The sequence below is a fragment of the Rhinolophus hipposideros genome (assembly GCF_964194185.1).
Source record: "Rhinolophus hipposideros genome assembly, chromosome: 5".
Taxonomy (NCBI): Eukaryota; Metazoa; Chordata; class Mammalia; order Chiroptera; family Rhinolophidae; genus Rhinolophus; species Rhinolophus hipposideros.
In genome coordinates, this window is record NC_138051.1 from 3,050,255 (window position 1) to 3,191,250 (window position 140,996).

Below are 140,996 nucleotides of genomic sequence, written 5' to 3' on the forward strand. Positions count from 1 at the left end.
TTGTACACCTGAAACTAATAAAAAAATAAAATAAAATAAAATAAAAGACAAAAAAAAAAAGAATGAATGGAAAAATAAAATATAACACTGGATGTCAACTGTAATTGAAAATAATAAATTAAAAAAAATACAAGGGACTCGTATCCAGAACATATAAGGAACTCCTACGAATCAATAACAAAAAGAATGACAGCCCAATAGAAGAACAGGCAAAAGACACTTTACATAAAAGGATATCCAAATGGACAATAAACAATGATGTTTAATTTCATTAATCATCAGGAAAATGCTAATTATAACCACAATGCTACCCACCCACAGAATGTCTAAAACTCAAAGCAGGCAATGCTGAATGTTGATAAGAACTCTCACTGCTGGTGCGAATGTCAGTTGGTACATATTGAAAAACTGTTTGCCATTATCAACTAAAGCTAAGTATACGCATACTCTACGGTCTTGCAATTCCACTCTTACATACATGTATAAATTCCCCAAAAGATACAGCATTATTTATTATAACAGCATTATTTCTAATAGCCCCAACTGGAAACAGCATAAATGTCTATTAAATGTGAATAAATGAATTGTGTTATATTCACACAAGGCAACACTATACAACAGTGAAAATGATATGCAACTAACAAACTATGTGCACTAACATGGATGATTCTCACAAACATAAGGTAAGAACAGGTGAAACTAATCTCTGATGTTAGAAGTCAGGATAGTGGGGGCCGGGCAGAGACTGGAGAAGAGCGTGAGGGGCTGCTGGGTAGGATATTTTCTTTTTATTGATCTGAGCACTGGTTTCTCTTTGTGAAAATACTTTTCTATATGTATGTTATAACTCAATAAAAATTTAACCAGAAACAATACCTCTTATGACATTGTTTCAAAAATACACAATGCAAAATAAGCAAAATTACAAGGAAAAATTGATAAATCCACAATGATAGAAGATTTTAACACAACTTTCTCAGAAATTAATAGAGCCAGCAGACCGAAAAAATTGGTGAGGAAATAGAAAATGTAAATAATACAATTAACAAACTCAATCTAATGAACATATAATCATGTACCCAACAATCAATAATAAACATTCTTTTCAAACATATATCAACATTTACAAAAGTTAACTACATACTATTCCTCAGAGCAAATTTTAATAATCATCAAATAACCAGCTTCATACAGTCCATGTTCTCTGACAACAATACAATGAAATTAATAACAAAAACAAAACAAAAGTGACAGGAAAAACAAAAACCACATCCATTTGGAAATTTCAAAGCACATGTCTAAATAATTCACGAGTCAGAGAACAAATCTCATGGAAATAAAATATTTAAAACTAAATGACAATGCCAACACTGCGTACCAAAACTTGGGGGTGGTATAGATCGGTACGTAGGGGGGCATTAACAGCTATAAAGGCATATATTAAAATGAAGGAAGTTTAAATTTAATGATTTAAGAACTGAACTCAAGTGTATTGGTCTGAGAGGCGTATTGGTCTGAGTCAGAGGGAGCCTGGGCCATACATCCCACAGGAAGCAGCAAAAGGCCTTTGTGAGAGGCCCCATGGGAGCTGAGTCCTGCCTGCAGAGCTCCCAGAAGGTCAGGCGGGCCCTGGGCCCCCCTCGCTCTCCGTACAGTCAGTATGGAACAGAGACTCCACTTGGTTTCCAGTCAACATCTTGCTCTGGGAACACCCAATAGGAGTAGCACCTCAGCTCTGCACTGAGACTGCGCTTGGTTTCCCCCATGTGACATTTGTTCTTATAATATCCCAGGACCACAGTAGCTCAAGAGGAGGGCGAGCAGAGCCCTAGACCCTGGGTGGGGTGTGGATGGTGGGATGACACCTCCACATGCTCTTGGGGAGACGGAACTGAACAGATGGAAGCTCCCGCGCTGGGCTGTGTTCACGGCTTCGTCCTATATTTCCATACGGATACATGCATGTTTATATGTTCATGCCAAAAATGATCTGAAAAGGGAAACGCTCCCCTGTGAGGGTGGTCGCCAGTGGGGAGAGCTCTGGGAGAGCAGTAGTGGCTCAAGGGGAGTTTCCGTTTATCAGTACGTATGTAGTCATCCCACACAAGAATGCTTTCACATGTTACTCATGTAATTTAATAAAGAATCTTTTAGAAAGAGACTGGAGGGATATAAAATGTTAACTATGGTTTTTGGTGAAGGGGGGTATTTATTATAAATAATAGATTATGTTTCTATACCCTTCTGTGTTTTTCAGTGCTCTCTGACAGCACTACCAGTAGAACTTTCTGTGATGATGGAAATGTTTTACACCTTTGCTGTCCAATGTACAGTAGCCACCAGCAAAGTGTGGCTGTGGGCACCTGTAATGTGGCTGGTGTGACTGAGGGACTGAAATTTTCATTTTACTTCATTTTAATTAATTAAAATTTAAATGTAAAGAACCACATTTGGCTAGTGACTGCTGTATAGGACTATGCAGTTCTGTTATAAGTACATATTAGGTTTCGCCTCATTTCCAAGCGTTACTTTTGCATTTTAAAAAATTGAGGTATAACCAATACAACAAAGTGCACAAGCCTTAAGGATACAGCTTGATGAATTTTTGTGTATGCGTACACCCGTGTCACCACTACCCAAACTGAGATCTGGTACACGTCAGCATCTTGGAAGGCTCCTTTGGCCCCTACCCCCAATCCTAGTCAGTACCTTCTAACAGTAGTCTGACTTCTTTCGCCAACAATTAGTTTTGCCTGTATTTGAACTTCATGTAAATGAAATCACGCATTGCATATTCTTCTGTCTCTGCTTTTTTCCCTCACCATTGTGCCACCCAAGCTGTCGTGTGCAGTGGTGGCTTGTGTGGTGTTCCACGGTATGATTATAACACAGGTTTTCTTCCCCATTCTACTCTTGGTGGATAGTTTGATTATTTTCCCATTTGGGTCTTGTGTTCATCTTTTGACTGACATACACGCTGATTTCTATTGGATATTAGCCCAAGAGTGAAATGGCTGAATCATAAGCTAATGTATCTTTAAGTTTAGTATAGTGTCAAAGATTTTTCCAAAGGGGCTATACTTATTTACGTTTAATCATGCATAACTTTTATAATCAGAGGGAAAATGTTATTTTGAGAAATAAGAGAGCCAGCAGGAGAAACCCTCTGTCTAGACAAATTCCATCATTAGCAGCAAATGTAACAATGTATAAAATATGTTATCCTTTGCTTAAACTTTGCTCATTAGAGGTATCAGGGAGGTTTGGCTTGGTGGCTAAGAGCTGGTGTTGGAGTCAGACAGCCAAGTACAAACCTCGACTTGCAAATCCCCAGCTACATGACCTTCAGCAAATGACGAACCCTCTCTGCTCTTCGGTTTCTTTGCCTGTAAATTGGAATAATACTATTATCACCACACAAGATTATTGTAAGGATTAATACAATAATGCTTATAAATTCCATAGTATATGCTGGAATATGGTAAGAGTTCCATAAATGTTCGCTACTAGTATTGGTATTGTTAATATTTATACTAATATATTTGGTGACCATTAGCATTTTGTCAGTCTAAATTTTTATTTTATTAAATCTTTAAATCTTTAAACCAAAAATGTAGTTTACACAATTATATTAATCAAAGCCACTCTTATTAAAAAGCATTGATAATTAATTCTCCATTCTTATTCTTTTCCCATTTCAACACTGATCAATTGTTACGAAGTTCCTCTCTGATCTCTGTGATGGTGGCAGTTTTTCTCTCAAATGGTTGGACGCCTTGAATGGCTTTTAGACTCAATTCAAGGACCAGTTTGCTAGTGTTGCTAAAAGAAAATGCAGCTAATTTGCCAAAACCAAATTAACTCCTAATACACAAGGGATGTGTTTAAGTGGTAAACAGCTGATAAAAGTATAAACACTTTTATTCTCCTCATTCCATGTGGACTTAAACTTAATTACTAAACTTGCATTCACATGTCCAGACAAAGCATACACAATTAGCACAATTTAAAAAAAAATCATACCATCTTCAAATTACCTAAATTACTTATCCAACCAACGGATGATACAAAGTCTTTCCAACTAATTTAATCCAACAAGTTGGTTTTATTTTCTACCCATCATGGGGTATTTGTATTTTTTTAAAAAAAATTCATATCAAGTCTCAGTAGAATCACTGGACATATATTGAACTAAACTCTAATATTGCAAGACATTTCATAATTCAATCTCTTTTATATGCCAGTCACAGCAGATCTTTCATTTTTCAATGTAATGTTATTCTCTGTTGAGTCCTAAGGCAAAATCTTGTCACTGAGCACATATGTGTGGGTGGGTGTGTTGCAAATGCAATCAATTAATTGACACACTTCAACTGAAATGGCTTTATCCACCGCTAATTTTCCAACAGAATTGCTGTTGTCAATATCTTTACGTTGATTTATAAGGTAAAAGTATTTGTTGGATCAGACTTGACAATTTATGGCCTTTACACAGGGCCTTTCTTAGATCCTATCCCTGGGTTTGGCTTTTTCAGCTGAGAACACTCCTCAGCTCTGAGAGGACAAGGTACCCAGAATGCATCACCCTAAGATCCAGGAGGGAAAACCGAGATTAGCATCACCACCAGGGAGTAACAGTTAGAGAGGTTAGCCTCCGTTGTGGTTGTTACTTAGATGTCATGGGTGGAGAGCTGCATTCTAGGCACAAGATCAGCAGGCAAGGGACCCCACATGGGTTGCTGCTTCCTCAAAGAAGCAGTGCCTCCCTTTGTCCTTTTATATTAATGGACTTTCTCAAATGATCTTCAAGATGGTCCTCATCCCTGCTGCTCTTTAGGAGACACTGTGGGGTAGGGGGTGGGGGGCCCTCCTTTCAAATTGCCATTCTGCAGACAGGGTTCTGGTCTGACTCAAGGCCATCTCTAGGCGTCCGGCTTCTGTAGCTCAGAGAATTACTGCTCCTGATAAATTGCTCTAAGTTCCAAGGCTACTGCTGTCATGTTGCATTCTCTGACCATTTTCCAGGTCCTCTCAACACCACACACACACACACACACACACACACACACACACACACACACACATCCCTCAACCCAGTAGACTCCATTCCCATGTAGCATCCAAATCAGTTTTCCGACAAAACACACAAGAGAGAGAGATGAGCCAGCACCTGAAGCACATAATAGACGCTCAGAACAAATGTGCACTGAATGAAAAGCTTTGGAGCCCTGAAGTGAGGGACGGAGGTGGGGATTACACCTCCAACCTCTGCAGGTTCTCACAGGGCACATGCCAGCGGCAGAGTCAGGCTTAGGGCTTAAGTGAGGGAGAGACACACTTTAAACTGGTTTCTTGAGGGGGGGAAGTAAATCAGCTCTCCCACCTCTGGATAAGTACACCTGGTGAGGGTGCTGTAGAAAAGAATTAAACCTCAAAAGTAGGCCTCAAGATAATGAACGAGATACACACTGCGTGTGCCTCATCTGTGACCACATTAAAATTACAATTAAATTATAGAACAATCAATCTGGAGAACCATCTGAAGTCTAGCTGCACAGAAGTTTTATAACGAAGGATGTAAAGAAGAAGCCACATCAAGACCAGTAGGATGGTCAGGGATGTGAAATGGGCTGGGCCCCCAACCTCTCCATAGAGGATAAAAACTGGGAGGGACATCTCGGCCACAGAGGTTCCCCACAGAGGAGCAAGGGAACCCACTCCACCCCCACACACCAGGCTCCCCAGCCTGGAGTACTGAAAAGAGCCCCCACCACGCCTGGCTGTGAAAAACAGAGGGGATTCCAGTCACACAGTGGGACAGAAGGCACCCCACATGTCCCCTCACAGTGTCTATACAGACTTGCTCACAGGCAAGTCTGTCCCTGTGGAGGGACAGTGACTTGGGGGCGCCTCACAGACATACACGGGCAGACTAAGGTGTGTGGCTTTGGGGTGTGGGCTGGAAGACAGTCACTGTTTTCCCTGTGTGGGGTCCTTCTCCCATGCAGCTGACAGACAGATGCCATCTTTCCTGTGTTGAGCCCTCCCCCATGCCCATGGCCAAATCTGAACCTGAGTTGGTCTGTGAGCTCTACTTGCTTCACTCTGGCGACTTACTAGACCCCAGCACACCCAGTTCCCTACTGCTCAAGGCTTTATCAGCAGCTGACTCTTACGGCGGGAGCTGGCAGGTGGCAGCAGACCTTGTGGTGTCCTGGCTGTTTGCAGAGCTACCCCAGACCTGGTACTGGTAGCAGCTGTCCTTGGCCCACAGCCTCGCTTTTCCCACATGCTTCCAGGTGCAGCACAGGCAGCCACCAAGTGTGAATCACTTTGTAGCTCCTACCAGGTCTTCTTTGGCAAATCACAGTCAGTGGCTGACCTGGCCTTGAACCAGAGCCCTTCCCAAGAGGCCCCAGAACCAACATACTTGGAGGTTGGCTTCAGACCACAGCAGAGCAGCACCCAATTAGCCCCACAAGTGGCACACCCAAAGGGCGGTTCTCACCAGGCCTGCTGGGGGGGAATCCTGCTCCATATGGCAAGCCCCGCCCCACCCCACAGCAGTCCATAAACTGCGGACGTGGCCAAACCCCACAGCCAGTCAGCCTGAGGGTCAATCCCACCCACTGACATGCCGATAACAATCAAGGCTCAAATATAACAGGAGGGCACACACAACCCACACAAGGGACACTCCTGGAGCACCCAGCACAGGTGACCAGGGAGACTGCACCAGTGGGTCCCACAGGGCACCTCCTACATAAGGCCACCAGGCAAGACTGGGAGATGAGGCAGATCTACCTAATACATAGAAACAAACACAGAGAGGCAGCTAAAATGAGGAAACAAAAAATACATCCCGAATAAAAGAACAGGACAAAACTCCAGAAAAAGAACTAATAGAGACAGAGTTCAAAATGCTGGTTATAAGGATGCTCAAGGAACTTAGTGAGAACTTCAACAAAGAGATAGCAAGCATTAAAAAAAAAAAAAAAAGACGTGGAAACCATAAAAAAGAACCAGTCAGAAGTGAAGAATACAATACCTGAAACGAAAAATGCACTAGAAGGAATCACAGCAGACCAGATGAAGCAGAGCATTGAATCACTGATTTGGAAGACAACGTAGCAGAAAACACCCAATTAGAACAGCAAAAGGAAAAAAGAATCCAAAAAATGAGGAGACTTTAAGAGACCTCTGGGACAACATCAGGCATAAAAACTTTCACATCATAAGGGTACCAGAGGAGAAGGGGAAAAGCAAGGAATTGAGAACCTATTTGAAGAAATAATGACTGAAATCTTCCTTAACCTGGTGAAGGAAATAGACATACAAGCCTAGGAAGCGCAGAGAGTCCCAAACAGGATGAACCCAAACAGGTCCACACCAAGACACATTATAATTAAAACAGCAAAGGTTAAAGACAAAGATAGAATCCTAAAAGTAGCAAGAGAAAGACAACTAGTAACTTATAAGGGAACTCCCATAAGACTGTCAGCTCAGTACTGAACAGAAACTTTGCAGGCCAGAAGGGATTGGCAGGAAATATTCAAAGTGATGAAAAGCAAGGATGTACAACCAATATTACTCTACACAGCAAAGCTATCATTTAAAATCAAAGGACAGGTAAAGAGCTTCCCAAACAAGAAAAAGCTAAAGGAATTCAGCACCACCAAACTAGTATTACAAGGAATCTTAGAGGGACTTCAAGATGGAAAAAAAAATTCAAAATAGAAATAATAAAATGGCAATAACTACATATCTATCAACAATTACTTTCAATGTAAATGGATGAAATGCTCCAATCAAAAACATAGGGTGGCTGAATGAATAAGAAACAAAACTCTTACTTATGCTGTCTACAAGAGACTAAGAGACTCAATTCAGATTGAAAGGCACACACAGACTGAAATGAAAGTAAAGGGATAGAAAAAGTAATTTCATGAAAATGGAAATGGAAAATAAAAAAAGCTGAAGTAGCAATATTTATACCATACAAAATACACTTTACAACAAAGGCTATAACAAGAGACAAACAAGGACCCAGTAATCCCACTTCTGGGTATTTACCTGAAGAAACCCAAAATGCTACTTTGAGGGGACCTGTACATCCATATGTTCATTGCAGCATTATTTACAATAGCTAAGATGTGGAGGCAGCCTGCGTGTCTATTGATGGATGAATAAAGAGGAGGTGGTACATATATATAATAGAATATTGCTCGGACAGGGAAGGGATGGGTTCTTGCCATCTGCGGCAGCATGGATGGTCCTGAAGGGCATTGTGCTGAGTGGAGTACATCAGACAGAGAAAGACAGATGCAATGTGATTTCACTTATATGTGGAATCTAAAGAACAAAATAAACAAACAAGCAGAATAGAAGCACACTCACAGATACAGAGAACATTTTGATGGTTGCCAGATGGGAGGGGGGGTTGAGTGGAAAAGGGGAAGGGAATGAGAAGTACAAATTGGTTGTTACAAAATAGTCATGAGGATATAGGGTACAACACAGGAACAGAGTCAATAATATTGTGACAGCGTGGTACGGTGTCAGATGGTGGCTGGACTCATGGCGCTCACTTCTTTAGGTATGTAGATGTTGAACAACATCAGGTGCACACCTGAGACAGATATAATGTTGTCTGTTAGCTATATTTTTAAATAAAAATCTAAATAAAAAAATAATTAAACATCAAATGGGCAGTTGGATTAGCAAGTCTTCAGGGTCCCTTCAAACCCTGAGATTTTATGAGATTCTTGAGTAAGAAGAAAGGGAGAGGCAGAAAGAAAAAGAGACCAGAAAGGAGAGAAGGAAGGAAATGAACGAATAAAATACGAGACAGGAAGGCAGGCCAGGGACTACGGACCATGTTGTGCATGTGACAAAGGTTCAGACAGAAATGGGAGGGTTCCAAGAGGGCTTGTGTGTCAATGGGCCATCGATGGAGTGTCACGACATCCTGGTCCTCCACCTCCAGCACCCACCCATTCCTGTCCTGTGGGCACAGCCTTTGGGCCTGACCTTGATCAGGGAGCATGAGGCCTAGCTGAGCAGTATGTGTTCGCCTGTTAGGAAGTCTGGCCAGGGACAAAGAAGGCACAGAACTCTCAACAACGGCACATCCCTCTGAGGGCACTCAGGATCCTGTGGGGTCTCCAGGAGAGCCCCCAATCCCTAGGACAGTAGGGGTAGGAAGGATCCCTTCTGCCCCTCTCTGGCCAGCAAAGCTGTGCCCAAATACGACTGTTGGGTAGATTCCTAAATCAATCATAGGAATTGGGCCAGTCCCTGCCCTCTGCTCAAAGGCAGTGTTTGCAGGTAGAACAAAGCAGCCCTTTTCCTTAAAAGATTATATTTCTGAGCTGTGTCTGTGCCCGTGGGGTGGGCTGCAGTGGCAGAGCTCAGGCTGTGACTCTCAGAAGGGAAATTTTCTCTAAGACAGCTTTGCTGGTCTGGGCAGGAAGGGAACCTGGGGCCCAGCCCTGGGAAATGTCACAGCTACCAGCTCTGCCAGTAGGCAGGCTGGGACAGGATGCAGGGAGTCTAAACTGGGGCCTTGTCCCCAACTTGGACTGGTCCAGTTCAGAAGACCTGACAGCCACAGAGAGAGTAGGACGGGATCTTCATCTGCTCCCCTTATTTCTATTCCTTTCCTTTCCCAGCCCACTTTCTGGCCACTCCCTGTCCCACCTGGGATTCAGTGGAAACACACAGCCCGCCCAGGGACAGCTCTTCAGGCTGAGCCTGATTTCCACACAGCATCCTCTCCGGATCCCTGTCTCCCCTGTTCCCCGCCGGGGAAGCCTCATTTCTGAGACTGCTAAAGCAGTGTGCTTCCAACCTGATTGTACGTGTGCACCCACCTTAGGCCACCTGGCAGCCTGGCACACCCTGACAGCTGTCCATACGTCGTTCACTGAGCACCGCACCCCCCAACACACATGCACAAGCACTAGGCTCCTGCCAGCTTCTTCTGTGGAATCAACCTTGCCAGGTTGTCCCTTCTCTGCTCTCCATCGTTTGCCTACTCTGTAGTTTGTGACTTCTTTTGTGCAAGCCACAGCAGTCTTGCCGCTGTGAATCTCTCTGGCTTCTCCACAGGCTGGTGTTGAGACACAGAAACTAGGCTGTCCTCACACACACACTCACACCCCATCACAGCAACAAGAATTGTACTCGCACACCACACCCAGCCCAGAGTTCCTCAGGTTCAGTCTGCAGAGACCCACCCTTTCCTTGCACGCCCTCCCCACTCACTACCAGCCTTTCCCGTCCCACGTGGTTTTGCCCCTCCACCCCGGAGCTGGAAGCACCTGGAGTGGGCCCGGGTGTAAACACCTGGCAAAATCACAGGACAGTCACACACGAGATCTCACAAAGGATCCCGACGGGAGGGGCTCCGGAGCTGCTCCTTCCATGATTTCCTCCTGCACCCCCCAGGCTTGCTCCCTCTGTCCCCTGACAAAGAGTCACCGAGCCCAGTTCAAATCAATTGTTTTATTGACTGTACATACTGAAGCCTTTAGAAAAGGGCGCGGCCCGGCGCCCCCCACCCCCCACCCCCGGGCCGCACTTGTGCTGCGCCCCGCGTACAGGGCTGGTCCACACGCCCGAAACCCCCACCCCAACCCCGACGCTGTCCTTCAAGAACCAAAAAAGGACCCCCGCGCGAGTCGCCGCAGCGCGTCCGCCCTCCCCGCCCGCCCCTCCCTCCCCGCCCGCCACACTACACGGTCACACATTACACGACACAGACTTTTTTCCTACAGAGCACGCTCGTCTAGGACTACACGCCAGGCAAATATATTGTCGCGGAAGGAGGGGCGGGGCGGGGAGACGCTAGGGTCGAGGGGCTCTTCCCCATCCGGATCCCGCCACGCGCAGGCTTTGTGGGAACCAGGTCTCGCGCCCTCTCGAGGGACCCTGCCCGGGGGGCCACAGTCGGCTCCGATGGCCCCTGCGCGTCGCGAGCTGAGGTCCGGGCCCGGGCAGCAGCCGAAGCGGAGCTGTCGAGTGCACCGATCTCGGAAACCCCGATCCACCCCTAGGGAACCGGGCCGGGGAGCAAGCCCGCACCCCCGGGCGGGAGAAGCGCCGGGTTCCGCTGCGCGAAGGACAACGGTCCCCACCACCCTCGACACACACACACACACACACTGGGAAAAGTGTTAGCACCAGACCAGGAGTGTCGCTGTCTTTGAAAACAACGAAAATGTGAAAATCGGAGCGCGGAGCTGAGGCGCCCCAGGCAGTGGGCTGTGCTCCAGCCAGCCGGTCAGAAGCCGAGTGGGGCGGGGAGGGGGGGCAGCAGAAGAGTTTGGGTCCCAGTCGCAAGGGGGTTTTGAAACTAAAAACTAGGGGGTTGTCACCGAACCCTGGCTTCTGGGACATGCCCCCGGGAAAGGGCAGAGCAGGGGTCGAAGAGGGACCCTACAAAGCTCCAAGCTAAGGACGTCTGCTGGGGGTCCCCGGCCGACCCCCGAGCCACAGCGTTACCGCCAGTTGTTTCCAAAGTCTTCTCCCATTTCCTCTGGCTCCAGGGCCCACGGTGGGGCGGGTTTCGGAGGGGATTTCGACGATAACAATTGCGTGGGGATGGAGAGGCGTGGATTTCGCCTCACGGTCAGCGGTGGTGCCTTACACGGGAGCGTGGAGCAGGAACTGTGCTTGCTGGATGGGGATTCAGTCCTCAAGGGCAATGACGATAATGGATTGCAGGGGACTGCTGAAATCGTCCCACTCCCCACGATAAGTCCCCAGGAGTCAAGGTTGGGGGTCGTGAGGGGGCGGAGTAAGTGAGCGGGCCATCAGTCCTGCCAGCCCCAGGCTTCCGTTCCCAGGCACCCAAGGTGGGGGACGAGAATGGGCGGGCTGGGGGCTCAGCCGGCCGTCTGCCTGTAGTTGCCGTTAATCTCCTCGGCAATGTTGACCGCCTCGGCACCCAGGGGCAGCCGATCACTGTACTCGGAGCCCGCCTCGAACTCCTCTTGGTTGGCCTTGGACTGGGACTCCACCAGGGAGCAGGTCGCCAGGCTCCCCTCTCTTTGCAAGTCCCCACCTGGGTCCTCCTGCTCCGCGTCTGCGTCAAGGCCCTCGCCAGAAGCCTGCTCGGGCTCCTCGCCGCCGGCTTCGCCGCCTGCCGCGTAGCTTTTCTCGGACTCGAGGTAGGAAGCACGAGGGTCGAAGTCGGCGGCGATGCGCTTCTCCATGGGGTCGGGCGCCTGGGGCCGCAGGATCAGCCGGTAAGGCTTTCCCGGGTGTTTGGCCAGCAGGTGGCAGCAGGCGGCGCCCAGCAGAGGGACGGTGGCCAGCACCAGCAGGAACACGCTCACCCCTACGATAACCAGCAGCGAAGGCAACTCCTTCTTGGTGGCGAACACTACTTGCACGTGGCAGGCCTCCCCTGCCAGCGCCAGACACACGGAGTAGTTGGTGCCAGGCCGCAGGCCGCGGAACCAGTAGGCGTTAACACCCTCCTCCACGCGGGACCACTGCACTGCCGAGCCGCCCCCCGCCGGGCACAGATAGAGCAGGCGCAGGGGCCGCCGCCCCGGCCGCCCCGCGCCCGCAGCCCCGCCAGGTCCAGGAGCCCAGCGCGCCGCCAGCGGCGTCAGCTGCACCCGCGCCTCGCGCTCTGCCACGTCCAGCGCGATGACGCCCAGCTCAAAGACGTGCGGCTTCAGGTCGGAGCTCTGGTTGAACGCGTGGTTGGACACGAAGCGCGAGGGGTCCCCGTGGCCACAGCGCCGCTCCTCCACCGCGTCTGCAGAGACCCGGTGTTCCACCTCCTCTCCCTCCCCTGCCTCCTCCTCCGGCCCGGCCTCCGTCTCCCCGAGGGCGCTGCCCTGCACCGGACCTTTGATTTTGCCCTCGGGCTTGGCGGGCAGCACGCTGTTGCCCCGGCCTTTGGCTGCGGCCTTGCGCTCGGAGGTCGGCGCCTGCCCATCCGCGTCTCCCCCTGCGCCAGAAGCGTGCTTTGGGGGCCCCGAGGCCGCCACGGCCACGCGTACTGAGGTGGAGTTGGCGCCCAGCTCGTTGTGGGCACGGCACGTGTAGACGCCTGCTTCTTTGGCACTCAGGAGCGGCACCAACAGGGAGCCATTTGCGAGTGCCAGGAAGCGTGGGGTGGCTGGGGGCGCGGGCCAAGCGGGTGCCGGATTCGGGGTTGGGGCCTCTGTCTGCGCCGGCCCGTCTCCATCTCCTTCCCCCTCCCCGTCCTCCTGCCCGTCCTCGTCCTCCCCGCTCGGGGCCGGCGGCTCTAAGACTACGGTACCACCCGGGAGCTGAAGATGCCATTGCAGGCGGGGCGTAGGGTGTCCTTCCGCGACGCAATGTAAGAAGAGCGCCAGGCCGGCGCGCAGCGGGCTGCCCGGCACCCCCAGCGGCGGCTCGGCGCTCAGACTCACGCTGGGCGGGGCACAGGACAAGGCCGGCAGGCGGTGCACCGGGACGCCCTGCAGCGCGGGAGGCGTGGCGCACGCAATGGAGTCGGGCTCCGGCAGCGAGACCCGGGTGCTGGCGGCCCACGCCTGCAGCCACACGAGGCTGCAGCTGCAATGGAAGGGGTTATGATAGAGTTGCAGATGTGACAGCGCGCTTAGAGCGTCGAAGGTGCCGGGAGCCAGGGTACGCAGCCGGTTGTTGTTGATGCGCAGGGAGCGCAAGTCGGGCAACGCCCCGAGCGCGTCCCGGGGCAGCGAGCCCAAGCGGTTGTGGTTCATTTTGAGCAGCTGCAGCGCGCTCAGGTTACGCAGATCGCTCCACGGGAAGCTGGAGATGAGGTTGTGGCTCAGGTCGAGGTTCTTGAGCTGGCTCAGCACGGCCAGCGAGCCCAGCTCCACCGTGCGCACCTCGTTGTGCGCCAGCCACAGCGACGTGACCTGCGTGACGTCGGCGAACGCCCCGCGCCGCAGCACCGTGATCTTGTTGGCCGACAGACTAAGCGTGGTCACGTTGGCCGGCAGGCCTTCGGGCACCTCGCTCAGCTCCTTGTAGGCGCAGTCCGCGAACTGGTGCGCATATTTGTCCACGCAGGCGCACGGCTCTGGGCACGCTCCCGCCACTCGGAGCAGCGCCCAGGCCAGCCACACGGCGGGCAGGGGCACCATAGCGGATCCTGCAGGTGGAAGAGGGAGAAGAGGGGAGAACGTGACTTACTGAGCCCCAATTTCCTTCCCCCAGCAAGCTCTGCCTCCGCAGACCAGTCTAGCATGGGCCCCGGGACTCCGATCACCTGTGTCCAGGAGCCTCTCCTGCGCACCCGTAGAGCTCAGTGAGCCTCGGGATCCAATGCAGGCCCCCTCTCAGGGCCCTAGCTTCCTTTTCCAGCGACCTCCTGCCTGGCTCGTTTTTCCCTGCCTATGTCCCACCCTGCCTTCGGTCCTTCTGCACAGGCGCGGCCACTCGCCGGTCTGCCCTGGGCTCTGCACTGACCCTTGCCTGGATTTCTAAGCCTTTGTTTAATTTCGTGAAAGGGATACACGCAAAGGGCATATTTGTCCGTGACTGCTGTGCTCCTTCGAACGCTTTGGCCAATGCACAGCACCGGCACACGCCCTGACGGGCGCACAACAATACAGACACGTACGAGCACCGCCACCAAACCGCCAACGTCTGCAGGGCTTTAGCGGTTCACCACACATTTCGTAGACACACAAACGCACCCAGACACAGACACAATATACTCTGAGAGTTCATTGTTCTCACGTGAACCCAGCATTTCTACAGCGGTCTCCACCACGGTGCAAACCTTTTCCCTGTTCATCGTGGGAATTGACAGACACAAGGACACCAGTCTTCCTTCACGCAAATCGACCCGCACACAGGGACACAAGCGCTGGCGCGTGCACACAGCTCTCTACTGAGGCTGAAATCCCAGCGGATCAGCAATGCGGAGAACTTAGCAAGAGCCACGGCACCCACGGAAGCAGAGTCGCAGGCCCCTTTCCCGCCGCGACCGAAGCTGCCTGCTCTGAGTGGCAGCTCCCGTCAGAGGAGAAGCAGGGCTGCTCAGTCAGTCTTGGTCTGAGGAAGCAGGTCCTACTCTAGGCGTGGACCAAAAGCTTTGGGGGAATGTCACTGAAGATCCCTCCCGGTTCCGCAGAGCCCAGGCAGCCGTCAGGGGAAGGGGGGGCTGACGGGTCCCCTGCTGATGGGTCATGGGGGCTGACACTTGCTAAGGAAGTAGGAGAGAAGGTTCGAGATTCTGCCCCTTTTTTGCAGCTCTACGATGCCCCAGGGCCCTCCCTCCAATAAAACCTTCTTACGCCCAACCACACAAACGCACTTACACACAGAATGCCTGCTCTCACCTGGGGCTTCCGGCAGGTTCAGCAGAGCCCCTCCCACACCGCCGTCTCTGGGAACCCTTGTCCCCCCACTCCGCCTTTGCTCCCAGGGGAGGGCCCCTCCCTTTCTCTTCCGGGTCTAGGCCGACCGCACTGGCCGGGCCCAGCACCCTAGGCGGGGTCCACCCCCACCTGGATGGAGGTTGGGTGGCGGTCCCGCGGCTTACCCGCTGCTCGCAGACTCCCCCAGTGCTGCCTCGGGCTTCAACTCCTTCTCCAGACTCGATGTCTCGGAGCCAGGACGACAGCCCCAGGGGGCTTCCCACATCTGTTGCTGAGACTGTGGGGAAGATGGAGGAGGAGCAGAAAAAGGGTAAGTTTGGGGACTCCCCTGGCCCTGAGGTCCTACTTCAGTCTTTCTTTTCGCGTCTGTTTCCCCACCTCTCGCTGGCTGCAGACTGAAGAGAGTCCTCGCGCGCTCCCGGCTCGGCTCGTCAGGGACGCGCGCAGCCTCTCCCACCTCCCGCATCCGTCTACATTTGTTAAAGCTATAGAGGCTCTTCCCCTGAAGGAGACACGTTGGGGTCCCCACGCCCACCGCCCTCCTCTCGGCTCACCCCAGTTCACCGCAACCCCATAACCCACATCTCCTCCACTAACCCGTCTGCAGACATTGGCACTGTCCCATATTACACCGATCCCCCCACGTTCAAACACATTAGCACAGACCCTCACCACCCTTCCCCAGTCGACTTTCACATGTTAGAATTATCCATCATCATGTAATAATCGCGTCGATATGTTGAGCTCTCGCTACGTTCACACACATTTTCAAAGGCACACGGTCACCTGGGACATTCACCATTCTCTCCCTCTCGCACGCACACACATTCATGCCCCTCACCCTCAAGCGCAGGTCGCGCCAGGGCTCCTGAGCTTCGCTGCTAATTAAATGCGAGCCGCTTTTATGCCCCTCAACACAGGAGACAAACCATCTTTGAGGAATTTGGGGGAAGGCAAGGCGCACGACTGAAGGAGGTCTTTGCCTTTAAACTCCTTTTGCAAATGCAGGTTGTGGAGCAGAGAGACCTTGAGCGGGACCCGCTGCGCGCTCGCGCGGACCCTTCCTTCCCGCACCCCTCCCACTCTCCTACACCCCTGCTAGCCGCCTCCTCCCCGAAGCCATGTTCAACACGATGCATAATTGATAGTGTTAGCAGAGCGCCTCACCCTCCCTGCCATTTTTGCCTGAATCTGGGCAGATACAAGCCCAGGTCTCCCCTGCCCCAGGCCTGTGCAACCCGAAAACGAGAACGCCTCGCCCTGCAGGGCGCATGGGGAAGCGATGCCCCCTCCCCAGCCCACCTCCGCCCCTGTCCAGCCTCTTAAGCCCGAATCTTCACGTCTCATCTTTTGTGGCTAAACTGGTACTGAAGCCCACCGCCCAACGCTTCAGCTTGTGCGCACTGCCTGGTGGGGCGGGAGGGGCGCGTGGGTGTCAGCCTCCGCTCCCAGGAAGCCTACCTGAGAGCACCCAACGCCTCCCCCTCAGGTCTAGCCAGCTGGAGGCGAATGGGGCCTCGGGGCTTTAGCAGACATTGGCATGGTACGGGATGGGTGCAGAACGTCTGCTCCTCTTGAGCGTTGTGAGCTGGGAACTTAAGGTCCGAGCACCTCCCTTCCTCCCATTCCCCCGCCAATATCTTCACAGCTTCACAAGCGAACACGCCGCCAAACCCACACACGGCTTCCCACAGTCCTGCGCCGCTGGTCACCGCCCCACTGTCTCACACGCTCACACAACAGCCGGCCTCAGCAGACTCCAATACTCGCTGTTACCGACTCTCGCTCCCTGCCTCTGGCGAGACCCCGACATGTCTTTTAGCGACAAGGAGGTGGAAGCGCGGGACTGTCCAGGCATTTGGCTAAAACTCGATTCCTGTCACCCTGCTCTGCGCACTGCGGCCCTGGAGACAGATTGCTGGTGGGAATGGGCAAAGAGTACGGGCTCCTGGACACACGCAAAGCCCCCGCCTACCCCGTTCCTTTTCGTAGACACTGAGCTCTCCGGGGCGCCCTAGGCACCCAGCCCTCACCACAGGCCTTGGAGGGGGGTTGTTTCTGGCGGTGGCGCGGGTTTGGGGCCTCTGAGAAGCTCAATTTCGCGATCTGAGTGTTGAGCATTTCAGTGAGCTGGGGAGGTGGAGGAAAGAGACGCGCGAGGAGCGCAGCATCTGAAGAGACGACCCAACCGGGGTTCCGAAGATCCTTTGTGAATTAAATACGGACAGACTGGCGCACGCACGTTCGGCGTCCCTTTCTCTCCGCTCCTCCCGCCGCCGCTACGGGCGGCGGAGCGGGCTGGGACCCGCGCACCTTGCTCAGCATCTTGCCAGAACTCAGAACTCAGAACTTCATTCCATCTACTTGGGCCTGTGGTCCCCACGGCCGACTCAGGGGGAGGGCGGCGGGGCAATGAGGGCATCTCCACCCTGCGGCAGGACAGATGGAGCGGGTCCCTAGTTCGCGAGCGAGTCCGGGCGGTGCGGTTTGGGCCTGGCGGGGCGGGGGGGTGGAGCGGGGAGTGGCAAGGCCCCTTTGTCTACGGAGGAAGAGGGGCGTCCTGAGAGTGTTGTCCGCGCGTTGGGTAACCTGAGGGGGCGGTTCCGAAAGGCTTGGCCCGGGAAGAAGGGTCTGGGAGAGAGAGGGGCCCAGCAGCGAGGAAGGAGAGTCGGTCCTGCAGACTTTACCGGGCGGGGGCGGGGCGCCTGGCGGCGCGACAGGGACCCAGGCTCCGGCGGGGAGCGCGCGGCTCGTCGACTCTCCACCCAACAGTCACCGCTCTTCTAGCTCTTTTTACAAGGCAGACGGAGAGGCGGCGGGCGGAGGACAACTTGGTTGAGGGAGTGGAAGGCGGAGGGTGGAGAATGGGCTCGCTCACTGTCCGCGGAGCGCTTCCTGGGCGCAGGGACCCGCCCTGCCAGCCTCCCGAGAAGCCCCGGGATCGGCGGACCAAGAAAGACCCCCTTTCCTTGCTTTCTTGCCGGGGCTGCAAAAGCCAGGTGAATTTGGCAGGGGAGACAGGGCTCCAGGTGCCAGGACGGCGGTTCAGGGCGCGATGGCCCCCCAGGGAGGACGCTGGCTCCCGGGGGGCCCCTGCGGGTCCCGCCCACGCTCCAGCGAGCGCTTTTGTTCCCCGAGGGTGCCCTGCGGGAAAGACAGCCCTTACCCCGGCCTTCGGCCCTGGAGAGCCCAGAGCCTGCCCCCGAGGCCTGGAGCCCGAGTCGCCCCGGGTAAGGTCCGCTGAGGCCTGGGCTGGGAGCACAACTGTGCGTGCAGCCTCCCAGCTCAGCTGGAAGACGGAGCGCACGCTGAGCGGCGCGGCCGGCCGCGCAGGGGCGGTGTGATGACTGTAATGTTCACCACGGTACAGTTACTGAGAGGCTGGGGAATCGGGAGGGATGACAGCACCCCTGCCGCCGCCCACGCCTTGGAGCGTTAAAGAAACAGGCCCCTAATCAGGGGGGTGGACATAGGTGTGGGGACAGGAAAGACACAAGGTGCCACGCCTCCAGCGCGGGCGGGAGGGGCGGATTCGGAATCTGTGGAATCCCGGCGCAGGCTTTTTGACTAGGCTGGAGCCGAACCCTAGGCAGACCCAGAGGCCGAGAGCTGGGGCTTCGGACAGCGTTTTGCGGAACGCCCTCTAACTTCGACGTGCGGACCCCGACGGTCCCAGTGCGGGGCGGGGGCAACCCCGCGGATCCCAGCGGGGTCCGCGCCCGCGCTCCGCAGTCTCTCGGGCCCAGGCCTGGTTCGCGCGCGCCGCCTGCTGGACACCGCCTGCGGGCGCGGGACCCGGGCGGTGGCCTGAGGCTGGAGCCCGCGCTGCCCCGGCTCTGCAGACCCCCCGCGCGGTGTTCGGAAGTGGGGGACGCTTACGCGACGCACCGAAGCTTCCCTTCCCGTGCGCACCAAGCCTGGTCCCAGGAGTCTGCAGCCTCCTCACCTGCCCGCCACAGGCACAGCCCCCACCTCGCACCCCTTGTGTTTCTAGCGCCCGGGGCACAATATAGTCACCCTCTGAGTACTCGATGAACGCATAGTCCTTGGCACCAACCAATGAGCTTAGTCCTCCTGAAACGCAACGTACTTCTACACCTTCCCCTTTTTCTTCGAGCCCTGTTGGGAGTCTTGATAGGAGACCTAGAAAATGCCCGAGATCTGAGAAGTAAAATCTGTTGGCTCGAAGAGAGGGAAAGAAAACTGCACAGTGGGAAGTAATGGATGTTGATTAAGGTTCAGTTGCACTCGCTGCACTCAGAGTTGTACGTGCCTCGTATTTAACGTGGCACTGGGTGATTTAATGGATGTGCGAGGGTCTCTGAAAGGAGAAGAACCAGGGCCCAGGAGGGCATCAAATATGCCCATGCAGCTTCCCCACGGCTGTCCTCTAGCCAGCATCTCCGAAACACTCAGTGCTTCCCACCTTTCAGCTTCTGCAGTCCAGCGGAAGGGGAGTCCCTTCCGCTCCCCCCCCCCCACACGTTCGCACAGGGTTCCCATCATTCTCAAATGCTGCTTTTGGAATTTCCAGCAGAAAGCTCACTCCTCTGGGAAGCCAGTCCCTATTTATAAACCCCTTCCACCTCCCATCTTTCCTCCCCTTCATACACAAGCTACATAGTGCTTAGGTGGAAAGATTCTAGGGTCAGACTCAGCATGTACCAGCTGTGTGACCTTGGCCAAGTTACCTAACCTCTCTGTGCCTCAGGGAAAAGCATATATAAGAATACCAATTTTATTGGGTTGCTGTGAGGAATAAATGAGTCAATGCACGCCAAGCTCCTAGTACCTGGCACTTAGGTAGTGCTCAGAAACGAGCGATTGCTTTTTTCAACAATACCTAGAATTAGCCATCATTATTGCTTTGCCCTGTTGGGTCCAGATGAGATGTTCTGCTGCACATGCCCCTACACGCTTGTGTCCTGCCTTCCCCACAGGGGGAACAACCTTGGCCCTGCCCTCAACTGTCTCTTCACTTCCTACCCTCCCCCTACATACTATGGTATAGGTGACCAGCAGAATCCATTAGTATTTGTAAAGATTTCTAGTCTCAGATACTTCAGCCCAAATTCTGTCACCAGCATGCCTGTTTGGGAAGAGAAGCTTGCAGCTGCAGCTTTGGCAGAAGTTTTTAATTAAAACCACAATCTGTTTAAGTATTTATTGGGCTCTGTGATTTTAATTATTTTCTAGGGTGTTATGAGCGACTGCTAGGCTCAAGACCATGTTGTAGTCTCTTTCTGCAAGTCAGGGGGACTGACCCCCAAGAGACTCTCAGCCCCCCAGGTCTACCCAGCACTGACTGAGGCCTCCGCAGTAGCTGCAGCAGGAGCGAAGAACAGAGCACGCAAGAACTTAAATGCCTTTCAATATGCTCTTTACTCAGACATCAACCATCAACACACCACACAGTAAAGCACACACAGTCATACAATAATGGGGGGGGGGGAAATAGAGCAATGTACCGTCCCAAAGCCAATCAGAGTCCTGGGGAGTGAGGAAGGGTGGCTGGTCCGGGAGGTCGGTCCAGCAGAGGTTCTGTCTGAACGGAGCGGAGCAGAGTGGAGGGTTCTCAGAGCAGAGTGGCAGCCATGGTCACCTCTCAGTTGAGACCAGCTCTCTGAGATGCAAAAGTCCTCAGTTCTTATGCAGTTCTGAGTGCCTTCCTGATGTCACCTTATCGGGCAGCTATCCGGTGACCCTGACATCCTCACATCTTCAGTAGCAGACCTTTGGCATGTAGCTAGTTATACCCAATTACCAGGGCAACGGCAGTGGCTCTCTGGGTGTTGTCTGCTAAGTTCTTTGTGCGTGTCCAAAATGGAGTTACTCTTGCTCATTCAATATGCAGTCACTCTTGCTCACACAAAATTCATTGTAACAGCTCCCAGGGGTGGTCTACACGTAGGGAAAAACAAAAAATGCACATTTGCGTTTGGGAAGACTGTTGATTCAGAGGAAAGCAGCAACCTATGGCAATGTACTGGAGGCACATTTCCTGAATGGTTCAAATGGAATTTGAACATTATTAATAATCTGGGATCCAAGCGCTTTCAAGAAATTAGCTTAACGTGCTGGCAAGGCACTTTATTTCCATCACAATTAACGACAGCTTTTCCAGGGGCATTGCATGTAATTATCTGGGTCTGTGCTTATCTCACTAAAGATGGGAAACTCCTGCCTGGAAGAGGCAACACTCCCGCCTGTGAGGGGCAACGTGCTTACTGTCCTACCCAGTGCAGACGCCCCTGGAAGGGGCGTCTGGGACAGCCAGCGTCTCCATGGCAGGGTGAAGCAGAGAATCACAGTGCTCCATCTGCAGATAATAAAATTCCCATATCAAACTGTTTTACACGATTAAGTATATTATCTCACAAGCAGGAAGCAGGGCTGGCTTCAGGGCAGGTTGACTGAATGACGTCAGCAGGCCAGGTTCTCTCTGTGTCTTCCCTCCGCCACCCTTAGTGAGGTTGCAGCCTGAGACTCCTGTGTCTTGGTTCCACCAGAAAGCTCATGCTTATTGGTAACAGACGAGTGGAATACGAGACCGCATTCTTCCCGGAAGCCACAGCCTCTCCTTAGGTCTTATCAACACATGTTGGCTTAGGACTCTCATCTCTGAGCCAATCACAGCAAAAGGGATGGAACAGATTGAATTAGAGCAATGATCATCTAGTCCTGATTTGCTACAAACAAGAAATCCCCTTTAAATATAAGTTGCATGATCAGAGGAATTTAATATTGTGTCAAAATGAGTGGAAATGAGACTGACCATAATTACAGTAAACCTTATTAAACACCCCCTTATCTGGAGATTAGACCAGTTTATGTCCACAGTGTGTGACGGGTCAGGGCTCAGCGTGTGAGCAGGGTCGGGGCTCAGTGTGTGAGCAGGGTCGGGGCTCAGTGTGAGCAGGGTCGGGGCTCAGTATGAGCAGGGTTGGGGTTCAATGTGTGAGCAGGGTCGGGGCTCAGTGTGAGCAGGGTCGGGGCTCAGTGTGAGCAGGGTCCGGGCTCAGTGTGAGCAGGGCCGGGGTTCAGTGTGAGCAGGGTTGGGGCTCAGTATGAGCAGGGTTGGGGTTCAATGTGTGAGCCGGGTCAGGGCTCAGTGTGAGCAGGGCCGGGGTTCAGTGTGAGCAGGGTCGGGGCTCAGTGTGTGAGCGGGGTTGGGGCTCAGTGTGTGGACAGCGTCGGGGCTCAGTGTGAGCAGGGTCCGGTCAGTGTGTGATTGGGGCCGGGGCTCAGTGTGTGAGCAAGGTCGGGGCTCAGTGTGTGAGCAAGGTCGGGGCTTAGTGTGAGCAGAGTCTGGGTTCAGTGTGAGCAGGGTCAGGGCTCAATGTGTGAGCAGGGTCGGGGCTCAGTGTGAGCAGGGTCGGGGCTCACTGTGAGCAGGGTCGGGTCAGTGTGAGCAGGGTCCAGGCTCAGTGTGAGCAGGGTCTGGTCAGTGTGTGATTGGGGTCAGGGCTCAATGTGTGAGCAGGGTCGGGGCTCACTGTGAGCAGGGTCGGGGTTCAGTGTGAGCAGGGTCAGGGCTCAGTGTGTGAGCAAGGTCGGGGCTCAGTGTGAGCAGGGTCAGGCCACTCTCTTGGGTAGGCATACATACAAACTAGAGGATTCTCTGCTTTCACAAAATTCTTGAAAGGATAAAAATCTGTTCTTGGAAATGACTGTGCTGGGATCCAAAGCTATTTTGGGAGCAGTGGGGCTTCAGTCTACAGTTGGGTGTTTATGAACTGGGATGTTTAGGAACTCAAAGATATTCCTACATGACTTCACATCCTGAGCATGTTGCCGGGTCCCATGGCGGAGAAAAGAGGCACTTCACTGTTGAGGTGGAAAACAGGAGGAAGAATTCTACCCTGATCTTATGAAAAGTGTGGAGGCAGCACAAAGCTGCCAGCTTCACAGACTCGCTGCGTGCCTGTGACCATCAGCAACTCCTTACCCTCTCCTTCCAGGGAAGGGGAATGGGCGGATGTCCTCTGAGGCCCTGCTGCTGCTCTGTTCCTCGAGAGCCCGGTCCTTGGCGCTTTAGCTTTAGAAGCGAGTTGGCGGATGAGTGAGGGCCTTTAGGGGGCCTCCACAGGGGTGGGAGGTGGGGTGGGGGGCTTCTTGCAGGAGGAGGTCTTCAGAAAGTCTGGAGGCCACTGTTGGCCCTCCTCCTGGTGCCCTTGGGCAGTTTGTTTTCCATTCCATCAGACTGCATCTGCCTCATCTCAAGGCCATCAGCACAGCTGAGCCCAGGAGCTGACCCTCGGCCTAAAACTGCTGCTCATTGCTCTGTGGGCAGGGGTGGCCCGCTACAAAACTCTTCCTGAAGGCCCTTCACATAGCAGGATTCAGGAGGTGGAGGGGACGTCGTTAGAGATGAAATCTGACCACTGAACAGTGTGTAGGCCCAGGAGGAAAGGTCAAGCCTGCCAGGAGCACCCAGGCTGGCAGGGGCATGCAGAAGGGAGACACGGCTCTGCAGTCCTGGCCATTGCTCTCTGCTCTGTGACCCTTACTTCTCCGTCGCCTGGTGCCATCAGACACGTAGAAAGGCCTCCATAAACACATATTCTGAGACTCACCCAAAGCAGGGGATGAGTTCAAGGGTCTGTCCCAGGGAGCTTTGGGCAGACACCACATCTCGGAGTCTGTGCCTTTCGGCAGGTATAATGCCCTGGGTAACGCCGGAGCTCAGATCCCTCCCCGGCAGGTGAACACTGGATACGATGCGACCGAAAACAGACAACACCGGAGCCACAGACAGGGGCTTCATACTGTGCTAATCTTGATGGCAGCAGGCAGAGATCCAAGAAGCAAACATCCACCAACCCCAACAAGGGGTCTTCCCACATCACAGCCCCGATGGCAGCCGCTTAGGGCGCAGGAGGCAACATCTATGTATCTGCCATTATCACAGCCGCGGAAGCAGCCACGGGAGTGACACAGAATGTAGAACAACAGTGGCTATGTGCCAACTAGTTATAGAAGTGCTTGCCCAGGGGTGTGTCCTGCCCATGCATGGGCAGCCAGAGACCTTGTGAGCAGGGCTGAGAGCCTGGGCGCTGCTCTCTTAGAAGCCCAGCACAACAGCGGAGTGGCTTCCATTGAGGCACACCAGCCAGACATTGGCCAGGGGCTGCCCCTGGGGATGGAAATTTCCAGGCATTCCCCTCTCTGTGCTTGTGGGCAATCAGCTTCAGTAGCCCAAGGGCAGGCCTCAGAAGAGAATCACAGGTGTGAACTGTCAGAAGCAAAGCACACAGAAGCTGAGGGATGGGCATACAGAAACGGGTCTGCTATGTAATTCGTTCCACAAATAGTAATTGAATATCCCACGTTGCCAGGGCTGCATTTGGCATGGGTGCACTGTGAACTAGGCAGATGCTGTCTCTGCCCTAAGAGAGCATACAGGCTCCTGCACCTCCCAGCATGCTCAGGCGCCCTGTGTGTGAAGCTTGGGGCTTCTGGAAGACTACCATCTCCAAGAAGGCTCCATCTGCTCCACCAGGTCACCTGAGGTCAAGGCTGAAAAAAACGACCTACACCCACGGTAATGCACCGGGAGCTGTCCAGAGTCCCAGAGTGGCAGCTTGGGGCCTGGAGCTTCCCTTCACAGTATTGGGGGAAGACAGAGGCCCAGAGGGAGGTCACAGAGCAGATGGGCTGGGAAATGCACCCAGCCTGCAGCTTCTCTGGTCCAGAACAGGCCACGCTTGGAGGCCATCATCGACCTTGCTGGGTAGGAGGCCCTTGAGACTTTCCAGTGGATGTGGCCTCCCTGAGGGCCGGTACTGGATGGGACAGGTGGCCCACTTCAGGTCTCCTTTATTAGCCCCCTGTACCCTGAAAGACTGCGGTTGTGCCCTGGATTGGAGCAGCTTTAATAAGGGCATGCTGATCCCCAGCTAGGCCCCTCAGAGAGAGGACCTCCAGCCAGGCAGCTGGCTAGGGCAGCAATTTGGAGGAAGGGAGCCCTTCCTGAGGTGGCATGTTGCAGAAGTGTCTGTAATTCTGCACCCAGGCAAGGCCAGTTCTAATGGCCACATCTTTAGGACAACTAGGTACAATTCAGTGTAAGGGGGCCTGGAGCAGGAGATCAGGGCTCAGGGGGCTGTACTTGCTTTTCCACTGACTTCCTGGGAGATTTTGGAAAAGTCTCTCTCCCTTCTCGGCCTCCTCCTGTGCCATGGGGGATATGTCTCTCCTCACTTGCCTGCCTCAGCTGATTCAGCAGCTTGGATCTGTCCCATTCTCACTCCTCAGGCCCGTCCCTACCACATCCAAAATGAGGAAGGGCCCCTCCATGCAGGGCCCTCACAGGAAGTACAACCCCCCAGGCACAGTTCGCTGCACACACCCTCTTTGAAGCTCCCCAGATAAGCTTTCCTGGAGAAGCTAGTGCTGACGGGCCAGGAAGGGGACTGCTGCAGTGCCTGGTGAATGCCTCAGCCTCCTCTCCCGAGCTCTTATCTTCAGACCCAGCTGGAAACTTGATGTATTTATTGGCTTCTCCCAGGACCTCCTCTGTACAACCCACATCTCTGCCTGTGCTGCAAGAAAGTGACCTCTGCGGATGGCTGTGTCTGGCAGCCAGCCGGGGGCTGATGGAGGGGACTGCTGTAAATCCCTCCAGCCTGCAGCCTGCAGGGTGACCCGGTCAGGAGAGAGGAGACAGTCCAGGAGTCTCAGAGACATAGGGAGGCAGACTCACCCGGATCCTAAATGAACTCGAACCAGGAAAGGGACAGAAGGAAGGAAGGAATGAAGACAGGAGAGGAGCGTTGGGGAGGGGATAGGAAGGCAAGGGGAAGGGAGGGAGAACCCACAGTGCTTTCCGGAAGTCGGCACAATATACCTTCTTCTCCGTGGTGTTGGACGTATACTTATTTTTTATTGAGCATTGACAAGTCACAAAGTTTAGTGCTTTATTTATGTTCTCATTTAATCCTCAGAAGTTTTGAAGTGCATATTGTCACCTTCCATTTGCATATGACCACAAAGGGTAAGCAGTTTGTGCAAGGTCACACAGCAGAGCTGGCATTTGAAGTAGGTCCAAAGCCCACGTTCTACCACACGTCACCCTTCCCTGCTCCTGGGCAGACTCTACGAGGGTACCACCATGGGCCCAGCCTCGCCCACCCTCTGCCTCCTCCTTGGGTGGTTGGGTTTACTGTAGGGTCAGCTCACTGTGGTGTCAGCCAGGGCTTTATGGCTGTACAACTCCAGGAGAGAGTCAGCCCTTGGGTAAGTTCTGCTCCCCAGGCCCTCTGCACTCAGTCTGGCCAACAACCACAGTTTTAGATAATCAGATAAGTGACACAGGATGTCGCAAATCTCCTATCATACTTGTTTGGTTGGCTAGCTTCGTGGAAAATTTCAGTGGTTAGCTAGTCAGTTTTTGCAATCTGCTTGGCAATCAAGTTTAGGATATTTATATTTATAAACTGACTTTAGCATAGTCCAGGCAGCTGGTCTTTAAAGAATTCCTCTGGGATGAGTTTAAGGAAGTTCCTTGAGCCAAGAAGGAAGGAATTTTCCCCTCACTTGTCAGCAAATGCATTTTGTAAGGGTGGTTGGAGATGTCCAAACTTTCTGTTTTGTTTTGTTTTTTTGAGGAGGGGAGTTAGTTAAAATTCTAGACTCTTCTCTCAACAGAGTTAACACAAGCATGTGCTTTATTCAAGTGCAAAGGGTCTGGAGCTGACATCTAGATTCAGACACACAAATGAATGATGCTGCTGCCCCCAGCCCTCTCCCAGCTCCAGCTTCCACCAGCAGGCTCCGTCCAGGGCCTAGGCCACCCCAGAGAAGCATGTCCTTGGCCCATGTTCCCTTCCACCGCCCTGCAGCCTGGTCCCACCGCCCTCCTCCCCCTATGAGCTGAGCCACATGGAGAGTTGACACCCCCTGTCACTTCTGACTGGCATCCTAACTGGGGATAGGGCCTTCCCTGAAATCACGCGTTCTCAACAGGGGCAAAATTACCCCACAGAGGGTTAAAACTGGTTCAAGAGGAGCTATTAACAATCTTAGATATTCCAGTGGTTTCTGATCCCTAAAGGACCAGAGTTCATGAACAGATATACAGTATATCTGTGTAAGGAAAAAGTAAAATGCTCTCTGTTTGCAGATGACATGATCTTGTGTGTAGAAAACCCTAAAGAGTCTATAATATAGCTGTGGTATTAAAATTTAATTGCAGGGAGCCGTGCCTAGGAAACAATGTCTACAAAGGTTCCTTATAGGGGCAATATTAGGGAAAAAAGATTGGAGAAGCACTGCTCTGAAAGAAAAAGGTAGAATTAAGGTAAGTTTAAGTGCTGGGAACAGAAAGATGGTGTGAGCTTTCTGGGACCTGAATTTCAGCTCTTGTGAGACCAGCAGACCAGGAGGGCATGGGAAGGAGACAGGTGAAAACTGGTTCCACCCACCTGAGCGATGCAGCCGGCAGTATAGGAGAGGGCTCCTGCAGACACAGGCTTCCTGTGGGGCACATCCCAACTCTGCCACATACAAGCTTAATGAGCTTGACCAAGCAACTCAACCTGCCACCCCAAGTTCGCCTGTAACTTGAAGAGGAGGATGTAACTACATAGGGCTGTTGGGAGACTGAATGAGGTTACCTGTGCTAATGAGAAATGCTTGGGAGGGGGCCACTGCCCTTGGGAGGCCATATTTGGGGGTCTTCCTCAGAAGCTGCTGCTCAGCTGCCCATAGTTTCATAGACTTTCAGTTGCTAAAATCTCAAATACTTGCAGCCCCAAAAGTGACTCCAACTCCATTCCTAATTAAATTCCTAACTCCATGACTTAATCACCAAATGTGACCCTAAATTTGATATAACCCCAAATCCTAACCTTAAGCCTCACCTCAACTCCTAATCCCACAGCAGCCTTATCCCAATTCTAACCTGGCCCTGACCTTTTCTCTCACCCTTATCCATAACCCGCTCTCTAATTCTACTGGTAACCCAGGGTTTCCCAAAATTGCCACTCACTTCCACGGTCACAAGTTTTGATATAATGTTCCTTCTGAGCTTGTAGCTACTTAATATTTGTCCTTAGACCTTTGAAAAATCCCACTGTAGCGTCATTCTGAGCATGTTCCAGAAATGATTACTATTTTAAAAATGTTTCTCCGTGTACCATCTACCTAAAAATATCTCCCATGCGTAGCGCTTTGGAAAAGACTGTGCTACCTGAGCCTAAAGTCCAGGCACCACCAGCCCCCTCCCCTCCCCCCTCCCCCTCCCCCTCCTCTCCCTCCCCTCCCCCTCCCCCCTCCCCCTCCCCTCCCCCTCCCCTCCCCCCTCCTCCCCTTCCCCCTCCCCCTCCCCCTCCCCCTCCCCTCCCCCTCCCCCTCCCCCGGGAGCAGCGGCCATCTTGCCCGGCCCGGTGGGGCTGCAGCGCCCTCTGCTGGCGGCGTCTGGGAGCAGCTCCAGCCCAGCTCTGCTTTCCTCTGGGCGGAGTCCGCAATATCCTACCCTCTCTGCCACGGCATTTGGTGTCACTGTCTGTGGGGTTCTCTTAGCTGTGAGTGAAGAAAGGTGAGAAAGGGCCCTCTTACTCTAGGCACAGGGGCGGGGACAGGCCTGAAGTCAGAGGAGGAGACAGGAGCAGGGCCTGCTCTGAGATGTGGAGTACAGTCGGGGTGGGGACCAGGGGTCAGAGTGAGTCTAAGGCAGGGATGAGAAGGGGAGTGGGGCAGGCCAGCGCCGGATCGGGGAGGGTGCAGAGGGGAGCACAGCGGGGCCAGGTACCAGGTGGCGGCCCGGTGGGATGCAGGGAGAAGAGCGAGAGGGAAGCGGTTTTTAGTGAGCTTTCTGGGTGTCAATGAGCCCTGGGGCCTCAGAAGGCGGTACTTAAGCAGCGCAGGGCCCGCCAAGGCTGGGCTGGGCTGTCACAGGAAGTCTGTTCTCTGCTCCGGGTCCTCGTGGCGAAACTCTCCCATCTGGGTGTCCTCAGGGCATAGAGCACCCACTGCTCTCCTTCCGGCCTCCCTCAGACCCCAGGACTCGTTTTCTGTTCTGCCCCACATCTTGTTCCTCATTCCCCTGAAGACAGGCCCATGTACTTTTTTTGGCTAAGATCTAATATCTGTTTTTCTATAACAGCAGGAACACTGTCATCTCGGTTGTCTGTAAAACAAGATCTTACATTTGTATGGCTCTTCATATATTAAAGAACTGTTTTCAAACATTTGATCACACAAGATACTATGAGGGCAAATCTATCCTTATGATCTCATTTTTCAGAGTCGGAGCCTGAGCTTGACCCAGACCAGTCGTAGGCTACGGAGGGCTGCAACTCAGTGTCCTGACCTCTCAGCCAGCAGGCTCATGCTTAGTTGGATAAACCTCCGATAGAATTCAAAGATAAAGTACAGGTGACATGTTTGGACTTGCTCTTAGAGACTAAAAGCTCCGGGACTGGAATTTGGGCATCCGGGCCAGGGAGATGCGGTCGAGGGTGGTGGCAGTGACCAAATCACATTACCTGACTGCCCACCCAGGCCAGGGGAGTGCTGACACCTACACTGCCTGTCACGGGAATCCCTGCCGATACTAACGTGAATTCCACCCGTAACATCCAAGACAGCAACACGTTAGTCACACACTGCTAGTATACCGGGCCTCCCCTACCTCCCTTGTTAGGGCTTTTACCACCTGTGGCTCTGGGGACACAGATAGGAGACCAGATTACCCAGCAGGGAGCAGAGGTAAGTTCCTACACACCCTGGTCCCTGGCTCCTGACTCCCTCTAGGAGTAATTCTTGGCAGTTGTCGCTTCTTTCCCTCCACGTGGCTCTCCCCTTTGGAGATGACCCTGGGGAAGGCCTACCCTGGTTTCCCCACTTAGAATGGGGGGCGGTTTGCATCCGTGAGGCCCTCAGGCACTCAGCAGTGAGGCGCTCTGCTCTGCTAAGTCCTGAAAGGTCTCCACAAAGAACAGTTCCCCCAGGCCTGGGAGCGTCCCCTTCACCAGGCAAGAGGCTGCTCAGTGGCTCCTAAGGTGGGCTGAACAGAGTTTGGGACTGGGGCACCAGGCTTTAAAGAGTCACGTCTTTATTAAAGGTTGCGAAAGCGGAGAGAAGGTAGAACAGCCCTTTGTTATAAAAACCTAGCATCGACTACCTCTGAAAAAGCATTGTGGGGCTGGAAATCAGTGGGTGTCCTCAGGCAGGGTGAGGCCTCCTGGCAGCTGCCGAGACAGCAGTCATCACAGCCAGGCTGGGTTGCCTGCTGTGCCCTGCCCCTCTCCCTGTCAGTCTGTGCTCACCAAGCTTCAGCCAGCATCTGTTTTAAACCAGAATCCTATTTTAAATACATCAGAGCTCACTGTTAGAGGCAGCACTCCCGCCATGGTGGCGAGGTCCTATGTAATCCCTCAGTGTGTCTTCGGGATACCCACTGGATGGGGGCTGACGTGTGGACACACACATTTCACCACTGTGGAAGCTGAGTTCACAGAGGCTGAGGGTCTGGGCTGTGTCCCTGTGTCCCAGGGAGCCAAGGAAGAAGGAAGGGAAGGGGACAGGCAGAGTGGATCTGCCTGTCAGAGGGGACGGCCCTGGCCTTTCTGTGTCCTGCTGCTGCCCTCAGGAGTGATCACAAGGCTGGGGACCTTAGCTCAGGGCTGGGAGCTAGGGTGCAAGAACGAAACCGTCTTGTCCATGGCCTCAGTGGCCTGCTGGCCATTCCTAAAACCCCAGAATGGCAGAGTTGGACTGGACTCTGAGCCAACCAGCCCATTTTATAGGTGGGGACATGGCGGCTCAGGAAGGGGCCTTTTCCTAAGTCACCTCCAATGCACACAGTTGGGGCTGGGCCAGGACTTTCTCTGCTGATTCACATTGCTTCTCCTTTGAGGGTCAGTCTACACAGCAATGGTTCTGGAACTTAGCAGGCATCAGAATCATCTGGAGAACTTGCTAAACTAAACAGCTTGCTGGGCCCCACCCCAGACAATCCAATCGCAGAGGTCCGGGGTAGAGGCCGTCAGAAGCCAACGTTTGGGTCCTTGGACTACACAGAGAACGGTGCTGGGTTAGAGGACATTCCTCAGGAGGGCTGGGGTGGGCAGTGGAGACAGAGTGAAGGGTCGTGCTGAGAGGGGTTGGTGGCCTGAGGACCAAAAAGGAAAGGCTCCACTGAGGGGCGGCATTTGTATGGCCAAGAGGAAGGAAGCAAGTGTGGAGGGTCAGACTTTGTAAGTGGGGACAGACGTGACACAGCAGCTTCTGCCTCTGCAGATGTGAGGCCCTCTGGGGATGAAAACGCTTCAGAGCGAGCCAGCCTCCAGGCAGGCAGTGGCGAGGAGAACCCAAGCGCACTGGGGACAGTTTGGTTTAGAAGGCACTTTGGGTACCCATGGGCAACTGGTGTTGTAGGCAGTGTCAGCAGGTCCCCCAGGCAGCGGCCGGGGGTCAGGGAAGCACTGCAAGGACACTCATGGAAGTGGCAAGTCAGGTGTCTGGGGCAAGCTGGGGGCTGCTTAGAGAGCCCAGAAGCCATCCCTTCATCACCCAAGACTTGGTTCTGGCTCCTGGAAAGGAAGGGCCAGGGATCTGATGAGTTAACCCACAGGTGCTCCCAGGCCCTGCATGGGTTATCTGAGGGCCTCAGGAGGGGCAGGTGGCTGCTTGGCTTTGGAACGTTATCTGTAGGGTTTTTAGAGAAGAGGAATTTGGTCCCAGAGAAGGAGAATTGATGCTGGACCTAATGCCAGCTGAGTACTAGGGACCAGGAACTGGGAATGCTGTGATGGGCGGAGCCTGGCGCACGGACCCCGTCCCTCTCTGACCCCAGAGATTCCAAGCTAGTCATCCTCTCCTTTCAGCTCTGCGGGGAGGCCACGCTATGGCCAGTGAGAGGGGGAGAGGTGCCCTCTGCCTGAGCCAAGGCCGTCCTCTCCAGCAGGTCTTTGAAGTAGCCGCTCAGAGCCTGCAGGCTGACAGCGCGCTGGGCAGGGGGTGACGCGGGGTCCTGCAGGTAGCCGCCGTACTTCTTCAAGCCCCTCTGTGGGTCCCTGCGGTGTGCGGTCAGCAGCTCCGTGTAGCTCACATTGTGGAGGGCCAGGAGGCGGGCCTCGGCCCGGGACAGGACGGTGGCCAGCACCAGGGGCTGCAGGGACGCGAAGCACTGCAGGTTGCTGAAGAAATAGGTGTGCTGGGCCAGCTCGGGGCCCGGGGAGACCTCGAGGAGGCGGCACAGGTCACGCATGGCCAGCACCGCGGCCAGGGCACTGCGCTCGCTCATGTTTCTTGCCAGGTAGGTCTTGGCCAGACTCTTGAGTTTGAAGCTGCTGGCCTGGGGCACACGCTCCTGGATGAGGGGCAGGGTGGCTAGGAAGCCTGAGGTGGCCTCCTTGAACTCCCACAGCCTGTTCATGTCCTCCAGGGCCTGGAAGAAGTGGGGGAGGCTGGGCCCCCACAGCTTATAGCAAGCCAAGATGGGGCGGCACATGGAGTTCAGGAAGCGGAGGAAGTGCTGCAGCCCCACTTCCAGGGACACGGCCTTGGAGTAGATGTTGAAGGCCTCGGGCTGGATGAGCACACGGAACTTGCTTTCCTGGTTCACGGCGGCCAGCTGGCTAATCTTCTGGGCTGGGCAGGAGAGAAGGGCAGGGTGAGGCCCCAGGGGCAGGGCAGGCACCAGGCGGCAGTGGGGGACCTCTAGGGCCGCCGTCCAGAGACCCCAGCTTGGGGCCTGCTGCCAGCAACCAAACATGAGCCTCCAAATGCAGCTCTGACCCTGGCTGTGTGGGGAGGGGGCAGAAGGAGGTCGGCTGGACGTCCAACGCCCCTTGCTTACCTGCAAAGGACTCCAGCTCCCCACTCCTCTGCCACCTACCCCAGGGCTCACCAAACTCTTTACATCCGGGTCCGTCCTGTCTGTCTTGTTTCTGCCTGGCCCTCCATTCCCTGCCCCCGGCCTCCAATCCCATCAGTCACTTAGCTGAGGCTCCCAGCCAGGTGGAGCCCTGGGACAGACAGCACACCTGCCCCATCTACTACACTCAGTGTGGCCCAGAGCCTGCTGCGAGGTCTGCGAGTGAGTCCCTGTCCTGTGGGAACACCTGCTGCTTCTGGCTGGCTGGGCTTGGCCTGGCCTGGGTCTGTGCCACAGGGAAGGACCCCCGGCAAGCACTGTGGGAGTTGAGGGGCTTCTGGGAGAAGAGGTCCTATCTCTCTGTGACCTCAGCTCTGTTGGGCTCCCTGTGAAGTGCCCTGTAGACTGGGCTCTGTACTCAGAAATGTGCAGTCACAGCCCAAGGCCTGGCTTGGGTTGCCGGTCTCCTAGCAGTGACTTCCCACGTTGTTTCTTTTAGAGGTGTCTTCCCAAGGCTCTCCGTCTAAGAGACGCCCTCACCAGAGGTGAACTCCTAGAGGCGCTTGCCTCACGCTTTCAGGCACTGGTCGAGGCAGCTGTCATTCAAACAACCAATGGGTATACCTGGGAGTCCCAGGGTGACGCAGTGCTTTGCCCCCTCTATGGCTGTGGTCACTGGCCAGAGCTCAGGGCTCCTCTGGGCCTTGCAGATGACTCCGCCTGCACTTAACTTGGGGACTTAGAGACTAAGCTAGAAAGGGTTGGGAATAGCCACTAAAGCACCCACTTTCATTGTCAATCTTGAGGTCAAAGAAAACCAGGGGCCTGTCTTCTGCTTGGGGGCTGGCAAGGCTGTCATCCAGGACCCTGTGGGAGCTGGAGCCCTCCAGCTGAAGGTCACTGGACTCGCCGCTGCTGTCATCCAGCTCTCGGAAGGACTGCAACACAGAAAAATCAACAGGTCAGGGGTCCAAAGGGCAAGAGGGAACATACTGGTAATAGGAGTGTGTGCCCATGAGCAGGTGTGTGCGTGAATGTGAGTGTGTGGGAACAGAGCAAACTGGTGTGGCCGAAGCCTCTGCATACACATGATGGGGGGCCTGTCATCGGGGAAGGGAAGTGTGTCTAGGTGAGCACACGTGCGTGAGAGAATGTGTGCATGAAGACATAGATGTACGTGTGCACGTGTGTGGGCTGTGCATGGCCACAGGCACACACATTAGTGAGTGAAGAGGGGTGAGGATGAAATCATGTGGCCAGTGTGTGTGCACCTGGGTGTGCACGAGGGGCTGTGAACCTGTGTTGACACATGCATGTGTGAAAGGGTGAACACGTGAGCGAGTGTGTGCAGGGGTGAGTAGTGCTGCGTGTGGAGGTTGGGGGAGAGCCCAGTGCTATGGTGAGTAGGGCCAGAGGTGTGTGTTCCTCACTTCATCTCTGAGCAGACTCAAGAAACACCATGAAGTGGGGAGAGGAAGAAAGAGCCTCATCTTGAACCCCAGCTGTTTCTCTGGAAGGGGCCAGGAGTCTGGCTTTTCTTGTCCCCAAAGCTAACTGAGGTGCCAGTGTCCTACACAAAGGGGAGGTGGAGGACTGCTCGGCCCCTAGGATGCCACATCTAGGTGGACACAGAGCCTGGGAGAACCGGGGAGGAATAAAACTCAGAGCCTGGAGACCCTGCCTGCTGCTTAGGGAAGCCTGAGGCCCTGTTTTCTCCAGCACCAAGGCGAGAACAGTGTGAAAGGCCTCAGGGTAGGGGAAGGGCTCTGGCTTCCGAGGGGCTGGGACTACAGAGGGAGACACAGCCTCTCACAATATGGAATTGCTCGTCGTCTGCACAGCTGCCAAATCCAGACGTTCAGACTTTGGTGGCCTGCTCAGAATCTCCTGTGAGTGCCACCTGCGGACACTAGCCAGCGACCCAGAGGAAGGGACGTGGCCAGCGTCCCAGGGCTGGCTGGGGGCACTGCTGAGACACAGTCCAGAGCAGGCCCAGCCTTTCCTTCTATGGACTGCTTCTGGCTGGCTGATGGAGCGGCCTCACCTGGAGCCATCTGAGGCCTCCATGAGCCCTGGCCTCTGAGTAATGTCCCTGGCCTGGGAGACAATTAGCATATTCTCCTAGGCCCTCCCACTGGCCAGGTGAAACATTTGTTTGAACAAAACTTCAGCTAAGAGTGAAATTACTAACAGCCACAGGTACTACATGCTGGATTTTCCTAGCAGTGGCGGAATTTTACTTTATTTGCACTTCTAGCCCTACCCTGGGCCTCCCAACTCCCTCCCAGTCATTGATAGAAGCAGATATTCTCGAGGAACCCATCCAGAACTGGTTTGACTTAGAGAAGCCTGTGAGTTCTGGGACTTTAGACAGAAGGCCCTAGTAAAAGACTTTGGCAAATGCTTTGCATATCAGTACCCTTGAATCCGTGGTATGTCAAAGGCTGAGTTTGCATGTCTTGCTCTGACACGGTCTTGCTTCCCGGCTTCCTGCCCTCCCTTGGAAGGAGTCTTCTACAGCATCTCCTTAAGTTGCTGGCTGGTGCGCCAGAGACCGGGCCTTCTTCCCCATGGGAGAATCCAGTGCCTTCTCTCTCCCAATTTCCAGAGTCTATTCTGTTCTCAAGACAGTGGTGCTCTCGCACCTGGGCTGGTGGGAAGCTGGACTTCTCTTGCTGTACCCTCCCCTGGGCCTCAGCTCCCTGTCACCAGCGGCTGAATCCTCTCTGCCACCCACCGACATGGCACCCTGGGCTTTCTAGTCTTCCTTCTTCTTTGTCCTCCAACATCACTGCAAAAGTCCTTGCAGTGGCCTTGGGGGCTCCACCTGTCTCCTTCCTTCTGCCGAGTCTCTTCAGGCCTTAGAGCCAGAATCTTCTCTTCAGGTATTCTCTTCCAAAGGTTAAACTCCCTGAAGAGCGGCAGATGGGCCAGCTCCCCCATCTTTATACCCGGGTCATTTATGATGGCCATCCGAGCTTCCTGGGGTCATTTTCTCTTTTATACTCTTGGAACTGTCCTTTGTCCTGAACTTACTGAAGCCCCTGCCGACTCCCTTAATAAAAGCGCACCCCTTGTCTGCTGAATTTGTCAATGGAGGGAAGCTGGATCTTTCACCCCGACTCCCCTTCCTCCCAGATTCCCCCTGCCCTTGGGGACCTGCATAAAGTATGGCTTCCCTGTGGGGCTGGTCTCACTGGAACACCTTCCACTAAACTCTAGCCCGCTGTAAACTCAATTCCCCCTCCCTGGGATGTACCGGTACATTTAAAAGAGACTTCTCTAAGGACCCAGGTTTAACAGAAGGGCCATCAACCCATAAAGGCTCTGGCACAAAACCTCTTTCTACCCCTGCTCACTAAGGAAAACGCTCCTGTTTCATCCCCACAGCCCCACGTCAGGATAACTGAGTGGGTGGGGAGCAGAGGCTGGGACAATGGTGGAGACCACAACCCCAGACGCCAGGAAAGGGCCTTTCCTTGCAAAAGGCTAAGGTTTGCTTGGCAGGGAAAAGACGGGCAGGGATGCAGTGAGGAGAGATGTGAGTCCACGTGCGAGGACAGGAAGTGAACAGTGCAGACACACTGAGGACCAAGCGAGAGGAAGATGATGAGAGCTGAAGGAAAGCAGGAGAGGAATGTAAGAAATGCTGCTATGACTTGCATATTGGATCTCTTTTAATAGTCTTTCAAAGATACAAGCAAATACTGGAATTTCCTTATTATACTTGGCTAATGGACTGTGTTTCTTAGACTGAGCCATGAGGAACCCAGGATTTTTTTTTCGGGATACACATGCAATCTGGTTCATGAGCTGTATTTCCCTCATTTTCATCGCACAACAACTTAGCAGGTCAACCACATTCCAACTCAACCCAGTGGGTCTAAAGGCCATCCCAAGGTTGCTGCTAGGAAGCAGCTGGGTTGACATCTTAATCACCTTCCAAAAGGCTAGGTTTTGGGAAGATCCAGCTCTCCTCTCCCCTGCTGGGTCCATATCCCAGGAGGTACGTCTCACCTCCATTCAAGGCTGATACATACACATCTGATACAGGTCTGCAACGGAATCCCACTTCTCTCAGGGTTGTCCTTTGACTCTGCATTAGTAGCTTGAAAAACTCTTGATGCCCAGCCTGCACCCCAGACTGATTCGGATCTCTGGGGTGGGGCCTAGGAATCCTGTCGCTGGTAAAACCTCAAGTGATCAGTGCCAGGCAGGGTTGAGAACTGTCCTAATTACTGATTTAGTTCGTGTTTGGTCATCAGCCAGACAGGAGCCAAACCCTGTGATATGCAGCACCCAGTCACCTGAAGATACCTTCCTAAGTATCTGAATATGACATTGCTTATCAAGAGTACTAGACTCTCTCAGCACCCAAGCTTTAAGCAACAGCTGGGATTAGTTTGCAAGACACATGCATTGCTAGTTTCTGCAGAAATAAAACCCCAGTTCTTGCAAAGTCTGGAAGGCCTCTGAGATACCTCACGTGTTCCTGTGAACGGGACCATCCCATTAGCTAGCCTGTGGCCAGCCCGTCAGGGGACGCAGCTCCCATCTCCTCCGCTGAGCACCTTTTGGTAACCTGATGTGCACACTCGCAGTATCACTATCCCTTCCCCTGCTGGTCCCCACTGCCACTTCTGCCAGGGGCTGTCCCCCTTGGGACCAGTCATGTCACAGGCGGTAACAACACCTATCTTCCTCTGGCTCGCCTGCTAACACAGGGCTGAGGGCAGAGGCACTGCTGACGACCCTTGTTTTTAATCAGCATCCTCTCCCCAGGTCTCCATCATCGGGCCCGGGGCTTGCCCCGCCACCCAACTGCAGCCCCTCTGCCATGCCCAGCAGGTCCAGGGCTCTTTCAGAGTGCCCCTCCTGCCCACAGCCTCTCTCCGAGCCCCTCGGGCCTGCCGCGCAGCTCTGACACAGCTGCAGCACAGGCACTGGTACGCTTGGGAAATTCAGTATCTTAGCAGGCCAGTATTCTACAACTGTCACACACTGGAAGGTCGGATAAAGGCCACGGCGAGGGGGACATGGGAACGCGGGAGCCGCAGGAGCCTGGAGCACCCAGCGCGTATCGCCCTGCCCCCTCCACGGTGCTGCCAACACTCTATGAGCACCAGGGGTCTGGAAGGGGCACAGAAGGTGGGTGAGAAATATAGCAGGGGGACCTAATTTGTTTTCTGCTAAAGTTCTTTTCAAAAGTATGGGACTCCTATAATGGTTAATTTAAAAACTGTGTGGCTGAAGAAAGCCTACACAAAAGCAGTGGTCCTCTGGCTCTCCACTCCTCCAGACCTGGTCTCAAAGGTGAGCAGCTGCTTCTAAATGTTTAATTCTTCATAACCTGCAAGGTGCGTGCCTCTCCCTCCTTCCCTGATTAACCTCAGGCATCACCTAGCTCCTGGCTGACAACAGAGGATTAGACTGACACCCCTACCACCCAAACGTGGCTGGTGTCAGCTCCTCCACTTGACTTCCAGAAGTCTGGGGAGAGCAATGGCACTCAGTCCTTTCCTCTCTTGCCTTCCCAGGCTTCACCTCCACCCACGCTGTTTTGTTATAATTTTATCAAGATTATGGATGGAAAGAAGTACCCAGATTCCAGAGGAATGTAGGACATGGAAAGACAAGAGTCAAACATAAACTGGCTACAAGGAATAATAGAAAGGGGGAGTGTCCTGGGTGGCCCCGGGTCTCAGCTCGTGTAACTGGGCAGATGGTGTAATTCGCTGAGAGGAAGAGATGAGTTTGAGGTCTCTATGGGGCATTTCAGTGCAGCTGTGGGAGGGCTGCGGGCAGAGGTCCTTGACCCCACTCCTACCAGACATTCAGATGTGGGAGAAAGAGGGACATAGCAACCCCACAGAACCAAGTTCCAGTGCAGGGAGAAGACAAAAGCCACCTGCAGGGAAGAGCTAAGTACAGCAGGGAATCTGTTGGTCATGGAAGAAGGGTTTGCAAGGTGATCTTTCAACAAATATTTATTGAGCAGCCACATCTGCCAGGTCCTGGGATTGACACTGTTCTCATGGGCTTAGACCCTGGCAGAGGCCCAGTGGAAAGGGCAGGGTAGGGGGCTGGGGTGTCAAGGGTGAGAGAAGCTTTCTTTTCTTGGGCAGAGGCCCAGGCATGCGAGGAGCGGTGGCCTGAATCTGTCTGCCCTCTCGACTGAAGAGGACTGGTCTCTCTGCCCAGAGTCCAAGCAGCCATTCCTTCCTTGGTTCCCTCCTTGAAGGAGATGTATGAATACCTACTGTGTGCAGGGCCTGTGGGTGTGTGTGGGCTGGGCTGGGCAGTGGGATGGAGGAGGCCGAAGCAGGGCATAGGTGTTGGCCGCAAGGTTACAAGAGGATGGAGGCCAACATGGGGTCCTCAGAGGCTTGTATGAGTGGAGTCTGGGCTGGTGAGGGGATTCTCTGGAGGGCGGAGTGGTAGGACTTCCAGTGGGGCCTGGATCTGGGGATTCTCCAAGGGGGTTCTGTCAGAATCCTGGGGGAAGACTCCTGCCCCAAGAGTCTGGAGAGCTCTGCCTCCTGCCCTGTACCCCCTAACAGAGGCATCAAGCTGGGGAGCCACAGAGGACAGAGGGAGAGTGAAGAAGTTGTTGAGCCACTGGGCTATGTGGGGGGATCCTCGGAGGGAGAGGCCGCGGGACCGCCTTGCCCTTCGTGCCCGGCGGGGTTGGTCACTGGCCCTTTGGAGGCGGGCAGGACACTCCTGGGTGTTGGCAGGATGATTGGGAGGCCCTGTGACGGCAGGGATGGTAGCAGGGGAAGGACAAGTCCACATGGGGACACAATGCATTTTGAGCGGCAAGCGGAAGACATGGCGAAGGCGGATGGCTCTTTGCGCTCGCCGAGACAGGAAGCTGGCCCCACGATGGATGGCATCGTGCTCCTGGTGTCCGGCAGGCGGGCTGGCAGACTCAGCATCGGGGATGACAGCCTCCTCGGCGGGGCGGTGGGGAGGCCGAGACGGGGGGTGGCATGTGCCACGGGGCAGATGGGAGGCCCGGCTGGGGTGGGACGCTCCTGGAGCTCTCAGCAGGGAGTGGGCTGGCGGGGAGTGTGGTACATCGGTCTCCGTGGGCTCCGCGTGCTTTCCAATACAGAACCTCAGACTGAGGGCTGGAAGGGACTCAGGAGCCACCCAATCCAACCTTGCACTCTGTTCAGAGCCCCCTTTTCCCTGGACAGGGCACTGCCCAACCCCCATTAGCAAACCTCGGGACAGAAGGGTCACAACCCACAAAGCCACTGTTCCATTATAGGATGGCTTTAAAGTTGTCTCTTACGTGGTGTGAAAACTCGCTTGTCTGGCCCTGTACGGTGCTGCCTCAGGCCCTCACACTCCTGCAGCGGTCCTCACTGCTGTCCACCCTCCTTGTTGAGGGCTTCAAGGCCAGAAAATGCATGAGGACGCTCCCAGCAAAGGCATTGGCTAGTCCCGAAAAGAGGGAGGGTTCCAGAGGAAGCACTTTACCAGCGTTTCAGAAGAGAACAGAGGTTACTGTAGGCCTCTGCCCTGGTCTGGAGGGAGAGCGGGGGGGTCCATGCCCACAGCTGGCCTTTGGAGACTGTCCTCAGGACAACTCAAGACTTACTGCCTCTCTGGACAATTCCCCAGGCCCGAGGCAAGTGTGAGAGTCCCCTGCTGCGGCTGTGACCCCTGGGACCTGGACTGGGGGCAGGAAGAAGTCCGGGGGCGAACTTCTGGGCCACTCACCTGGTTTTCAGCATCGGAGTCGTCTGAGCTGCTGATCACCACGACACGCTCCTCGGAAAGGGGTAGGGGGGCAGCATTTGGCCCTGCTGGGGATGCCTGCTGCCACCCCAACTCACAGTTCTTCCGTGGGACTCCTTGTAGGCCCGTGGGCTGGGTGGGTGACATGTGCCCTGCGGGGGGAATGTGAACAGTCACCGTGTGTGCCCATGTGGGTCTGTTTATTCACAGAGGCTTTCCACCATTGCCTGCTGCGCCCTGTCTGAGCGAACATCCACTCAGTGGTGGCCCCGAATACACAATTTGCTCCCCGCACAGGAGGCTTGACAGGCCCACCTGGTTTGGAACCTTTCGCACTCCTGAGGAAGCACGCTGGTTTATTCCAATTCCCAGCCCTGTGAGCTGATATGTTCAAGTTCAAAGACACGCAGTGCCTACTTAATCAAAACCATCTGATGTCCCAACAGCACCTGTGAGCAAGGAACATACAGCAGTTGGGGCTGCGTGTGAGCAGGCGCAGGGCTCAGACTGGGATGTACAATGGAAACAAAGCTGGACGGTCTGGGACATCCCAGAATTCTACGGGTTGACCTCATGCTCAAGAACTCTCTGCCTGCAGTGTCCATGAACGATATCTAGGACACATGGGGACCTCCGGCAGAAAATTAGGGAACTGCCAGGACTTCACCCAAGTCCTGTCTGGGAGCGTGCTAGGCACCCACCAGACAAGTGCTTCTTGGGGAGACCCACGCTGTGCAGACGCATGGCGCTGGGTTCTATAAGAGTGTGTTGGGGGAAGGAGCGAAGGATCTGTGGGCTCCAGCCCCTCCTGCCCCCCACACTGGAACCCAGCAAAGCACATAGTAAAATGTGCATTCACTCTCACCCCCTGGCAAACCATGGGCACTCCTTGCCCCATTTGGTGGCAGCTGAGAGAAAGACACGGAATGCTACTGGCTTTGGGCACCCTGGGTGTGTTCAGGATGCGGACGAGGGGCCCCACAGAGACCCTGGAGGGCCGCGTGGAGGCCTCAGCCCCTGCTGACGCCTCCCTCCCTACCTGCCTCCGCAGAGTCGCCAGTCGTATGGTTGCTGTTGAGCAGTAAGACCTCATTTCCTACGGTGGGGGTTTTGGGGCTGGTGGGCTCGTCCAGGTGGGGTGGCGAGACTGCCTTGGAGGTGCTGGGCCTGGGCTGCTCAGGGGAGCTCTGGGCCAGCCTGGCCTCCTTCTCCGCCTCAGATTCCATCTTGATAACCTTCCTGGAGCCGTCGGTTTGGCAGGACTTCCGCTTTTGTGACGTGGCTGTGTTGGAGAACTCCTGCGCAGTGGGGAATTACAGGGCCAGGTCAGGGTGCTCCAGAGGTCCTGGGGTGGTGGGCAGAGACCCAGACCCAGGTGGCAGGGGCCTGTGGATGCCACCTTGCTCCTGCAGTTCCCTCCGCTATCCTCCATGCAGACCATGCCTTGCTCCACACAGAAAACCCTCCCAAGATGCAATGCACACTGGCCCTGCCTGCTGACCACCAGCCTCTGCCGGCCTGATGGCCCTGGGAGTGGCTCCTGCTCAGAGCAGAGAACCTCCTGACGGGGCAGCCAAGGGCAAGGAAGAGCACAGAGCAGGTGCTGACTAAGGTCTGGATTTTCTCCCAGCTCTCTCTCTCACAGCCTGGTGGGATCTGGATGCTTGGGAGGGGAGGCGGGCGATGGGGAGAACTCACCTCTCTGTGGGAGGGGTCTTTGATGGAGTAGGCGTACATCGGCATAGGGTGTGCCCCAGGCACCGACTGGACCACGGCCACAGGCTGGGAGTCAGCCAGCCCCACTGGCTGTGCCTGAGCCATCTGTGCCCTCTCTGGCTGCAAAGTCAGGAAAGGAGAGTCAGAAATGACTGGGCAGCAGGACCAGGGCTGGGAACCCAGGCCTGGGGTCAGTCCAATGCCCAGGGGCTCAACCAGCCACGGTGCAGGCTGCCCGGTCCAAAGCCCAGAGCCCCCTGGGGACCATGAGTCCTCCCCACACCCTCCATCGCGTCACCTCCTTGTGACCCTGATGTGCTGGCATCCAGAGATCACTGCCCAACAACTCCTCAAGGCATGCTGGACATCTAGCCTACGCAACTCCGGGACAAAGTGCTCCCCGCTACTGGCACCAGCTGTTCTACAGCAGCAGAGGTGTAACAGGAAGGACACCCTTCCACTGACGTGAAACTAGCCTCACTCTGCCTCGACTCTGCCTGGGTTAGAACAGCCATTGCACACCTTGGACAAATCATTTCAGACTCCTCGGCCTCAGTACCCCTCTGTACACGGAGTGACCAGAGTATCTACCTCACAGGGTAGTGGAGATGAAGTGTTACTCCAGTAAAATGTTTACAAGAGCACCTGGCACTTAGCACACGATAATGATAATAAATGAATAGTGTTTTTATTACTGCTCTGTCAGGCACAGGGCTCAGTGCTTCGAATATCCAGCACAAAAGGAAGTAGGCATGGAATTTTTATATGATCCAGTAATTCTACTCCTAGGTATGTACCCAAAGGGACAGAAAAGAGATGTTCAGACAGAACCCTGCACATGAATGTTCACAGCAGCTCTACTCACCTCGCCGAAAAGTGGAGGGTGGGTAAACAAAATGCAGTATGGCCACACAGGCCATATGCAGCCATAAAAAGCAATGAAGTTCTGACACACCCCAGAGGAACCTCGAACACATTATGCTAAGTGGGAAGAAGCCAGCCACGAAAGGACACATATTCTGTTTCCATTTACGTGAAATATCCAGAATAGCTAGATGCAGCTTGGTGGCTCCTGGGCTGGGGGAGGAGAGGAGGGAATGGGAAGTGACTGCTTCATGGCTACGGGGTTTCCTTTTGGGGTAATGAAAATATTCTAGAACTAGATAGGTGGGATGGTTGTACAAGATTGTGAGTGTACCAAAAGTCACTTTAAAATGGTGAGTTTTCAGGCCTGCCTGGTGGCTCAGGTGCTTGGAGCTCCATGCTCCTATCACGGAAGGCTGCCGGTTCAATTTCCACATGGGCCAGTGCCAGACAGCTCAGTTGGTTGGAGCGCGGGCTCTCAACCACAAGGTTGCACCCTGTGCACTTTTGGTGGGAATGTAGAATGGTGCAGCCACTGTGGAACATTGAATGGCAGGGCCTCAAAAAAAAACTAGAACTACTTTATGTATGATCCAGTAATGCCACTTGTAGGTAAATTTTATGTTAGTGTATTTTATCGCCACTAAAATATGTTTTTATAAAGTTGAAAAGACCCTGCGCTCTGCCCTTTCCTGTCTGGCGCTATGGACAGCTGGCATGTAAAGACTTCCCTGTGGGCCGTGGGCTGTGAACTCCCCCCAGGCAGGGCCCCTCTCTGCCTCTGACCCACCCTCCCTCATACCCACCTCCAATGTGAATGAAGCAGGGGACACATGAGGGGAAAACAATTCATGATGACTGATTTATAGTTGTTTTATAGCTTTACATTGTTTTTTTATTGTTTTTCATTCAAGTACTGTCACATTGTTACAAAAAGAGCCTATGAGGAACAAAGGAGGGAAATGCCAGAGCGCCCACCCCGATCCCAGCAGTCCTAGCTAAGCCTGTGGGCATGTTTTGTCATCATCTCCACCTAGGCACATGGTCGCAATGAAAGTTAACCAACAGTTTCAAGAAGGATGAGTGGTGCCCGCTCCCCACGCCTATTATTTCAAGAACGCAAGAGGCTCCGCAAAAAGAGCATCCTTCTGATGCTCCAAGTTCAAGTTGCTTAGCAGTAGATCGTGCCAGGTCACCTCAGGACGGACCCGGCCAAATGCCTGGACCTTACACAGACAGTACGGGTTCTCTCCCTGCTCACAAACCAGCAACTGGCACCTGAGAGGCAGCTGAGATCGGTGGACCCAGGGCACTTTTCACGATATTCAATGATATCTTTGGGGACATTGTTCATTCTAGCACTGTTCGTAATGCGAAACAACCTAAACATGCCCGGACAGAGAACTGGCTAAGCAACGCATGCTCCATCCATGCGATGGCCCGCTCACAGGGGCAAAGAGGTATCAGCAAGGAATACCTCATTGGCTAAAACGCCGGGGGCACAACACTGCTATCTTTGTACAAAAAGAGATCGGAAAAACCAAGTATCTCTCATCGTACTTACTTGGAATTACATAGAGAAATTCTGTAAGGATATATAAGAATTATTATAATAAGGATAGGCGTGTGGGCATCAGAACGGACAGATGGGGGACAAGGTGGGAGTGAGACATTTCTACGTTTTTATTTCTAACTATGTGATTACCTATTCAAAAATTTAATTAATTATTTTATTTTATTTTTTTTTAACTTTTGAAGCAGTGTATATGGGGATGCAGTACCCAAAGCAGTTCGGTGTTGGTTCCTAGGCCCCTAGCTCACCAGGTGGCCTCAGGTTAAGTCACACCCTCTCTCAGGGCCTTAGCTTCATCCTCTGAAAGAAGGGGGGGTTAGACTCTATGCTCTTTCCTAGCTCTAAAACTCTCAGATCTTAAATCCTGCCTCCTCCAGGAAGCCTGTCCTACTGCCTCAGCCTTCAGCCATCTCTCTCTGTAGGCTATGTCATAGCAAGGCTAGGAAGGCTTGCCACCCTGATCACCCCAACAGTAGACCTGCTTTCCATGGAAGTCTGATCAGTCCTGGGCCCAGAAACCTGGCTGAGCAGGATGGGGAGGAGACCAGGTGCCTGGGAACCGAGGAAGCTGACCCTGATGGAGAGAAACCATGCATACAAGCAGCACAGTCATTAGGGCGCCATTGCATTTCCACCCAAGGAAGCACTCTAAGTCAGAGCAGTCCAGACATGGGAATGAGCCTCAAGAATGAGCGAGTTTCCTGTCGCTGGTGGTATGTGCATGAAAGCTGAACAGCCACAGGTCAGGGACACTGCAGAGGGAATGCCAACATTAGAGGGGGTATGGGCACCTTCCTGAGAAACTATGGTTGTTAGATATATGGTGGCCTTGAAATCACACCAATGGAACCCAGTCTGACTCCTGGCCCCATTCTCTATTCCTCTCCAAGAACCATGTGTAGGGGGAAAGGAGGGGAAGGTCGACATGTTGACCCCAAGAAAAGGCCCACATATCTGGGGTGGAGTGCAGAGAAGGGAGAGGTCATCAGGGGCACCTACTGGTGACCAGCTTCTTCACCTCCTGTCCACCTCTGGGTCGAACAGCTCCTGAACCCATCAACAGCTACTGTAGCATTTGGGAACCCAGAGCAAACCTTCCTTTACTCCCTCCCACTGAAAGCTCCAGTCCAGCCATTTGCTATCCCTTTCTCAGGCATTCTTCCTTTTCTATTACCTGCAGACCCGAGGTCAGCAAGACTCAGTTTCCTTTCTGACACAGAGTAATCCCCAACCTGCTTGACCTGCTGGACCATACTACGTCCCCTTCAAACTTCAAACCCATCTCACCTGGTCAACGGCAGAAGGGTCCCTGGGACTGCTGGCAACCTCCGGGTTGGCTCTCCTCAGTGGAGCTGCATCTGGAGAACAAAGTAGGACATAGGCAGGTCAGGGGCATCCTTGGTGAGGTATCCTGGCCTGGGACAGTGGCAGAGGGAAAGAGGGAATGTCCTTGCTGCTTTTCCTGGAGACCCCTTCTCCAGGGCCTCTTGCAGCACTGGAGCAACTCCAAGGAGAGGGTGGCAGTTGGAAGGAAAGCTCCCTGACTGCAGTGGGCATAAACCTCGTCAGAAGGGAGAAAGGGGTGGCATTAGAGTGCTTGCCTTTGGCTCCAAGCCCCAAGGGCACTTCTCTCCATCTCTAGGCCAACACCAAAGCAAATGTGACAGAGCTGAAGGCGTACTGCTCACTGACGTCTCCACAGACGGAGAGCCCATGATACTCCTCACCCATAGCCTCGTTTTCATTAAACCTAATCTAAATCTGTGCTTTAGAATAAAATACGTAATTCCTTTCTTTGCCACAGCCAAGGCAAGCTGTTTAAACTCTGTGGGGTCATTTCCTGTATATGGGTGACATTCACTGCCGAGCTGGAGAAGGCACAAGTCCATACCCACTCTAGGGCTATACGTCTGTGAGCCCATGTCCATCGGCTCCCAGGGCAGGAGGGAGCGGGCCCTCTATCACTGGCACCTGCCTGGGGACCTTCAGATTCTTGCCTCCCTCCGCTTCTTCACACCAGCTGTCCAGAGCTCAGATTCTAGCCTAGAGCTTTCATCAGAAAGCCATTGTAGCCTCTCACCCCGGAGGCCCTCCTGTGCACCCCCACCCCCTTGTCTCTTGGAAGCCCCCTGGCATATCCAGCTCTGTAGAGCTGCTACAACTCCTGGATTTGGGCTGCAGAGCCAAGTACTGTATTCCCCAGCTATGTGATGTGCCCCATCTTGTCTCCCAGTTGGGCTGGACAACTTGAGATGAGGGACTGGTCTGCCACCTCCCACTTCTCAAGTGCCCAGGGCCCACAGAAGTTGGCAGTTGGTCCAGATGGCAGGCCATCCCGGGGGGCAAAGGGTCACCTCCACTGAGCATGGTGTGGTTCTGGGTAAGCACCCCACCACCACAGCGGGTGTTCTCAGCCCGCTTCCGCCCCTACCTCACGGTCCAGCGCACTTCTCTGTGGCTGGACGCAAGAGGCTTAAGAGGACGTCCTGGAGTGGTTGGTCCCCCTGGGGCTAAAATGACATGGGGTCTGCTTCTCAGTGTTGTAGTTTCTTAATTTCCGCAAGTGTCAAAAGATCACAGCTAATCCACAGGGTTTTGTGAATGCGTAAAGCACGGCCCCTCCGAGTGGCTGCAGCCTCAGTCAGGGCAAACTCAAGAGAGTGAAAAAACCCGTTTCCTTTTCTGTCCCATGGAGACGATCTTTCTTGCCCTGTCTTGCCCAGAGGGCAGCATCAACGCACCAGCCCCTAAGCAGTAAACAGCCCGGCCGTGAGGGTGGTTTGGCCGCTCACCTGTCCTCTGGGTGATACAAGAGATGAGGTCCTGCAGGCACCCCCTGAATTCGTCGAAGCCGTCGGTGCGCACGGCCGCCTGCAGGTCCTGGGGCTTCTCCTGCTGCAGGCGGCCGAGCGCCTCCCGCAGGAAGGCGTGCATCTCGAGCACCTCCTGGTCCGAGGCGAAGCGCTTCATCCTTTGCACCAGAGCGCTGCCCGTGTGGATGCGCTGCAGCACAGCCTCCAGGTGGCCCATGTGGCCCGCAATCTCGCCGTAGTCGCGTTGGTACCGCTGGTTCACCGCCTCCAGGAGCAAGCTCTCCTGCGCCCGCACGTGCTCCACGATTTGGCGCACGCGCGCGCGGATCAGCTCCTCCGTGTCAGTACGCATGCGCGCCAGCCGGCCGATGGTGGCGTTCATCTGCGCCTGCACCGCACCGAAGGCGCGGTCCTGCTCCTGCAGCGCTTGCGTCATGCTGTCCAGCTCCTCCTGCCGCTGCTGGATCTCCACGCCGATGCCGCACTTGAGGTCGCTGTGGCCACTATCCAGAAGTGCGCATGTGCAGCACAGTGGCTTGGCGCAGCCTCGGCAGTAGATGCTGCGGACACACAGGTAGGCCTGATTAAGGGCTCTCCTGCTTTTTTCCTTTTAAATTTTTATTAAATTCCTCTTATAAAATTGCAGACCTTTGAATCATGGTATATTTCTAGGTTCGTGCTTTTCCCAATCCAGTGTTTGTGGTTAGGGTGAGAGTATCCAAACTACTAATAAAACATTAGAATATAAAAAAAGTTACTAGGGGCCCGCAGGATGGCTCAGTTGGTTAGAGCATGAGCTCTGAACAACAGGGTTGACAGTTCGATTCTCGCATGGGATGGTGGGCTGCGCCCCCTGCAACTAAAGATTGAAAACAGCAACTGGACATGGAGCTGAGCTGCGCCCTCCACAACTATATTGAAGGACAACGACTTGGAGCTGAAGGGCCCTGGAGAAACACACTGTTCCCCAATAGTCCCCAATAAAAAAATTTTAAAAAATAAATAAAGAGTTCATCTTAAAAAAAAAGATACTAAAGTAACAATAGCTAGCCTCCATTCGTGAAACAATGCAACGATGTGTTTTTTTAAAGTTAATTGTCTCTTCCCACCACATCTGAATTTCCTTTCCCCACATCGGAAGTCACCAGGGGAACATCCTCGCTCCACACAAAGCACTTTACACAAATGCCCAGATTATGAAGCTGCTTGTAGGATTCTAAGGACTTGATATTAGGCTGGTGCAAAAGTAATTGTGGTTTAATAGGTTAAAAATAATTGCAAAAACTGCAATTATTTTTGCATCAACCTAATATATTTCATTCCATTTCATCCTCAGAGCCCGTTAGGAGAGAACTTGTTATCCTCATTTCACAGATAAAGAAACTGACACATTCAGAGGGTAAATAATTGGCTCAAATATCCACAGCAATTTTGAGGGGTTGATGCTTGTACTTAAAAAAACGAGATCAAGCTATACCATTACTTGGTAACTTCCTCCTCTAATATAACTTTCATTCTAGATGTTGCTCTAGGTCTATTAAGTATAGATCTAACGTATCCTCTTTAATAGCTCATTATAGTTCAGATGGACCACAACTGTCATTCTCCTGTTAATGGACATGATGGTGATTTCCTATTTATGAATTTTTTCTTTTCTTTTTTCTTCCTTCCTCCCTTTATGGCCAGCCAATATGGACAATGTTTTATGCATCCTAATGCATGGATACATATAATTTTGTTTCTACAAAATGGATTACAAAAAATAGTATTGCTAGGTCAAAGACTGTATATTTTTATTTATTTCATAGATTTCAGACAATTCCATAGCACTTACTATGTGTCAGACACTATCATAAACATTTGACAAATACTAACTCATGTAATCCTAAAATGCTATGGGGTAAGAACTAGCATTATGCCCATTTTAAGAATGGGGAAACTGAACAAGAGGTAAACTAACTTGCCCAAGGTCACACAATTAGTAAGTGGTAAGGGTCCAGATGCAAACTGGAGTAGGCAGAAGAACGCGCCCCTCCTCCCCCACCCCATCCATGTACTAATTCCCGGAACCTGCAAATAAGGTAGCTTACAGGGCAGAAAGGGCTTTGCAGGAGTGAATACATTAAGGATCCTGAAATGGAGAGATCATGCTGGATATCTTGGTGGACCCAATGTGATCACAAGAGTCCTTAGAAAGGAAAGGGGGAGGCAGGAGAGTGAGAGAAGGGGGATATGATGATGGAAGCAGAAATCAGAGTGACACTAGCCTGTTGGCTTGGAAGATGGAAGGGGGTCGTGAACTAAGGAATGCAGGCAGTCTCTAGAAGCTGGAAAAAGCAAGAAAATCAGTTCTCTCCAAGAGCCGTTAGAAGACCGCCCTGCTGATGTCTTGATTTTAGCTCAATGAGACCCACTTCAGACTTCTGATCTCCAGAGCTACACAATAATAAATTTATATTGTTTTAAGCCCCTAAATTTGTGGTAATTTGTTACAGCAGCAATAGGCAACTAATATAAAAACCCAGACAATCTGGCTCAGAGTCCATGCTCTTAACCATTGCAATGTTGCCTCTTCAAATACCACCAGAAAAAAAAAAATTATTATTAGTTACTTCCCCAGAAATACTGTTGTAATTTACTCTCATCAGCAGCTAGGCTGGGAGAAAGGCTCTTAGCTGGGGCCATTTTGGCCTCAGTTACTGAGATCAGCTTGTCTTGTATCTGCCAATAGACAGCCTGATAGCCAACCTGACTCCAAAATCATGGCACCAGGCACTGGTCCTCAGGTTGGCCGGCTCTCAACCTTCCCAAGCTACCCAAGAATGTGTCTCAGGGCTTGGTCCTCCTGATCAAACACAGGAGACTTATCCCGGGCTAGCTGAGGCTTCCTGGAGAGCCCAGAGAGTGTGAAAAGGGACTGGGGTTTGTCACTGGGGCATGCGCTCAGCTCCTCCAGCCTCAGACCATCTTGATCTAAGTAACAGAGAGGTCCGTCACCCAGAGACGGCACCAGTGACTGAGATTAAGTGGCAGCTGGAGCAGAAAAAAGAGCCTGGCACATGTGGATCTGACCTCAGTTCTGTGTCCTTGGCAGATCATCTTAACCTCTTTGCGACTCAGTTTTCTTATCTGTAAAATAGGGACAATTCCCACCACATATGGGAGTGCTGTAGAGGATCAAATCAGAGAAGTCCTGTATAAACATCCTTAACAACTATGATTATTCTAATTGAATGAAATATTAGTGCTCACCAATGTCACTATTAATAAGAATTGCTAAGCAATTATGAAAAGAACTAATAGTTTTACAGAGGGCAATATCCATCAAAATCACAAATGTATTTATTTATCCTTTGACGTGGCAATCCCCCTTCTAGGTATCTATTCTGCAGCTCTATCTCCACATGTATGAAATGACATCTGTACACTCCAACACAGACCATAATAGCAAAGAACAGAAACAACCTAAGTGTCCATCACTAGACAGTGAGTTACATAAATTATGATGAACCCATACAGTGGAATACTATGCAGCTGTAGAAAATTAAGGAAGCTCTTTATATAGAAAAATCTCCATGGCAAAATGAGGAGATTAATAGGATTATTAGGAGGATTAAATGAGATTTTATATAAAGAAAAGGTTAGAACAGTGATTAGCAATGAGTATTCAGTATCTGTATTATTATGATGTATAGTCCATGCGCTACCTTTTGTGTAAGAATGGAGAAAATAAGAACATATTCACATTTGGTTATATTTGAATAAAGAAATCTCCAAAGGCCACATAAATTAATAAAAGTAGTTATGGATGGGGCAGAGCAGAGGAGGGAGACATTTCACTGTATGCCTTTTAGATTGCTTTCATGTTTGAACCTTGTGCATATACCGTGTTTCCCCGAAAATAAGACCAAGCCGGACCATCAGCTCTAATGGTCTTTTGGAGCAAAAATGAATATAAGACCCGGTCTTATTTTACTATAAGACTGGGTATATAATATAATATAATATAATATAATATAATATAATATAATAATACCGGTTCTTATATTAATTTTTGCTCCAAAAGACGCATTAGAGCTGATGGTCCAGTTATGTCTTATTTTCAGGGAAAGACTGTATTACCCATTTTTTAAATTAAAGAACAGACTACTAATAAATGTGGGCAACTATACAGGAGTATACTATAAAGGAGGAGTACTAGCGCCAGTAATCATTTTCCCTGCTTTGGTTGCAAGGGAAAGTTGGCTTCCTTTGCTTAGGAAGAGTGCTCCAAGCTTGGAAGGGGCACACCGTGGCAGCCTGGCTAGAGAGAGAGCAAGATGTTCTGGGTCGACCACATCTCTGCTATTTCTAGGCCCCTCCGCTTCAAATGGGGTCTCGCTAGGGAAAGTGGTCACTGCTTCCCATTTGGATGGAAGTGGACAATTGGCATTAGGTCTCTGTGAGTTGGTTGACCTGAATCAGACCTCATGGGTCCAAAAGCCCCAAGCTTTCTTCCTTTTAAAAAAATCATTTATTTATTTACTTCTCTACTTACTTACTTATAGCAGAAAATTGTTTCATGGATTTTGGACAATATGTTCAAGCCATATATTTCAATGTATTTACTTAAAATTATGTACCTTGTATCTGATTATTTACTTTTCAAGCTTGATAGATATCCTTAGAAAATAACAGTAGTATCTTGGTTAGAGTCATTTTCACCACAATTAAGAAAATAAAATGCATAATAGTATTTTGATGTTAGAATAACAGTAGTATTAGTATAATACACTGACCACTAGATGGAGACAAGGTCTCCTAATTTTACCCATGATAGTTTTCTTTTTCTTTTTTCTTTTTTAAAGTTTATTGGGGTGATAATGGTTAGTAAAGTTACATAAGTTTCAGGTGTACAATTCTGAACCCACGCTTTCTGATAAAACTGAGGTGTAGATCCTGAATTGGGGTGACCCATTAAGGGGCTGCCCCAGGACCAGGAACGACCTCCTTCGCCTAGGACACCTCCACTCTCATTCAGGGGACACTCACTGAACACCTACTGTGTGCTTGGCATTTTGGAGGAGGCAGAGGTGAGGCAGACACCTGCCCACAAAGAGCTTCATGACAAGAACCCAGACAACACAAGCAGAGAGAGGAGTAGCTTTGGAAAGCAAAATGACAGGTATTAGCTCCTGGAACAGTCAAATGAATAAAACTAAACACCACAAAATTAGTAAGAAATAAGTCAGCAAAGTGGCTAGATTATACCAGAATTAAGAGAAGAAAATAGCTTAGCTTAATTCTATCCCAACAAAGCAAATGAAAAGAAACATGGAAAACAAACTTCCCATGCTCTTATTTACGAGAGCAATTTTTAAAGTGCAAGAAAGAAAGAAAGAGAGAGACGAAGGGAGGGAGGGAGGGAGGGAGGGGGGGAGGGAGAGAGAGAGAGAGAGAGAAAAGAAAGAAAGAAAGAGAGAGAGAGAGAGAGAGAGAGAGAGAGAGAGAGAGAAAGAAAGAAAGAAAGAAAGAAAGAAAGAAAGAAAGAAAGAAAGAAAGAAAGAAAGAAAGAAAGAAAGAAAGAAAAGAAAGAAAAAGAAAAAAAGAAAGAAAGAAAAAAGAAAAAAGAAAAACTCTAGAATCCTAAAAAGAAATATGTAGGAGTTATATGGAGAAAAGACAAAAATCTACTGAGAAAGTCTGAAAAACAAGGCCTTGGCCAGTGCTTCCACTGCAGCCATTGGGACATGGAGCCAGGACAGATACATGGGGTGGGCCACCCTGATCTTTCACAGCAGAGGCTCAGTACTGTCTAAAATGGAGGCGTTTCGTTAAAAGCAAACTACAGTGACTGTCACCCCTTATTGTCTTAGTCATCGTTTTTGCTTAATCTTAGAGAGCGCTTTTAGGAAAATATTTTAGGATGAAGAAATATTTCTTTGAAGCTTTGCAGGTCCCATTTTACTTCAGTTTCTTTTCCTTCCATTAAAGTCAAGGCAAAGTAAATTTCCACATTGCTCAAATAGCACGTTTCCTTCTAATAATTTAATTCTAAGGGAAAATACACTTTGAGTTCCAAACAAGTGACTTAGCGAATCCTTTTTTTGCAATTCAGCCCAGTTGTCAGTGGAGGACAGGCTGGACGCAGAGGCCAGAGCAGTAGGAAAGGAGCACAACCACATCCTGTCTGGCCCTGCTTTGCAGGAGCTCCTGCTTGGGTTAGCTCCCAGGAATGCTCTGGTCTCTGGCCTTGTTGGACAGCCTATTCTCTGGCCACACCGGAAAAGGGGAACATCCCATTGGAAAGGGGCAGCCCAGGCGCCAAGGCCGCAGGCAGCTGCACTTGAGGATGGCTCTCAACTTGTTCCCCGCACTCTGGTTTCTGCATTCCTGCATCCCACATGCCTGGGATCTTTTCTCTTCTTTGCTTTCACTTGCAGTGGTGGCGGGAGATTTTTCCAAGATATATGGAGGATACAGTCCTCTTTCTTTTTGTACCAGGCCCCTTTAGGGCACACACTCCACGTTCTCAGCCCATGAGCTTTGGGGAACCACGTGACTCAGTCTTACATCAGTCTGGGTATCCCCCAGCAGCCTCAGCGAATCTTTCAATAACAGGAACCTGATCCAGTCAGAGACATGCTGAGACTTGACATGGAATTCTGGGAAGCTTCTCACTCTCTCCCATTGGCTTTGAGGACGAGCGTGTGTGACCTCTGGAGCCGCTGCAATCATTTGGCAGCCAAGAGAGAAGCCCTTCTGTGAATGGAGCTGACTTGCCAGAGACCCACATCATAAGCAATGTATCTAATAAGGTTAGGTCAGAGGCCAGCTCCACACCTATTCCCTTACATAAGCCATTCATTTGTTTGTTGCTTAAGCCACTAACTAAAAATTTGTCACTAATTTATACATTTGTTTTAGTTGAAACTCATACAGACAAACCTCTAAGGTCAAGGTATGGCTCAAATGTCAACTCTTTCATTAAGGTTTCCCTGATCCTCCCAATTAAACCCAACTTTCCCCTCCTTAAAATTGCCCCAGCCCTTTATCTGACCGTGTCTTCCAGGATCTGTGGGTCCCTACCACAGAGCACGGGGATGTGCATACCCACAACTCATCTGTAGACAGAAACCCTCCATAGAGCCAGACTTCAAAGACAGGGATTCTTATTCTCCCAGCAACAGCGATCAAGGTGCTGGGCATGAAATAAATGCTCAAGAAATGGTTGTTCAATGGCTGGCTGGACAAATGGATGGATGTAGGTCCAGGTAGTTTAATCTTATGAGTTAGGAATCAATGACCAAAACCATTCATTTGAAGTCTGATTGTTAAAAATTCTTCTAAAATGTCCAAGGCCTCCACCCCTGAGCAATAAAACCCACTGTTTCCAGGTGGAGAAAGCAGAGCTTGAGGCAGGGACACTGATGGTAAACCTGACCTTGGCTTGGGTCACTTTAAATTCCTCTACTCTTTTTCCAACACAGAAGGGCTCTAATGGGGAAACATCCCTTTTATTCACATATTATTCAACCAAATTTACCTTTCAGCCTCTCCCACCTCGCCCCCATGAAAGGTAAAGCAGTTGCTCCTCGCTCTGAAACTAGTGCCCTAGGAGAGTTCACAGAAACACTTGAAACGGGTCATTTGACTCTGCCCTAACTCCTGGCAGCAGCCTTTCTTCTACTCATGTGATGCTCCTTGCAGGCCAGCATTCGATCCCAGGGAGACCACCAATTCCCAGTAAGGTGCAACTTACTAAGAACTTCATGGAGGGTACCAGGAAGGCACCGGGCAGGGCCAGGACGTGAACGGCAGCCGGACACCTAGGAGGCAGGCTTTCAGAAGGGAAGGGAGCTCTTTTGAGTTTGCACCCATGGCATCTGGCTTTCCTCCCACAGCCCTGGCCCTGAGTGGGCCCACAAGGATCTGTCTTTTCGATTTCCTCTTAGGCCAGCAGCCCTTCCCTTCCCTGCCAACACCTTTGCCATTACTGATGCCTGCCTGTGCCCTGGGACCCTCCCCAGGGCTGCCCAGCATGCCTCTCCCTGACCTGTTGCCAATTACTCCAACTTCTGGTCTTGGGAATTCTTTTCCCAGTTTATATCTCATCCCACCTGTCAAACTTGATGGATAAGTCTTTTATTTTCACCACTGAACTAATTCAAGCTCTTTCTGGCTACAAGCTTTGAAGCCCTCGATTAATTCCTCTACCATATCTGGCCAAGCTTCAGGTTCTGACACCCATACATGGGTCTCTTCTCCACCTGCATCCCAGACCCATATTACTCTTGGGTGGGAAGACACTCCCAGGGTAGCTGTCACACATGACAGAAAGGCTGGCAGCCACCTTGACCTCCAGGTCAGGCAGGCCCTGGCAGTGTGGGACTCGGGCCTTCTCCCCACCGCTCCGTCTCTGCATCCTCAGTCCTCACCCCCACCTTCACCGTGGCCTGTTTCTCAATGGGGCTCCCTTTGCCCTGGTCCAGATTCTCTGCTTCAGTTTCTGTTGGTACTTATAACCAACAGCACGGTGGTAAATCTCAAATTCTTTATGGAATGGTGTGAAATACAAATAAGTGTGCAGCCAAAGAAACAACTACTGGTCTCCCTGCTCCCAGACTTGCCCACTTCAATCACAGGAGACAGGACAGAGGGAATCCGATCATCCCACTCTCTCCCGCACACCCATCAGTGGGTTTCCAACAGGGCACCATAAGGTACCATGCACACTGTGTTCTATAGGACATTTGCTGGTAAAACATGAGTAAACTGCATGAGAAAGAAGCAAGCCGAGAACACTCTCCGTCCCAGAAATTGTGGGAGAGTCCTAACTCCTCCAAGCCCGCCACGTCTGACCCAAGCTCACCCTTCTAACCCTGCCTTCACGCACACCCCTTACTTGCAGCTCCTGAAATGCAGCAGACTCGATAACGTGTCTGCCACATATGTCTATGTGACACCCTCCTGGAAGCTGCCTTTCCCAGCCAGTATGGCTGGGCAGGTGGCCTTCTCTGAGATCACTGGCTTGTGTGCCTGTCTTCCTTCTGCCTTGAAACTGACTGAGTACACACCAGAGGTCAGCCCTGTGGACAGGGCTACTGGCAAGGGAAAAATGTAAGCTAGAGGACAATATGATAAGGGCAGCTGTCAAAGCACACAGTGACAATGGCAAGCAGGTTTCCTCGCGGTGCTCTGCAGCCTTGATTGTTAATGGCGGACTTGGTTCCTCCACCAGACTTTGACCTCCCCGAGGGCCAGGGCTGTACCTGTTCGTATTTATACCCCTATCACCTAACAGAGGGTTTGCCACACAGCAGAAACGTGGGCCGAAAGAATGGACTCCAGACGTGGTGATCCAATGACAAAGACCCAGGTCAGACAATTCCAGGCTTGGTTCCAAGTTCAAAGCCACCTCTGGGGTTGCTCTCCAACGTACAATAAACTGGTTTATTACTGAAGAGAGTTGTAGTGATTTATGGCACTGAGGTTTTGTGCAGAAAAAAACAAGTTGAATTTTTCCAGTAACTACTGGTAAATTGTGAAACAATGTGAATTAAGACTGTGTGTATGATTTTTAAACAATAGGGTCAAATTTTTTAAGCCAGGACGGGAATCCGGCCCTCTTGCTGGCTGGACCAGCCTTGCCCATTGTACCTGGGGAGAAATCCACCCCTGACTCCCACACTAGAGGTAGGACCACCTGTAAGCTACCACCATCTGGAGGAGAGACCCCATTCTCACTGCAGGGGTGGGAGGTGGAAACTGTGCTTTATGCAACTGCTGCCTGCCCATATCGACAACTACCAGAACTATATGCAATGTAGATATCAACATTTACATGTGAGCAGACAACACAGAACCACAGGACCTATAAAGAGAATCAGCAACCAAAATGGGAACCAAACTGATTCTTGGTCCACACTAAAAAAAGGGTGACACAGGAAACCTAAAACTTCCAAAAATTCTAAGTTTGTTTTGCAGAGTGATTTAAGAACATGCCACATAGAGAAAACGAGAACAGGATGACAAGAAAAAGCATACTGAGAACATGAACTTTTTTTGGAAATAAAAATACATGATTGCTAAGAAAAACAAACTGAAACAAAATTTATCATAGGTGGTAAATAGCAGAAAAGGGTCTCCTGAAAAAAAAGAAAGGGAGGGAGGGAGGGAGAGAGAGAGTTGGTAAATTAGAAAATCAATTCAAGGAACATTCTGAGAATCCAGAAGAATGAAAGCAAAGTAACAGAATTAATGAATAAAAGGATAAAAGAGATAAGAGATGGATTTGGAGTTCCAATCTCCATATGACAACAGTTGTAAAAAGAAAAAATGAAGGCAAATCAATACACACAAAAGCAGAATACAATATCTTTGAGCTGAAGAAAGACTTTTATTTTCAGATCAACAATGTCATGCAGGATTATTGAGAGAAAAAAAAAAAAGAGAGACATATCTGATCTAGCCCGATCAATCATTTCAAGAAAAAAAAAAAAATTATATGAAATCCTTAGCAAATAAAAACTGGTTATCCACAAAGAAAAAAATAATTAGACAATAACTGAATTCTTGTCTGCAAAGCAGGAGGCCAGAAATTTATGAAGCAACGCTTATACATTCCAAGATGAAGGAATGGTGATTGTGACCCAGAATTTCACACCTCGTTAACCTTTCCTTTATGTGTGACAGCAAAGTCACATGCTGTGTTTCCCCGAAAGTAAGACCTAGCTGGACCATCAGCTCTAATGTGTCTTTTGGAGCAAAAATTAATATAAGACCCGGTCTTATTTTACGGTAAGACTGAGTCTTTAATATAACATAATATAACATAATATAATATAAAATAATATAATATAATTTCCGGTCTTATTTTACTATAATATAAGACCGGGTCTAATATAATATAATGTAATACCCGGTCTTATTTTATTGTAAGACCCAGTATAATAATATAATATAATATAATATAATATAATATAATATAATATAATATTATAATATAATACTGGGTCTTATATTAATTTTTGCTCCAAAAGATGCATTAGAGCTGATTGTTGGCTAGGTCTTATTTTCAGGGAAACAGGGTGTTAGTTAAGACACTTAAAGCCTCAAAAAGAAAACTTTCTGAAAAACAAACAAAATTACGTGAGGTATTCCAGCCAGATGGGAAATTAATCACATTAAGTGATTCAAGAAAGGGAAAGATATGCTATAGTAGAAAAACATTATTGTGAGCAATGAAACCAATTAAAATCTAAGGCGATGGATAACAAGAGGGTTATAAGGTAATTATGTAATACAATAACTGTTAAGAAAGATGTTTAGAATAGAAAAGGCCTGAAAATTCAGTAGCCTAGAACTAAAATTTCATGTTATTTCAACTAAATCTGGGTGTGGAAAGGGAATGTGGAAAAGAAAAAGTATGATAAAGGATTTATCTTATCTGGAAGAATAGTGATAATCTATTCTTGATAAATGTATACACGCACACACAAACATGTTTGAGTATGTTTGCTAAAATTCTAAACAGGAGTAGACAGATATATGAGATACAATACATGCATATATATAGTTGTGTGTATATATAGATGTGTGTGTATACTCTACAAAGAATACAGATTTTTTTAAAGTCCTAGGAATACACTCATTCAACGAATATGCTGGACACCCCCAAAAATCTCAATATAGCCTCAGATAGAACTCTTACATGTTAACTGATTGGACTGTAAAAATTAACATCAAATATAGAAACCAAACATTACATACTTCTTGAAAAGAAAACATTAATATCAGTAAAAAATATAAGGGAAGACCAAAAGTTAGTACTTTGAAAAGATCACTAAAATAATCACAAGTGTATAATATTAGAAATAAGAAAGGGGATATAATTACAGGTATAGAGGAGATTCTTAAATTATGAAAGACAGCTCAGAATGAACTAGAAAATGTTCCAGAAAATCTGAGTCAAAATCCCAAACAGACCAATACCATGGGGGGAAAAATCTACTCTTCAAAAAAAAGCACCAGTCTCAGATAGTTTTTCAAGAAACTTCTATAAGCCTTAATTGGCTATGTTTTCTAAATTGTTCTAGAGCAGAGAAAGGATAAAAATAGTAAGATTTTAATATTTACTGAGTATTTAATATATGCCAGGCACTATGTTAAGTAATTTATATATTATCATATTCAAAAAAGGCAAGTTTACAAATTTATTGAAAGAGATTATCATAAAATGGATAAGAAAACTTGACAATGAAATCACACATATTCATAAAAATTAATCACATCTATAAATACAGATAATAGACTAAATAAAATGTTGCTAAATGGAATCTAGCTATGAATAATAATAATAATAATAATAATAATAATAATAATAAAAAAACAGTATATTATGACCAAATAGAGTTTTTTTTCTCCTGGGAATTAAAAAATGGTTCAAGACAAAGAAACCTTTGATATAATTCATCATACTAAAAGGTGAAACGAAAGCTTCATAGAATCCAAAAGAACACTGGTTTTTAACAAATCCAAAAGAAACACCGAATGTTTAACAAATATCTTTATTTGTTAAAAATAAAACAAAATGGGACGGCCGGGTGGCTCAGTTGGTCGGAGCACACCGCGGGCTCTGGGCAGCAGGGTTGCGGGGTGAGATTCCCATATGGGCCAGTGGGCTGCGCCCTCCAAGGCTACATTGAAGACAACTTGAGATGAGCTGCTACTGAGCTGCAGGAGGGGCTGCAGGAGGGGCTGCCAGATGGCTCAGTTGGTTATAGCACGAGCTCTCAACAGAAAGGTTGCTGGTTCAATTCCCACATGGGATGAGGGGCTGCACTCCCTACAACTAGATTGAGGCTGGCGACTGGACCTGGAGCTGAGCTGCACCCTCCACAACTAGATTGAAGGACAGCTACTTGACTTGGAGCTGACGGGTCCTGGGAAAAACACAGTTCCTCAATAAAGTCCTGGAAATACCCACTGTTCCCCTTCCCCAATAATAAATAAATAAATAGATAGATAAATAAATAAATAAATAAATAAAACAAAATGACAACAAAACTGTTAGTAAACCAGAAAAAGGAGGTAACTTTCTTAATATGATTTTTTAAAGTTACCTAAGGAAGACAATATAATAATAAACATACTAAACAAGAAAGCCTAAGGGACTTTTTCATAAAAGGCAGGAACAAGATAGAGTTGCTTTTTCTAATGACTATTATTCAATATTGTTCTGGCCAATGAAACAAAGCCACAAAGAAGTAATGTATAAAAATACTGAAAAGAAAAAAACTTTTTATTATTTGCAGATGATACGATTGTTTATCTAGAAAATCCAAAAGAATTGAAAAACTTACAAGAATAAAAGTTTGATAAGAAGGCTAGGTATAATTAATACACATAAATTAGGAGCATTACTGAATGCTAAAGATAACCAGTTAGAAATTATAATGGAAAAAGATTCTATTCACATTATTAAATATTCTAAAGTTAATTATAATTTAGAAGTTCAAGACGTATGTGAATAAAACTATAAAACCCAAAAGATATAACCAGAGATGAGGCTAATTCTCTCCAGATTTATTGCAATTTCAATCAAAATCCCAATGTATATGTAAGTTCTGAAACTGCATGAACTGTAAGAGCAAAAGAAAAGCTACATTATTTTTGAATGGGAACTTGAACTTGCCCTGTCAAAAATAAAGCTACAGAATGCCTTACAGCAGTAAGGATTAGCAAAGGCATAGTCACCTTATTGGCACAGGACACAGAACAAAGATTTACAAACATACCCATGACTACATGGGCATTTAGTACATGATAAAAAGGGCAAGAGTGAACTATTAAAATCTCTCAATAAAAGTTGAGAGAACTGGCTTTCCATTTGGAGAGAAACGTAAAGTGAAGTTTTCAACCTTACTTATACCATCCACAAAAATAAATGCCATTCGAATTAAAGACCTCCTTATAAAAACAAAACCATGAAATTACTAAAATAGAATGTAAGAAAATATTTTTAACATTGGCATGGGAAAAATGTTTCCTAGGATGATCAAAGCCAGACACCATAAAGAAGAGACTGATGGATTAGACAACATAAAACTAAACACTTAAACACAACATTAAATGAGGTATTGTGTCTGCACTAGAACAAGCTCTTACAATTAAAGAGACTAACTCCTCCAAGGGGGGACACAAATGAAGGAAAAGTGGTAAATAAATGTATGTAAAGCTGCTGGAAGCTCAACCTTCAAAAGAAGCAAAGAAATCCAAATTCAAATGATAATATCAATTGGGGGGGGTGATGCATTCCATGCTGCAGGTGATAAGTCTCAAGCAGGAAGCAGGCCACATTCAGTTTAGCAGGAATGTACTTGTGAGTGTTTCCCCAACGGGCAAACAATACCTTCACTTTGCAAGCAGAACAGATCCACAAGAACAAGGACACAAAAGAATCTTACACAACAAATTTTTTTCTGGAGGTGGGGGAAATCCCAAAGTTCACATAGGTATGCTACCTTTTTGTCTAAATGGGGTAAAAATAAGACCTCAAAAGACTACATACTCCTAACTGTGTATGTATTCACAGAAACTGGAAACGTTAGAAACTAGTGACAATAGTTATTTGGATGAGGGAGAAAAGTGGTGGGAATTAGAAAGATGATTTGAGAGGAATGGAGACTTGGCCCTCTCTTTATAAACTTTGTTCCTAACTTTTTTAACCATTTAATTATAGTCTTTATCAGAAAGGAATTAAAATCTTGTGCTGTTTAATAAAAATAACCGCCATACCTACATTCCCAGATAGCAAGGTATTACAACTGTGACTTTTCAGCAGAAACTACCTACCTGCATTTTATCCCACTAGAATCCAGCTAAACAGAGGAAGATTCACTATCAAGATTTTCTGAAGGGCAGTTGGTAACATGTATCAATGTAAAATTTTCATACCCCTTAACCTAGCAATGGCATTTCTAAAAATTGATCCTAAAGGAATTACCGAATAGGGTGCAAAGATGGTTCTGCAGCATTATTTATTAGAGTGGAAAATCATAAACTCTTTCTATCCACTCACGTCGAAGAGCATAAATCGTGGACATCGTCAGAAATGCTGCTTGTTGCAAGACCCTGCAAGCTCCTTATCCCACGTTCTCAGCTTTATGACCCTGGATCTCTGCTCCCTGCACCCTCTCCCTGGCTCTTGGATGCGCCACCCAACTGCATCCAGCCCACTGACTCACCTCGTCAGCTCAGGGGTGCGATGGGTGGGGTTGGAGCAGAAGATGTTGTTGGACTTGCGCGTGCTGTCCAGGAACTCGCACACCGACTGGCTGCGGAGCTCTGCCAGGGGCCGGGCCTCGTGCTTGAGGAACCACTGGTGCGCCTCGAAGCACTTGGCGCAGAGGAGCTGCTCGCACTCGAAGCACCAGAAGTCGGCTGACTCTCTGCAGCGGGTGCAAACGGCCTGTGCATTAGCGATCTGCCTGTATACCGACAGGCGCCGCTGCAGACTCTCGAAGAAGACGTTATCCAGGGCCGGTCCCTGAGTGCCTGCGGGCTGGGGCGCCTTACAGATAGGGCACCGCACGCTGGGAACTTCCAGGCATCCTGAGCACAGCGTGTGCAGACAAGGCAGCAGTTTAGGGCACTTGGCTTCTGCCCGGCAGCCCTGGCAACGCAGGAACTGGAAGTCCTCCTCCGTCGCTTGCTGGGGGGGGTGGGGGGGAACCAGAGGGGAGGAGGGTGAGGCCTTAGGTCCCAGGAATCCTCAACCACCCAATACCTGCCCCAAAGGCTGGAGGCTGGAATGGGATTTCATATTCCATTCCAGGCAGTCATAGGATGATGCAAAACCCAGGTTTATCAGCACCCCAGTTTCCCATTTCCTCAGGCCTTCCCACTCTCATTCTACAATTTATTGAGCATCTACTTTCCATCAGACATAGTACTAGGCCCTGAGATACAAAGATATATCTGCCTTCATGGAATTCAGTTTAGAAATAAGATAACATTAAGTATCAACCTCATATAAAGTGCTTAACAGTTTGGTGGTTCTTCAAAGTTAAACAGAGATCAACCATATGAGCTAACAATTCCACTCCTAGATATACACCCAAAAGAACTAAAAACACTGACCCAAACAGATACTTGTACACCCACATAAATAGCAGCATTATTCACAACAGCCAGAAGGTGGAAACAACCCAAACGTCCATCAACAGATGAATGGATAAGCAAAATGTGGCATATACATGCACTGGAATATTATTCAGACTTAAAATGGAAGGACATTCTCACATTGCTACAAAAACATGGGTGAACCTTCAGGTCATTATGCTAAATGACAAAAGGACAAATATTATATGAATCCACTTATATGAAATTATCTATAGTAGGCAAATTCAGAGACAGAAAGTAGATTGAAGATTACCAGGGGCTGGAGAAAGGGGAGAGGAAGGAGTTAAGGGGAGATGAAGGTGTTAAGGGGTAGGGAGTTTCTATTTGAAAAAAATCCCAGAAATAGACAGTGGAGACGGTTACACAACGTGGTTAATGTACTTAATACGACTGAATCATACACTTAGAAATGGTTAAAATGGCAGATCTTATGTTGTGTTTATTTTACCACAATTTAAAAAATGCAAAAAAGTGCTTACTACAGTACCTGGCACCTGAAAAGTGCTCATAAATGTTAACTAGTAATGTTAAGCAATACTATCCCTAGTTGTAATTATGCAAATAATACGAATTACTGCAATCTGTGCTTTCAAACGGGTCTGGAAGAACATAGAGCTTGTGTCTAAGTAGTTCGTCGGGTATGTAAGGCTGGGGTTTGTCCAGAAGAAGATTAAGGCAAAAGGTTACAGGAGGAAAGCCTAATAAACCCCCTTGGTGATAGGGGTTAGGCGGGTAGGGTGTTCCCGGAGAAGGATCTGGAAGGCTTCCTAGGGGAGAAACCAGAGGAGCTGGGAGGCCTTAGCTGATACAACTCTCTTGTCCGGGCCACGGTTTCCCATTCTGAGCTGGGATTGGGTGTTTTTTTGTTGTTGTTGTTTTTTCCCTCCACACGTGGAACATGACCCTGGCTCCAGGCGGGGGCTTTAGGGCTACTACCTCCATTCTCCTAACCTGCCGGCCTTGGTCACAGCAAGGGCAAAGAGGCAAGTCGGCGGCGCGCGGGCGGAAGTGTCCGGTCCCAGGTGGCACTGCTCAGTGGAGAACCGCAGCCCAGAGTGGCTCCCCTGACTCATCCCTCGTTCCCTTTTCTACTCCCCCCTACTCCTAATGGAGCCAAGTGGGTCAGGACCCTGGCATCTGGTTTTCCCTCTGTGTACGTGGCCAAGTTCCCTATCCCTTCTCACCTCTCCCACCATACCAAATCAACAGAGCCGAAGCCCCATCTCCCCAAACCCAGTCGTACCTGTGTGGGGCTGTGGCCGGGGCTGCGCTGCTGGCCTGCGGAGAGGGGCTCCGGGGGAGGCATGGTGGACGTGTGGGGCCGTGCGGGGGCCTGCTGGGGCCTGGACGATCCGGCGGGTGCCGGCTCCTGCTGCATGGATCTCAGCGCAGTTTCGATTCTCGGATTTGATCTCAAGGGGCGGGAAGAGGCTGAACTAGACTCGCGCGCCAAATGGCTGAGTCTCCGGAGCTGTCCGAAAGTGGTGGTGCCGACCCAGGGCCAGCCTCCCTGGAGGAAGTGACACTCGAGCTGGGGGCGGTTCAAGGGGCGGAGAAGACGCGCTCAGGGCGGTGAGGAGGAGGGCGGAGAGGAGACGCACCGCTGGCCTGGGGGGTGACCCGGCCGGTGGCCCAGCCACCCTGGGGGAGGCAGCCCCCGCTCTCCGCTTTGAACCGTCCATCAGTTCACAGTGGTACAGCTTTGTGCCAGCCCTCCGCTGGAAGTCGGGGGACACAGATGAGCCACACGAGGCCCCTGCTTTGGAGGAACCCCAGATCTAGGGGAAGGGCAGGCCCTCAAACGGAGGTTTTTCACACTGTATTGAGACTGGCTGGAAAGGAGATTCCTCAGCCGGGACTTGAAACGGTGGGAATTCACCAGGGATTCAGAGATTGGGGAGACGCTTTACACAGAGCGACCAGCATGTGCAAAGGCATGGAGGTTTGCAACAGGAGAGCCTGTTTAGAAAGTAGTTTGGGTTTTTTTCTGATTTAAGAGGGGACCCAAGAGCTATATCGGCCCAGGAGTGGGCTGGGGCAAAATCAAAGGTAAGTAGATGGACCAGTTTTATAGGTAGAGTCAGGTTGGAACCCAGGTACAGCGTGATGTGTTGTGCATGTTGTGAAGGTCACTCAGACAACCTAGGGGCAGGTGGCCTGGTCTAGGACAGTGGCTGTGCAATACCAGGAGGGACCTGAGTCAGAGACACTGGAAGGACACGAGTGGAGATGAGGGGGACAGAGTGATGCCTGGGGTGACAGCTGGAAAGGCTGGTGTATCTGAGGCAATGGGGGAGGGGGGGAGGGGGAGAGCTGGTGAGTGGGTGTGAAGGGTGAGGAGAGAGCAAGTTAGCTCTTGGCCAGCAGAGATGCATGCCAGACCCCCACCTGGTGAGGGCAGACTGCACAGCTCCAGGTGGCCTCACTGGGCCAGTGCCCCTGACTTCAAACTTCAAATCAGCCCAACCACTGTGCTGGCTCCTGGGTACACATTCTGTGCTCAGTTACAGCTTGGAACAGCTTGAAGGGATAGTGATAGGGCATTGCTCTTGTAAAAGTTTATGAAGGTGTGTGGAGGAGAAATGGGGGGAAACCCAAGTTCCCCGGGACTGTGTGAGGCCCCACGAGCCGGCCCTACCCTCCAACCTGATCAGTACCCCTAGGGCTTTCGAATCAGGCCATCAAACTAGGAAAAGCCAAAGATGGTGAGCAGCCATCTCTAGAAGGGACCTGGAAGTGGGCTATGGCTGGGGGACTGAGGGGCATGAGTAGGCAGACTGGCACGTGCCTGAGACAAGGAAAGCTTTATTAATTTCTTCACTCTTTTGGAAGGCAGTCTGCCTCAATGCCCTGTTGGAAGTTAATGCTTCTTAGAGTAAATCCGCAGTTTGCATTTGGGTTTGCTCAGGTCGTGGAGAGTCCTCTGGGTACCCGGAGCAAGGGGTGTGCTATTTCAAGACCTGCAGGACTGAGGATCCCACGTCTGAGGTGCTCTGGAGGGCCTGCCACGTGGTAGCTCTGTGCTAACCGCCCACTCCTTACTCCACCGTGCTCCCTGAGGTCTGCACAGGAAACGTCTCTCTTTTTGTGCCCAAGGTCAGGCCCTCCCGCCCCACCTTGACCACAGTAACCTGGTCAACAAGTACTGAGGTCCACTCTCTGCCAGTACCTGCTTGCTGGGCTGTGGGCACACAAAGTGCAATGATTTGCTGACCATGCCCTGGAGATACTGTAATTCTAGATAAGCACCCCTCCCCGCCCAACACACACATACACACCCACCCCAGTATGTGAGTCTGGAGAGGGAGGGCTGAGAAGACTGGCACCATTTCCTTGATCCTGGAGAGGATTCGGCTCCTGAGGAGCCCCTTACAAAGCCAAGTTCCTCTCGTGCTCCTTTTCTAAATCCCCAGGCGGAACGTGCCGGAGGAGGCCAGGACTCCCGCGGGCTCCAGGAACTCCGCCCATCCTCCCGCCCCGCCGCCGCAGTTCGGTCCTCCGAGAGCAGGTGGCGCTGTGCGACGCCCGGAGCCTCGCGGGCCAGCGTCCTCTTCCCGCGCGCCGGCCGGCACCGGCCCCACGCGCGCGCACGGCAAACCGGAAGCGGGGGCCGGCGGGGCGGGGCGGGCTCCTTGCGGGGGTGTGTCCCGTCAGAGTCATGCTCGGCCGCTCTGGGTACCGGCCGCTGCCCGTGGGGGACTTTGACCGTTTCCCGCAGTCGAGCTTAGGCCTCCTGGGCTCGCAGAAGGGCCGCTTGTTCCCGGAGCCAGGCGGCGTGCCGGCGGAAGCTGGTGAGTGGCCGCCGGCCCTGCGGAGCCCGGCCCGGGCCCCGACTGCCTGCCTCTCGGAGGTCGGCGGGTCTGGCGCTCGCTCCACGAGGAGGGGCCGCGGCGCCGAGCGGCCGTCGTAGGGCGCGGGGCCCAGTGCAGCCCCTCCTGGTCGGGAAGGCGCGTCCCCCCCGGCCCCGCCCCGGCCCCGCCCCGGCCCCGCCCCGGCCCCGCCCCGGCCCCGCCCCGGCCCCGCCCCGCCCGTCAGCCCTGCGCGCTGCGCCGGGGCCCGCGAGGGACGATGACTGCTGACCGCGCGCGCCCTGGAGGAGCCGGCACTCCAGCCAGGCCTCCCCCCCCAGCACCGCGTGCACGCCCGCCCCGGCTCGCGGCGTGGACGGAGTGCTGAGAAGGCCGCCGTCGTGGCCCCGGTGCCGGGAGGACTCGGCTCCTGGGAACACCCCGCGGCGCCGCTTCCCCGCGTGCTCCTTTTCTAAGGCTCAGCGGGGACGCGCAGGAGGAGGCAGGATCCCGAGGGGTCCCAGGGGCGCAGACAGCCCTCCCTCTCCGCAGAGGAGGAGACCTGGGCGGGGGTTTCAAGTGGCCGTTTGGACTAGAAGGAAACCAAGGTCCAGCCCTAGAAGGTCATCAGCACACCAAGGGCACTTGGCTGCAGAGAAATGGCAGAGTCTCCACCCGCAGGACACCTCTAGACTGGACACCCCGAGCTGGAACATCTCCCTGTTTCCTGGTGGCGATGCACTGGCCAAAAAGGCCCCTAGTGGCCTGGGCGTCTGCTCTGGCCCTGTCTTGCTCAGAGCCTGAGTTCCACATCCCAGATCCCACATTCCTCAGCCTCACACCAAACCAGGGAGGATTTGGTCCCTGCCGGGCCCTCCTGTAATGACAGCTGCCCCATCCAAGGCTTCCTTTCCTGCAGGGGACACGTGCATCAGCGCCAGGCAGGAAAGCAGACAGTATCCTGGGGTCCGGAGAGCCCTGAGGATGTGCGGTTCCTGGGAAGACAGAGCAGAGGCTCCAGTCTGCTTCCTGTCCAGGGTTGGGAGGAAAGCACAGCACATAACCTCATCCCAGATTCTGAGGCTGTCTCAGCTTCACTCATCCCGGGCTCCTGGCTCTTCAGGGGCCAATACCCTGGGCTCAAATGAGCCTCCTCTTTCTAGTTTGCCCTCCCCCATCTCCCACCTGAAGCTCTTTAACTGAAGCATTCATTTGATGGTCCTTAGGGCATTAAAATGGGGTGAAGAGTTGTGAGCTAAGAAAGAACATCTTAGCCCTCACCTATGGCTCCTATTGGTGAGTCATTAATGCTTTATCCCTTTAGGCTAAGGCATTATCTGCAAAAGTACTCCTTGCAAGCACACTTCTGGGACGGATGGTAGAAGAGGGATGAGTTACGGCAACAGCAATCAGTTCAACTCAGCTGGTGTTTACAGATGCCCAGATGCGGCTGACTTTGTGCCATGTATGGGAGGCAGTATAAATCAGACAAGAAGACTGACTTATGTTCTGCCCAGTGAGGAGAGCATTACGCGGTTTGGCTTCTCAGATCCAGTGGCTGTTGCCCACAAGAGAATAGCCTCGTGAGGGTGGGACTTGCCCAAAGATATGGGAGTATTAGGCAAGGAGGCAGATTGAGAGCCCTGAGAAAGAAGGAGCTGCTGAAGTGGGAGGTGGTCGAAAGGTACATTTGACTACATTCACTCTGCCTGCAGTTGGCGTCCCTTGCCTGCCTCTGTTCTGTTTCCCTAGATGCACCTCAGACCTGGCCTTCCTGCATCTGCCACGGTTTCATCAGTTTCCTGGGGTTTTTGCTGCTGCTGATCACCTTCCCCATTTCCGGCTGGTTTGCCCTGAAGGTAAGGATGATTGGGTTGGCCTCAGAGTGGTTGGGTCTCACTGAGAGCTTTGGCATTGATGGATGATGGACAAATTCGCTGTGCTCTGCCCCCTTCCCTTAAATATTGTATTATCACACTTCTGCAAAATGGACTGGGCTAGGACTGTTCATTGCCATCTTTCGGATGAGGAAACTAAGGCTCAGACTTGTCCAACATCGTACTAGGAGCCAAACTCCCAAGTCCTGGTGTCTGGTGCACACAGATGTCTTTGCCCAATCTTCTTCCCTTTGGGTTATGCTAAATTAGAAATGAAAAACACTCAAATTGGCCCAGCAGGTAATGAGTGATAGGAATTCAGGCCTGGTTTCCACAGCGAGTGGTACAGAGAGGAAAAAGGATGAACTATAGTTGAGGATCATAGCTGCAAACTGCAGTGAAGGTGGAAGCCCAGGCAAGTCTTGCCCTCTGTGCAGCCCTAAACCAAAGTCAACTTGTCTGCATAGCTGTTGAGTGTGGTGTGGTCTGGAAGGGAGTTCTTAGAAGGTCCTAAATCCTAGTCCTAAAACTTTCACTGAATTGAATACTGTGTGACCTTGGGTAAGTCACTTTGCCTCTCTGAGCTTCATTGCTCAATCGGGACATATTTGCTTCTCTGAGGACTCTAGGGACCTGAAGTTGGCGGAGCCCTTTGCTTGGGGTTGCTGGTAGAGCAGCCAGCCTTTGCTCCTAACTACTCCAAGACAGACATTTCCTGGTTTGAGTCATGTCAAGCTTCAGACCACAGAAGTGCAGCGTTCCTTTGGGGACCAAGTCAGTACTGGTGGTAGTCGAGAGCCTGGCTTCTGGAGTCATTCAGAAATACATTCAGACCTTGCCTGCTTCACTTAGGGGCTGTGTGATTTTTGAGCAAGTCACCTAACTCTTCAGAGCCTTGGTTTTCTCATTTAAAAACAGCTAAGGATACCTGACACCGCCCAGGGTGAGGGGGAGACAGGTGAGGGAGGGCCCTGGGCAGCATCCTTGCCAGCCTGGGCTCACTCTCAACCCTTCCCTTGCCTTTGCGGACAGATAGTGCCCACCTATGAGCGGATGATCGTGTTTCGATTGGGCCGGATCCGCACCCCTCAGGGGCCTGGCGTGGTTCTGCTCCTGCCCTGTATCGACTCCTTTCAGAGGGTGGACCTGAGGACACGCGCCTTTAATGTCCCTCCCTGCAAGGTGAGGGGCATCTCAGCTCCCCTGGACAGAGGGAGTGGGGCTTGTGCAGAGGGTTTCTGGATGCCTGGCCTGTGAGTAGCCATCAGAGGCAGGGAGAAGGCGTGGGAGGAGACCAGAAAATCGAGGGTACAGGCTGGGAGGACGTCCTTGTTCCATATACTTAACCCCGTGCACTTGGGGACACCATTTTGTCCGTGAGGCACTAGCTGCCAGGCAGGTGGCTCCAGCTGGGTGGGTTCAGTGCGCCCGACCTCCCTGCAGCCCCTTGAGTGTCTCCTCTTTCGTGGCCTCCCCCAACAGCTGGCCTCTAAGGACGGGGCTGTGCTGTCCGTGGGAGCCGATGTCCAGTTCCGCATCTGGGACCCAGTGCTGTCCGTGATGACCGTGAAGGACCTGAACGCAGCCACGCGCATGACGGCCCAGAATGCCCTGACCAAGGCCCTGCTCAAGAGGCCTCTGCGGGACATCCAGATGGAGAAGCTGAAGATCAGCGAGCAGCTCCTGGTAGGCAGCTCCCACGGGAGAGCTGCGCCTGGGCCCGGCCTGGCTCCGCGCACTTTGAGCACTCACCAGCTCACTCAGCCTCAGTTTACCACATGCCCTGAGAGTGTGGCACCTTGGAAGAGCCAGGGTCTGGGTGGGACTGTGAGTTGAGGAAGGGAAGATGGGCACAGACCATAGTGAAACGGAGAGCAAGGCCAAAGGCACTCAGATGGGGCGGGGCCTGACAGGAATGGCTGCGCTTCACTGCTCTGTGCGCGTTGCCATGACAGCCCTGGGCCTCAGGGGCCCATCCGCCGGGCCACCTTCCAAGGAGCTCTGTGCTCCACGGTGCAGCGTGTGCATTTTTGTGGTTTTGTGTTCCTTGTTCTGACAGACCAAAGGGACACGAGCACATTTGGACCTTTTCCCTGCCTCTTCTCCATGTGTGAGCAATTCTCTACACTGGAATTCACCTCAAATCCTTCTGTGACAAGATGGGGTCGAAATGGATACACAAGTGGCAGTGTGTCCCCTGCTGCCATGTCCTGACAGGGGAACTCGGGTGAAGTTTTCCCTGTTCCCCTCAGCTCTGCATTCCCCAAAGAGCTGTGGTTAGAGGACAGGAGGGGGAGTGGGGTAACGCCAGTCCTGGAGGTCCCAGTCCCTTCAGGAAGGAGATCAACAAGCTGGGTGAAATTCCCAGGAAAACACTACTTGTGACAGTAGCAACAGCATTTTATAGTTTCCCAAGGCCTTTTGCCCGCCCCAGTGTACCTCAGCTTTATATTTTGCAGCTTATACACCTCAGACGTATACATCTCAGATAACAAGGTGACCAGCCATTTTTATTCATATGGAACCATATTCCATTTTAATGGACCTTTAGGAAGAGAAAACTGAGGGCGGCCTGTTGCACTTGGCTTTGAGCCGAGAGAGGTAGTTGGGGGGAAGTCAGTCCCACACCAGGATGTTACGGTCCTTTAGGGCCCATTGCCCAGACTGAGTTGGCCCCTGGTGAGGTCGGGTCAGTGCCTGTGGTGAAAATGAAATGTCCGGAAAGCCAGCACGGCTGCTTTAAGCCCTGGTTCGGGCACACACCTCTCATTCTCACTCCTCGTTTTGCATGCGCTTCATCTGGAGGGGTTGCGTGCTTCCCACCTCTCACTGGCCAGGTCCTCCTTACCTGCTCCAGGCCAGCTCCGTCACCCCTCGCTGTCCTGGTCCAGCCTCCCACCCCCACCCATCACTCTGCTACCGGCCTTGCCTCCTAATCCTCAGGAGAAGAAACCGTAGGACAAGAACCCTTTCGGCTTCCTCCAGCATCGTCCCTTCAAACTCCCCGCCATCTGTGCTGGGTGTCCTCCCCTGGCAGCAGCCACTTCCCCGTGAGGCTCCTGCCTGCTCCAGCTGTGCTCTCGGCCCAGAACCCGGCTCCCTTCCTGCTTCCATCCTCTTCTTCCTTTCTGCCTCTCTCCCTTTTCCTTCCTTCTCTCCTGTCTTTAGTCTAGGATCTCCCCAGGCTCCCAAGATAGACAGCATGGTGACCTCCCTCTTGCTAACGCAGAGGGCACTTCTCAGTCCCTCGCCCACTTCTCCTGGCAGCAGCCTGGAACTCTGGACCCATCTTTCTCTTACTCCTGGTCAATGGATGGATCAGCTGCTTGCCCCTCCTTCCAGCGCTCCACAGCCCTGCCTTCCTCCTCCCTTCCTGGCCACTCCTCTTACCCCTTATTCTCCCGCCTTTCCGTGTCCAGGTTTCCATCAATGGCCTCATTTTATGTGTGACCTCGATGGGGAGAGCTCATCCTGCTGGGGCTTTATGCTACTTCTGGACACTAATTATTTACACCACTCTGCCGCATTCTCTCCTGCACTCTGTACTCATGTATTCAACTGCCTCACGCTTAACGTATTGGAGGAAGTTATCATCCCTCCCCTACCTGCCCCCAAATCTCCCTCTCCCTCTCTGTGTCCTCCTAGAGGGACCTAGAGCGTAGGTGAACGCCCACGCTCATGATCATGCAGGAACCCACCAAAGATCTGGCTTCTCCGCTGCTTCTCACCGCCCTCCCTGTCACCGCACATCAGGCTGTGAGCCGCCCAGGGCTTCTCTTTGGGGTCTTGTAGCTTCATGCAGTTCCCAGAGCTGTGCTCCTCCCTCAGTGCCTCTTGGCCTCACAGCCACGTGACTGCCTGACACCAGACCCGCAGTATTTCTGCCTGCAGTTTGAAGCAATGTCCTGCTTGGTCTCCTTGCCTGTACCCTCAGCCCCTCCAGTCCGGTGTCCACATGGCAACCAAGAGAACCTTTCCAAGCAGCAAGTCTGCTCTGAAGCTCCCTAGTAAACTCCTCTCTGGGGCTCCCTGTGCTTCAGAAGCGAGCAGGAACAGCTGCTTCTGACCCCTCAGCTGCCTCCAGTCTCCCAGCCCACACTCAAGTGTTTAGCTAAAGGGAACTGTGCTTACTTGCAGTTCCAGAACATTCCAGGTCCTCTCTGGGCTTGTGCACATGGTGTCCCCTTTGTCTGGAAGGTCCTCCTGCTGCTGCTACCCCTTCACCTGACATCACCCCCCTCGTGGCCCCATGCCCTCTCCGGCCTCCTGACTGCTCCATGCCAGTAGCCCAGAGCTGGGTCGTCCTTGCCTCATGCCTGCACGCCCAAGCAGGAGCTTCTCAAGGGCCAGTGTGGTTTCTCATGGCCGCCGTGTCCACATGTGGCTATAGCAGCCTGCCCTGAGATGGTGTGTGAACGAATTCTGTTTCTCCCCACGCTGTCCTCCAGCTGGAGATCAATGACGTGACCAGAGCCTGGGGACTGGAGGTGGACCGCATGGAGCTGGCGGTGGAGGCCGTGCTGCAGCCGCCCCAGGACAGCCTGGCAGGGCCCAGCCTGGACCACTCCCTCCAACAGCTGGCTCTCCACTTCCTCGGGGGAGGCATGTCTGCAGGGGCTGGAGGTGCCCTGCCCCCAGGCCCAGGTGAGGAGACTCCCGGAAAGGGTGGGGGCTCAGCAGGGCTCTCAGCTTGGTGCTTAACACAGGCGGAGCTTTGCTACGTGCTCTCTTAACCAAGCACCTTTGTGCAGTCCACACCCTGCCCATCTATTCAGGACATCCCGATTCTACAGCTGAGCAGAGCTCAGGCTGTGGGGAGAGTGCATGGAGCCTTCATGGCAGGAGGCAGCGGCATCCAGAAAAGAGTTTCACATTCAAGGCTAGAGTAGCTTAGAAATGGCGTTTGGGGGTTAAGGTTGAAAACTCAGGGTGGCTTCTTAGCAGAAGTGAGAGTTGAACTCAGACCTGACGGGATGTAAGCAGGAACTGCCGCTAAGGTACGGAGCCATCCTCACCTTGGCTGCACATGATCTCTCTGCCTCCCTCCCCACCCCTGCAGACACCGTGCAGATGGTGGACGAAGTGGAGCTTCCTGTTGGGGCTGGGCCTGGCTCGAAGCAGCCTGTGGCCGAGGGGCTGCTAACTGCTCTGCAGCCCTTCCTGTCGGAGGCCCTGGTCAGCCAAGTTGGGGCCTGCTACCAGTTCAATGTCATCGTGCCCGGTGGCACCCAGAGCACCTACTTCCTGGATCTGACTACAGGTGCCGCTGCCCTCCCTGCCCTCTCCTTCCACTGCCCTCCCACCCCCTAGCCCTTTTTTAGATGCCCCTGCTCCTGCCAACATTTGAGGGTGAACCCATAGCAGTCGTGGCTCAGATACCATTTGCGGACAATGATTATCCAGGCCTTGGTCTCCCCACCCTGTCCTCAGTAGCAGGACAACTCAGGTAGCCGAGCTTCCTGTACCAAGAGCCCTGCACGTGCTATAGGCCTACTGTGTGCCAGGCTGGGCGGAGTACTTTTCGTGCATTATCTCACCTACTTCTTCCACTAGGCTATTTAGGGGTTATCGTCCCTATTTCAGCAGTTTGGAAAGTGAGGCTCTGAGTGGTCACACAGCCAATAGGACTTAGACCCCGGATGTCAGAACCGGAATGCCTAACCACTGCACTCCTCCCGATGGGACATGCCAACCCCCTCTTCCCCACTGCACAGCTGCCCCCCACTAACGCTCAGTTTTCTTTCTCCCCACAGGACAAGGGAGGGTGGGACATGGGGTGCCTCATGGCACCCCTGACGTGGTGGTGGAGATGACGGAGGCGGACCTGCGGGCTCTGTTGTTCAGGGAGCTGCGGCCCCTGGGGGCCTACATGAGTGGACGGCTAAAGGTGAAGGGCGACCTGGCAATGGCCATGAAGCTGGAGGCTGTTCTCAGCGCCCTAAAGTAGCAGCCTTGGCTGACCATCCATAGCCCAGCCCGATCCCGGCACTAAGCCAGTGGGGCGTCTTGGAGGAGGAGTCATTGGCTCTGCACTTTGGATTATTGAGGCCCGGAGAAGTTTCAGGTCAAGCCAGGAGCCGATGAATGGAGGTGGGAGACACTGGAGGCTGGGAGAGACCGATTCAGGCTGCCCTGCTCCTCTGACCTACAGTGGTTCTCTGGACAAGCCTTTGCCCCCTCCCCCCCGGTCCCCTGCTGAGTACCCAGCCCTGAGCCGGGTACACTGCTCGATGACAGGAGAACTAGGCCTGCTGTGCGTGGCTGGCTACCTGACTGGACAGGCAGGGCCTACAGAAGCAGCATGACAGCAGCTAGTTTGGTCCCAGTGTGAGGGAGCAACGCAGGTGGCCCAGGCTCCAAGCTCCAGAGTGTGGGGATCAGAGAGGTTGGGGAGAGAGATGGAAATGGCCACCAAGAAAAGGGGGATCTGGGCCCACATTCCTGACTGTGGCCCAGCCTGGCCAGTGGGGTGGGGACAGCAAAGAGTGGGGCCTGCTCCTGCCCTGTTCCCGAAGACCTCTTGACTTGTTCACCAGCTCCGTCTTGCATGCCTGATGGGCCGGGCAAGGGCCTAGGGCAGCATGAAGGCGAGCCCGGCCCTTCCTGTGCTGCCACCAGAGGCTTGAAAACTTGAATAAATGTGCTGTTTACAGAGTATTGGACAGCAGTGGGGTGTGGGGGTAGGCGTTCCCCAGGCTGTGCCAGGTTCCCAGCGGCCGGCCAGGGACCAGGACCCTGAAGGCTGATGCTCTTGAATCACAGCTCCCCTTCCTGCCGAAGTCCTCAAAGCCCCGGGGGCAGGAACGGATACTCTGTTCCTCTTTCTAGTGGGGAGGAGGTTTGCCAGGAAAGAGGGTTTGGGTGTGTCACAGCTGATCCCGCACACATGACCCCATGTGGGGCACGGTGCAGTCACCAGGTTCAGAAGAGGAGTCAGTGCTGCTCTCAGCTTTCCCTCCTGTTAAGTCGCAGGACACTCCACCAGCAGAAGGGAGGAAAATGAGATGAGCAGGGAGGCCTGGCCTGGCTTTCTGCTCTGCGTCCCAGCCCACACCCAGGGACGCCAGAGAAGTGGTCTTTCACTTCTCCAGTCCTCAAAAATAAATCAAAAAATAAAAGAAAGGGCGGCCAGATGGCTCAGTTGGTTAGAGCACGAGCTCTCAACAATAGGGTTGCCGGTTCAATTCCCACATGGGATGCTGGGCTGCGCCCCCTGCAACTACATTGAAAACGGCGACAGGACTTGGAGCTGAGCTGCGCCCTCCACAACTAGATTGAAGGACAGCGAATTGGAGCTGAAGGGCGCTGGAGAAACACACTGTTCCCCAATAGTCCCCAATAAAATCTTTTTAAAGTAAAATAAAATGAATCACATTTCCTGAAGAGGCTTGGGAAACCCCACAGAAATCCAAGCCCTCCCATTGAGGGCCCTCTCCAGCTTCCTCCAGCAGGCTCTGTCCACTTTTCCCTTTTGTTCCTGCCAGTGCCTTCGGCCTCCTCTGGTATACCCTCCCAGCACAGACCACATACCCGCCGGGTTCAGCTCCCAGGCCCTTCCCTAGAGGTCCAAGGCCCCAGCCTGCTACCCTTCAGCTCATCTGGAGGCCTCCCATCCCCGCTTGCCACATTTCTGCCACCCTGACTGAGGCCGAGTGGGAATGGTCCTCTCCACTGTCGCCTGTGCCCCTTTCCACTGAGGCCGTCATCGCGCCCATTTCCCAGTCTGTCACTTCCTTGCACAGGCGCTTGGCCTCCCACTGGAACCGTGAGTTTTGTGCATGATTGCCCTCAGTTCCCTCCATTGCTACTGCACACGGCACACCAAGTGTTAATGGGGCAGTCCAGGCGTCTTCCTTCCAAAACTCCAGATTTTCTCTGTGGGCATGGGAGAATCAACATAACTGAGGGGAAACTGAAACTAGTAGATGTCTGTGGAGGCCTGCTGCCAGTCAGTAATGCCCCATCCTGGGGCTGTTGGCCACTCCTTGGCGAGGCCACACCTCCAGGGAAGGGAGCTCAGGGGCCCGTGGGCTTCTGAGGACCGAGCAGCAGGAGGCCTGGGGTGGAAGGGGGAGGGTGTCCATCAAGAAGGCTTTCTGAGGAGGTGATGCCTGAGATCTGCAGGTTCACTGGTGAGGAGAGAACTAAAGAAATGGGGGGGAAACATTGGGCAGAAGGGAAAGCCCCTGTGAGGACAGAAGAGACAGCTGGGCACCTTGATTTGGGAAACTGGAACCGAAAGCATGAGAGGGATAAAAATAGTGTTGCTGTGTGCCTACTATGCCCCTGCCCTGGACGAGACTGCCTCTACAGTACTTATGGTATGTTGATGTACTAATATATAATGCGTCATTTTGATGCTACTTTTTAAATAAGCATTTAAATTTTGAATAGCTAGTATGGTCGCACTGTTCAAAAATTGATTTAAATTAAAAAGGCATACTATGAAAATTATCCCTCATACTCCTGACTCCATCTACATATTTCCCACATCTGCCTCCAAACAGGTATCTACTGATAATAGTTTCTTGGTTATTCTTCCAGAAAAAAAAATTTTTTAAACATATACATATAAGAAAATCCAAATATATATTCTCTGGATTTTTATCACACAAGTTGCAACATAGCAAACACAGTGTTGTTTCGTCCACTGAACATTACACCTTGAGAGTTTTTCTGTGTTAGCTAGCACACGCAGACTTTCCCCATCTGGTTTGGTAGGCACATAAAATTCCTCGGATGGATGTGGATGTGGACGTATCGTAACTTATTTAACCTGTCTTGCATGGATGGAAGTTTAGATTTTTTTTTTGTTTTGCTATTTCACACAATGTTGCAATAATAACTTTTAACATATGCTATTTCAACTATGGTTGAGTTTATCCGTAAAATAAAATCCTACGTGGGAGAGGTTGGCAGATTAAGCATTTGTAAGTTAGTGAATATTGCCCAAATGCCCTCTTTGGGGTTATTCTAATTGACACTCCCATCATCAGTGATAAAGAGTGTGCTTTTCCTCATAGCCATACCAACACAGTGTGTTATTAAACTTGGATTTTTTGACAATCTCGTTAAGTGAAAAACTGCGTCTTACTGTAGTTTTTAAAATTTTTTCAACTGTTTATTATTTTTTAAGGTTTGTAGTTCCAGTCCCGGCAAAAGCACAGGGTGTTTGCTATCTTCCTCCAGCATTTACTTTTTTTTTTTTTTAAGTATAATACACTAACATGCACCCATTTTAAATGTAATGCTTGATGTGTTTTGACAAAAGTGAACATCCGTGTACAACCAGCCACCACAACCAAGATGTATTAATAGAAAGCCTTCATCAACTCACCGAGTTCCCTCCTGTCCCTCCCAGTCGGTCCTCCTCGGCCCCCGGGTCCAGGCCGCCACTGATCAACTCTGCAACTATTGGTTACATTTCACTTTTGTAGAATTTCCTACAAATGAAACCATACAGTACGTATGCTTTTTAAAAAAAAAGATTTTATGGGGGAAGGGGAACAGGACTTTATTGGGGAACAGTGTGTACTTCCAGGACTTTTTCCAAGTCAAGTTGTCCTTTCAGTCTTAGTTGTGGAGGGCGCAGCTCAGCTCCAGGTCCAGTTGCCATTGCTAGTTGCAGGGGGTGGAGCCCACCATCCCTTGTGGGACTCGAGGAATTGAACCGGCAACCTTGTGGTTGAGAGCCCACTGGCCCATGTGGGAATCGAACCGGCAGCTTTCGGAGTTAGGAGCACGGAGCTCCAATTGCCTGAGCCACTGGGCCGGCCCCCAGTATGTACTCTTCTGTGTCTAGCTTCTTTCCCATTCTGTATTGTTTTTAGAGAGTCATCCATATTTTCAGCAATATTTTATCAATAACCAGTGATGCGGCTGGACCAGCCCCAGTGGTTCTTGTGATTACAAGACACTCTTCAGCAATAGCCATCAGTAAACTGAAAAAACAAGCTTTATGACTCACATGGCCTGGAAATTACCCAGCACACCTGGCGCCATACACCAAGGTCAGGGTGGGTGGGAGCAAGAAAGTCAGCATGGGCCTGGGGTGCTGCTTTTATTGGGGTTGAGGTGGGGGGCCTAGGATTTCACAGGCTCACCCTTTCTTCTGCCTCTCGCCCACCCACTCCAATTCAATCCATTCTTTCTCAGTCTAGTTGTGTGGGACACAGCTCCCTGGCCCATGCTGGTATTATGCGCCTTGCACTCCCCAAGCTGAAGCAGTTGGTCACCAGTTGTCGTTCACCAGGCGTCGGTCAGCCGCTCACAGTGGCTCACGGCAACTCACACTGGCCCCCGGCCGCTCACGGCAGCACATAGCACATAGTAGCCCACAGCAGCACTCAGCAGTCCACCGCTGCTCACGCCAACCTCCAGCTGCTCACTGCAGCCCAGCTCCAAAGAGAGCCATTGTTCACGATCTTAGCTGTAGAGGGCGCAGCTCACCGGCCCATGGGGGAATTGAACCGGTGACCTCAGCATTAGGAGCACAGCGCTCCAACCACTTGAGTCACCAGGCCGGCCCAGGCTCACTCTTTATTGGTGAATTTAACACATAAGAGTGGTAATTTAAACAATGGACAAACAAAAACAAAACCAAGTAGCCCAAATGGCCAGTTATTGAAATTAAGCAAGGTCTCTAAAACAAAGGAGCCTCAGTGTGGGAAGTAGGCGGCCCTTTACCTAGTGGCTGGTGGTGTGTTTAATCGAGTTATTTGAAGTGGAAACCTCTTTGAAATGGGTCGCTCTGCAATCAAATCTTAAGTCAAGCACTTGCTTGACATAAATACAAACAAACAAACAAAACAACTGTCAGGGCTCACACTACATATCCTGTTGTATGAATAGATGCATGATGGATTCCCCCATTCGTTGGACATTGAAGTGGTTTTCAGGTTTTGATTATCAAAGCACCTCCGAACATCTGTGTACAAGTCTTTGTATAGACATATGGTTTCATTTGGGTAAATACTTAGGAGTTGAATTTCTGGGTCAGGAAACTGCCAAACCAATTCCACAGCAGTGGTGTCCACACTTGGTTTTGTCAGTCTCTTTAATTTTAGCCACTAGTGGGTGTGTCTGATGATGTTGAGCTCTTTCTATGTGCTCATTGGGCATGTCTTCTTTTGTGAAGCGTCTATTCAAATATTTTGCCCATCACACCATCTTATTGGTACAGCATTAGTATTAGCCCTAAGAGTTCTTAGTGCAGACTCTGGATTCAAGTCTCTCACCAGGTATGTGTCTTTGGGGTGTTTTCTCCCACCTTCCTTCCTAACTTCCTGATGCTTTAACTTGACAAGCAAGTTCTTAATTCTGATGAAGTTCAATCTATAATGTTTTAATGGTTAGAAGTTTTGTATCCTGTCTTGGAAGTGTTCACTCATCCCAAGGTCTGGAAGATTTTCTCCTATGTTTGCTTCTGAAAGTTTATCGATTCAGGTATTTTAGTCTCTGATCCACTTTGAGTTACTTTTTGTCTATGGTCTGAGAGAAAAGATTGAGGGTTTTTTTATTCCCCCATGTGAATCTCCAATTATTCCAGCACATTTGTTGAAAAGGTATCTTTCCCCCTTTGAATTATGGTGAAGCCTTTTCATTATCCTTTCTCTTATTTTGTGTTGAACATTTTGTAGCATGTTTAAGAGCCACTGTTTCCTTTTCTGTGAACTGTCATTTCATTGACTTTGTCCATTTTTCTAGTGTTAGTGGTTTCTTTTCTTTTTCTTTCTTTCTTTTCTTTCTTTCTTTTTTTTTCTTTTTTACATCTCAGCGCTTTCCAAATGCACAGGAGGTGAGCTGATTTTGATGAATTGTAAAATTCTTTTTAAAAAAATACCCAGTTTGTTGCTTGTATTTTGACTTTGGTGGTGATATTTTTCCATGAAATTTGAAAAACGTATTTGAATTGATAAATATTTGATAGCTTTTGGAGTTTGAGTCATAAATAAAAATCCTTCATTCTGAGATCATAAATGAATTCCATGTACTCTTGTAATTTCATTTTTTACATATAAATTTTTGAGCCATTTGTAATTTAAATGGGGGGAGGGGGAGAGAGAGAGAGAGAAAGCGTGAGAGAGAAGGGAGTTTCTAGAGGAAAAGAAGAACGGAAAGGGATCCTGAGCCCTGATGGAGGCATTAGCTGTGGACAAAAAGTGACACCCACCCTGGAGAAAGAAGGGAGGCAGTGAGGACAGGGAAAATACGCACCCACTCTCACATCCAGCCTAGCACAGGGGGTGAGGTAGGGTGTTATGTGACTCTGGGATGTTTATTAACTGTAACAAATTAAAGGGGAAGAAGTGCTGGGGTTAAATCTTAGTGACTGGGTCACTCACACAGACCTCCCTAAGTTAGCCCCTCGATGGGGGCTCTAAACCCAAAACTATGAACTGAGAATGATGAGGAGGTGGGGCCTTGGGGAGATTTGTTTGTGTGTCAGAGGGGTGGAAGCTGGGTGGACATTTCTGGCTCTTTCTGGTGAATGATTGTTGATTCCCATCCTAAGTCAAGTGGAGTACAGGTCACTGGCTAGGACAGTGAGTCTTTTAGTGATGACTGCAGGCCAAAGCCCTCAATACTGGTGAGGAGAAGCTGGGAGTGAGAGATGAGCTTGCAAGGCCAAGGTGGGGGTGGGGTGGGGTTGAGGTGGGGTGGGTAGTCCTGAGAACCTCAGGGTCGGGAACTGGAAGGGAGTAAATGATTGATAACCCAGCTCATTTCACAGACGGGAAGGAGGCAGGATAGAGAACCTAGGAAATTGACAACCCCCTCCAGGTACAAGGTGAGGTGCTTCACTCGTTATACCAGTGATTCTACCCAGTACCTGCAGCTGGAGAAAAACAAGAACTAGTTTCATCCAGCTAGGCTAATACCTACGATGGGGAAAACCTGACCTTTAGCTAATTATAGCGTCATTATAATCTCATTTACACTGTGGTTTCTATGACTCCCATCATGCATCTGATACCATGACAGTTCTGGAGGAGCCAAATAAGGAAGAAAAAGCGGGAAACGGAGGGTCCCACTCAGGGGAGGAGATGAATGAACTATGTGAATAACACATCACTAATTCCCGTCCTGGGAAAGATAAAAACCCCTGATCATGACTTCCTCCGGGTGACTCATCTGAGTTAGCCCACACTGTCCTTTCTTTCTTTTTTTTTAAATTAATTTATTGGGGTGACAATTGTTAGTAAAGTTACATAGATTTCAGGTGCACAATTCTGTATTACATCATCTATAAATCCCATTGTGTGTTCACCACCCAGAGTCAGTTCTCCTTCCATCACCATATATTTGATCCCCCTTACCCTCATCTCCCTCCCCCAACCCCCCTTATCCTCTGGTAACCACTAAATTATTGTCTGTGTCCATGAGTTTTTCTTTCTCATTTGTTTGTCTTGTTCTTTTGTTGTTTTTGGTTTACATACCACATATCAGTGAAATCATAGGGTTCTCTATTTTTTCTGTCTGACTTATTTCACTTAGCATTATACTCTCAAGATCCATCCATGTTGTCACAAATGTTCCTATATCATCTTTCCTTAACGCCAAATAGTATTCCATTGTGTATATATACCACAACTTCTTTATCCATTCATCTATCGAAGGACATTTTGGTTGTTTCCATGTCTTGGCCACCGTAAACAAAGCTGCAATGAACATTGGAGCCACGTGTCTTTACGTATAAATGTTTTCAAATATTTTGGGTAGATATCCAGGAGAGGGATTGCTGTGTCATATGGTAATTCTATTCGTAATTTTTTGAGGAACCTCCACACTGCCTTCCATAAAGGCTGCACCAGTCTGCATTCCCACCAACAGTGTATGAGGGTTCCTTTTTCTCCACAGCCTCTCCAACACTTGTTACTATTTGTCTTGTTGATGATAGCCATTCTGACTGGGGTGAGGTGATATCTCATTGTGGGTTTTAGTTGCATTTCTCTGATGATTAGTGATGTTGAGCATTTTTTCATATGTCTATTTGCCATTTGTAAGTCCTCTTTGGAGAAATGCCTCTTCAGGTCCTCTGCCGATTTTTCAACTGGGTTGTTTGTTTTTTTGTTGTTGAGTTTCATGAGTTCCTTGTATATTTTGGATATTAGCCCCTTATCGGAGGCACTGTTTGCAAAAATCTTCTCCCAATCAGTTGGTTGCCTCTTTATTTTGTCGATGGTTTCTTTTGCTGTGCAGAAGCTGTTAAGTTTCATATAGTCCCATTCGTTTATTTTAGCTTTTACTTCCATTGCCTTTGGAGTCAAATTCATAAAATGCTCTTTGAACCCAAGGTCCATAAGTTTAGTACCTATGTTTTCTTCTATGCAGTTTATTGTGTCAGTCTTATGCTTAAGTCTTTGATCCATTTTTAATTAATTTTGGTACATGGTGACAGATAGCAGTCCAGTTTCATTCTTTTGCACGTAGCTATCCAATTCTGCCAGCACCATTTATTGAAGAGGCTGTCTTTCCTCCATTGTATGTTTTTAGCTTCTTTGTCAAAAATTATCTGTCCATATTTATGTGGTTTTATTTCTGGGTTCTCAATTCTATTCCATTGGTCTATGTGTCTGTTTTTCTGCCAATACCATGCTGTTTTGATTACTGTAGCCCTGTACTACAAGCAAAAATCAGGGAGTGTGATACCTCCAGTATTGTTCTTTTTTCGTAAGATTGCTTTGGCTATTCGGGGTCTTTTGTGGTTCCAAAGAAATCTGATGATTTTTTGTTCTATTTCTTTAAAAAATGCCATTGCGATTTTGATGGGGATTGCATTAAATCTGTATATTGCTTTGGGTAATATGGCCATTTTAACTATGTTGATTCTTCCAATCCATGAGCACAAAATGTCTTTCCATTTCTTTGTGTCTTCTTCAATTTCTTTCACAAATGTCTTATAGTTTTCAGCATAGAAATCCTTCGCACCCTTGGTTAAGTTTATTCCTAGGTATTTTATTCTTTTTGCTGCAATTGCAAAGGGAATTGTTTTTTTGTATTTCTTTTTCTGAGATTTCATTGCTAGTATATAGGAATGCAATGGACTTTTGTACGTTGATTTTGTAGCCAGCAACTTTACTGTATTTGTTGATTGTTTCTAATAGCTTTTTGGTGGAGTCTTTAGGGTTTTCTATATATAGCATCATGTCATCTGCAAAGAGTGACAATTTAACTTCTTCATTTCCAATTTGGATGCCTTTTATTTCTTTCTCTTGCCTGATGGCTCTGGCAAGGACTTCCAACACTGTTGAAAAGTAGAGGTGATAGGGGACAGCCCTGTCGTGTTCCTGAACGTAGAGCAAAGGGCTTCAGTTTTTCACCATTAATTATGAGATTAGCTGAGGGCTTGTCATAGATGGCCTTTATTATGTTAAGGTATTTTCCTTCTATACCTATTTTATTAAGTGTTTTAATCACAAATGGATGTTGTATCTTGTCAAATGCTTTTTCTGCATCAATTGATATAATCATATGATTTTTGTTCTTTATTTTGTTTATGTGATGTATCACATTGATCGATTTGTGGATGTTGAACCATTCTTGTGCCCTGGGGATGAAACCCACTTGGTCGTGATGAATAATATTTTTAATGCATTGTTGTATTGGATTTCCTAGAATTTTGTTTAGGATTTTTGCATCAGTATTCATCAGAGATATTGGTCAGTAGTTTTCTTTTTTTGTGTTGTCCTTACCAGGTTTGGGTATCAGGGTAATGTTGGCCTCATAAAATGAGTTAGGGAGTACTGTCTCTTCTTCAATTTTTTTGGAAGAGTTTGAGTAGGATTGGTATTAGATCCTGTTTGAAGGTTTGGTAGAATTCACTAGTGAAGCCATCTGGCCCTGGACTTTTGCTTTTGGGAAGGTTTTGGATGACTAATTCAATTTCGTTACTGGTGATCGGTCTGTTTAGATTTTCCAGTTCTTCATGGTTCAGCCTTGGAAGGCTATATGTTTCTAAGAACTTGTCCATTTCTTCTAGATTATTGATTTGATGGCATATAGTCCTTCATAGTATTGCATGATCCTTTGTATTTCTGTGGTGTCCATGAAAACTTCTCCTTTTTCATTTCTGATTTTGTTAATTAGTGTCTTCTCTCTTTTTATCTTAGTGAGTCTAGCCAAGGGTTTGCCGATTTTGTTAATCTTGTCAAAGAACCAGCTCTTTGTCACATTAATTTTTTCTATTGTCTTTTTGTTCTCTATTTCATTTAGTTCTGCTATAATTTTTGTTATTTCCTTTCTTCTGCTGACCTTGGATTTCACTTGTTCTTCTTTTTCTAGTTCTTTAAGGTGTAACATGAGGTTATTTATTTGGGATTTTTCTTGTTTCTTGAGATAGGCCTGTAATGATATAAATTTCCCTCTTAAAACTGCTTTCGCTGCGTCCCAAAAATTTTGGTAGGACGTATTTTCATTGTCATTTGTTTCTATGTATCTTTTGATCTCTCCTCTAATTTCTTCTTTGACCCAGTCGTTCTTTAAAAGTATGTTGTTTAATCTTCATGTGTTTGTGTTTTTTCCTGCTTTTTTCCCGCAGTTGATATCCAATTTCAAAGCCTTGTGATCAGAGAATACGCTTGGTATGATTTCAATCTTCTTAAACTTGTTGAGGCTGATTTTGTGTCCCAATATATGGTCTATCCTTGAGAATGTTCCACGTACACTCAAAAAGAATGTATAGTCTGATGTTTTAGGATGAAGTGCTCTATATATGTCAATTATGTCCATTTCATCTAATGTGTCATTTAGGGCTGCTATTTCGTTATTTATTTTCTGTTTGGATGATCTATCCATAGCTGTCAATGATGTATTTAAGTCCCCTATTATAATTGTGTTTTGGTCAATTTCTCCCTTTAGTTCTGTTAATAGTTGCTTGGTATATTTTCGTGCTCCCTGATTGGGGGCATAAATATTGATGACTATTATGTCTTCTTGGTGTATAGTCCCCTTTACCATTATGAAATGTCCATCTTTGTCTCTTGTTACCTTTTTCACCCTGAAGTCTGTTTCATCTGATATCATTATGGCTACACCTGATTTTCTCTGGGTACCATTTGCTTGGAGTGTCAATTTCCACCCTTTCACTTTGAGTCTATGCTTGTCCTTGTAGCTGAGACGTGTCTCTTGGAGACAGCATATGGTTGGGTTTAGTTTTTTGATCCAATCTGCTACTCTGTGCCTTTTTATTGGTGAGTTCAGTCCATTTACATTTAGGGTGATTATTGATACGTGAGGATTTCCTGTCATTCTATCTTTAGTTGTCTGGTAAGGCTGTGTCTCCACTGTTTCTTTGCCTTTTTTTTGTTGTCTATTATTTCTGTGTGGTGGTATTCTATGATGTTTCCCTCTGTTTCTTCTTTTATTACAGTATATATTTCAGTTCTGGATTTTTTTTGAGTGGTTACCCTTAAGTTTATGTAAAAGAAAGTTGGATATGTAGAGTATTCCATTTTCTTCAGGATAGTTACTTTCTCCATTCCCATATTCCGGTTCAGTACTTTACTCTCCCCTTTTTTATGTTGCCACAAATTGTCCCTGTTGATGGTGGTCGAATAGCCTCCTTTAGTATTTCTTGTAGTGCAGGTCGTGTATGAGAAAATTCCCTTAGCTTCTGTATGTCTGGAAAGGTCTTTATTCCTCCTTCATATGTAAAGGATATCTTTGCTGGGTATATAATTCTTGGCTCATAATTTCTCTCTTTCAATAGTTTGAATATTTGGTTCCACTTCCTCCTGGCTTGTAGAGTTTCTGCTGAAAAATCTGATGATAATCTAATGGGCTTTCCTTTGTAGGTTACTGTCTTCTTTTCCCTGGTTGTCTTGAGGATTCTTTCTTTGTCGTTGATTTTAGACAGCTTCAATACAATGTGCCTTGGAGAAGGCCTGTTGGGATTGAGGTAATTAGGTGTTCTATTTGCTTCTTGGATTCGAGGATCCAGTTCTGTCCACAAGTTTGGGAAGTTCTCATCAACAATTTGTTTGAATATATTCTCTGTTCCCTTCTCTCTTTCTTCTCCTGGTATGCCCATTATTCTTATATTACTCTTTCTGATAGATTCAGAAAGTTCTTGTAGAGTTCTTTCATTTTTTTAAGTCTCAAGTCTCTTTCTTCTTCCATCTGTGTAATTTCCAGGTTTCTATCTTCGATGTCACTGATTCTTTCCTCCATCTGGTCAACTCTACTACCTAAGCTGTTATTTCATTCTTAATTTCTTCTATTGAGTTCTTAGTCTCCAGAAATTACATTTGATTCTTTTTTTAAATTTCAATCTCTTTCGTAAAATGCTCATGTTGTTCTTTGATTATCTGAGTTCATTAAATTGCCTGTCTTTGTTTTCTTGCATCTCGTTGAGTTTTTTCAGAACTGCAATCTTGAATTCTCTGTCATTTAAGTCACCTATTTCCATATCTTTAAGTTTCTTTTCTGGAGACTTTTCACTTTCTTTCTGAGCTGTCTTGTTGCCTTGGTTATTCATGGCAATTACTGATTTATTATTTCTCTTCCTAGACATCTACAGGAGTGGCTTCTGCAACAGGTTGATAGGAAGAGGTCTTTCTTTTGTTTTCCAATACTTGTTGGTAGAATGTTTTATTTTTTCTCTGACTGCAGTCTTCTTTTTCCTCTCTCACACAGTAGTGCTATGTTTTCTCTGCACTATTCCAGCTTCTCACACAATGGGGGGATTCCCTGGGAAATGGGCTTCTCCTCTGTTAACAGTTTGTCTGGGTCATAGGGCACCATGTCCCTGTGGGGGTGCAGAGGGCTTTTGAAGTTCCAAAGCTCTTTCTGCACCAGATTCAGAGCCCGTTTGTTTCAGCAGTTCTGTTTACTCCTGCAGGGATCCGCCCAGATAGGTGGGGCCAGGGGCGGGGTGAGTTGTGAGAGGTGGCCCAGAGCAATGGCGGCGACCACCACCACAGCCAGTCCTGCTTCCACAGCTCCCTCCCCTTTGCCGGAACTAGTTGAGCTGCGAATCTGTGTCTGCGGTCCACAGTTCTCAGAGCAGCAAATATTCTGTCCTTTGACCCGACACTGCTACTTTATTGCTTCTAGCACCGGGCAGGTGGGGGCGGGGCGAGCTCTGGGTTAGGGAGGGGGCAGCTAGTCTCCGTGCCTAGGGCTCCGTTCTCCGCTCGGTAGTGAGGGCTTAAACCACCGATTTCAGCCCTCTTCCCTCAGTCTTTGCTCCGAGGTCTGCCGTGAGCGAGCGTTGTGTTCAGCGGTTTTGTATGCTGCCCCCTCAGCCCTGTGGGCCGTAAGCGGAGCCCTAGCAGTCCGAGTCCTTCCCTCTCCCGCAGCTGTGGAAGATCCGGGAGCAGCGAGTTCGGAGCACTGAGCTAGGTCTGTGTCCTGCGCCCGCGCGGCTCCGTCTCCGCACTTCTCCTCTCCCTCCTCCCCCGCTCGCGCGATTCACCCACCTGGAGGTGAATTCAGTAGTGGGCCTCTTCGTCTTGCCTGTCTGCTGTGCAAGGAGTCCTTTGTGGAGTTATTGTTGTTCAATTAGTTGTAAATTCCAGGGGAGCTTTAGAGAGGCTCCCCTCATGCCGCCATTTTGATGACGTCTTCACACTGTCCTTTCAAGTGTGTACAGTGGTACCTCAGTTCTGAACGTCTCCACTGACGAACATTTCGGTTTACGAACACTGTAAATTTTATGGATCTATGGTATCATTAGACAGTAAAATTCAGGCTAAATTGCTGTTTTAGGGGTTGATTTTAAAGGTCTGGAAAGGACTAATCCATTTTGCATTACTTTCTATGGGAAAACTGCGCGTTGGTTTTCGAATGTTTCAGGACTTGAATGCTCTTCCGAACGATTTACGCTTGAAAACCGAGGTACCACTGTACTTTCATTTTCAATAAATCACTTTCGCTTTCCTGCATCTGTCTCACTCTCGAATTCTTTCTTGTGTGGAGAGAAGAACCGGTCACCTCTGCTCCAGGTTGAGTCCTCTCTGGACAGCCCTGTGAGCTTCTGGCGACAGGAAGACTGAGGCCCAGCAGTCCCAGAGACAACTTTCCAAGAGAAATTTGGGGTGGAGCTGGGCCAAGAAACTATGTCCACTTCATCAGTGGGTACCATGGGGCAGTGGGATTGGCTTAGGATATCCTGGGGCTTCATGTTGCTCTGCCAAGCCTGATTCCACTGTATGGGGGTGGGGCAAGGGGACACAGCCCCAACCCCCATTACTCCAGATTCTCTACTACTCAGCCAGCAGTGGGAGGCAAGGCGACAGGGGGAAGGGGCTGGGAGGAGGCTGAGGGTGGAAGACTGCTGCTCAGCGCGGTCCTCTGGGGAGCTAAGGCACCTGGGCTGCAGTCCAGCTTGCTTTCATTGACCTTCCAGAGCCTGCCTGGCACAACGTCTGCCACGGAATAGACACCAGTGACTGGTTAATAAAATTCGTTGAATAAGATCGAGTGTTAGATTTGTTGAGGAAGATGGAGATGGAGACAGAGGGGGAGAGAGAGAGGGAGAGGAAGAGGGAGAATGATGGGGATAGGGAGACAGAGAGAAAAATAGAGACAGGGAGGGGGAGACTGTAAAGTGAACGAGAGAAAACGGTAGGGAGACAGGGAGCAAGCCGCTGTGTCTGCCACAGCGATGCAAATAGAGCCATGCGGGTCGCCCTGGAGGGGCCAAAGTCAGTCTGAGGAGGAGAAGATGCCTGGGGAAGGCGCCCAGCGGCCTCCAGCGGCGCTTTGGCTTCCAGGTCTGAGTCTTGTCTCCCTGAAGGGACAGTACAGAAGTTCAGTTATGAACTTGTGGTATCATCTAGTGGCGATTTGGGGGATAGCTGGTTTCTCACTCCAGACGTAGCTTTCTTTCATGGATGAGAAGGATCTCAGGGAGCCCTGGAGAGAAAGTGAAGAGAGGGAAGGAGCCTGAGACTCAGGCTGGGAAATGGGACCTTGCCTGATCATTCCCATATACATTCACATATACACACATCCTTGTGTGTGCCCAGGCCAGGCTGAGCTTGGTGATGATGGGGCTAGGGGGAGCAGCAGGATGTTTGGAGGGTTTGGCCAGGAGAAATTAGGGAAGGTTGACTAGTGTGACTCAGAAACGGCAGCTCATGGAGTTAAATCCATAGAATGGAGCTAATTATATCAAAGGCCATTTCAAGACTTCCTTGGGATGTGTTGTTATTACTCTTGAAGTTTCCTCCCCAAATCAATTATTTAAATGGACAGAATTGCTACACTAAACAGAACATATGACTGTAAAATAATACAAAGTGATTTTTGTAAGTTTGCCTGGGAAATTATTTGGCTAAGAGTAATTCGTTTACAGTATAATTATCCGCACATTCTCAGAACTTCTTTTGCATTCATTTGCATTCTTAAAGTACTCGCAGAGTTTTTAAAAAATCCAACCTAAAAATTATTTCCAAACATTGGCACAGAATTAATGACATAAATTAACAACTGATGACATTTTGTAGATATGTGGTTAAACATGAATTAATTTGGGTTATTCTGAAGTTTTGGCATTTTGGAGCCAGTTTTCTCAGGTTTCAAACATTTATGTGGGTCCTTGAGAAGCTCTAGGACTCAGCGCTGTGTCCCTTGGAACTTTTTACCTGTAAAGTGGCTCTGATAATGCTTACCCTATAGAAGAGCTATAAAGAATAAAAATGGGATAAGAGACGAAAGCACTTAGCACAGTAGCCAGTAAACTCCAAGCACCCAAATAAAAGTAGTCAATGTTATTAGGTCTATCTGCACATACACATACACACACACACACACACACACACACACACACACACACTCACATATTCACTCATTCATTTAAAAAACCTCTCCTGGGCACTCACTGTGTGCCAGACAAGGCGATGTTTTAGGTGCTGGGATAGTAGTGAACAAACCAACCCAGACTCTTATCCTTGTGGAATTTACATGCTAGTGGGGAGAGTCAGACTTAAAGAATAAGCATTAAAAATAATACAGTCGTGCAGTGGGTGGCTGGATGGCTCAGTTGGTTAGAGAGCAATCTCTCAACAAGGCTGCCGATTCAGTTCCTGCATGGGATGGTGGGCTGCGCCCCCTGCAACTAAAGATTGAAAACGGTAACTGGACTTGGAGCTGAGCTGCGCCCTCCACAACTAGATTGAAGGACAACGACTTGGAGCTGATGAGCCCTGGAGAAACACACTGTTCCCAAATTAAAAAAAAAAAAAAAAGGAAGTCATGCAGTGGGTTAGAAGGCCATCAGTGCCTTGGGAGAGGGCCTGGAATGTTCTAGAACAGCAAAGAGGCTAAAATGGAGCGCGGGGGAGAGTGGGAGGAGATGAGGCTAGAGTTGAAGATGGGGCCAGTCCATGTAGGGCCTTGTGGACCAGTGTAGAGGTCTCTGTGTGAGTGGACGCTGCTGGAGGGGGCCCAGAGCAATGTGAGAGACTGAATATACAAACAGGTGATGGCCAGGCCACGTATACAAATAGAACTCTGACCTGCAACTTGTGGCAACCTGCCCAGGAAGCCAACCTTTCATACAATAACCCGCCCAGGAGGCCGGCCTGCTGGAAGTCAGACTTGCAGGAAGCCAGACTGTTATCTCTGGTGATAATCCAGGAAACTAAACAATAACTTCTGTAACAATCAGCCCCAAATGGTCAGGACCTGATTCATAACTGACAGTTTCCCTAATTTTTGTCCCTGTTTCCAACTTAGGACCAGCCAGGGAAAACCAAATAAGCACCCTAACCAATCACTGACAGCCGCCCCAGGCCACAAGCTTCCCTTTTTTCCACTATAAAGCTTTTCCTCTCCTCTGCCTCCTCTGAGTCTCTGCCAACACAAAGCGACAGGCTGCCTCCCGTGCTAGAGTCAGCTCTGAATAAATAGCCTTTGCTTTTCTCATTTGGCTGGTCTTTATTTATATCCACAAATGACAGGAAATGCCTAAAAGCTGCTCTGTTGAGAACAGACTGCAGAAAAGCATGGAAGCCCATTAAAAGGCTGTTGCAATAATCCAGGCAAGAGATCAGAGTATGTCGGACCAGGCTGGTAGCAGGACAAGTGGTTAGAAGGAGCTGGACTCTACTTGTACATATTTTAATTTCTTTATTTTGAAATTATAGATTGAAGCAGTTGCAAAGAAATGCCCAGAGAAGTCCCATGAACCTCTCCTCCAGCCGTGTCCCTTCAACATCTCATATAACCCCAGCACGGTATCGAAACGGACATTGGCACACTCCACACTGATTTCACCAGTCATTATGTGTGCACTCATGTGCGCGCGTGTGTGTAGCTCTGTACCATTCTGTCACACGTGGAGCCTGCGGTCACCACCACAGCAGTCAAGGTGTTGCTGTGTGACACACCATGATGTGCTGTCACCCTTTATAGCCACACCCCTCCCCTCCCATGCCTAACGCTTGACAACCACTGACCTGTAGACTGTCTGCATAAAGGAATCATGCAGGATGTATCCTTCTGAGGCTGGCTTTTTCACTCAGCATAATTCCTTAGAGAGTCATGCAAGCTGTCGCTCGTATCAGTAGTTAATTCCTTTTCATTGCTGAGTAGTATTCTACGGTATGGATGTACCGCAGGTCATTTAACCATTCACCCTTGGAAGGACCTCTGGGTAGTTCCCAGGCTTCGGCTCTTACAAATAAAGCTGCTGTGAACATTTGTGTACAGGTCCCTCCATGAAAAGAAGTCTTCATTTCTCTGTGATAAATGCAATTGCTGGTCGCTTGGTAAGTCCTTTTTGTTTGTTTATTTGTTTGTTTGTTTGTTTTAAAAGGAGCTGGTTATATTTTGAAGATACGGCCGACATCACCTGGTAGACTGGATGTGGGTGTGAGAGGATAGAGAGGAGTCAGGGATGGCTTGAAAAGAGCTAATACACTTGGACCAGTGCTGGAACGAAGGGGCTCAGTGCATGTCAGCTACACAGGGGACAGCAAACAACCCGAAGTATGGGGCAATGAGAGAACCCATGAGACACTGAAAGCCACGGACAGACATGGCCTTATAAGGCAGTAGGAGTCACTCAGTGTACAGAAACCCCTTTGATTATTCAAGTGTGTTTAAAGTGAAAGGGAGCAGTTCCGCTTCTTCTTAGGATGTAGAAGGCCACAAGAGAATGTCTCTCCCATTTAACAAGAAAACTTCAGATAATCTACAAAACTATAATTTTTTAAACCCATCAGAGAGCCGAGGTTGTTACAGGCAGTTAAGAAAACTGACTCTCACAGAGTGACAAATCTTTCTGAGGAAAGATGGGACAAAAGGTTTTGCCTTGAGAGAGCACGTGGGGGGTGGGAGGGAGTTTGCCCCTCCCCCACCATTTCCCAAGAGGTAGGTTGGGGGAGGGGGGAACAGGGAAGGGGGAGAGGCCCCCCACACACTTGGAGGCACAGATGTACAAGAGGTGACTGGCTGCTGCTGGAGTCAGGCACACCACGTCACCTGCTTCTGGAGGAGGTTCTTTCAAATAAAGCCATTTGGGTGGTGGCGGGGGAGCAGCAGAAGACTCTTTGGTCCCAGGGCTGTAGGAGGAGAGGTAGAAAGACCTACTACTTCTGGGGGAAGGATAAAAGTCAACGCTGGCATTAGCCCTGTGGGAGGAGCCGGAAACGCTCTCCTGCCCAAGTCCCGCAGAGATACAAGGCCAGGGTCAGGAACACTGCCAACGAGCCCTCTCTGGGTCCCAGGTGCACAGGTTCTCCCAGGCTGGGCCAGGAGAACGGAGCAACAGTCACAGCAGGAAACCAACCACTAGGGGGAGAGCAAGAGCACGCACAGGGAACCCCGCGTGGAGCCCTGCAAGGGACCTCTGACAGCTGGCGTGGAACAGCAGAATGGAGAAAAACCCTCTGGAACCCCAGGCTGTCCACGACAAACCTAAACATAAAGATCTAGGTAGATTAAAAGTAAACGAATGACAAAAAGACATGCCATTCCAACATTCATCCAAAGAAAGCTCAGTGTCTATGTTAAAACGAGGCAAAGTAGACTTCGGGACAGCATATTTCCAGGAATAAAGAAGGGCAATACATAATGAAAAAGAGGTCAAGTTCATCAAGAAGAAAAGCAACGTTAATGTGTATGCACTGGAGAACAGACCCTCGGGATACATACAATTACAAGACATAGAACTGAAAGGAGACATAGACAAATCCACTTCTCTCTCAACACTTGATAGAATGAGAGCAGACAGAGTATCAGCCTGGATATGGAGTTAACCAACTTAAGGCGATTGACATTTATAGGACCCCACTCAACTACAGCAGAACACACATTCCTTTCAAGGCGTATGGCACTGCATCAAGGTAGACCATATTCTGAGCCACAAAATAAATCTCAACAAATTAAAAATAATTTAAATCATGCAAGTATGTCCTTTCATCACAGTAAAATTAAACTATAAATCAATAACTGAAAGACATCTGGAAAATCCCCAAATATTTGGAAATTAAATAACACACTTTTTTTTTTTATTTATTAGTTTCAGGTGTACAAGACAAGGTAATATTTAGACGTTCATCATTTATATCCCTCACACTGTGAACCCCCCTCCCCCATTCACTATCCCTCCGACCTCACACCGAACCATCACATTATATATATAAAATTATAGTTGGCATTCATTAATGTTTAGCTTCTGGTGTACAATGCCATGATCAGGTATCCACATCATCCCTGAGGTGGTCTCCCAAATAGGACGCATGTCCATCGGATACCCAACAATATCTTTACAACATTGTTGAATACCTTCCCCAAATTAATTTTCAAAAAAACCCTGAGGCCATCTTGTGGTTACCAGCTGCTTCCAAATCCCTTCACCTTTCCCCTTATCCCCAACCCCCCCCCCACACCCATCTAACAACTCTCGGTTTTTTCTTTGTGTCCCCAAAACTGTTTCTGATTAGTTCATTCACATAGTCTTTTCTTTAGATTCCATATATAAGTGAGATCATATGGTACTTGTCTTTCTCTTTCTGACTTATTTCACTTAACATAATGTTCTCTAGATCCATCCATGTTGCTGCAAATGATAAGATTTCTTTCTTCTTTATGGCTGCGTAATACTCCATTGTATAAATGTACCACAGCTTCTTAATCCAGTCATCGACCGATGGGCATTTCGGTTGTTTCCATATCTTGGCTATTGTGTAAAGTGCTGCAATAAACATAGGAGTGCATACAGATTTTTGAATTGGAGTTTTGGATTTCTCCGGGTAGATGCCTAGGAGTGGATCATTACTGGATCATAGGGTAGTTCCATTTTCAGATTCCTGAGATACCTCCATACTGTTTTCCATAGTGGCTGCACTAATCTGCAGTCCCACCAACAGTGCACTAGCGTTCCCTTTTCTCCACATCCGCGCCAGCATTTGTTGTTTGTTGATTTATTGATGATAGCCATTTTGACTGGAGTGAGGTGGTATCTCATTGTGGTTTTTATTTGCATTTCTCTGATGGTTAGTGAGGTTGAGCATTTCTTCATATGTCTTCTTGCCTTCTGTATGTCCTTTTTAGAAAAATGTCTCCTCAAGTCCTCTGCCCATTTTTTAATTGGGTTGTTTGTTTTTTTGGAGTTGAGTTGAGTAAGTTTTTTATAGATTTGTGATATTAATCCCTTATCAGATATATCATTGGCAAATATCTTTTCCCATACAGTAGGATCCCTTTTTGTTTTATTGATGGTTTCCTTTGCTGTGAAAAAACTTTTTAGTTTGATGTAATCCCACATGTTTATTTTTTCTCTTACTTCCCTCGCGCGAGGGGATATATCAGTGAAAATCTTACTCCGGGTAATGTCCATGAAGTTTCTTCCTATATTTTCTTCTAGATATTTTATGGTTTCAGATCTTACATTTAAGTCTTTAAGCCATTTTGAATTTGTTTTTGTATATGGTGTAAGGAGGTGGTCCAGCTTCATTTTCTTGCATGTGTCTGTCCAGGTTTCCCAACACCACTTATTGAACAGACTGTCTTTACCCCATCGTACATTCTTGCTTCCATTGTCGTAGATTAGATGGGCATATAGGCATGGATTTACGTCTGGACTCTCTATTCTGTTCCATTGATCTATGTGTCTATTTTTATGCCAGTACCATGCTGTTTTGATTACTGTAGCCTTGTAGTATAGTTTGAAATCAGGTATCGTTATACCTCCCACTTTGTTCTTATTTCTCAAGATTGCTGAGGCTATCCGGGGTCTTTTTGGTCCCATATAAATTTTAGGATTATATGTTCTATTTCTGTGAAAAACGTCGTTGGTAGTTTGATAGGAATTGCGTTGAATATGTATATTGCCTTAGGCAGTATGGACATTTTAACTATATTAATTCTTCCTATCCATGAACATGGAATGTGTTTCCATTATGTCTTCTTTCATTTCTTTCTTCAGTGTTGTATAATTTTCTGAGTACAGATCTTTTACATCTTTGGTTAGATTTATTCCCAGATATTTTATAGTCTTTGGAGCAATTGTAAATGGAATTGTTTTTTTAATTTCTCCTTCTGCTATTTTATCATTGGTATATACAAATGCAACTGATTTCCGAATATTAATTTTATATCCTGCTACTTTACTAAATTCATCTATCAGTTCTAATAGTTTCTTGGAATAACACACTTTTAAATAAGTCATGATTGAAAGAAGAAACCATGAGCATAATTAGAAATATTTTAATTAAATGAAAATGAAAACCCAACATCTAAAAATCTGTGAGACACAATTTAAAGCTGAAGGGAAATTATAGCATTACATGTTTATATTAGGAAATATAGGAGAATATCTTTGTGACCTAGTTTAGGTAGAGAGTTCTGAGATAGGACAAACAGTACAATCCATACAAGAGAAAATATAATTATATTGGCTTTCACCAAAATTATGAACGTCTGCTCTTCCAAAGGTACTATTAAGAAAATAAAAATACAAGCTACAGATTGGGAGAAAATATTTGCAAAACACATAACCGATAAAGGACTTGAATCCAGAATAGATATACAACTCTTCCAATTTAATAATAAGACAGATAAGCCCTTTAAAAATGGGCAAAGGATTTAAACAGAAACTTCATCAAAGATGAGACGGGGTGGGTAAGATGTACATGAACAGATGGTTCACGTTGTCAGTGACCAGGAAATGAAACCGATTACAGCCACGAGATACCGCTACATACATACCTACTAGAACGGCTTGAAAACACCACCATTATGTGCTGACAGTGCCACCTGGAGAGACAGCCACCGGAAAACAGTCCGGCGGTTTCTTGTACAGTTAAACGTACCCTCATCTGACTCAGTAACCTCCTCCCTAGGAGTACACCCAAGGAAAATGGAAACGTATGTTCGATCAAAGACCTGTAGGTGGATATTTACAGCAGTCTTTTCCATCATGGCTCCAACCTGGAAACAACCCAAATACTTATTCGTATATAGAAAAATAAATGAAGGTCCACACAATGGAATACTACGTAGCAAAAACAAGGAACAGGCTATTGCTGCACATACACATGACACACGTGGAGACAGACAGAAAAGGCCACATATGGTATCATCCCATTTACATGAGATTATGGAAAAGGCAAAACTAGGGACAGAAAGCAGATTAGTGGTTGCCAGGGGCTGGGGGTGAGAATAGGAAAATGACTACAACGAGGCACGAGAGAACTTTTAAGGGTGATTAAAATATTTGCCTCTTGCTTGTGTTCTACAACCGCACATACTTGTCCAAACTCATCAAACTGTAGGCCCCAAATGGGTGAATCTCACTGTGCAAATTATTCCTTAATATACTTTAATTATATTTAGAAAGCGACAAAACAAGAGGTGTGAGTCAGAAATGAGATGGCCTTTGATGTCACACATGGGGGAGAGAGAGAATCCTGCGCCCTCTGGTGGCCGCCAGGGGCAGTGACCGTCGGTTTCCTGCCTGAGAAGCTCCCAGGCTGCTGGGACCCCCCACCCAGGCCAAGGCCCTCCTCTCTTGGCTGGCATGGGTGCACTGCCAGCTGGACCACGTCCGTGGGCCCAGGTTTCGGTTGTCCAGGTCACCACAGGCAGGCACTGTCCCCTAGTTTTGGGGGTGTGCACATCGATACAGTAAAAGACTTGGTTATTTAGTCAGATGTCACCAAGCCCAACAGGGAGAAGGCAGAGAATGTAACCTATTTAAAAACAAACAAACCAACAAACTTTTCAAAAAGGAAAAGAAGTGACAAAGTATCAACCCAACAGGGTATTCCAGCTGACTACAAGTTTCCAGTAAGCAGCAGAAATTCCAGCTGTAGCCTTTTTGTATTTTTTGCACGCTTTGCACTCCTGCTCCATTTTTACCATCTCTGCTTCCTAAGAGGAACACTTAGGATGGTACAAAGTGAATGTTGTGTACAAATTTCCTGGGCCCAGAGGTTGGGCTCCAATTTGGCCTCAGCACAGATGTGTAAAATTGGAAAGTATGCCACACACTAGGGCTTGGACAACTGTGGGCAATACTGGCTGATTAGACAACGCGGTAACACAGGCTCCTCTTACTGGCATTTTCTTTGGGACTTTTGTATCTATTGTCATGAGAATATCGGTCTGTAATTCTCATCACGAAGACGGGTGGAGTAGGATGGCTGTCTTTGTCAGACTTATGTTGGGATTATGTTAGCTTCATAAAATCCATTCAGAAGCATAAAATCAATCTGTCATCTCCCCCACATGCTTTGGAAGAATTTAAATAATGTAGAAATGAAAGAACTCACACTCAAATTCTCTACACCTGGTGTCTTTTTCAGAGACGCCAATATTTAAACTCTCTTCTGTGGTCTTTCAACCATTAAGTCAGTTTGGGGGATGTACAAATATATTCCCAAATATTATTATTTAATGTTGATAGCATGCAGTTGCATATACTATTCTGTTAAATTTCAAACGTCATCTCCATGGTTGTGTTAATATTCCCTTTCTCATCTCATGTTTTTTATTTTTATTTTTCTTGACTAGGCTTGTTGATGGTTGGTCTATTTTAACTTGCCCCTCCCTTCCTCTGCCCATAAAGCACAATCTAAGTATGAATCAAACCTCTTCTAGGAGGAATTCTGCTTCCTCTTGCCCAGTCTGTATTTGAGCTGCTGTTCCCAGGCGTCATGATTGCAGATAGCTGTGGAGGAAGGAGATGAGGGTTGAAACAGCTCTCTGGCTACACTTCAAAGCACAGACAAATGGCTTTTTGTTTGCTCCCAGATGCCTTTGAGGACCTGTCTCCAGAAATGTGCCTGCGTTTGAATCCCAGCTCTCCCATTTATTAGCTGAGGGAATGGGGGGGGGAGGGAGGCAAGTCACATGAGCTCTCTATGCCTCAGCTACCCCATCTGCAAAATGGGAATAATAACAGCGCCTCCCTCAGAGGGTTGTTGTGAGGATTACACGTAGAGCATTTAGGGCAGAGCCTGGCATATGGCTAAGCGGGGAAGAAGTTAGCTGCCATCAGCAGCATCATCATCATTATTGGTACTCTGCTGCTGGGTCTTTTTCTCCACCCTCCAGCCCCACCCCCCAGGAGGTACTTGTGCTTCCCCACCCCAAGGACCAGGTCTGAAGTGGCTTCTGAACTGAGGCACGCTGGGGTGTCAAGGAAGTTGCCCCAAAGAGAAGGGGGAAAGGAGTGAGGAGTTAAGGAGGGCATGGTGGGAGCAGGTAGAGGAGAGCTGGGAGAGCTGGGAGATGCGGCTGTGGCTCTGTTAGTGGCGAGGACAGTGCTCTTTCCTGGCATTGCCCTGGGGACGTGGTGAGCCTCTAGGGACACAGCTGAGTGGTGTCCTTGTGCCCAAGCGCTGCAGGAATTGGAGATGTGGGCTCTCAGGGGTTTTCAGTCAATGAGCCTGCCAGGGAAGAGTGGAGGGGACTGAAGGCCACGGGACCCCTCTCTGATGTCCTGGGCCTTTTACGGCCTCTAGAATGGGAGTAAAATGACTCAGGACATTGAATTTCCCACCTGGTAGCCAGGGTCTCAAAGCAGACTGAATTTGATTTTGAAAAATTAAAGAAAAAAAAAAGAAGAAATGATTTCACATAGGACACATGAGAACCCAAATCCATACCTGCCTTCCCTGCCTTCCACAGTTTGAGTTTCGTCGTTAACGCTTTCTCAGAAGCTTCTTATTCTCAGAAATTTCTGCGCTGTCCAGGGCGACGTGTGTCCTGTGCACCCTTGGTCCTGGGTTCTGGCTGCTCCCCACAACTCCATCCACAGGCTTCAGTGAGGTTTCTGGGGTGTGGGCAGCACCTCTCATTCTCCCCAGTGAGGCCTGCCCACGGGCACTTCCTGCAGGACTCAATCTGGGGGATACCAGGGGGCTTTGCAGAGAGCTGTGCAAACACTGTGGCTGTGGTGTGTGCCTGGATGGGAATAACAACAGGAGCGCATTCTTGTGCGTGATCAGCTGGCCTCAGGGCTGTGAGTGGGCAGCCAAGGGGGCCTTGGCCTCTTGTCTTGGCCACAAAGGTAGGCGAGGAGATGCCTGTTGGCCTGTCGGGAGCTGGGAAGCAGCTCCCCCCACACTGGAGGAGCAGGTGTCGTCACCTTGCTCTGCCTGGCATCAGCAGGGCAAGCAGGACCCTCTCTTAGCTGAGGGGCAGGCATCGCAGGCGTGAGCCAGGGCCTGTGTGCCAGTGTGGTGCCCTGGGATTGGACTGAGAGCTCTCCAACACAGAGGGGTGGGGCTGGGCCCTGGGCTCACCCTTGTAGGGTTAAACTTCCAAGGCTTTGTTTTCATGAAGTCTATAAATATCACAGCCTCCACTCCTGGCCAAGCAGCTATTAAAGTGCTCTCTTAAGAGTCAATCCTATAGATTAAGAAGCGTCTCACCTAAAAGTCAGGAAGAACATCCGCATGGGGCTGCCATTCATACGGTGGTTCTCAGCCGCTTCCATGACACAGGCCTAAGTAGCTTCTCAAAAAAGGCCAGATTTTTATAGAGAAACCGGGAGGGTAATGTGTTTGCCTGGGTCCTAGGCTGAGGGTGTGGCTACCCTGGGTAGGGGGCAGGCCTGGAGCCATGGGCGTGGGGGCTGAGGAGTGGGAGAAGACTGACGCTGTGGACAGGACAGCGGTGGGATGTGGGTCCAGCCGCCTCTGAGCCCCAGTCCTTCAGAGGCCCCGCCCTCTGCCCCCAGCCACACCCTCCCCTGTTCCTCCCAGCCCTCCCCCCCCCCCAACACCTCTCAGCATCTTCTTTCTAACAGGAAGCCTTTCTGAAGGCTCCAGGTCCAGCCTGGTTTGGTGTCTCATGCCCTCACTTCAGGCCTCTGTCTGAGGTGATGCCCCAGGCTCTCCCAGGCTGCAGTCTCCCCCCTACCTGACCCCATACAGGCTGGGCTTTGTCTGTTACCTCTCCTCTCCTTCTCTCCCGCCCCTTCCCTACCTTCCGCCCCAGTCTCTGGCATAAGGAGCAGCAATGGAGCTCAAGGAGCTTAGGCCCTCAGGACACAGATGGGCAGAATTATGACCACGGCCAGGTCCGCTGCCACGTGCATCGCCTCTGCTCTCTCTGTCCCTCCTGCTCTCCAGCTACACCCACTGCAAACTGTTACTACTTAACAAATTCTGTGGCCCTGACCAAGGGGGAGGCTGTAGGGAGGCCCGCATCTCTCAAAGCGTTTCTAACAGCAGCCTCTGAGAGGTGGTGAGCTTCTCGGCTCTGGGGCTCAGCAAGCAGAGGGCGAGGGCAGGTAGGCAGGCGACGGAGGCCCTCTGCAGCCGGGGGAGTCCTGAACGTCAGTGCCCAGGGGTGCTGGCAGAGGCCCTCGGGGTCTGAGCTCCAGAGGGAGGGAGGGAGGGAGGGAGGTTCTGCGTCAGGAGTGCAGGTGACGTGCCCACGAGGCCTCCCTCCTTCCTCTGGAAGGTTGTGTGTGATGCTGAGCACCAAGAGCTGAGGTGGGCACAGCGGCACTGCCAGGGACCAAAAGGGATCTCACCAACCTGCAGATACTGTTTTCTTCGAAACCCACTGTCCTTGTTCAGGCAGGGAAGGTGGTCCTGTGCTGCTCCCCTCCCCCTCCTGCTGGCCCCAGTCCCAGGGCCAGGCAGCCCACACTGCCCCCCAGGAACCCTCCCTTGAGCGTCGCTGAGCCTGTGGCCTCAGATGGTCTCTCACCCTGGGCTTCCTTTCTGACCTGGGAACTGGGGACTTTTGTTTCTACCTCAGGGATCGACTGAAGTCTGAGCCTCCCTTGCTCATTCTCAGGGACACGTAGAATGGAGAGGGGTGGGGCTGGAATCAAGATGGCATGTCTGAGGTGTACATGGGTGAGGAGTGTAGCAGGATGGTGACTCCTAGATGACAGGCTTCTGCCGAGGCTCCTCAGGCCTCCTAGTCTAGCCACGAATGGAGAGAGAGTGGTAGGGCTACAGCTCCCTCCCTGCGCCTCAGTGAGGGAAGGTGGGAGGGGTTCCAGCCACACTCCACTCCCTCCTGCTGACTGGGCTGCCCAGGGTCCAAGGGCCCCAGGGGGCTGAGGCCAGGACCCTTCTGGAAGCACAGGAGGATTCCAAGAAGCCCTTCTTCTCCACCCTGTCAGGAGGCCTCTTTGCTACCAGAGACCTTGAGGCATGAATTGCATGAGAGCCAAAAGGGGGCCCCTTCTCCCTAGAGGGCTCTGGGTCCACAGTGGTCTGGAGGGGGGGGCCACCGCCCTCCAGCTCACGCAATGCCTGTCCTGTAGGAGGAGCTCAGTGGCTCTCCATTTCAGCCTGCGAGCCAGGCAGGACTCATTCCCACTTTACACTGGGGAAACCAAGGCCCGGAGGTGTAGCATGACTTGCTCAAAGTCTGCACAGCCAGTGAGCAGGATAATTGGCCCTGGAACCCAGAGCCCTGGGTCTTGGACTATCTCTTGCCCTTTCTGACTGTCCTTACTCCTCTGGGAAGTCAGGGAGCTGGCAGGGGGCGGGCGGGTGGGCAGTGGCCCCCTTCGGCTTCTTCCTGCCCTGACCCAGGGTAGGAAGCACAGCCTGTGTGACAGCACAGCCAGAGCGAGGGCCTCCCTGGACCTCTGACCCCCGCCCTCATCAGCCTCTGCCAAGAATACAACTGTTCCTTCCCTTCCTGGGAGAAACCACCCCCCATGGGAAGCCTCCACCTTCCCCCCAGGCCTTGTCTCATGAGGTGTGGCGTGCACGCCTCTGTGCCCTGTGAGCTCTGAGAGCTCTCATTCTCCTGTGTGTGCTCAGCATTCAGCAGGTGCTCAATATGTGAACATGTGGCTGGTAGAGGGAGTGATGGCTTATGAGAGCAGGGCTTGGAGGCTGGGAAGTCGGTGGGGAGTGTGAGGCTGCAGGAGGAGGAGTGGTGGAGGATGGGGAGACGAGCAGAGAAGTGGGTGGGAGCAGGAGTTCCCCCCGGGGGGATCCTCTTCCACACAGTGGCTTTGGCCTTGGGGTAAACCCCTCGGGGTTTCCACAGGAGGCTGCCGCCCTCGACGCCCTCTTGGTCAAGCAGTGGTCCTGAGGGGTGTGGCTGCCCTTTTGAGACTCCGCTAGGGGAAGCAGGAAGCCCCACGGCGTCTCCTGTGCCCACGACGGCTCTGGCCAGCCCAGCTGGCAGGCCACATGCAGAACCGCAGAGTAGAAAAACCTTGTTTTATTCAGCCCAGGTCTGGGCAATCTTGCTCTGTGGTATGCCCAAAATATAAAAAACAAAAACCAACAACCGACAAAATAACGCGGTAGAGGAAAGTTAAGTACGACATTGGGCCTGGCATCCAGAATCCCTGTGGTTTCGCTCCATGTTCGCTCCCTGAGGCCGGCAGGGAGGGATGTCCCTGTGTCCCACTGCCCCTGCCTCTGGGGTGGGGGCTGTGCCCCTTGGGCCAGGTTTGTCCTGGTGGGAGGCTGCCTGGGGAGCAGGACTTGCCTTGGGAAATGGGGGGGTTGGCTGTCGGTCCACCCGCTCCGATCAGGACCTAAGGAGAGAAACAGAATAGGTCAATGGCAGACAGAGGGCAGGCCCTCACTCCACTGTCAGCAAGGCCCCCACTGCCTCCCCAGCTGAAGGCTTCTCCTGCACAGCCCAGATCCCATGTGGAGGGCAGGCACAGGCCTCAGTTTGCCTCAGTAACCTGGGCTCGGGGGAAGGGCTCCTCAGCCCCAAGTCCCAGAAGAGGGGTGTCGTGGACTCCCACCCAGGTACTGTCTCAGGACTACCCCCTCCCCGTGCTGTGAGTTTTAGATTGTCTTGTTTTCTAGGCAGAGCTGCTACTGTCTGGAAATACTTTCTTTCTAACTCAGTACTTTTTTCCCCCCAAACCTCCTTTTTCCTCTTCGGAAACAAGATTGAAACCCACAGGCGTCAGTCCCGTGGCCTTTCTGGGAAGGCTCCTTCCTTCCAGCTTCCTGTGTGCTGGCCCAGATGCCTGCCTGCGGTCAGGGTCACAGAGGCGCTCTAATAAAACCTGAGCCTTTCCAAGCACTTATGTAAAAGGCTCAAAGGGAAGGGCCCACAGGCCCCAGGGGAGGTGGGGAGGGAGGTGCTCTGCTTTGCTGTCTGCCTTGTTGAGGGGCCTAGCCTGTGGTGCTGCCTGGAAAAGAGAGGCTGTTTTAATCCACTTTCCCCAGCAGCAGGCAGAATAAGAGGGGGTGTAGGCTCTCTGACCCTGCATGCCCTTCAGCCCCCTTTTTTCTTGTATGCTTCTTCCTTCCTTCTTTTCTTCTTTTCTTCCTTCTTTCCTTCCTTCCTTCCATCCTTCCTTCCTTCCTTCCTCCCTCCTTCTCCTTCCATAGAATGGCTTCCCAGAACACTTCTGTCATTGAGGTAACCCCTAAATTTAAATGGCTAATTGAGACAGGCCTTGAGGAGTGAGAAAGGGCTGGAAATCCAGGCATGTGAAAGAGCCATGCTGCCAGGGAGGGGCCAGGAGTCAGTTGTTTCAAACACACTCTATGACCTGGATTAATTCTGATATATTAAGTTGCTGCAAAGGTAACTGTTGTTTAAAGGGTTAAAAATCATTGCAAAAACCGCAGTTATTTTTGCACCAACCTAATAATTCTGCTTATGAGGAACCTAATCTCTGCACAGAACTTGAGGCTGTTGTTCTCATTTTTAGTATAAATGGTATGATGGGGAGTGGCGTCTGCTTAGTGGTAGCACCCAAGGGTTAAAGTGCTTTCTCTAAGTTGGTCTTGATCCTACTCATACACTGAGCCCCGACCCCACTCAAACTGAGCCGCGACCCTGTTCACACTGAGCCCCGACCCTGCTCACGCTGAGCCCCGACCCTGCTCACACTGAGCCCCGACCCTACTCACACGCTGAGCCCCAACCCCGCTCACACTGAGCCCTGACCCTGCTCACACACTGAGCCCCGACCCTGCTCACACTGAGCCCTAACTCTGCTCACACTGAGCCCCGACCCTGCTCACACACTGAGCCCCGACCCTGCTCACACTGAGCCCTAACCCTGCTCACACACTGAGCCCTGACCCTGCTCACACTGAGCCCCGACCCTGCTCACACTGAGCCCCGACCCTGCTCACACACTGAGCCCCGACCCTGCTCACACTGAGCCCCGACCCTGCTCACACTGAGCCCTGACCCTGCTCACACTCTGAGCCCCGACCCTGCTCACACTGAGCCCCGACCCTGCTCACACACTGAGCCCCGACCCTGCTCACACTGAGCCCTAATCATGTTCACACTGAGCCCCGACCCTGCTCACACACTGAGCCCTGATCCTGCTCACACACTGAGCCCCGACCCTGCTCACACTGAGCCCCGACCCTGCTCTCACTGAGCCCCGACCCTGCTCACACACTGAGCCCTGATCCTGCTCACACACTGAGCCCCGACCCTGCTCACACTGAGCCCCGACCCTGCTCTCACTGAGCCCCGACCCTGCTCACACACTGAGTCCCGACCCTGTTCACACACTGAGACCCGACCCTGCTCACACTGGGCCCTGATCCTGCTCACACACTGAGCCCTGATACTGCTCACACACTGAGTCCCGACCCTGTTCACACACTGAGACCCGACCCTGCTCACACTGGGCCCTGATCCTGCTCACACACTGAGACCCCGACCCTGTTCACACTGAGCCCCGACCCTGCTCACACACTGAGCCCTGATCCTGCTCACACACTGAGCCCCGACCCTGTTCACACTGAGCCCCAATCCTGCTCACACACTGAGCCCCGACCCTGTTCACACTGAGCCCCGACCCTGCTCACACACTGAGCCCCGATCCTGCTCACACACGGAGCCCCGACCCTGCTCACACACTGAGCCCCGACCCTACTCACACACTGAGCCCCGACCCTGCTCACACACTGAGCCCCGACCCTGCTCACACACTGAGCCCCGACCCTGCTCACACTGAGCCCCGACCCTGCTCACACACTGAGCCCCGACCCTGTTCACACTGAGCCCCGACCCTGCTCACACACTGAGCCCTGATCCTGCTCACACACTGAGCCCCGACCCTGCTCACACACTGAGCCCTGATACTGCTCACACACTGAGTCCCGACCCTGTTCACACACTGAGACCCGACCCTGCTCACACTGGGCCCTGATCCTGCTCACACACTGAGCCCCGACCCTGCTCACACTGAGCCCCGACCCTGCTCTCACTGAGCCCCGACCCTGCTCACACACTGAGCCCTGATCCTGCTCACACACTGAGCCCCGACCCTGCTCACACTGAGCCCCGACCCTGCTCTCACTGAGCCCCGACCCTGCTCACACACTGAGTCCCGACCCTGTTCACACACTGAGACCCGACCCTGCTCACACTGGGCCCTGATCCTGCTCACACACTGAGCCCTGATACTGCTCACACACTGAGTCCCGACCCTGTTCACACACTGAGACCCGACCCTGCTCACACTGGGCCCTGATCCTGCTCACACACTGAGACCCCGACCCTGTTCACACTGAGCCCCGACCCTGCTCACACACTGAGCCCCGACCCTGCTCACACACTGAGCCCCGACCCTGTTCACACTGAGCCCCAATCCTGCTCACACACTGAGCCCCGACCCTGTTCACACTGAGCCCCGACCCTGCTCACACACTGAGCCCCGATCCTGCTCACACACGGAGCCCCGACCCTGCTCACACACTGAGCCCCGAACCTACTCACACACTGAGCCCCGACCCTGCTCACACACTGAGCCCCGACCCTGCTCACACACTGAGCCCCGACCCTGCTCACACTGAGCCCCGACCCTGCTCACACACTGAGCCCCGACCCTGTTCACACTGAGCCCCGACCCTGCTCACACACTGAGCCCCGATCCTGCTCACACACTGAGCCCCGACCCTGCTCACACACTGAGCCCTGATACTGCTCACACACTGAGTCCCGACCCTGTTCACACACTGAGACCAGACCCTGCTCACACTGGGCCCTGATCCTGCTCACACACTGAGACCCCGACCCTGTTCACACTGAGCCCCGACCCTGCTCACACACTGAGCCCTGATCCTGCTCACACACTGAGCCCCGACCCTGCTCACACACTGAGCCCCGACCCTGTTCACACTGAGCCCCAATCCTGCTCACACACTGAGCCCCGACCCTGTTCACACTGAGCCCCGACCCTGCTCACACACTGAGCCCCGATCCTGCTCACACACTGAGCCCCGACCCTGCTCACACACTGAGCCCCGACCCTACTCACACACTGAGCCCCGACCCTGCTCACACTGAGCCCCGACCCTGCTCACACACTGAGCCCCGACCCTGCTCACACACTGAGCCCCGACCCTGCTCACACTGAGCCCCGACCCTGCTCACACACTGAGCCCCGACCCTGCTCACACACTGAGCCCCGACCCTGCTCACACACTGAGCCCCGACCCTGCTCACACACTGAGCCCCGACCCTACTCACACACTGAGCCCCGACCCTGCTCACACACTGAGCCCCGACCCTACTCACACACTGAGCCCCGACCCTGCTCACACTGAGCCCCGACCCTGCTCACACACTGAGCCCCGACCCTGCTCACACACTGAGCCCCGACCCTGCTCACACTGAGCCCCGACCCTGCTCACACACTGAGCCCCGACCCTGCTCACACACTGAGCCCCAATCGTGCTCACACACTGAGCCCCGACCCTGCTCACACACTGAGCCCCGACCCTACTCACACACTGAGCCCCGACCCTGCTCACACTGAGCCCCGACCCTGCTCACACACTGAGCCCCGACCCTGCTCACACTGAGCCCCGACCCTGCTCACACTGAGCCCCGACCCTGCTCACACACTGAGCCCCGACCCTGTTCACACTGAGCCCCGACCCTGCTCACACTGAGCCCCGACCCTGCTCACACACTGAGCCCCGACCCTGCTCACACACTGAGCCCTGATCGTGCTCACACACTGAGTCCCGACCCTGCTCACACACTGAGCCCCGACCCTACTCACACTGAGCCCTGACCCTGCTCACACACTGAGCCCTGATCCTGCTCACACACTGAGCCCCGACCCTGTTCACACACTGAGCCCCGACTCTGCTCACACTGAGCCCCGACCCTGCTCACACACTGAGCCCTGATCGTGCTCACACACTGAGTCCCGACCCTGCTCACACACTGAGCCCCGACCCTGCTCACACACTGAGCCCCGACCCTGCTCACACACTGAGCCCCGACCCTACTCACACTGAGCCCTGACCCTGCTCACACACTGAGCCCCGATCCTGCTCACACACTGAGCCCCGACCCTGCTCACACACTGAGCCCCGACCCTGCTCACACACTGAGCCCCGACCCTGCTCACACACTGAGCCCCGACCCTGCTCACACACTGAGCCCCGACCCTGTTCACACACTGAGCCCCGACTCTGCTCACACTGAGCCCCGACCCTGCTCACACACTGAGCCCCGACCCTGCTCACACACTGAGCCCCGATCCTGCTCACACACTGAGCCCGACCCTGTTCACACCGAGCCCCAATCCTGCTCACACACTGAGCCCCGACCCTGCTCACACACTGAGCCCCGACCCTGCTCACACACTGAGCCCCGACCCTGTTCACACACTGAGCCCCGACTCTGCTCACACTGAGCCCCGACCCTGCTCACACACTGAGCCCCGACCCTGCTCACACACTGAGCCCCGATCCTGCTCACACACTGAGCCCCGACCCTGCTCACACACTGAGCCCCGACCCTGTTCACACACTGAGCCCCGACTCTGCTCACACTGAGCCCCGACCCTGCTCACACACTGAGCCCCGACCCTGCTCACACACTGAGCCCCGATCCTGCTCACACACTGAGCCCGACCCTGTTCACACTGAGCCCCGATCCTGCTCACACACTGAGCCCCGACCGTTCACACTGAGCCCCGACCCTGCTCACACTGAGCCCTGATCCTGCTCACACACTGAGCCCCGACCCTGCTCACACACTGAGCCCCGACCCTGCTCCCATTCTCAGCTTTGATCCTGGTTACACGCTCCACCTGTCATACCTCTCAAGCATTAATAAGCATCCACTTTTGGGTAAAGAGGACTCTCTGGGCCTTGGAATCTCTGCCGTTCATCCTCCATTGAGGCATTAAAGCTCTAGGATTTTGCTATCTCTCCCTTTTTATAATGCTAAAGAGTTGCTTTGACCTGATCAAACATTTTAAACTCACATGTAGTGGGGTGAGGTTTCTTTTGCAGGGGGCCCCTCTGCAAAGTACTTCATGGCAGGAATCAGGAGAGAGGCTGAGGACAGCCAGCATGAGACAGTGACAGCTGAGGACCCACCCTGCCCAGGAGCCACATGCCAAAGGCCTGGGCTCAGAGCTTATCAACTTGACAATGGGGCCCAGCGACCGACCAGGTCTCATTCCAACCAGAATCACCTGTAACCTGGGACTGTTTAACTCAACCCACTTGATAAAGACACTAATGATCACAGATGCCATTTATTGAGTGCCCCTGTGAAGGGTTCTTGAATGTGCACAGATGTCAAGCCTTTAAATCCCCCTCACAAGCCTACATGGGATATAAACAGTGGCTCTGGTACAGCTGACAAAAGCATCTCAGAGAGGTGAGGTGGAGCTGTCCAACTTCACAGAGTGAGGAAGCTGCAGAACGAAGACTGCAGAGCCGTGTATGTTGCCTCTTGCTGGTTCCCGGGGAGAACTCTCAGGGAGCCACACCCTAGATCTCCAGGGCAGCCTGAGCCCCACCACGGGGACACAGCCCGGGGCTGCTGCACACAAGATGCCCCTGCTCTGCCTGTGGGCTGGGCCAACCACAGCTGTGTGTGGCCGCGGAGGTGAGTGCAGGTGTCCGGGAACGTGTCTCGCGTGGCCTGGCCTGCTCCCGGGGCAGGAGAGGGGCGGGGTGCGCGAGCACTTACTGGACAATTTTGCAGTTTGTCGTAGACACGTAGCGGCCTGTGTAGTGGATGTTGCACCTCGCCACATTGTTGGTGAAGTCGGACTCCAACACAATGTACTTGGGGTTCACATGCACCTGAAGAAAATGGGCAACAGGGGGGAAGGGACCTGGTCAGACGGTTGTGCTTCACTTGGTCACCAGGCAAGGTGGTGGAGACGCAGACAGAGAGAGGGAGATGGGGAGGTGGAGAAAGACTGCGTGAGGGGCAGGAGGTAGGAGACAGATACCCTGAGGGAGAGGCGCACAGAGATTCACAGAGACAGAGGGCAGAAAAAAGAGGCTGTCCTAGTCAAGAGCACATCAGGTCACCCTTATCAGAAGGTGGGAAACTTCCCCAGGCCAGTGGGCTCCCCACAGGGCATTCAGGCTCAGAGAGGTTGAATCACTGCCCTAGGAAACACAGCAGCGAGGGAGGGGCCGAGCAGGGCTCCCACGCCTGGTGTCCCGACTCCCAGGCTCACACCCTTTCACCGCGTATGTCCGGCTAGGTGACCTGCTGAAGGCCTGTCTGATGCCAGGTGGCATGCTCTGCCTGGAGCCCAGGACGCCTGACACTCACTGAGAGGACGGACACAAGGAAGCCTTTTAAATGTTGGATTACTGGGGGGCGGCTCACGGGGGGCGGCTACAGCCAGCTTTATTTGCAGAACACTTGAGATCAGATGGAAGGAGGCTACTTTTAAATCCTCGTACACTCCTTATGGGCGCGAACTGCGTGCTGCTTATGTGCTTGGATCCCCAGGGCCCATCATTCAGAGGGGCCTTGTACAGTCTGTGAGTGGATGCCCGAGGGGAGGGCGGGAGATCCTGGACAAGCTCGGCCCCGGGTGACGTGGAGCAGGGCCCCCCGAGCCTGCTGAGAGGTGCTCGGGTGAGGCTGCCAACAGCTTCCAGGCAGCTGAGTTCTGAATGTGCAGACGGCAGCCCCAGCAGCCCATTTCATGCCGGTGAGAACCGTTTCCCAAACTGTCTTCACTGCTCTTGCTTCACTGAACTTCAGTATGGAGCAGCGGGTCCGGGGGACCTGGCACAGTGCACCCTGCCCTCACTTCGTACCTGTGTGGAGGAGGCTGATTTGGTTCCCCAGATGAGGTCATAATGGCCCGGCCCTGCGAAGCCTGCACAGGGACATACCACGTGGGGCGGCGTGTCCCCACCGTGCTCTTCTACCCGTCTTCTCCCAAGGGAAGGGGTATGGGAGTGAGTGTGCTTTGGGGGGGGTTCAGGCTGGAAGGGACTACTGGTCACAGGAGCCCCTGGCTTTGCAGGGGTCACTGTGAGGAGCTGAGTGTCTGTCTCAGACGGCAGTGTCCTCGCCCAGATGGCCTGCCCTTCCCACAGACGGGGGTGGACCACATGGCTCTCCGCGTCCTCTGTCACTTGGGAAAGACAGAATCCCCACTCTCCGACACCACCACACCTGGGCCTAGGGCTCCTTGGTATCTTTATGGAAAGAGGCTGTCTGTGCCCGAGGCTAAGACCCTCCTGGGAAGGGCAGGGACGTGTGACGTCCCAGGATGCTGGGGAGGGACCCAGCTGGAGGCTGGAGTGTCTGTGAGAGGTGGGGACACTGACATGAGCAGCAGGGGCGGGGGTGCCCAGACCAGGGGCCCACCTTGAGGATGTAGTTCCCGGGCTGCACGTCAGTGATGTCAATCCACTGGCAGTCGATGTCCGCGTTGTAAGTGTCATAGCAGCCTGGGCTCAGGCCCTAGGAAAAGGCACAAGAGCAGAAGTCGGGCGTTGCCTCCTCCGCAGAGCCTGGGGCCTCCTTCCTGTGCTTCGCCCGACCCGGCCCAGGCGGCTGCTCGGCATGGGCCTGCTCCTGCCTCAGCCATCGCTGGACTGGAGGGATCAAATGAAAAAGGGGGCATGCCCGGGAGAAATGGGTGGAGGGGTGCATAAAGGGACAAACAGGCAGTACAGATGGCCACTCTGTGCTGATGGGACAGACGGACAGAAAGGTGGATTTGGATGTACAAGTCAGCAAACAGAACACCATGCCATCCTGACTTTGTTGGAATGTTCCTTTCTTTCCAAGAGCAGACACCCTGGGAATGAAGCAGGAAGGGGCCAGGGGCGGGGGTGTGCAGTCCCCACGGGGCCCTGTAGTGGCCTGAGGACTGACGAGAAGACGCCCCTCTGGATGAGCTGAGTGGCCAGAGCCTTGGCCGTCTTCAGCTTGGCCCAGGCTGCACAGCTGTCCGCTCCCCCAGCGCCCCTGGGCGGGGCCGTATCCTGCACCCCTCGCCCCTGCCCTGCTTCTCTAGCCCAACCTGCGTGTGTGAGGTGCATGCGTAGCGCTTGAGGTTGCCAAAGTCGCAGGTGCTGTCCTCCAGGCAGAAGCTGGCCTTGTGGCCCTCGGCCACCTTCTTGCCTGTGGCTGCATCCAGAAGGTCATAGTGGCTGAACTCGTCCATGCTGTGGTAATGTCTGGAGGCAGAGGACAGGTTGGGGGAGAGAGAAGAGGGCCTCGTCATCCCAGGGCTTCCCATGCTGGCCCCCTCCTGAGATGGGCCCAGGTGACCCGGATGTGACACAGCCTCCTGAGCAGTCTGGGCTCCTGGGTCCCCTGGGTCCCTGGGTCCCACAGGGCGGCACCTCTGTGTCCCCACCTAGCCAGATAACCCTCTCCCGCCAGGGCTCCTTACTTCCTTTGGGGCAGCCACTGATACTGGCCTCCCTTGGGCAATGCCCTCTTTCCAGACATTTTCATCCCTGTCAAGACTGACCCTTCCGTGTCTCCTGTTCCAGCCCAGCTTTTGCTAAGGCTCCTCTGAGAAACCCTTGCCCCCCTGATGGATCCTTGGGAGAAAACAACTCACGGGGCCCTCCCACCAGCACCTGCCCCTCCCGAGCACTAATGGTGGGGGGGACTGGGGCACAGGTCCCCCAGTCCAAAGAGAAGGCAGGAGAGGCCACCGGCCCCACTCACTGGTGGCAGCTGTGCCACTCCCAGGTGTGCCGCGGCCGGTTGGGGAGGAAGTCTGCCGTGCCCTGGTTCTTCACACGCTGGGGGAAGCGCAGGAGTACCCTCACGGCGTAGTCGGTGGTCTCTGGAGCATAGGCTGTGCTGCAGGGACAGACGGGAAGCAGAGTGGGGCTGGGCATGGTGACCCCCAAACCCAGAATGGGCCGACTTATCCCTGAAGACGTTGGCATCTGACCCCCTGCCCTGTGACGGAGGCTCAGGCCTCTCCCCCTCTTTCCACTGTGGGGCTGGCAGCTGTCACCAGGGTCTGGCCTGACAGTGGGTCCCTGATGCCTGCAGATGACTCTCAGCTGGGGACAGCCCCTAGGGGTGGGGCCATTCAAAATCTTCAGGGGTCTTTTTAACAGTCTTCCCTCCTCCAGACGGAGCCCTGCTCATTGACTAACGCGCTGTCTCAGGGGTGGGCCTGAGAAGCAGGTCAGTATCTTTCTGTCAAAGCCTCTTCACTCTCCTGGTCCTGTTTGCCTTCCGCTTCCCCACGCACCCGGGCTCCAGCTTCCAACACTGTTTTCCAAACAGACTTAACTCTTCTGCTAATCTACACATCTGCTCAAGCTGTTTGCCTGACCCAGAACTCACCCAACCCCTAGGCCGACTCAGGCCACTCCCCAAGGAAGTCGACCCTGATTGCCCCACTTAAAGGAATGTGACTGCCTGTGAGCTCTGCCAGCACTGCCTGCAGCACACCCTGATACCACACACGTCCTCACTCGGTCCCTGTGACTGGGCCACCTCTCCCTGACTGCGTGTGTGGCTTCAGGGCCAGCGCCCTGGCCTTTTCTTCAGGGAGCACACATCTGGTGCAGACTCCGTGCTCACAGTTCACTTACTGACCCCCAGTTCCCAACTGAGATGGGCCCCTGAGAGTTGTCCTGACCAGCCTCTGGGCACGTCCCTGGACCCATTAAGCTCTGGGTTGTCAGGCTAGAGGCAGGAGGTGGCCAGTTGTGGGGATTAGCTCCTCGGAGAGGATGTCTGGACGACAGGCAGTGCAGGCTCCTCTTTGCCAGGACATACGGCCCTTGGCCTTGTCTGAGGGAGGCTTGGAATCCATCTGTGTCTGGGTTGGAACAAACATCCTCCTTCCCTCTGCTGAGCTCAATGCTGCCCTTCTGTCCGGCTCAGCACACCGTGGGAAACCATCAGGGTCTAGGTCCTAGGCCCAGCTTGGCCACAAAATCGTGGTGAGACTTGGAGCAAGTCCCTTCCCTCGTCTGGGTCCTGCTGGCTGTCTGCACTCTGGCACAGCCGAGCCCACACTCCCGATGATCTCCGAGGCTTTGTGCTCCAGGGCTTCAGCTTTGGCAGGTCTTCTAGGTCTCACCCTGCGCCCGGCTGCCTCTGAGGCCTCAGCCCTTGCCGACCTCTCCCCTCTGGCCGTGGACAGTTCCAGCCTGCAAACTGCTCATGCTAGCCCCGCCTCCCACGCGCTGCTAAACCAGGAGACCCCTCCAGGACAGGGCATGGCTGTCTCTTCCCCAGCCCACCCAGAGCTCAGGTCTGGACACAACGGGATCCAGAAAGATGCAGGGATAGCTAGGTTTTGACTCAGACGCCTCAAAACTCAGCCTTCATGGCCTGCCACGGAGGCTGGGAGTCCCTCACGCTGGAGCAATCAGACTAGGGGAATCATTACTGTCTTCTCTTCCCAGGGACAGCTGGGATGACAAGGCCTGAATGCAGAAGCCCCAGGCCAAGTGGCACTCAGCATGTGGTCCTAGGGCTGTTGCCACTTCACACACAGTTGGTTGCCAGTCTGTAATGAGATAAGGAACTCACACCAGCATGCGAATCAATTACATCACTAATCACACTTTTCAGTTCAGCTGACACTTGTTTTGAAGCCAGACTTGCTCAGTGGAGGAAGCAGTGAGCTGAGTGACATTCTGGTGCAAGGTCCTTGTTACAGATAGGTAACAGCTGTGGTCAGCTACTCTGAGTGGTGGTAGACTAGAGGCTCCATAAGTGAGAAAACATTTAGATTCCAAAGGGCTTCCCAGATACTAAAAAATAAAAGTAGATAAAGAGTTCAAATGTCAAAAGCAAGTAATAAAGAAAACTAGGTGCTTCCGGCATAGAGAACTGTCAACAAAAGAAGTATGCCTGTGTAATCTTTAACTAGTTCTTTTAGCACAGGACGATGTCCCCAAAGCATACATATTTGAACAGAATATTTGCTGTTAATAAATTTAGAAGCCAGGAGGCGGAATCGCCTTGGAATAATGAAGAGTTGGCTGTGTTCACCTCTGGAATCACGTAAACTGGTCTCTTTCCCCTCTCTGGTGCCACACATAACTGAGGCCTCTGCCAGCCATGCATACTGGCCCTGCTGTGACCCAGGCAGACAGCCTGGGCCAGCCACAGCCACACTGTGAAGGTGGCCCATACTCTGGCCCCTTCCTGAAGGCTCGGTCCCCCCAGGGGACTTCCCCAGGTCCTTGTGGAAGCATTGCCAATCTGAGCTTCCCCAGAAATGAGGAAATTTCTCATGAGGCAGCCCGGATCGGAAAAGTTTTAGTTCCTGTCATTGCACCTCGGTTTCCTGATGGGGCAACACAAACCTTCAGGGCTGGAGTGAAGATTCAAGGCCACAGTAAAAGGAAGCTCCCTTGTGTAGTGATGTGTTCAGAAAAGCTGCATAACAGCTTGTTCCCTTCCCTCCTGACTCCCTTGGGGCAGGCAAGGCTCACAGATGATGAGGGCCAGGTCCTGAGAGGCTCAGATGCTTGGCCGAGGTCATGTGGATTGCAGGCAGCCTGCCAGCCTGGCCAGCATGCATGTGGATTCTGGGTGACTCCCAGGGACTGTCCCAACGCTCCAAGTGTCATCCTTAGCTCCTTACCTGGCCAGGCATTTCTCCTCTGCTGCGCAGCGCAGGGAGTACAGGTGGGCTCTCTGGACGTAAGTGGATGCTTGCATGTAGTTGGGGTCCGGGACCAAGTCGGGGAGACCTGGAGCAGCAGTGGGGGAAACAGGGATGGAGCAGGGCAAAGAGCATGCCATTAAGGAGGGTCAGGCTGGCCACAGTTAATGCCCAGCCTGGAGACCTCCCCAGCCCCAAATACCCTCTGTCATTCTCCTTCCTCTGTACAGGCCGTCACCATCTTCAGGAAGCCTCCCAGCCTGAGCTAGGTGTGGGAGGTGGACCTTTCTGCCTGGGTGCAGGTGTGGGACCTCCCCAGCCCCAAATACCCTCTGTCATTCTCCTTCCTCTGTACAGGCCGTCACCATCTTCAGGAAGCCTCCCAGCCTGAGCTAGGTGTGGGAGGTGGACCTTTCTGCCTGGGTGCAGGTGTGGGTCAGGCAGGTCAGGAAGCTCTGGGGCTCTGTGCTGTGGGAGCACTGAGACCTCTTGGCAGAGCTGGGACGTCAGCAGGAGTGGGGGACAGGGTGGAATGTGGAGCCAGAGAAGAGGGAACGGCCTGGACAAGGGCTTGGAGGCAGGACTGAATGAACCCAGTAACTTCCTGGCAGAGACACTTCCCCGCACGTCCTTATTCCCCAGTCCTCTGTGCCAGCCTCCACACACCCTCTGTTCCTCTCATCCAGCATTCTTCATGAACTACCAAGACAGCTCTGGGCTTCTGGCCCCAAGTGGGTCCCAGCAGGCTCATGGCAGAGCCAGGTGAATGTTGGCTGGAAGAAGTGAAGGTGGACAGGAAGGAAGGGGCTAGGAGGAAAACACGGCCCGAGAGCAGGCTGCTGACCAGGCAGGATTCTCAGCCTGGGCGCCCAGCCAGGTTCCTTTCTTCCTGCCATCTGCCCCTGGACCACCACGCCCTCCCGTCTGCAGCCTCTGGCCTCCAACCTGAGGGGCGCCTGCCTCCCTCCCCTACAGGGCGCAGGGGAAGTCTGGAATCTGCTCCAGTTCCTGTGCTCACTTGTTCCCAGGATATTCTAGAGTCTGGGTCCATCCATCCTGCCTTCCTTTTCCTCAACCCTTCCCCAAGCATTAGTTCCAGTGAGGAATTAGCAGAAACCAAACTCAGGTGTCCAGACCCCATCTGCATGAAATCAAGAAGCAATGACCTTGATGCTGGGAGTGAGGGGGTGTTGGGTGGGACGTGGGCAGGGGACTCCAGAGCCCTGGGCTCCATCCCAGCTGGGCCACTGACTTAAAGGACACTAGGCCTGGAGCCTGTATATCCCCTCCCATCTCAGGCTTCGGGGATTCTGGCAGATAAATGATGAAATGAGGCTGTAAGTTCCTCCTAGTTTCTTTCAAGCCCTCTGCCCATGGGGGCCAAGCAAGGTAGGGGGACTTGAGTCACGTGGTCAGGTTTCCAGCTCCCTCTCCTTGCTGCCAAAACCCTCTTGTCGGCTTTTAGGTCCAGAGATGAGGCAGAGGAGAGGCCTCAGCCTTTCACAGAGGTGTCGGCCTGCATGCCACCCCTCACACACACATACCTTGGGCTCCCAGACCGTGCTGCTGCTCAGTTGGGGCCCGGGCCTCATGCAGGGCCGGGGCCAGACAGCCTGTGTGACCTCACCTACTCGGAATGGAGAGAAAGCTTGGAGCACAAGGGTGGGTGAGGATGAGGTGGCTCCTGGCTGATGGGGGCTGTCTTGGCCAGCCGAGGGCCCATTACTCAAGCCCCCAGGAATGCCTGCAATCATTTCCCCAGGGATCCTCAGGCCCTCGAAGCAAGGGGCCACCTCAGTGCCATGCCGGCTCTCACCCACTGTCCCTGGAAGTCTTTGCGGGGGACTAAGAAAGACAGGAATAGTCCCCTTCCCCAACACCAAAGCGCCTTTCCTTCAGCACATGTGGGGGTGGGTCAGCTGGGCCTGAAGCCTCATGAGACCCACCATTTGGCACCAGACAGCCGCCTCCCCTATCCCAGGCCCGGTTTGAATAAACACTGCACAGATGGCTCCACAAAGCTTTTCTGGCCCGACCCTTCCTCTCTAGCCCATTGCATGAGTTAGCTGTGCCGTCCAGGGAAGTTAGAAGAGCCAGCCGAGTAAGAGGCCAGGGGTATTCAGGGCCAGTGAGGGTCAGTGCCGCTACTCTCCTCTGACTGAGCCCTGATCATGGTCACATGGAGCCTGACCCTGGTCAGACGGAACCCTGATTCTGGTCCTCGACTGAGCCTGAATCCTGGCCACACACTGAGGCCTGACACCCATCAACAACTCTGAACCTCAGACTCACTGCTGTTTGTCCAAATTACAGACTAAAGCTCAGTACTTAAACAAACAAACAAACACCTTAAAAGGAGTTGCTTTGACGTCACCAATCCTCTTTGATTATAGCTGAGTGGTGTGGGCTTTTTAAAAATAAGCTCCAGAGCCATGGGGGAGAAGCCTTTGTGTAGTACGACATGTGGGCATGTGGGAGAAAGACTAAGGACAGACACCTCAGAGCTGCTCATTGCAACGTGAGCCCTGACCCTGGTCATCGATGATCTTCCTCTTATTGTTGAGCAATCTCAGGTTCAGGTGAGTGCCTCCTGCTCCAGGAAGTCTTCCCTGATTGGCCTGTGTGAGGGAAGCTTCTTTAATGATTAGCAGCTTAATGCAGTCATCCCTCAGTATCCAAGGGGGCTGGGTTCCAGAAGGCCCCCACCCCAAGAACACCCAAATCTGCAGATGCGTAAGTCTCTTAGTCGGCCCTCTGTATCTGTGGTTCCCCAGCCCCGGAAACGGAGGGCCAACTGTAGTTTGCTGTTCCAAACATCCATAAGCAGCTCCTCACGCTGTCCTCCAGGACACCAGGGCGCATGGAGGTGCTGGAGCGAACTGAGGCTCAGGAGTGCAACGCATCTGCCCAGTCACAGATTGAGTTGGGGCAGCTCTAGGAGATCCCAGGTCCTGACACGCGCCCAGAACTCCTCGGCATTCTTTTCATGAAAATGAACATTTTTCAAATTTGATCTACACACAGTCAAATACACAGATTTTTGGTGTACAATTTGATAATTTTGACAAAATGTACACACCATGTAACTATCACCACAATCCCGCTGTGGTTTCCATCATTCCTGAAGGTTCCCTCCTGCTCCTTCCCAGGAAATCCCCTTTGCCCCTCTAGCACCCCAGGTAATCGTTGATCTGCTTTTTCATTACTTTAGTTAATGCCTTTTCCAGAGTATAAATAGAATCACACTGGCTTTATCTTCTTTTTGCTCCACATCTCACAGGGGCTCTGTGACGCCCCCCAACTGAGTCCCCCTCCCCGACACCACACGGGCCAAGCTCCACCCTGTCACACATTCATTGCCTCCCAGAAATGTGCTGGAAGAGAGCCACCTTTAGGCCTGTACCCTCCTCCCCACCCCCTGCTGAGGTCCCTGGGAACAGCAGGCCCCCTCCCTCTGCTGGTATGTTTTTCCAGGAAGGAACAATCCCTCCTTCTCTGGCCTGCTCTCCCAAGAGGCACTCAGTCAGCAGCCAGGCCAGCAGGCGTGGGCTGTCACTCCCTTCAGAGGGTCTTGGGCAGGCGGCAGGTTGTGTGATGAGAGAAGGCTTGAGTAGGGGTGTGTGGAGTAGAGGCAGGGGTACTGGTCTGTTGTCTCTGGCTTATGGGGTGCAACCACACCCTCCAGGCAGGATTGGGTGATGTCCAGTTACAAGCAGACCATGTGCTCACTATCCCCACCTCATCCCAAGAAGACCCTGGCGAGGGTAATGCTTAGTCAGAAGGCAGAGAGAATCACCAGTCACGGGGATGTACTTTTGAGGAGGGGCTGGGATCTCTTATCCAGAATGGCTGGAGTCATCCAGTTCTTGGACATGGCACTGGACACTCTATTGAGTGGGTTCCGTTGAGAAGTTTTCCCGGAGACTCGTTTTCATAAAGGCAGAAAATGGAATTAATCATAATTCTCATTTCAGAGCAAACTAGTCATTATCATAGGTCTTTGCGAGTCCCATCTCTTGTAGTAAAATTTGTTCATCTTCATTCTCACCTCTGACTCTTAGATATGTCCACACACATTTGTGCCTCTGTGTAAAATCTGCAGTGCGTATGTATTCTTAACATATATAAATGATACTGTCTTACAATCGCATTGTTTTTTAGGTTCGCAGTCAATGTGAACATTTAAGATCTGCCTGGTTCATTGCTTGTCATTGCTATAAATAAATGGGCTCCACAGTGTGCACCCGCAGGCCGACGTTGCCGGTCTCCTGGGACGGACGCCAGGGATGGGCTAACCACCTGAAGGCTGCATAGGGAGGCTTTGTCACCATCAGCATCTCAGGAGGTAGACAGGAGCCTGGCTTCTTACCAACTCTGTCCCAGGCCTTCTGTGTGGCCCTGGGCAGACCTGGCCCCTCTTCAGGCCTCTGTGCCTCCATTTCTCCAGATCTGATTGTCCTCTAGCCTACTCATGGCCTGGAGCCCTGGGCTGCCCCTCTGTGGACACCCTTCCATGCTGACCATGGCGTCGTGCACACAGGGATTCAGGCTGCACAGAGCCTGGGCCAGAGTGGGGGGACACTGAGTTAAAAGGCAGCAAGGGCCCCTGGGCTGGCCAAAGCCAGGCTGCTTGGCTAGGGAGGAGCTGGGTGGAAGCGTAGGGGGTCCCAAGGCCATTCCGCAGGCAGCTGCTGGTCTGGGAAGCCCGTCAGCCTCTGAGGGCCGGGTCAGACCTCCAGGGCAGTGAAGTCACAGAGTCTAGGACAAGGGCCAGCTTCTGCATGCTGGCTCTGGCCCGTGAGCTTCCTCTGTGCGGGATCCGGGGCCCCTTCACAAGGTACTCAGGCCAGCCTGCCCCATCCTCCACCCAGACTGGGCCTGGGTCTGCCGGCTGGTCCACATGCCAGCCCACGGGAACCTGGGAGAGTCTTCCCTTTCCCTGGCAGGACACAGGCTGGGCCTTCTTGGTAGTAAGACTCGTAGGCGAGTTCACCATCTTGTCCAATTCCCCGCTGTCCAGGTCCCTTCCCTTTTCAGCTCCCCCATGTGGACAATGGGGAGATTGGACTAACTGGTCCTTGAGCATAATTTGATGGCTCCATAAACACTTGGAGATTAAAATACTTTTCAGGGGCTGTTCAGTCCATTCCCCAGCCTTGGGCAAGAGCCCAGGACCTCTCACAACCTCTACAGACTGTCGTTTAGCAGCCAGGAAATTCTCCCACGTCTGACCTAAATCCTTCCTGCCTTATGAGCGATCTGTTCCCTCCTGCTCAGCGGTTCCTGGAGGCTGCCCAGTGCAGAGGGCCTGCGGTTACATTCCTGCCACTTGCCCACACCTCACCTGTTTCCCTGTTGGCTTCCCCTTTTCTGTGGGTTCCATAAACCTCATCTCCTTGGAAATCCTCCCTCCCCAGGCCCTCTGCTCACCAGACGCAGATGAAGGAGAGTGGAATGCAAAATAGCCCCAGTCTCCTGAGCCTGGTACGAGGATAGACAATGGGCAGTGGGTTGTGACACACGTGCGCAGTGAAATGTCCTGCCTCCCTGAGCAGCCAGACTCCAGAGGAGCCCTAGGCAGGGAAAGCAGGGAGCTGAGGGCACGGCCTTGAGGAGCGATGAGCCGAGAGGGCCCCTGGGGTGGGAGCTGGCAGCTCCGTGCCCATGAAATTATCATCTCATAATCAGGACATTAAGTTGTCAGCACCACATGTGTGTGATGAGCAGGCGGCAAGGTGGCAGTGGGAGCTGCGCCCCACTGTGAAGGGGCAATCCCAGCCCAGGCAAAGGAGCTGTGAGCGCCATGAAGCCAGCCCCACAGCCTTCAGTGGCTCCCCACTGCCCACACAATCAGCCCAGACTGCTCAGGGTGACAGCCATGGCTTTCTGTGGTGGCCTTAACCTGGCCTCCCAGATCTCGTAACACTGAGGCTCAGTAGACAGCTCCCTAGCACACCTGACATCTTCTGCCCCCGCCTCTGGTGCCGTGGTGCCCTTACCTTGGAATTCCCTACCACACACACGCACGCGCGCGCACAGCCCAGCTCTGCCCTCACTGGGGTACAGTCTTTAGGCCCCACAGCCTCCCATCAGTCCTGACCACCCCTCTGCCACCACCCTGCACTCCTCTTCCAGCACATCTGCTGCTCCCACTGGACTGGGAGTCACTGTCCGGTAGCAGAGATGGCCTCACTCCTCTCTGTGGCAGGGCCCAGCTCAGAGAAGGGCATCTGTGAGTGTTCAATTGAGCAAACCACCCAGGAAGCAGGCCGGGGCTGAGCTGGGAGGAGGCGGACGCCAACCTTTGGGGAGGTAAGCGACCTTCCTTGCTGGCCAAGCCTTCTGCCACCTCCCTGCACACCTCACTGACTACAGCCTGCCCAGTGTGAGCACAGCCTCTACCTACCCCTCCCGGCCCCCCGCCCTTGCAGGCCCTGCTCAGGGCCCCTGCCCCACCTCCAGAAGCCTTCCTGGATGTTTTAGGCCCTTGGGCTCCCTCCCTGCCCCTCAGATCCTTGCCAGTGACCTTTTTCCATCTCAGCTTCCAGCAGCCTCACCTTTCCAACTGCACAGGCCATAAACCTTTACATTATGCCTGACCCCTTCTCTTTATCTTACACGCATGTCCAATCCATCAGGAAATCCCGTCAGTTCTATCTCCAAAACACATCCTGAATCTGCCTTCCACCACCTCCATTGTGTCTCCCTGCCCAGCTGCCGTCATCTCTGCCCGGATCTCTGTACCTCTCAGTCTCTTAGCTGCCTCCCCACTATCCATTCGCAGCACAGCAGTCAGGGCCTCTATTTAAATGTCACTGCTCAGCTCAAACCCCGCAGTAGCTCCCCGATGCAGGAAAATGCCAGCCAAAGTGGCCTTCGAGGTCCTCCCTGGTCGGGGCCTGTTACCTCTCTCACCTGTCTCCTATTATGCCCCCCGGACACACACTTGAAAACCCCAGGGAACTCTAGCCTCAGGGCCTTTGCACTGGCTGTTTCCTCTATCTAGAATGCTCTTCCTGCAAATAGCTGCGTGGCTTGCTCACTCCCCTCCTTCAAGTCTCTGTTCAAATGTCACTTTCAAGAGGCCTGTCCTGACCACCTTTGCAACCTGCCCCCTCTCCGCTCCAGCTCTCCCTCACTTATCTCTATTGTTTCCACAGTACTTATGACCTTTGATTATTTACCTATTTATTATGTTTACGCATGAAAATACAAGACCCACGGGACAAAAACTTTGTGCCTTTCTTTTCACTGATGAACACCCAGCTTTAGGTCCCTGCCCAGCACACAATCTTGTTGAATGGCTGAATATCCTCATGAGGTGATCAGCCAGACAAGAGCCCCTGGGAGTGGGTGGGGTTGTCCTTTGCCTGCTCCCAGCTGCAAGCCCAGACCTCAGTGGACAGCAGGTCTGGGAGCTGCAGAGATGGAGGAGGACTTGGGCCACTGCATCCTGTGTGTCTGCCTTCATGCTGCTGGGCTGAGACCTCAGTGAGATACGGGTCGGTCTCGGGCATCCCTGAATTCCCTGCACTCAGCTCAGGGCCTGGCAACTATCCACCCTTGGTGAGCATGTTCACAAATAACTGCACCCCATAAACGGTCTGGTGACATCTGCCTTGTCTGAGCACAGATTTCATGATCAAGCAAAGAATAGGACTGATTCCAAAAGTCCTTTTTTTTGGAAACAGGATTAGCTTTGGGGTTGAAAAACCTGTGGTATCAGTTGTCTCCCGAGCAGGAGGAAAGGTGGGTTGTCTCCCGAGGCTTTTGATGGCACAGGTTTTTCAGGCCTTGCCTTCCTAACCTGAGTCCCTTCCTGTTCTGGCATTCTAACACCAGTATTACCCATTTCCAGGTGATACGCAAATGCCTGATTTCTGAGTGCCCATCAGCAAGTGGCAGAGGGACCCTGGCCTAACCCTGGCCCCGTAATCTAAATGCAGACACAAAGGCCTTCTGGGTGCAGCTGCCTGTGGTGAGGAGGCTGCTAGGTCAGGGCAGGGCAGGGGACCAGACCTGGCCACTCATTCCGGCCTCCCAAGCCCAGCCAACTGCTGCTCCACAGGAATGCCTGCACGGGAATTAGAAGCAGGTGTGGGCCGCCTGGGCTGACCACCCTCCTCCCCTCGCCCTTCCTTTCCTGCCATTCCAGCCACTGCCCTGGGGACTTTTCCATGTGTTCTTGGCTTGGACAGGAGTGGGTGGACTCGGGCTGGGACTACTGGGGAGGAGGGACCCTTCAGAACCGAGAGGACATTGAGATGGGGGCCCCGAGGTTTGGAGAGAGGGAGGAGGGGGATGAAAGGCCAGGACACCCAGGTCAAATGCGACGGGAGCCTGGTGCCGACAGGCCCTGATGATGTCCCACCCTGCTCCGCCACCACCTCCAAAGGCTCTGTGGGGCCTATGGATGCGAGACAAAACTCCAAATGTGGGTTTTCCAGGGGGTTTAGACTTGAGAGAAACAATGAACATGAAGACATACCCTTCCTTCCCTGAGGGCAGTCAGTGGGATAGACAGTCAGCCTGGAAGTGAGCTTGGCCACTGAGGAGCTCTGAGACCTCAGATAGGTTACTGACCTTCTCTAGCCTCGGTTTCCTGGTCTGTAAACTGGGGGTGATAATACTATCTATCCCACAAGGTTGCTGCGGGGATTAAAAGAGAAAATGAAAATAAAATACCTGGCATGGTGTCTGGTGCATAGTAACTGTTCAATAAATATCCGCTACTATTATTATTATTTAAAATAGGAGCTGTTTGTTCTGGCAGCGATGGTCCAGTTTGAGGCCAGGGGAGAGAAGATGTGACCTGGCAACTGGATAAGAGGAGAGGCAGGAAGTCTGCCTTTGATGAGGCTGCCAGGACACCACTTGTTTGTTCCCACACTAGTGGCATTCGACTGCCTCACAGGGAATTAGGAAGAAGACCCAGGTCCCTCTCTCCACCGCTCATTGGACCCTTTACGACACTTTCCTCTGCCTGAAGACTCCATATCTTCCTGAAGGAGCACCTGAGGCAACTTCAGGGAAGGATGGAGGGATGCTGAGCTGTGATTCCGGCTTTTCCAGTCACCAGTTATATGACTTGGGCAAGTGACTTAACCTCTGAGGGTCTCAGTTGCCTCATCTGCAAAATGGGGATAATAATAATACTTTGGGTTGTTATGAGGATTAAGTGACCCTAATTGTAAAGTTCTAAGAACAGTGTCCGGCACTTAGGAAGCAGTAGATAAGTGTTTGTCAAGTAAAGGTCCTGGAGTCTGGCATGAGGATGGCAAGGCTCTAACACCCACCCTGCCAAGGGAGTCTTCACTTCCAAAGCCTTCACACTCACTGGCCTATCTCACCCCGTCACAACCTGTGCCTGGAACAGAGCTGACTATCAAATGTCTGTTGAATGACCAAAAAAATGAGTGAATAAATGAAGTGTGCAGGGTATGCCAGAATACATAAAAATTAAATACGGGGTATACATAAAAATTTTAAAAATAATAATGTATAACAATTAAGAACTCAGGATGAGGAAGTCATGCAGACTCAAATCATGGTTTCGCTACTAAGAGGTTGTGTGACCATTAGCAAGTGGGCCTGTTGCCTTCTATGAAATGGGACGAATAACTGCCTGGTTCATGGGGTGGCTGCAGGAATGAAGAGGGCTGATGTGTAAAGTGCCCTACAGATGCTAGGGTAATGATCCCTCCTGCCCGCTGCAGCTGGAGGGGCAGAGGCCCAGGGAGCGGAAGGCGGTGGAGGAGCTCCAGGCTCTTGCCCTGCCCTCCTGGGGGAGGCAGGGTGCTCCTCCTAGCTTGCTTCTGTGCAAAGCAGGGATGACAGGCTCAGCGTGAATTCTGGATGAGCTGCATCCAGCCTGGGAGAACTCCCTAAGTCTCAGTTTTCTCATCTGTACCATAATGTCCAACCTCTCTAGGAGGCTGTGGGGGTGAATAGAATTACACACTTAAACCGGTAACTCCAGGTGTTCTTCAGCAAATGGCCAGGTTGTCACCATCATCTTCACCTTGGACTCTAACTCGGGATGCTTGGTGTGGTAGGCTGCTTCCATCCTTCCCTGCCTCGACTCCCTGCCCTGTGGAGGTGGGTAGGTGACCGGGAGGGGCAGGTGGGGGGTGGGGGCAGGGAGCCAAGGCCATCCTCAGGGACTAAAGGGAGTCTGACCTCTTGGGTATGAGGCGCTGGACAGAGAGGTGAACACCCCAGAAACACCCCATGTGTGCAGGGAGGTGAACTCTCTAGGTCTAGGTGTAGCACAACCCCATGGGGCTGTGGAGACCTGAGAGAGGGAGGAGGTGGCGGGGAGAGGAAGGGGGTGCCTCAAGGCTCTGGAGCCGCAGGCATTCAGATTTTGTCCTGGAGGCCTTGGGAGCCACAGAACCTCCTGAGTGGGAGAGAAACATGGTCAGCAACTCGGGGTTTATCTGCCCCATGTGTAGGATGGACTGGTGAGGGAGAGGCAGGGACCAGGGCATCAGGCAGGAGGCAGCCACAGCGCCCTGCTGACCTCCAATTGGCTGTGTGAGGGCAGGGATGGAGGATTCATGCCAGGCAAGGCTGGCACGGAGATGCCCTGAGAGGCTCCGTGTTACTTTCACAGGGTTGCCCGCGCCAGTGAATCAGGCTGGGGGTGTAAGGGAGAGGCCCTGGGAGAAGAGCCGTGGTCTCCTGGGGCTGGCACTAAGACCACCAGCTCAGAGAAGCTGAGGCTGCGGGGAGGAAGGAGCAGGGGCAAGGAGGCGGGAGAGGGGGGCCTGGTCGTGGGAGACAGACAGTGCTAAGGACACAGCCCGGCCTGGAAGCAGGCAGCCACCCTCCAGGCCTCTGCATGGATTTGTTGAGAGCCAGGAGAATATGTGACTCTCTCTGGGCCTGTTTCCTGGTCCTCTCTCCAGTTACATGTTGCAGAGTTGGAGGCCTTGGGCATCCCCCGCCCAGGGTGGGAGGGAAGACGGTACAGGCCCCCCAGGGAGAAACTGGGTCCTAGAAAGGCACTTGGAAACTACCCAAAGACGGCGGGACGAGGGTGGTGCGCACATGTGTCTGGTGTTGTGAGGACACATTCACGCCCACGCACGCAGGCTGCCAGGGCCCTGCTTCAGACCCCTGGGTGTGTGGCCAGGAGGAATGAGGTCAGCCTCAGAGAATCCGCCCTGGACTCCCACACCAGGCTTGGGGGTCTGAGCTCAAGAACAAGACTTGGACTTCTCTGAACAGGGATTTTCCATGGTCCCGGCCTAGTAGGGTGGGGACGGGGAACCAATGATGGGTGAGAAAGTAGTGCTCCCTCTCTGAGCCCCAAACTGGCCCGTACCCGCAACAGTCCCACCCACACACCACCCCCTCCATGACTAGGGGAGGGTGCAGATGGCTCTCCCTGCAGCAGTGCTTGAGCAGGTCCCCTGAGCCCCCAGACCCTGCCTGGGGAGGCTCCTCCTCTGGGCTCCCCTAGCCCACCCCCCAACGCCTGCCCAATCCCAGCACTGAGGTGTGCCCCAGAGCAGGGCCTGGATTTGGTGCACACCAGCACATTGGGCCTGGCCCCTAACATCTACCTTCAGGGGAGAAATGTCTTTCATCCAGATGAATTGTGGGGTTCAGGAGCAATGGCCAGAGGCCCTGCCAAGCACCAAGCACCCCCAGTCCAGATACAGCCTTGCCCTGGTTGGTCCCCCTCTGAACCTTAAGAACTGACAGGCCAAAGAGGGGCCCTAGGAAACCCACTGGCTTGGAGCACAGATGTCCAGTCCCAGGCCTAGCTCTGCCAGCGGTGCTGTGGAATTTGAGGTCTCGGTTTTCTCCTCTGCTCAGAGGTTTGGCGGGGGGGGGTTGGCTGAGCCTCACTCTGTGGTCTTGCATTCTAAGAAAAGCTACTGCAAAAGTTTAGCACCTTAGGGGTGGCCGGATGGCTCAGTTGGTAGAGCGTGAGCTCTCAACAATAGGGTGCTGGTTCAATTCCCGCATGGGATGGTGGGCTGCGCCCCCTATAACTAAAGGTTGAAAACGGCAACTGGACTTGGAGCTGAGCTGCGCCCTCCACAGCTAGATTGAAGGACAACAACTTGGAGCTGATGGGCCCTGGAGAAACACACTGTTCTCCAATATTCCCCAATAAAATTAAAAAAAAAGTTTAGCACCCTATATGTCTTCTCCTGCAAGGAGTTCTAGGAGCAGCTGAGCAGCTGAGCAGCTGACGCTCAGCTGCAGGGTCCTGGTGAGAACGAGGGTGGCTCCTTATCATATCACAGAGGGCCCTCTACCTCACTCCTGCAGGTTCTCACACTGCAATTCAGCACCCCACTTGAGTGCTATGCCTTGGATGTGAGGGGGACACTCTCTTGCCTAGCCTTGTGTTCCAGCAGCCCCTAGGGAAACAGGGACGCCCCCGTCCCGCTCTCACACACACACACACCCTTACCCCTGCCTCAGCAGCAACCTATCACCCAAGGTCAGTGTGGCTGAAGACAAGGCAGCAGTCCCCATGCTGACAGAGGGAGAGGAGCTAATGCTGCGGGTGCAGCACCTCAGCCCCTGGACCCCGAAGGCCTCAGTTCTCACCTGGTGGGCCTGGCACAGTAACCTTGGTGTGGAGCGGGGAATCTAAGAGGTAGGGCAGGAGTGGATTGCATGGGCATGGGGGACGGAATGGGAAATCTTGACCAAAGCTGACTTTGAACTTGCAGAAAGCAGCAGGGGCAGCCCTGGCCAGACCAGGCCAAGGACTTGTGGGCCCTTAGCAGAGTAGCCCGAGTGCTAACAGCATATGGGGAGTTGTCCAACTGAAGAAGGAAGGCTGCCCCCTGCACTGTGTCCTTGTGTGCAGATGGTTTGGGCCTTCCCAGGTCATAAAATCACCCCCACCCCATCCCCACCCAAAAAAGCCAGCGGGAGGCCCATCCACAGCAGTTTCCTAAGATTCTCACCCAGGGCCTACACTAGGATGCGCTGTGTGAAGTGAGGGAGGCACTGGCGTGGGGTGCAAAATTTAAGAGGGTGCCAAAAAACTCAGTAACCAGATAAGTAACATTTGATGAAATATTTTTAAAAATCAAAATTAATTGTTCATCTGGGATGAACAAAACATTGAAATTTCAAATAAAGAGAGCATCAGCATTGTTGATTTTTCTGTTTGCCATAGGCTCCAATGTGGTTTGGCATGGCACCATTACTGATTCTATTTAAACTTGGGATATTTTGTTCATCATGGAATGTTTTACATTATTTTGCTCTGAAAATGCATTAACATATTACCAGTTTTAGGGTACCCCCTTAAATTTTGCACCCAGGCTAATGCCTCACTGGCCCCTCCAGTGTCCCTGAGGGAACTCTTGTCATCTACTCTGGATTCCTTGGGCAAGAGCTTCTCCTCTAACCTCCTGCTCACCAGAGCCAAGCTCATGGAGCCCAGGGACCAGGAACTTGCCACATCTCCGGAGGGATCCTATAAGGCCTTGCTGACCTTCGTTATGCCTGCTTCACCCTGTGAGGCTGGCATAGGGGCATCTCCAAGGGTGGAGGACATGCCCTCATTGGAATGAGGAAGAGGCAGGGAGAAGAGCTCCTTCCCTTTGTCCCCAAATGACCCAAGCCAGGTCTGGAAGGTGCTTCCTCCCAGAGCCCCCTGCCCCCAAGCCAGGGTCAGAGCCCAGGCCTGCCTGGCCAAATCCTGGCACCAATGATGTGTAGCCAGGGAAAGTCTGGAAGGTGGGACGCTGATAGGGGGGTGGGGGATCCCTAGCAACTCAGGGTGCTGGGGGGGGTCTTTAGTTAAGGACGGGGGAGGGTCTGGGCTCACAGAGCGGTTCCCCAGGGACCAGGAGGACCAAGCGCAGGGCGTGGGGACAGTACTCACCTCGGCCGTTCTGGGTGGGCCGGTACACGCTGCCCACGCTGAGCCGGCCCTGCTGCGCGCCGTTGCGCTCCCCCACGGCCGGGGGCGCGTCCGAGCTGCGCACCGGGAGGTATGGCGGCTCCAGCACGCGGAACGGGGGCTGCGGCTCCACGGCCCTGGGCGGGACGTAGGCCTCGGGCGGAAGGTTGGCGTAAGGCGGGTACCAGCCGAGGCGGGGGTCGCCGCCATAGGCGCCGCCGGTGGCCTGAGCGGCGTCGGCGCCGGCGTCGGGGGCGGCCCGCTCGGAGCCCGCGGCGCCCTCGTGGTACAGGCTGTGCGAGTAGCGGCGGTCCAGGCCGTCGGCGGGCGGCGGCGGCGGCGCGTAGGGCCGCTCGGGGGCGGGCAGGAAGCCCTGCGGCGCGTACTCGGGCTGCTCCTCGCCCGCGCCGAGCTCCTCGTAGCGCGCCCGGGGCGGGAAGGGGTAGACGACGCCCGCCGAGGCCACGGCCGCTGCCCCGGCGCCCACGCCGCCGCCCGCGCCGCGGTAGTACACGTAGCCCTGGTCGTAGGTCCGCGCCACGGGGTCGTAGGTCTCGTACTGGCTGACGAAGGGCGCCTGCGGGTAGGGGAACTGCTGCGCGAAGGAGGGGGGCTGGCGGTAGGACGTGGCGGCGAAGGCCGAGGCCGAGACCGAGGACGTGGAGCCCCCGTGCTGGGAAACCGAGGTGCGGGCCCGGGCCATGCCCGTGCTGTCCCCGACGGCCACCTCGCGCCAGTTGTCGGGCACCTGGCCGAAGCCGAACGGGTGCCGCGCTTGGCCGCGCACCGTGTCGGAGCCCACGCGCCCGGGCAGGGGCAGCGAGGGGGCCTGCCGCCGCCGGGGGCCTCCTGGGCTGCGCCGCTGCGGGGTCTGGGGGGCGCCCGCCAAAAGCACTCGGGAGCTACTGTCGCCGCGCTGAGGTCCTGCGGGCACGTACTCGGAGCCCGAGTTGAGCAGGCTGTACACCTGCCCGTTATTCTCCCACTGGATCAGCTGTCGCCAGCGCCCCGGGTCTGAGCCCTGTCCCGGCTGGGCCTGCTGCCCGTGCACCAGGGCGCAGAGGCAGGCGCCCCACACCAGGGCTCCCAGCTGCCAGCCGGTTCGGGCCAGAGCCATGGTGGCCCCTCTGCAGAGGCCTGGCGGGCCGAGAGGCTCTCAGACTGTGCGTGCTGCTCTTCCCACGGCCTCGAGGACAGGATGGCTCCTTGCCTGCCCCAGCTCTAGCTTTGTCCATCCTGGCCTTGGTCCGAGCGGGAAGGCTCCTCCGATGACAGCATTTCGAGGCCAAGGGGTCAGGGCAGGGCAGGGGCGGTGCCCAGGGCCGCAAGAGGCGCTCTGCAGGGCACCGGGCAGGACCGCCTGGGGGTCTTACTGGGGCAGCGGGGCACTGGCTGCCCGCGGGCTGGCGCTCTCCCACTCTGAATGAATAAGCAACAGGCTGGGAGCTTTGGGAGGTTTCGGGCAGCCGGGTCCGCCTGCTGGGGTCTCCTCCGCAGGGCCCTATGGCCCGCCGGGTTTTAGCTATGTGGCCTGTCCCACAGCTGCTGTGCTCCCTCAGTGCCTGGAGCTCCCAGCCAAGCCGCAGACCTGCCTCTGAGGAAGGGAATGAAATAAAGAGTAGGAGGGGTCCTCTGGGGACTCAGGCCTGGGAGGTGGGGCCCAGGCAGGCTGAACAGGGCTGGGTCGGGGGAGTCAGCACCACTCTGGCCATTTCTCTCTGTTTTGGACCCAGACTCCCCTGGTCTCGTCTTACTTACTGCTTGTGTGGGCTTGAATGAGCCCCTGACTCCTGTCTACTCCAGCCTCTCCCCAGGACCCCTGGGCTCCAAGTCCCCAAAGCCAGGGCTAAAAGACACCCTCCTTGTTGATGGGCTTCCTTGGGGAGATGCCGAACCCCAGCTGAACCACCCTCTAATTCTGGACCCCAGGTGCACCTCAGTTTCTTGGGTCTGAGTATCCAGGGGCTGGAGCATCAGCTGTTCCTCTCCTGGCATACCTCTGGGGCTTACTCTCCTGGTTTATAGACTGGGCGTATGCCCTGTGCTGAATAGAACTTGTGAAATCATGCGAGAGATCACCTTCTCGCACATTATGTGTGCTTTCTGCTCTTGAGTTGACATAACCTGGAAATATCCTGAATGTGCACATGAATAAAAAGAAACCCAGGCCTATCTGATATGGGGTGGGGGTCATGTCACTGGAAGCATGGTTCACTGTAAGCAGAGAACAGCAGAAGGGGGATTCAGGAAAATGGGCCCAGGCCTGTTGCTGTGATTAAGTTGCTGGGTGATCTTGGGCAAGTCCCTTCCCCTCTCTGATCCAGTCACCCTATCCGATCATTGGAGGATTAGACTAGATGGTCCCCAAGAGGGCTTCAGGAGGTTCTCTGTTTCCTCTGGGGACAGAGGAGAGAGGAGGGGTCCTAGAAATTTGAACTTTGGTGTCCAAGAAATCTCACTCTGAATACCTCCTCTGGGCTGCCTTCTGCCTTCTCCAACCTTGCTCCTGGGAACTGGAGAGCAGAAAACCCCCTCTCGTGCTTATAAACCAAGTAGAAAGACCCTTCCCTTAAACTGACCCCTGCAGATTACCCTTCTACTTTGAGAGCTCCTGGAGCCCACCTTAGGAAGACACAGCCAGAGTGCACAGTTCTTGGGGGTCCTTGGACCCCTTCCCCCTAGCTAGCATTTGTTCACCCATCACAGTGTGCTTTAGGATGAAACCTGGTTCAGGTGACTTAGGGCATCTATCCACCTTTAAATGTTTATAACCTAGCCAGCATCCATTCAACACTGGCCCCTCAGCTCCCCAGTGTGGAGTTTGGTTTCAGGCTCCAGACAGGACTCCTGCAAGGAGTGACTAGTTTGGCTTAGTACACAAAGCTGCCTGCGGAGCCAGCTTACCCAGGGCCGGGGCCTGGAGGGTTAAGCCTTCCTTCCCTCCTGCCTGCCCCCTGCAGTGCTGGCCTCAGCTGCTTGGAATCCCTGGGGTCCTGTAGGGCCCTCCCGCTAGCCAGATGGGCAGCAGCGCCAGGAGAGGAGGAGGTGAAGTGGAAACAGGCCTCAGGGTACCCCCAGGCGGGAGGGGAAGGGAAGAGGAGGAAGGGAGGGAGGACAGAAGTAGGGGAGCCCCACTGGCCTAGAGTGGAGAAGGCAGAGCCCCTTTTCTCAAGCCAGGCAGGGGGCAGGGGCCACCTCAGGGCTTTTGAGCAGTGGGGAGATCAAGGCACGGGCCATTATGCTCAGCTGGCTTCTAACTCAGAGCCAGCTCTTGGCATGAAACCCTACCCGCTGCTGGCTCCCGCTCCGCTTTCTTTCTTTTTTTTCCAATAAGGTCGAATCAGAGTGAGTCAGAGAAGCCAAGTTTCCTGTTAGGCTCTGTTTGAATAAACTGCTCTGAACATAGTTTGGGCCTCTGCAAAGTCTTCCAGGGCCAGAGCTGCCAGGCCCTGCCAGCTCCCTGCTGAGAATGGAGACCTGAGGACCCAGGATGACTGAGCCTGGGTCCTGGCCTGGCCACGGCCACAGCCCAGGAAAACCAGTTAAGCTGTCAGAGCTTTAGCGTCTTCATTTATAACCTGGGGGCAATACCTTTCTTGTGGCATATTTGGGAGGATGAAAATGAGAGGAGGATGAAAAGTACCCAGGTATGTAGCCACTATTTTCTTTTTTTCCTCCAGACTGGTGAAAGAAGGGAGGAGTTCATCTCCTAAGGGTGTCTCTCCACCCTCCTTTCCCCCTGTTCCTTTCCTGTTTTTACCTGTCTTCAGCATCCTTCCTTGCCCAAGGTGAAGTTGAACAAGGCAAAACTCCTTCCCTGGGGCATGTCCTCTTCCCTCCAATCCATGCCCTTCCTTTGACCTCTTTCTCCCTTCAATCGGTCTCCCACAGTGGCTGACCGGGCCCAGCAGCTCGGGGACCCCAAGGGAGCCTATGTGATTCCACCTCTTTACACAGGGCCAGGCATTGTCTTGGTGGCTGGAAGTGTCCTGGCATCATTCGGCTGACACCTGCAGAGTGGTGGTCTGAGAGAGGCCTGGGCAGTCTGTAGAGGGTGCACAGCTCAGGTCACATGAGGGCTTGAATCCCCAGGCTGGGCTGGAGCTGAGCAGCTCCTCTGGAGGCCTTGTCCCACAGGCCAGGATTCACACTCACTATTTTAAGACTCAAGGCTTGTTGCCAGTCCCTAGTGCTAGAAACCAGTCTCAAGGAACCTTGGAGGGCCAGTGATATAGGGCTGCAAGAGCTTGTCAGTCGTGCAGAACTCTATTCAACACCTACTGTGTACTCAGCTCTGGGCTGGCTGATCTGTCGCTGGGGCTCTCACAGAGTGGCCAGTGTCCCTTGCCCTTGTGATGAAACTCCAGGCTCTGGAAAATCTGTGGGGGAGCAAGGAGGCATCTGGCCTGACCAGCAGAGGGATTGGGGAGCAGAAAAGGGACAGCAGTCATGGCATGCCTCACTGCTTTGCAGAGGAAAAGGACCAGGAGGCCCACTGTGGGTCAGAATGTTTCTTTTCCCTCTGTAGAGGGAAAAGGGTAAAGCAGGCTTTAGTGCCCCTGCCCCAGGTCTCCCACACTGGGCAGGGCTGGGCTTTCCCCTCCTCCCATGATCGCTGCCTGGTGAGCCCAGGCCCTGGCACCTGGTGGGGTGGTGGCTCAGGAAAGGCCATGGATAGGGTTTGTGCTGAATGGGGAATGGAAGCCCTAGCCACTGCCTTTGGAAAGTGGGCCAGAGGAAGTGCTGAGTGGGGAGGCCTGGCAGCTGGCATAGAACCGGCTGACTAAGCAGGGAGAAGACCACCAAGTGACCACTGCCAGCTGGGCCCGCGCTTGCTCACCCCTCCCCCGCACACACATCTGGCACAGCTGGGGGGAGGCAGTGGGGCTTTGGTCCCCGGAGCCCAGGCAGCCTGGAGGGGCCCGTGGAGGGGGCTGCGCGGCCCTTTGGCTTGAAAGTGTCTCTCTTCAGGGCTGGAACTGCAGAGAAGCCCGGAAGTGGGGGAGGTGAGGTCAGAGACAGATGGGGTGAGGGGAGGGGAGGGGAGGGAAGGGAAGGAAACCACCCATCTCTAGGACCCAGGGAAATTTGGTGGCTCTGGCCACCTCCCTTTCCGTTTTCCCTCCCAGCGAGGGCCTCTCTGGGCCCCTCCCCCGTGGTTCTTGGGGAATTGGAAATACCAGTGCTGATATAACACACTGGGTATTAAGGCCACTCGGTCCCCTCAGCCCCCAGTGCAGCCAGCTTCTCCCCCTTTGTGACTTTCTCCCCCTCCCAAGAAACAGGCATGGCTCTAGGGCCCAATGAGTGGTACATTCCCTTTTCTCGTCCTCACTCCCTCCAGCCCCTGGGGGCTGGTAGAAGCAAGGGATGGTCAGATGGAGGAGAGGGTCATCCTGGCCTTTCCTTGGTAGAGGGATTTGGCTGAAGCTGATGGCTGGGGTCTGTGGGTGGGAGAGCCCCTTCCGTCAAGGTGCGGGTGGATCTCAGCCAGCATGCAGTGGGGAGAAGGAGTCCCTTGCCCAGAGGAGAGGGCTGGCAAGACCTCAGGGTGCCCAGTCCCTTAGGCTACAGCCCGGCTAACCCTGGACAACTAGCAGGGAAACTGAGGCGGGAAACCAATGGTTCTGACTAACAACTGCCTGGCAAGGCTAAGGGAAGGCTCTTCTCTCCATTCTCCCCACACCCCGCTCTCTGCTTTTGTTTTCTTGCCTCTCTACGTTAAACTTTCTCTCTGGGTCTCTCTGAGTCTTTCTGGGTCTTTCTAGCTTTTTTTGTTTCTGTTTTCAATACACTCCCCCATCTTTCCCTCCCTCCCTCCCCCCCTTTCCTCTGTCTCCCTCTGTTCTGGGTCTTGCAGTCTCTGTTCTCCCGTGTCTCTCTCACTCTGTCTCTGTCTGCTGTTGTTTCTCCCAAAGATCCCCTATCTGTCTACTCCCTCCATCATTGTGTTCCCTGGGCAACTGAGCCAGCTGTGGGAGTTACAGAGAGAAGCAGACCTGTCTGGTCCCCAAAGAGCTCACAGGCTAGTGAGGGTGACACAAGTGAACAGAAGGAACAGAGTGATGAGTCCTAAGTGCAGGCGAAGACGTTGCGCTGCCTTTCTGAGACCGTTGAGAGACATTTCTATCTTCCTCAGCCTCCGTTTGTCGGCCCATCCCTGTCCATCTGTGACTCTCCTCGTGTCGCTTACTGTGAGGTGGCTTGCTCTCCACTTTCTGCCCAACACAAGCAGTTTGCGTCTTTCCTTGTGGTGGGGGAGGCAGGTGGTCTGGGCAGGTGAGCATGGAGGTGGGCGAGGAAGGAGCTCGCCCTTGGGGATGCTGACAGCTGCGCCTGTCACCTGTCGTGGGCTGGGGTCAGGGCTCCCTCCCCAGGACGCTGCTCCAGTGAACTTCTGAGGCCCTGAGTCTGACATGGATTCTATTCAAAAGGCGTGTCCTTAAAGGCAGTTCTGGGTGAGATGAGATGAAGGTCATGGGTATGGAGTAAGCGCCTGCTGTCTACCACAGGACTGGAGTGTAAGTGACCCCCACGCCCCACCCTCAGGTATCCGCCAGGAGCTCAGTTTTGCCCACCTCGGGGCTCGAAGGGGAAGGGGCCACAGGGTGATGAAAGAGGGGGGGGCGGGAGGTGGGGCGTTGACCTCCTCCTCATCTGGGTAGGCGGGGGCCTGTGGTCAATATGAATACTGAAAAGGGAAGTGAGTCATGACAGCTACACTTTCTATTCTGTATTCTAAATTTCCTACCATTGACATATTTCTTTCATAATCTGAAATGAAAAGCTACAAAATATTTTAAGGGAGAGATTGCTAATATCTTGTCTCCACTCCTCTTTCATCACCCTGTGGCCCCTTCCCCTTCGAGCCCCGAGGTGGGCAAGACTGAGCTCCTGGCGGATACCTGAGGGTGGGGCGTGGGGGTCACTTACACTCCAGTCCTGTGGTAGACAGCAGGAGCTTACTCCATACCCATGACCTTCATCTCATCTCACCCAGAACTGCCTTTAAGGACACGCCTTTTGAATAGAATCGATGTCAGACTCAGGGCCTCAGAAGTTCACTGGAGCAGTGCCCTCTGTCTGGGGCTGGCTCGGGCAGGCCAGGCTGCAGCCTCAGCTCCCCCACTATTAGAACCTCATGTCCTCCAGGACTGGACCTGAGCCCCCAGTCAGATCTTCAGTTTCACTGACAGATCTCAGGTGGGGCATTTGGACCACTGGTTGACATGGGAAGGTGGAGTGGTAGGGTTGCCTTATTTCTGTCTACTCAGGAGGCAGCCACTTCTGGTGGTGTTGGAAGGACCAGACTTTCTTGGACCAATAATTGTTGGTAGCAAACCCTGTGGAGCAGGTGTGACAGCCTTATGTCTACATGACCAAAGGGACTAGTGATGTCTCTGACACCAGAAGACCTGCTCCGCAGATTTTGTTTGTGTTCCCCCAGGTGAAGCATCTGGCAACTTAAATTAAAAAAACAAACTTTAAAAAATCTTGACTGTAACACAGAGAAAAGTACAGAAGGTGTACAGCGTGATGAATGATCCCAAAGTGAACGCACCTATGGAGCTACCACCTAGATGGGAAGTGGAACGTCACAGCAGCTGGCACCTCCTAACAGGAAGCGTCTTGCAGTGCTGCCTGCCTGTGTCAGCACCTGGCTACACGAAAAACCATTTTTCTTCCACACGAGTTTTAATGACTGAACTATGTGGGTAAATGATAATTGAATGCAAACTCCCGTTGTTGATTCCATGTTGTTTTTCTCTCCTATAAGCGATACTGCAATGAACACCCCTGAACAAGGATCCCTGTAGCCAGCAGCCTCAGGGGGCCTGGGTTTGGTTCCAGCCCGTAGGTGTGACCTGTGTGACTCACTGTGCCTTTTTTGTTTCTGTACAGTGGGAATAATGATAAAGATTTAAACATGGTGACATAGGGGTGTATTTAGTACAGAGTCTGGTGCATACAAACACTCAATGAGCAACAGCCATTTTTAGTCCCTCACATTAATTTATTGGAAATTGGATTTCTGGTGAAAGGGGTTGAAGGTTTCTGAGGGTTTGGCACAGGTTACCCAGCTGCCCCCAGAAAGTGGTCTCCATTTACCTGCCAGGAGTGCCCTTGCCCTTATCAACACGGGGTACTATCTTCTTAGAAGGGCGTTAAACATTGAATAAGTTAAAAACAAGTGAATACATTTTTAAAATTGCATATCTTTGATCACTGGTGAGAGGAAGCAGTTTGTCTTGTGTTCAGTGACCTCCCAATTGGTTTTCCTGCTTCTTATTTGTACACAAGATGTCAACTCTAAGACAGTACCCCAAACGATCCTTTTTTTAAAAAGATTTTATTGGGGAAGGGGAACAGGACTTTATTGGGGAACAGCATGTATTTCCAGGACTTTTTTTTTCCAAGTCAAGTTGTCCTTTCAATCTTAGTTGTGGAGGGTGCCGTTCAGCTTCAAGTTGTTGTCCTTTCAGTCTTAGTTGTGGAGGGCGCAGCTCAGCTCCAGGTCCAGTTGCCGTTGCTAGTTGCAGGGGGCGCAGCCCACCATTCCTTGCGGGTGTCAAACTGGCAACCTTGTGGTTGAGAGGACGCACTCCAACCAACTGAGCCATTGGGGAGCTCAGCGGCAGCTCAGCTCAAGGTGCCATGTTCAATCTTAGTTGCAGGGGGCTCTGCTCACCATCCCTTGAACTGGCAACCTTGTGGTTGACAGCCCACTGGTCCATGTGGGAATCGAACCGGAACCGGCAGCCTTTGGAGTTAGGAGCATGGAGCTCTAACCGCCTGAGCCACCGGGCCGGCCCCCCAAATGATCCTTTTAAGACACAAATCACCATGTTATTCTGCTGAAAACCCAGCGATGGTTCCCCATTTCACTGGGAATAAAAGCCAAAGCCCTCATAATGGCCTGCAGGGTCCTCCCCAGCTGGCCCTCGCTCTCCCCGCTCCAGCCACACTGGTCTCCCCATTCCTCTGCTACACCTGAGCTGTTAACCTGCCTCCCCCCCCCCCCAGCCAGCTCCCTGAACTTGTGCAAGGCTTTGCTCAAATGTTACCTTCTCACTGACACTTCCCCTCCATGCCTCACTCCTAATCACCTTAGTTACTCCTATTTTTCTTTGACTAGTAGTACTTACCACCTTACAAAATACTCCATAATTTACTGATTTGTTTGTTGTCTGTCTGTCCCCACTGGAATGTAGGGTCCAGGGGAGGTACCCTCTTGTCTTGTTCACTGTTGTGTCCCAGTGCCTAGAATTGTCTGGCATTTCAAAGGCACTCAGTAGATATCCGTCTAATAAATGAATGAACGGTGAACTTCCTGTTCGTATTCTTCAATGATTTTTCTATTGTAATGTTCATCTGTTTAGTATTGATTTATAATGTATAATATACTTGATAGCATCTTTTCATGTAGCACTCTTTGTTACATATTGTGCAATTAATTTTTAAAATTTATCATTTACATCAATATTTTTAATACTTTTCTGATGTACCAAAGTGCTTTATTTATTTATTTATTTATTTATTTATTTATTTTTCGTTTTTTTTTAAGGAGGGCACAGCTCAGTGGCCCATGTGGGGATCAAACTGGCAACCTTGGTGTTATCAGCACCACGCTGTAACCAACTGAGCTTACCGGTCATCCCTCAAAGTACTTTATTTTTAAGCTGTCAAATTGTTAATTTTTCCTTTATGATCTCAGACTTTACAGTTGTGTGACCTTTGTCTTCACCAAGAATATATACATTTTTGATTAAAATTTCTTCCATGATTTTATGATTTCATTTCATTTTTTAATTTAACTATTTACATCTATGGGGAGAGGTAAGAGCATAACTGTAAAATAAATTAAGCAGCTATTCCAACATGAATCATAAAGGAATTCATTATTTCCCAGTGATCGGAAAGACCGTTTTATCATGTACTGAAGATTTTTGTGTGTTTGACTGGGTTTTCTATGCTGTTCCACTGGCCTATCAGGGAATCTTACACTGACATTACCCTACTTTCATAATTGTTACAAGTCCCCTTTATTTTTAAAAAATTACTCTTTTTAGAGTTTATCATTTAGATAAACTCTAGATTGTTTTTTTCCAAATTAAACAAAAACAAAGCAAAAGAGCCCTCTAGGAATTGGAATTGGA

General features: G+C 51.8%; 4 protein-coding genes across 14 annotated transcripts; 1 reads left to right on the plus strand and 3 right to left on the minus strand.

The window, feature by feature from the left end:
- Nucleotides 1-10,642: 10,642 nt before the first annotated feature.
- ISLR2 (immunoglobulin superfamily containing leucine rich repeat 2) lies at nt 10,643-17,805 on the minus strand. 7 transcript variants are annotated; one of them, XM_081047533.1, is made up of 3 exons: nt 17,393-17,805; nt 15,524-15,636; nt 10,643-14,125 (listed from the first exon to the last, which is right to left on the minus strand). In XM_081047533.1, the coding sequence occupies exon 3, from the start codon at nt 14,115-14,117 to the stop codon at nt 11,889-11,891; it is 2,229 nt and encodes a 742-aa protein (XP_080903659.1). In that variant the 5' UTR covers nt 14,118-14,125; nt 15,524-15,636; nt 17,393-17,805; the 3' UTR covers nt 10,643-11,888. The 7 variants fall into 7 exon arrangements, with proteins under 7 accessions (XP_080903659.1, XP_080903654.1, XP_080903657.1 ...); XM_081047528.1 differs by lacking the exon at nt 17,393-17,805 and adding an exon at nt 16,821-17,386; XM_081047531.1 differs by lacking the exon at nt 17,393-17,805 and adding an exon at nt 16,662-16,685.
- Nucleotides 17,806-30,408: 12,603 nt separating this feature from the next.
- PML (PML nuclear body scaffold) lies at nt 30,409-65,566 on the minus strand. Of its 4 annotated transcripts, none has more exons than XM_081050313.1 (9): nt 65,306-65,566; nt 63,126-63,592; nt 47,878-48,458; nt 46,373-46,443; nt 42,631-42,768; nt 41,972-42,230; nt 40,915-41,084; nt 33,971-34,121; nt 30,409-32,952 (listed from the first exon to the last, which is right to left on the minus strand). In XM_081050313.1, the coding sequence occupies exons 1-9, from the start codon at nt 65,438-65,440 to the stop codon at nt 32,945-32,947; spliced, it is 1,980 nt and encodes a 659-aa protein (XP_080906439.1). In that variant the 5' UTR covers nt 65,441-65,566; the 3' UTR covers nt 30,409-32,944. The 4 variants fall into 4 exon arrangements, with proteins under 4 accessions (XP_080906439.1, XP_080906437.1, XP_080906440.1 ...); XM_081050311.1 differs by having other exon boundaries at nt 30,409-32,957; XM_081050314.1 differs by lacking the exons at nt 30,409-32,952; nt 33,971-34,121 and adding an exon at nt 35,387-40,244.
- Nucleotides 65,567-67,683: 2,117 nt separating this feature from the next.
- On the plus strand, nt 67,684-77,451 carry STOML1 (stomatin like 1). Of its 2 annotated transcripts, none has more exons than XM_081050326.1 (7): nt 67,684-67,853; nt 69,603-69,709; nt 70,760-70,909; nt 71,210-71,413; nt 74,176-74,371; nt 74,787-74,987; nt 75,481-77,451. In XM_081050326.1, exons 1-7 carry the CDS (start codon nt 67,721-67,723, stop codon nt 75,672-75,674), a joined length of 1,185 nt encoding a protein of 394 aa, XP_080906452.1. In that variant the 5' UTR covers nt 67,684-67,720; the 3' UTR covers nt 75,675-77,451. The 2 variants fall into 2 exon arrangements, with proteins under 2 accessions (XP_080906452.1, XP_080906453.1); XM_081050327.1 differs by lacking the exon at nt 67,684-67,853 and adding an exon at nt 67,880-69,146.
- A 26,866-nt stretch (nt 77,452-104,317) lies between these two features.
- On the minus strand, nt 104,318-132,423 carry LOXL1 (lysyl oxidase like 1). The gene is made up of 7 exons (XM_081050315.1): nt 130,822-132,423; nt 116,934-117,042; nt 114,035-114,172; nt 113,376-113,532; nt 112,715-112,810; nt 111,059-111,174; nt 104,318-104,654 (listed from the first exon to the last, which is right to left on the minus strand). Exons 1-7 carry the CDS (start codon nt 131,954-131,956, stop codon nt 104,648-104,650), a joined length of 1,758 nt encoding a protein of 585 aa, XP_080906441.1. The 5' UTR covers nt 131,957-132,423; the 3' UTR covers nt 104,318-104,647.
- Nucleotides 132,424-140,996: the final 8,573 nt, after the last annotated feature.

Excerpts from the sequence above, each read along its gene's own strand:
- ISLR2 (XM_081047533.1), bottom strand. The coding sequence starts at position 14,117 with ATGGTGCCCCTGCCCGCCGTGTGGCTGGCCTGGGCGCTGCTCCGAGTG.
- PML (XM_081050311.1), bottom strand. The coding sequence starts at position 65,440 with ATGCAGCAGGAGCCGGCACCCGCCGGATCGTCCAGGCCCCAGCAGGCC. Across the intron at positions 63,593-65,305 it reads CCGGCCACAGCCCCACACAG|CAAGCGACGGAGGAGGACTT; the intron begins GTACGACTGGGT and ends CACCCCCCCCAG. Across the intron at positions 32,958-33,970 it reads CCTCAAGATTGACAATGAAA|CCCAGAAGATTAGCCAGCTG; the intron begins GTGGGTGCTTTA and ends TCTCCTGCCCAG.
- STOML1 (XM_081050326.1), top strand. The coding sequence starts at position 67,721 with ATGCTCGGCCGCTCTGGGTACCGGCCGCTGCCCGTGGGGGACTTTGAC. Across the intron at positions 71,414-74,175 it reads AGATCAGCGAGCAGCTCCTG|CTGGAGATCAATGACGTGAC; the intron begins GTAGGCAGCTCC and ends GCTGTCCTCCAG. Across the intron at positions 74,372-74,786 it reads TGCCCTGCCCCCAGGCCCAG|ACACCGTGCAGATGGTGGAC; the intron begins GTGAGGAGACTC and ends CCACCCCTGCAG.
- LOXL1 (XM_081050315.1), bottom strand. The coding sequence starts at position 131,956 with ATGGCTCTGGCCCGAACCGGCTGGCAGCTGGGAGCCCTGGTGTGGGGC. Across the intron at positions 117,043-130,821 it reads GCCCACCCAGAACGGCCGAG|GTCTCCCCGACTTGGTCCCG; the intron begins GTGAGTACTGTC and ends CTGCTGCTCCAG. Across the intron at positions 111,175-112,714 it reads CCGGGAACTACATCCTCAAG|GTGCATGTGAACCCCAAGTA; the intron begins GTGGGCCCCTGG and ends CATTTTCTTCAG.